This window comes from Sciurus carolinensis, chromosome 16 (genome assembly GCF_902686445.1).
Source record: "Sciurus carolinensis chromosome 16, mSciCar1.2, whole genome shotgun sequence".
NCBI classification, from domain to species: domain Eukaryota; kingdom Metazoa; phylum Chordata; class Mammalia; order Rodentia; family Sciuridae; genus Sciurus; species Sciurus carolinensis.
In genome coordinates this window covers 48,999,464-49,136,088 of record NC_062228.1, presented here as the reverse complement: position 1 = coordinate 49,136,088, position 136,625 = coordinate 48,999,464, and the positions used below count along the sequence as shown (strand labels likewise).

At 50.7% G+C, this 136,625-nt stretch overlaps 9 protein-coding genes across 21 annotated transcripts in view; 7 read left to right on the top strand and 2 right to left on the bottom strand.

The window, feature by feature from the left end:
- The window catches only part of Fbxo27 (F-box protein 27), a 5,444-nt gene extending 4,321 nt beyond the window's left edge, over nucleotides 1-1,123 (top strand). The window contains exon 6 of the mRNA XM_047528927.1: nucleotides 193-1,123. Coding sequence (XP_047384883.1) covers nucleotides 193-414 — 222 coding nt within the window. The 3' untranslated portion in view covers nucleotides 415-1,123. The remainder of the gene's footprint in view (nucleotides 1-192) is intronic.
- Nucleotides 1,124-29,039: 27,916 nt separating this feature from the next.
- On the top strand, nucleotides 29,040-56,765 carry Fbxo17 (F-box protein 17). 2 transcript variants are annotated; one of them, XM_047529891.1, is made up of 6 exons: nucleotides 29,040-29,188; nucleotides 49,789-50,154; nucleotides 50,750-50,861; nucleotides 53,194-53,289; nucleotides 54,075-54,210; nucleotides 55,829-56,765. In XM_047529891.1, exons 2-6 carry the CDS (start codon nucleotides 49,806-49,808, stop codon nucleotides 55,970-55,972), a joined length of 837 nt encoding a protein of 278 aa, XP_047385847.1. In that variant the 5' UTR covers nucleotides 29,040-29,188; nucleotides 49,789-49,805; the 3' UTR covers nucleotides 55,973-56,765. The 2 variants fall into 2 exon arrangements, with proteins under 2 accessions (XP_047385847.1, XP_047385846.1); XM_047529890.1 differs by having other exon boundaries at nucleotides 29,048-29,173.
- A 752-nt stretch (nucleotides 56,766-57,517) lies between these two features.
- Nucleotides 57,518-60,582, bottom strand: Mrps12 (mitochondrial ribosomal protein S12). The gene is made up of 3 exons (XM_047529892.1): nucleotides 60,515-60,582; nucleotides 60,192-60,259; nucleotides 57,518-58,316 (listed from the first exon to the last, which is right to left on the bottom strand). Exons 2-3 carry the CDS (start codon nucleotides 60,238-60,240, stop codon nucleotides 57,949-57,951), a joined length of 417 nt encoding a protein of 138 aa, XP_047385848.1. The 5' UTR covers nucleotides 60,241-60,259; nucleotides 60,515-60,582; the 3' UTR covers nucleotides 57,518-57,948.
- Nucleotides 60,583-60,789: 207 nt separating this feature from the next.
- Sars2 (seryl-tRNA synthetase 2, mitochondrial) lies at nucleotides 60,790-71,415 on the top strand. Of its 3 annotated transcripts, none has more exons than XM_047529954.1 (16): nucleotides 60,790-61,078; nucleotides 65,064-65,159; nucleotides 66,519-66,548; nucleotides 67,106-67,246; nucleotides 67,318-67,372; nucleotides 67,734-67,797; nucleotides 68,008-68,113; nucleotides 68,604-68,651; nucleotides 68,832-68,940; nucleotides 69,179-69,224; nucleotides 69,308-69,395; nucleotides 69,474-69,583; nucleotides 70,137-70,230; nucleotides 70,305-70,397; nucleotides 70,499-70,564; nucleotides 70,655-71,413. In XM_047529954.1, the coding sequence occupies exons 1-16, from the start codon at nucleotides 60,812-60,814 to the stop codon at nucleotides 70,796-70,798; spliced, it is 1,557 nt and encodes a 518-aa protein (XP_047385910.1). In that variant the 5' UTR covers nucleotides 60,790-60,811; the 3' UTR covers nucleotides 70,799-71,413. The 3 variants fall into 3 exon arrangements, with proteins under 3 accessions (XP_047385910.1, XP_047385911.1, XP_047385912.1); XM_047529955.1 differs by having other exon boundaries at nucleotides 70,820-70,956; XM_047529956.1 differs by lacking the exon at nucleotides 67,106-67,246 and having other exon boundaries at nucleotides 70,655-71,415.
- Ccer2 (coiled-coil glutamate rich protein 2) lies at nucleotides 71,348-74,272 on the top strand. Of its 2 annotated transcripts, none has more exons than XM_047529958.1 (6): nucleotides 71,348-71,475; nucleotides 72,030-72,110; nucleotides 72,304-72,344; nucleotides 72,472-72,559; nucleotides 72,878-73,389; nucleotides 73,963-74,272. In XM_047529958.1, exons 2-6 carry the CDS (start codon nucleotides 72,074-72,076, stop codon nucleotides 74,050-74,052), a joined length of 768 nt encoding a protein of 255 aa, XP_047385914.1. In that variant the 5' UTR covers nucleotides 71,348-71,475; nucleotides 72,030-72,073; the 3' UTR covers nucleotides 74,053-74,272. The 2 variants fall into 2 exon arrangements, with proteins under 2 accessions (XP_047385914.1, XP_047385913.1); XM_047529957.1 differs by lacking the exon at nucleotides 71,348-71,475 and adding an exon at nucleotides 71,654-71,762.
- Nucleotides 74,273-74,349: 77 nt separating this feature from the next.
- Nucleotides 74,350-80,752, bottom strand: Nfkbib (NFKB inhibitor beta). Its single transcript, XM_047528537.1, has 6 exons — nucleotides 80,488-80,752; nucleotides 76,863-76,968; nucleotides 76,450-76,783; nucleotides 75,488-75,576; nucleotides 75,143-75,409; nucleotides 74,350-74,503 (listed from the first exon to the last, which is right to left on the bottom strand). The coding sequence occupies exons 1-6, from the start codon at nucleotides 80,664-80,666 to the stop codon at nucleotides 74,402-74,404; spliced, it is 1,077 nt and encodes a 358-aa protein (XP_047384493.1). The 5' UTR covers nucleotides 80,667-80,752; the 3' UTR covers nucleotides 74,350-74,401.
- A 242-nt stretch (nucleotides 80,753-80,994) lies between these two features.
- Nucleotides 80,995-101,395, top strand: Sirt2 (sirtuin 2). 3 transcript variants are annotated; one of them, XM_047528467.1, is made up of 16 exons: nucleotides 81,051-81,127; nucleotides 81,948-81,994; nucleotides 85,306-85,354; nucleotides 85,612-85,725; nucleotides 88,128-88,169; nucleotides 88,280-88,386; nucleotides 88,481-88,537; nucleotides 88,828-88,896; nucleotides 97,219-97,348; nucleotides 99,127-99,186; nucleotides 99,409-99,464; nucleotides 99,585-99,661; nucleotides 99,736-99,787; nucleotides 100,371-100,441; nucleotides 100,537-100,603; nucleotides 100,725-101,395. In XM_047528467.1, exons 1-16 carry the CDS (start codon nucleotides 81,112-81,114, stop codon nucleotides 100,878-100,880), a joined length of 1,170 nt encoding a protein of 389 aa, XP_047384423.1. In that variant the 5' UTR covers nucleotides 81,051-81,111; the 3' UTR covers nucleotides 100,881-101,395. The 3 variants fall into 3 exon arrangements, with proteins under 3 accessions (XP_047384422.1, XP_047384423.1, XP_047384424.1); XM_047528466.1 differs by lacking the exon at nucleotides 81,948-81,994 and having other exon boundaries at nucleotides 80,995-81,127; XM_047528468.1 differs by lacking the exon at nucleotides 81,948-81,994 and having other exon boundaries at nucleotides 81,062-81,127; nucleotides 85,197-85,354.
- A 324-nt stretch (nucleotides 101,396-101,719) lies between these two features.
- On the top strand, nucleotides 101,720-109,291 carry Rinl (Ras and Rab interactor like). Of its 5 annotated transcripts, none has more exons than XM_047529232.1 (12): nucleotides 101,720-101,751; nucleotides 103,163-103,251; nucleotides 103,366-103,611; nucleotides 105,054-105,156; nucleotides 106,006-106,078; nucleotides 106,154-106,218; nucleotides 106,519-106,668; nucleotides 106,749-107,162; nucleotides 107,470-107,787; nucleotides 108,023-108,154; nucleotides 108,275-108,438; nucleotides 108,519-109,291. In XM_047529232.1, the coding sequence occupies exons 3-12, from the start codon at nucleotides 103,399-103,401 to the stop codon at nucleotides 108,579-108,581; spliced, it is 1,695 nt and encodes a 564-aa protein (XP_047385188.1). In that variant the 5' UTR covers nucleotides 101,720-101,751; nucleotides 103,163-103,251; nucleotides 103,366-103,398; the 3' UTR covers nucleotides 108,582-109,291. The 5 variants fall into 5 exon arrangements, with proteins under 5 accessions (XP_047385188.1, XP_047385190.1, XP_047385186.1 ...); XM_047529234.1 differs by having other exon boundaries at nucleotides 106,749-107,201; nucleotides 108,341-108,438; XM_047529230.1 differs by having other exon boundaries at nucleotides 106,749-107,201.
- An 11,651-nt stretch (nucleotides 109,292-120,942) lies between these two features.
- Nucleotides 120,943-134,934, top strand: Hnrnpl (heterogeneous nuclear ribonucleoprotein L). 3 transcript variants are annotated; one of them, XM_047528641.1, is made up of 13 exons: nucleotides 123,031-123,309; nucleotides 125,147-125,265; nucleotides 125,815-126,052; nucleotides 126,164-126,249; nucleotides 127,054-127,150; nucleotides 127,233-127,305; nucleotides 130,641-130,712; nucleotides 130,824-131,104; nucleotides 132,506-132,627; nucleotides 132,919-133,120; nucleotides 133,866-133,923; nucleotides 134,037-134,132; nucleotides 134,693-134,927. In XM_047528641.1, the coding sequence occupies exons 1-13, from the start codon at nucleotides 123,046-123,048 to the stop codon at nucleotides 134,749-134,751; spliced, it is 1,767 nt and encodes a 588-aa protein (XP_047384597.1). In that variant the 5' UTR covers nucleotides 123,031-123,045; the 3' UTR covers nucleotides 134,752-134,927. The 3 variants fall into 3 exon arrangements, with proteins under 3 accessions (XP_047384598.1, XP_047384597.1, XP_047384596.1); XM_047528642.1 differs by lacking the exon at nucleotides 123,031-123,309 and adding an exon at nucleotides 120,943-120,989 and having other exon boundaries at nucleotides 130,641-131,104; nucleotides 134,693-134,928; XM_047528640.1 differs by having other exon boundaries at nucleotides 130,641-131,104; nucleotides 134,693-134,934.
- Nucleotides 134,935-136,625: the final 1,691 nt, after the last annotated feature.

The window sequence follows — 136,625 nt, the reverse complement described above, 5'->3', positions numbered from 1 at the left end:
ATTAGACTCCCCCAATTAATTGAGGGAATGATGAGATTCTAGAAGAACATGTGGAATACTAGATGCTGCTGCTGCCATCCTTGGAAAAGTACCATCTTCCAGAAGCACCCCCTGTCCCCTTCCAGCCTTAGCGCTCAGCTTCTGAGGGGAAGGCCATCACATAACAGTACCAACCCCTTCCTCTACCTGCAGGTCACCCATGTGTTCTCCAACATCAAGATGGGCGTCCGTTTTGTGTCTTTTGAACACTGGGGGCAGGACACGCAGTTCTGGGCTGGCCACTATGGAGCCCGTGTGACCAACTCCAGTGTGATCGTACGGGTCTGTCAGTCCCAGTCAAGAGCTGCCTTTCTTGCCAGAGGGCCTGACCATGCTACCCAGTCACCAGGATGTTTGGCTGGAACCCCTCATTAACCAAGTACTTCTACCTCCTTGGCACACACTGGAATTTCAGGATCCGGTCAAGGGTACTGTTGAGCTCTGTATTCAGGTTCTGGAAACCACTGGAAGAATGGTCTTCTTTCAGGTCTACCTATGGTTGCTGCTTTGGGTGGGCACTGCGCTACGTAGTGGAGACCCACAGGAGAGCTCCGGCCTGGGAGAATGCAGGTCCTGAGGAGGGCTTCCCACCCCCCTCTCCTCCCCACCGCGACCCTCGGGTTCAGCACAGCCACCTCTGCCCTGTTCCTTCTCTGGGTCTCTTGTCTCCTCTCCTTTCTGCTTCCGGGACCTGCCAGGTCCTTTCAGGGAAGTCCTGTACTCTGCTCTCAACTTTGACTCTCATCCTGGCTAGCAAACTTCCAGCTGCCTTGGGTGGTGAACTTAACCTCCGGGGACTTTACCTTCTGGGTCCAGGCCTTGAAGGTGAAGGTCACCCAGGTTAAAAAAGGATCTGGAGATAAATCTGCCCACACTGACTTCTCTGGGGAATGAGGAGGTACCTCAAGCCCAGCACTGATCCTCAAGGACCTCTGTAATTATGTGATATTTAAAATGATTTTATTTTTCATTTTGACATTTTTTTCCAAGCAGCAAAAGAATAATCTATCAGCCATACTATATAATGTACCTAGAATGTATCTGCTGGTCATACATAATAAATTTATTATTTTGCCAAAACTGCTTCAGATCTTTGCAATAGAAACTGCCTATGTTACAACTTGGTTCAGAGTAACAAGCGGAGGAGAGAAAGCTCGCCAAGAAAGCAACAGTTGAGATGGAAGGGATGGAAGATTGGACTAGTATTTCCCAAGATCTAAGAATACATTTGATGCAGACAAAAACTGCCAATCAGTGTCCACACATTAGGCAGATGGTGGGCGGGAACCAGATGGGTATAGTGTCGAAGTGACACCATATTGGTGACGTATTAGTCATGAGGGTGACATGGAATCATACAATGGCATGATTGGGCCATTCCAGGGTCACTGCTGACCTGGTGCTGGTGGATAAATGAGGCGTCCTAGGCCCGGTCGCCTGAGTGAAGGCACTGTGTGGTGGCCTTTGATGTATCGTACCCCATCCGCCTGGTCTTGAACCGCTGAGATATCCGGTCACACCTTCCAACACAAATGCTCTTCAAAATGTGTGACAGGCCGGGTGTGGCTCAGTGGTAGAGTGCTCACCTAGTATGTGGGAGGTCCTGGGTTTCATCCCCAGTACTAAAAAAAGAAAGCTCGAATGGGGCTACCCATTGTAAACTGATATCCTAAGTCACATGTGCACTGACTGTACTTAGTCTACTGAGCGTCGTGGCTTAGCAACGGCACCGTGGGCTCTCAGGCATTGTGGGTTGTTTTCTGTCCTGATTGTGGGCTGGCAGGGAGCTGCAGTCCACTGCCCAGCATGATGAGAGAGGATTGGATCTCCCATAGCTAGTCCAGGGAAATAAAATTCAAAATTCACAGTGTACTTTCTACTAACGCGTAGTACTTTATGCCATTATAAAGTAAAAAAAAAAAAAATACGTCTATCCATTGCAAATTGGGGTCAGAGGGGAGAAAGCAGAAGGGCACAGTCCACTAAAGAGCCAACCCAGATGTGGGGAGTTCTGCCCGCTTAAAGCAGACCGGAAGGTCCTAACCACAGGTGGTGTGTGGTCCCAGAGTATACACCATTCGGCCCTGGAGGACATTTGTGGGTCAGCTGAGTAGTTTGAAAATGAAGACTGTGAGATTAACATTTACAGGAATGGAAAGATGGAAGCCATTGCCTGAAAAATAGTGGTTTGTAGCATAAATTCATTTTGGCATTGTCTTCGTTCATTTGGGCTCCTATAACAAACTACATGGGGCAGGGTCATTTGTAGACAACGGAAATGTGCTCAAGGTTCTGCAGACTGAGAAGTACAAGACCAAGGTACCCTCAGGGCTGTGTCTGCTGAGGGCTCACTGTTTTCAAGATGGCGCCTGTCCTTCCATCCTCACTTGGTGGAAGGAGCCAGGACTGACTCAACCCTTTCATAAAGGCACTAATCCCATTGGTGAAGGTGGAGCTCTCATGACTCAATCATTTCCCCAAGTCCCCACCTCTTAGTATCACATTGGGAATTAATTTCCAGGCTTCAAATTTGGTGGGGACACACATTTGTACCATAGCAGGAATGTATATATACAGATGCATGTCATTCTATGTGAATGTATATGGCGGTGAGATTTTTGTGTTACTGAGTTGTTTATATTTCTAAAGTTCTACGTGGTGTGTGTGTGTGTGTGTGTGTGTGTGTGTGTAAACACAATGTTACAGATAGATCTAAAGTATCCACCATGCCATTTCCCTCCCCTCCTGGAAGTAACCACATTTAGAAGACACTTTTGCTAACAGAGCTTTCTGTTATTTTATTTTGTTGTTATGGAGAATTCCAAATATTAAACAAAGTAGAAGAGTAGTATAACCTCCATGGATCTTTTACCCCCATCTTAGTAATTGTCAGTTCATAACCAATCCTTCTCTTTCTCCATCCATACCCCATTGAGTCTCAGGTATTATATTATTTTTTACATATACGTTATATATTAAAGAAGTGTAAAAAAATTTTTTTAAAAGAGGTGTATGGTATGAAGACCTTTTGTTTTCTTCTTCAGTGCTGGGCATGGACCCAGAGCCTCTTGCACACTAGGAAAGAACGCTATCACTGAGCCACTCACCCATCCCTAAAGAATTTTTGTCCACTGAAATATTTAGGAGTACATTTCCAACTTGATGCCTTATCACTCTCACTACGAAATTCTTCACTGTGCATTTTATATATATATATATATATATAAATACATATAAAGATATATATGTCGTAGATAGACACACTACCTTTATTTATTTATTTATTTTTATGCTACCTTTATTTATTTATTTATTTTTACGTGGTGCAAGAATCGAACCCAGTGCCTCATACGTGCAAGGCAAGCACTCTACCACTGAGCCACAACCCCAGCCTCTTCATTGTGTGTTTTCTACAAATAAGGGCATCCTCCTACAAAATTATAACACAACCATCAAAATCAGGAACCTCACATCAATTCCCTAACCACCTGTGCAGAAAAGGATTCATACAGCACCCATGGTCACTGTCCTTAGAGAGGACTGCCTGCAAGGTTGACCCTTGGCTAGTATCTGGTTCAACGTGGAAGTTTCCCCCTGTTTTTCTCTGTTAAGCAGAGTGGCCTTTGTGACCAGTCCCAAGTGAGTTGGTTGCTGAGTCTCCAGTGATCTTCCCTGAAAGTCACACACATACTACATATTCATCGCATGACCTTCATGGGAGACAGAGGACGGAAGCACGTGAGTGTGGATTCCTCCAGGTTCTGCCCTTGTCTTATGAACCTGACTGACTAAAATATGCCTATGGTATTAATTAAGGAAAAAGAAAACAGGGTTGACACAAGCCATTGCTCCAATGGCTAGGAAGCTACCCATGCATCGACCTAGAAAGAAACTTCAAGAAACAAGTTCTCCAGAATGAATGAGTTCTTTGGAGAGGAGAGAATTGCAGTTCAGGATACCCAGCTCAGCGCTGGTGGGCTGTAGGTGTAGCCAGGCACTTGGGGAGAAGGAGAATATTTTAAAGACCAAGAGAAGAAGTTTGTGTAAGTCATTTCAAAACCAAAGTTAACAAAGTCCAAAGGTTGCAGGGAAGTTAGCATCATGCTGACAGTCTTCCCTGGGTGAATGCTCTTGTGCACGCCGCCTATCAGGAATATCGTCGTCTTGGGGAGGTTCTTGTGATGACGGGCATGTTCTGTGGCAAGTCCTGTCACAGGCGTGAAGACATGGGGGCTTCTTTTTCATGGCCTCCCTACTCCGTTTGGTTAGATTTGTACTTAAGTGACTCCATTTTGGCATTAGCACCTTTCACAATGGTGTGAAACAGCAGATGAGCTTCTGTCTGTGACAGGACGTAGATAAAACCTATGAAATCTAACACCATGGATCCAACTTCTGGAGACTTGACCCAAGCAGTCCTGGCTGATGTGGGTCAGAGCTCACTAAGAAAAACAAAACAAAACAAAACACTGCAGGGCAATGGTTTGGCCCTTCTCTCTTCCCCCAGGAGGGAGGAGAAAGGGCCCGGATGCTCCCAAAAGTGACTTGGGACTTTATAGTTGCTCTCTTCCCCAGGAGGGAGGGGAAGGGGGCCAAATGCCCCCAGTGAGTTTTAGATGAACTAAACGTTAAAAGTTGGCATCGCATTTTCCTCCAAGTGAGGAGGAAAATGGTTAAAACCATTTCCAAGCCTCCGTCACTGCTTTAGAGAACTCAGATGGAAAGGAGACAAACAAAATAGACAAAGCACAGGAGAATTTCAGGACTTTCCTCAACCTACAGGCTACTGAGCCCACTTCCATCCCAGCTGAAATCTCTAGGCAAGAGTTTCCTGCTAGCTGGGTGCCTATAATCCCATAATCCCAGGACTCTGCAGGCAGGAGTGGCAAGTTTGAGGCCAGCCTCAGCAACTTAGCAAGGCCCTAAGCAATCTAGCAAGAACTTGTCTCAGAATAAAAAAATAAAGAGGGCTGGGGATGTAACTCAGTGGTTAAGTGCCCCTGGGTTCAGTCCCTAGTGCCCCCACCACACCAAAAAAAAAAAAAAAAAAAAAGTTTACTGCTAGAGATTTGAGTAAACTCAAAACTAGAGCCAGAGAAGAGGGACACATTGAAAAGCTGCCTCCGGCCGGGATGTAGCTCAGTGGTAAAGTGGGTGCCTAGCACGTGATGCTCCAGGTCAATCCCTGATACCGCCTCATGCACATTCAAAAAAACAGATCAAGCTTCTAATATACATCAGAGATCACCTGATCAAAGAGAGCTGCAAAAGTAATCTGTGTGTGACCACTGCCTTGCTTTTTGCCAACATGAGAGGATTGGGTTTTGAGTAACTGAATATTGTCCTAGTCTTGAGAACAAGTACCAGTCTCCGTAAGTGATGGTTTTCATCACAGTTTTGGCCTATTGGAGCCTTTGGGGGGAGGGAGACAACGTGAAGAGACCTAATCTGCAGATGGGAATTCACTTTGAGAGTTTTGAAAAGCAATTTGTAGTTGGCTAATGAGCCCTTGTTACAAATAGAATGCCCAACCCTTAGAGGATGGTAATTTTCCAGGCTGGTGAACATTCTTTTTTTTTTTTTTTTTTTTTGAAAATATATTTTGCCTTTTTTTGTTTTTGTTTTTTTAAATAAACTTTATTATTTAGAGCAGTTTTAAGTTCACAAGAAAATTGAGTGGAAGGTACAGAGTTCCAAATCATAGCCTCCCTCCCACCAACACATCCCCTACCTTGACCCATTATCACCAAAGTCCATAGGGTGCATTAGGGTTCACTCTTGGTGTCCTACGTGCCATGGTCCTTCACAAAAGTATAAAGGCCAGGGATGATGGCACACACCTGTAATCCCAGTGGCTCGGGAGGCTGAGGCAGGAGGAGCAAAGTTTCAAGGCCAGACACAGCTACTGAGTGAGGCTGTAAGTGATCTAGTGAGACCCTGTCTCAAAATAAAAAATAAAAAGGGCTGAAGATGTGGCTCAGTGGTTAAGTGCTCTGGGTTCAATCTCTGGTACCAAAAAATAAAAAAATAAATATATATAAACACACACATATATATGTATGTATCTCCACCATTATAGTATCATGCAGAATATTTTTACCACCCTACAAATGCTCTCTGCCCACACTCTCATCCCCCTTCCCTCAACCCCTGGCAGTCACTGATCTTTCTACTGTCACCATAGTTTCGTCTTTTCCAGAATGTCATATAGTTGGAATCACACGGTGCATAATCTTTTCGGATTGGCTTCTTTCATTTAGTAATAGACTGATAAGAGAGAAAAGGGTGAGGGAAGTCATGCACATCACTTGGACTTGGAACACAGCCTTCTGGCCGGCAGCCTTCTTGGCTTTGCTACTGCTGAAGAAAATCCACTGGCTTTTCTCAATTCTGCATTCACAGATCCTAATTGCTTGGCCTGACTCCGACCACAACCCAGTTCTGTCTGCTGTGTCCCCGGCCTCAGCATGTGCCATGCTAAATGGAAAACAGGCATATGCCCAAGAACAGGATTTCGCCGCTGAAACCATTACAGATTTAGGACGGCAGAACCTCAGCTGTGAAATGCCACAAGGGGTCCCCCAGGAGCCTTCTACCTCCCCTCATGGCCACCAGGCCTAAGGTCAGGGTTAAGTCGTAGTAGGCTTGTGATGTTCATTTGACTGACAACGTGCGCTAACGGCTTTGATTACTTGGTTCTGGTGGTATTTGCTGGAATTCTTCACTGTAAAACTAACACCTTGCCTTTGGTTAGTAATAAGTCAGGTGGCACGGGTGTGGGCAGAGAGAGTTTGAGAGCTGGTGAATGAACACCTTACTTTCCATCAGACTGTCACCAAATGCTTTTCCATCTTTAGAGACACCCGTCTGCAAAGTGGGCCCTTGACTGGCATCTGGAATCCTGGATTCGGGGACTGATAAGGGTGTTTCACTCTGCCACGCTTGCACGAACAATGTGGTTTATGCACCTTCCTTCTGGGCATCGGCACTCTTCCCACACAAAATAATCAGCCTACACCACATTGTTTGCACAGTCTAGTCACAATAAACCACCTTATCAGTCATGGAGTGGGAACACTTCCAAAATCCAAGCTTTTGGATGCCAACCAAGGGCCAACCTTGCCAGCAGGTCCTTCTAAAACTTGAAGCCTCATTTCAGCATGCAGTGGCACACACTTGTAATCCCAGTGGCGTGGGAGGCTGAGGCAGGAGGATTACATGTTCGAGGCCAGCCTCAGTCACTTAGGAATCCCTAAGTCAAACCCTGTCTCAAAATACAATGTAAGGACTGGGGATATGGCTCAGTTGGTAGAGCGCTTGCCTTGCAAGCACAAGGCCCTGGGTTCAATCCCCAGCTCCGAAAAAAAAAAAATGTAAAAAGGGCTGAGGATGTGGTTCAGTGGTTAAGCATCCTGGGTTCAATCTCTGGGACCAAAGAATGAATGAAAATTGAAGCCTCAGTCAGGAACAGGTCCCAGTTACTTCAGAGGCTGAGGTGGGAGGCTTATCTGAGCCCAGAAGTCAGCCTGGATATAGGGAGATCCCCCCAAAAAGAAAAGAAGCCCCAAGCTTGTGTGTTGACTCTTTTCTGCACACTTCCCCATTGAGTTTCATGTGAACCTAGCTATACCCTAAATTTCTTTTACTGTTCTAAATACGTAGAGTTTCCTTCTTCATCTGTCTGATTCTTAAACAGCCCATGCGACTCTCCCCCAACTGAGATCCTGAAGTCATCTGAACCATCACCTGGGTGCCCGGCCAGGGTCTTTAATATGATGTTTGCAACAAAGCCGTCCAGCCTTGTGTCATGGAGCGGTGACCTGGGAACCCCCAAGAAAGGTCTGAATGACGGAATGACAGGTCTGTGGACTCAGAGGGATCACAGCCCGGCTTTCCTGGTTCTCCAGCTTACATAAGACTTCTCGGCCTCCACCAGCATATAAACCAATTCCTATAGTAAATAAATCAACACAGGCAAACGTGTGGTCACGTGTTCCACTACGATGTTCCTGTCAACAAGGGACCACATACACCATGGTGGTCCCAAAGAGTCCTGTTGCCTAGTAACATCATAGGTGTCTGAGTTTGCACAAATTCTCTCTGATGTTCACACAACAAAATCACCCAAGGATACAGCTCTCGGAATGTCATGATGTCAAGCAACCCGTGAGTAGAAATAAAATGTGCATAATCTCCGATTAGTTCTGTTTCTCTGAAGAAACAAACAGTACAAACAGAATGTACCCCCCAAAATGAGTTTTCCTATCCAGTTCCCTAGAGACCTGGAAGCTCAGGTGACCAAAGGTCTGATACCTTAATTATGGAAGAAGACATTTCTGAATTTTACGTGTGTGTGTGGCGCTAAGGATCGAACCCGGGGCCTCACACATGCTGGGCAAGTGAGCCACCACTGAGCTACACCCTCCACCCCAGAATGTCTTTCTTGACATAACAAGTCACCAGTTATCATTCTCAGTAACTGGTGTTTGCCTTCTGAAGTATGATCACTAAGAAAATGTCACATGCTTTAGAATTTTTGATTTGTTTACTTTTGGTGTTTTGGAATGAACATCTCGCTTCTGGTATCAGTTTCTGTATTCATTAGGTTGTCAGCGAAGCTGCTGTAACAAATAGTCTAAAACACCGTACCTTCAGCAACAAAGGAATACATCTCTCATTTAATGCTATGCAGGTTGGTGGGCAGTCTGGGCAGGTAGGTGGTATTGATCCTTGATGGATCTTCTACCACCTTCCATCTCTAGGTCTAAAGGAACTACTGAAATCATTATTGTTTCCAATCCAGTGGGGAGAGGGAGAAGGGGAAGTGTGGGAAACTGGTTTTGTTTTAAAGGAGATGAACTAGAAGTCACACACAATATCTACACATCCAGTGACCTGGACTTAATCCCTTAATCACATCCAGTGGCCTGCATTTAGCTGCAAAAGAGACTGGGAAATGTAGTCTCTTACTGAGTGGCCTGCTAAATATTGATGGCTTTTATTAGTAAGAGGAAGAAAAAGAAAACAGATGAAGAAGGTGATGAAGGTAGTCGGTGTCACAAATGGTGTGGGATTAACACCTGGTGTCCTCTGACATCCCTTCTCACCTGTCAGTAGAGTGATAGAAACCATAATGGCTAGACATGGCCCTGGAATGAAAACTACATTTCCCAGCTTCCCTTGCATTTGAGTAAGTTCTGGTTAATGGAATTTGAGGGAAAGCCACTGTGTCTTTGTGGGGGAGATGGCCCACTTTTTATCTTCTCGTCAGCACTTGGGTCTCTTGGCGTGCGTGTATAATGGCTGGATCTCCATTCCAGACCCTGAGGAGAAGAGCTGCATCCAAGGAACAGTAGAAAGAGGAGAAGCTGGTAAAGACAGAGCAATCATGTGATTTTTTTTTTTTTTTTTTTTTTTTTTTTTTGGGTCCTGGGGATCGAACCCAGGGCCTTGAGGCAAGCACTCTACCGACTGAGCTATCTCTCCCAGCCCCCAATCATGTGATCTTGTTTAAGTTGTTGTGATTTCTGTTCCCCATGGACAACCTGAATCCAAGTGTAACAAAATGTCACATTTCATGTATATTGGCCAATTTGTTTTTTCATTCAATGTTACCTCTATCTTTATCTGTATTGCATTACAGATATCAAATTCATTCTTTCTTTCTCCCTCTTTTCCTCCTTCCTTTTATTACGGTTTTTTTTTTTTTTTTTTTTTTTTTTGTTTTGGTACCAGGGATTCAACTCAGGGGTGCTTAACCACTGGAACATCCCCAGCCCTTTTTTATGTTTTATTTAGAGACAGGGTCTCACTGAGTTGCTTAGGAACTCACTAAGTTGCTGAGGCTGGCTTGACCTCCGGATTCTTCTGTCTCAGCCTCCTGAGCGCGTTCTTAACATGATAAAATAGACATATGATGTAAAATCTTAACCATTTTAAGTGTACAATGCAGAAGGGGCCTTAGGCACACTGACAATATGGTGCAACTATCCCCAGCATTCACTTCCAGATCTTTTTCATTATCCCAACAGAAACTCCATACCCACTAAATAATATGGACGTTCCCATTGTAATACAAAGCTGCTCTTTCCGGTGCAGCCATTTTCCCCGCCTCCCAACCACTTGTCAGTCTGTGAACATCCTAGCTAGCTATTGGTTCATCAGTCAGCTTGCAAGTATCCTTCTCCGTTATTGGTCCCTTGTTAGCCTGGCGGGATTCAACTGCTTCACGGTAGCTACCCCGCCATCTTTTCTCTTGCTTTTCTCTCCTACACACTTGCTTACTTTCTCCTCCTCGCTTTTCACAGTCTTTCTTGCGTGCGCCCTTTCTCTTTTCCTCTCATTTTCTCTCTTATCCTGCAGAGAGACACTCTGTTTGCTTAATAAACTCCCTTATGTGATTTCCCCTGTCCAGCATGGTTTCGTGGGATTTCCTTATACCCATGTCACCTGCCCTGCCCTGGGGACCCCTGCTGCTTTCTGTCTCTGTGCATTTGCCGATTCTAGGGACCTGGTGAATTCCTCGTGGGATCATACAACATTTGGTCCCTTCACCTCAAGTTTAACTCATTCACTTTAATACTGTATCACAGAACAGTGTCTCCTTAATCAGGTCATCTTCATTATTCTTTGATAAGTTTTCATAGTTTACTCCAAAAAGATGGGGGAAATCTTTTCTTGGCATTTGGGCTAAGCAGCTTACTTTTTGTTTTATAAGAGAAAGGAATTTTTTTTTTTTTTTTTTTTTGGTGGTGCTGAGGATCCAACCCAGGGCCTTGTGCTTGCGAGGCAAGCACTCTACCAACTGAGCTATCTCCCCAGCCCAAGGAATCTTTAAAAAAAAAAATCATATTTTCTAATTGTGCTGCTATTATAGAAGTGCTATTGAATTTTTTTCATATGTTGATCTTATATCCAGCAGACTTGCTGAAATTTTTTTTTTTTTTTTTTTTTTTTTGGTGCTGGGGATTGAACCCAGGGGCCTTAGTATTTACAAGGCAAGCACTCTACCGATTGAGCTATATTCCCAGCCCCTATGTGATAATTCTTTAAGGGGATTAGTTCTCCTCTTTCTTTTCTTTCTTTCTTTCTTTTCCTTCCTTCCTTCCTTCTTTCCTTCCTTCCTTCCTTCCTTCCTTTCTTCCTTCCTTCCTTCCTTTCTTTCTCTCTCTCTCTTTCTTTTCTTTCTTTCTTTCCTCCCTCCCTCCCTCCCTCACTTCCTTCCTTCCTTCCTTTATTCCCAGTACTAGGGATTGAACCAGGGGTGCTTTCCCACTAAGCCACATCACCAGTCCTTTTTATGTTTTCTTTTGAGACAGGGTCCCACTAGTTTGCTTAGGCCTTGGCTAAGTTGCTGAGACTGCCTCAAATTTGCCTCGGCCTCTGGAGTTTCGAGGATTACAGGCGTGTACCACCATGGGAAATTTTTCTAATTAAGTTGGTTATTTGATATAGAGTTTTGATAGGTTCCTTTTATCTGATCGAAGACTCTCTTCTTCCTAGTTGGCCATCACTATTTACTATAAGAGAATGTCAAATTGCATCAATTATTTTTTCTCCTTTAACTTGTTACTATGGAATATCACATTAGATCTTCTTTTTAAATTTTTATTGTCAAATATGTCATGGGTGCAGAAGCTTGGTGTGTGCTATGCCACACGGACCCCCTCAGGACCGAGGCGCTCTTTCACCAGCTGCTGGAGTATCGGTAGCTGCTGGTTGAACCTGCCTGGGGACCATCCCTGCAGCCAAAAAGAACCATGTAGCTCAAGCTCAGGTCCCATCCCCAGAGCCAGCCACACCCTACGTCTGCTCAGAGAAGCAAAAGTCTGACCTTATTCTCCAACTGGGGATGACTCAGAAGGACCATCCCCAGTCCCAGGTCCTCTGCAGGACTGGCTGAGACCAGGTCACACCTATGCCACAGTTCACCTTCTCCCCAGGTCCCACTGCACCCCCTTCTGTACAAGTGTCACCCCCCAGAGTCCCCCAGGACCACCTGCCTGTGAGTACCCAGCTCAGAGTGTTTCAGAGTGTTTCCCAGGAAACCTGACAGAAGAAAGAAGCTGTGTGTGTGTGTTCATGGTTACTTATTTTTAAACAATAATAAAACATATACTTGCGTGTCCACCAACTAAGTTGTGAACTACTAATGCCTCAGAAGGCACTCAGAGATCACCAGTATCCTGAGTTCTGTAATAAGCTCCCTCTCCCCCGACCAGCTCTCTTTCTCCTCCTCCCACTCTCTCTCTAGTGTTTTATCCTACAGGTTTTGTTCACTCATTAATACCAAATTCAAAAGTGCCAAAGCCATCCATGGAATGTGAAGCGGTGTGTGTGTGCGTGTGTGGGTATATACATGCATGCACACACGTATGTCTGCGTGTCTGTGCATCTTAGATGGCTTTGCCTGCTTTTGCACGTGATCTCAGTGGAAGCTTCTTTCATTCAACACTGCCCCGAGATTCACCCATTCCGATGAAGGTAGCCGTTGTTCACTAACGTCCATGACGTGTGCGATTGTCCTACCCTTGACCCACACATGCTCTGTCTGCCACTTTGGCACCATGACTCATCCTGCTCCTCTGACTGTTCCCTACATGCCTCTGTCCCATGGGCATGACCCTCTCCAGGGCAGGGTTTCTCAATCTTGGTCCTATTGACATTTGAGGCTGGATAACCCCTGGCTGTGAGGGATTGTCCTGGGGATGGTAAAATATTTAACAGCATTCCTATCCGCTCCTCTCTAGATGTCGTGGCACCCCTTCTGTCGCGCTCCCTGCCCGCAGAGAGACACGACACCTGGTTCTTTTCGGCCCTTTTATTGCGCGCACCCCCATCCTCCCAGTTCTTCCTTTGTTCCTTTCTTTGAGGAACTTACACTCCAATATATACAGTACTTGTAACCAATCAGCATTTTCGCACGAGGGGAGAGCATTAACAGATACAGGCAGCGAAGGCAGGCATATAGTGGACCTGTACTGTCCATCAGGGAGCTCAGCCAATCCCTGGAACTTCCTCAAAATAATGTCAGTTGTTTGTGCAAAAGTTAACTGCTCTGGCTCACTGCCAGGCGCCATCTTAGCCTTGCCACACCTAGGGCCAGGGGTCCGGCCGAAACCCCGACACCCTTCCGCCTAGTTGTGACAACTAAAAAGCTCTCCAGATGCTGCCAATGTCTCTCATGCGGGGCCAAAATCACCCCCCGTTGATACCCACTATCTTAGGCAAACTTTTTTTTTTTTTGGTACTGAGGATTGAACCCGGGAGCGCTTAGCCAGAGTCCCACCCCCAGCCCTTTTTATATTTTATTTTGAGACAGGTCTCACTAAGTTGCTCAGGACCTCCACAAGTTGCCGAGACTGGCTTTGAACTTGCGGTCCTTCTGCCTCAGCCTCCGGAGTCACTGGGATGACAGGGGTGCGCCATGGCGCCCGGCTGGCAAACTATTTTCTAAAGGCAGTCGCTCCAACATAATGATAGCAGAGTCTCCATAATCTGCATCTTGTGAAGGCCGAGGGGATATGTGTGATAGGCTTAGAACCGAGTCTGGCTCAGAGGGATGACTGGTTGATTATGGTAATTATAATTACTGTATGTAATTAATAGTATGCACATAATAGGCTGTAGAGCCAAGGAGCATGCCAAGTGCCAAGAAGCCCGTCCAACTCCAATCAGGAATCTTGAAATAGTTCCCTTCGGGAGTCTGTTCCCTCACACATACGGGGCCATGTTCTGCTCTACGAATGTCCCTAGGGGACTGCAGAGCAACCCGGGAAGAGGCTGGGCTCTTGATTGACTTCATAGGGACCTGGAACCGAGCCAAAAGGGAACTATGAAGGTCCTCCACGCGGGTGTGCGCTGTCCATGGCCAAGAGCCCGCCTTTCCTTTGTTCCTTCCTCAAGGTCTCCTTGACATCCCACCGTCAAAGGGCCCCCTAAGAACCGTACTCAAGGGCTCCAGCCTGTGTCAGTAATGATGGTCACTGTCACATTATGGCATTATTAAACACTGTGGAGTCCCCCTAGTCCACTGTGGATGATACTGTTCCCTCTTCCTGGCTAACAGAATCCAGAATCCCATTTTTTTTTTTTTTTTTTTTTTTTTTTAGTGCAGCAATATGCCCAGTCTCTGCTATAGTTTGGATCATCAGTGATCCCTAAAGGCCCATGTGTTCAAGCTTTAGTCCCCAGAGTGGTGCTATCAGGAGGTGGTGGAAACTTTAAGAGATGAAACCAAAAGGGAGGTCTTTAGGTTATTGTAGGTGTGCCCTCAAATTGTGGGATTATGAAACCCCAGGCCCCTCCTCCTCCTCCTTTGCTTCCTGGCCATGAGGTGAGCAATTTTGTTCCACCATGCATTTGACCATGACATGCTGCCTCACCACAGGTCCGAAACAATGAGGTCACCCAATCTAAAACTCTGAGCCAAAAAACCTTTTTTCTTTATAAACTGATTACATCAAGTATTTGTTATAGTCACAGAAAGCTGACTAATACCTGAACTTACACCCCTTTGCTGAATGCTTGCTCTTGCAACCTCCTTTGCAGATAAAGGTAGCCCATGTGACCCAGCTCTGGTCAAGGAAGCATCAGAAAAGTTCTTATGGGTGGCCATCACTTCCCACATCTTCCTGCCTTTGGGTATAAAGTTCTGCAACTGAGCCTGTCATCTTCAAGGATAAAAGCCAACATGTTAGGGGCTGGGGTTGTGGCTCAGTGGTAGAGTGCTTGCCTAGCATGTGTGAGGCACTGGGTTTGATCCTTGGCACCACATATACATAAATGAATAAAATAAAGGACTATCAACATCTAAAGAAATATTAAAAAAAAAAAAGCCAACAGGCTAATGGCAAAAAGGAAGAAGAACAACCTTGCTCTTTGAAGATATAACTGAACTACTGGACCAACCCTGAGGTAGCTTGTCCCAAAGTGTTTGTTAAATACCTAAGTATCCTCGTGGGACGGAGATGGTGTGGCTCAATAGTGCAACACTTTTCTAGCATGCTCAAGAATCTGGGTTCTGGCTGGGCATGGTGGCACATGCCTACAATCTAGAGACCTGGGAGGCGGAGGCAGAATTGCAAGTTGGAGGCCAGCCTCAGCAACTTAGCAAGACCCTCTCTCAGAATTTAAAAAAAATTACTGGGAATATAGCTCAAGGGTAAAGCGGGTGGGGGGCGTTAATCCCCCTGCCAAAGATAAAGACTCTGGGTTCCATTCCGATGCCACAAAACAAAAACATTAAGTACTGTTTTGTTCGTGGGACCCACTGTTTGCCGGAGTTCCGTTACTTGCAACCAAAGGCACTCCCGGGTCATACAACTTCCTGGAAGGGTTGGATTACACGATAGACACTTGTGCAAGCTCAGCGCTGTACGTGCCACGATTTCATGGCAGAAACCAGTCAGCCCTGGTGACCTCTTTCTGTTCTTTCTTTTCACGGTTGAACCTGCTGAAATGTAACCGGCCCCAGCCAGGCCTGCCATTCACGTGGCGTGTCAGCAGAAGCCCGCCTGGTCCTCAGTCCTCTCCAGCCTGGACCACTTCCTTACGGACTGTCACAGTAGTGTGCCCATCTCTGAGCCACAATCCCTCAGGGACCCCTTGTTTCAGCAACTTCCCTTGCTCCTTTTATATTTTTTTAATTTTTATTTATTTATTTATTTATTTATTTATTTATTTATTTATTTGTTTTTTGTGGTACTAGGGATTGAACCCAGGGGAGCTCTACCACTGAGCTACATCCCCACCCCTTCTTGTATTTTTTATACAAGACACGGACCTTGCTAAATTGCCCAGATTGGCTCTGAACATGGGATCCACCTGCCTCAGCCTCTGTGGTCACTGCAGTACAGGCGGGTACCACCACACCTGGCCGATTTTTAAAATGAAATATGGTAGAAAACATCAGAATACCCTGCATCTAGTGAGGGGTGAATCCTGTTGCAAAAATTCTGTCGTAATCTGATGATTACAAAATTTAAAAACATTGGCCTTGAAGTTCAGAGCAGGTGCCCAGGAAAACGCGACTCTGCCCCTCTCTGAACCAGCCCTTACCTCGTCCCCTCTCCTCTTTCTAGGAAAAACCAAGGGTCAGCCAGAACGGAGATCCTGGCTGATGCGTGGTTCCCCTCCTGTCCCTCCCGGCCTTGTCACAGCAAATCCAGTTCCACAGCAAACTCTGCCGCTTCTCCTTCAGAATTTATGCAGAGTGTGTCCCACTTTTGCCGCCAGCACCAGCTCAGCAGGGTCACTAGGATCCCTGGGTTGACAGCTCTTCTACCTCCGGGAGGGCAGAGCCCCCGCCCCCACAGCTCAGTATGTAGTAGGTGCCGCCCTCGCAGGTGCTCATCCCAGGGCTGATGGACTGGCAGGGCTGGCTTTGAAGTCCTGGGGCCTGACATCTGATCTCTCCCAAGATGGGCCCCTGGCCTCCGTTCCTCCAGCCCGTGGGGCCCCTGACGTTTTTAAGAAGTCGAGCCAGGGCTGGGGGTGGAGGCCAGTGGTACAGGGCGTGCCCCAGGCCCTGGGTCGGCACTAACCACGCCAGGCCAGGGTTTCAGACTGCTCGCGCTCCTCCACTCTGCTGACCTCGGTGACAGCCGAGCTCCCCGGGGATAATCCTTGCCATCTCTGAGGGGTCCTCAGAGCTGTGCCTGCTCATCTCTGGGTCACAGTCCTGGACTTGAGCTTGGCTAGGAGCAAATCCAGGCAGAGGGATTTTGAGCTATACCATCTGCACACTGGATGTCATTTAACTGTCCCCAGAGGTTGTGGCCAGACTCACTGTGAGACTGAATGTGAAAAGAATAGAGGAGAGTTGGGCAGTAGTTGGACCAGCCCACGGCAATCCAGAGCTCCTTCTGATGTCACTGGTATGAGACAGTCAGCAGTCCCCCTACCCCCCAAAAAGGGCAGGTTCCTGGGCCTTAACTCATGGCTGGTAGCTATTAAAAGCATGGAATGTGCCTTTCCCTACCCACTCACTCACTCACTCACTCCCAAACTGTTGTATCAGTTCAGAAACCAGGGACATCATTAAAGCCAGGATCCCTCCACCATGATTCTCCAAGAAGAAAGAACATGAAGAATAAAACTGTTGATTCCAGGCTCAGTAGCCCATTGTAATCCCAGAGACTTGGGAGGCTGAAGCAGGAGGATTGCAAATTCGAGGCCAGCCTGAGCATCTTAGTGAGGCCTTCAGCAACCTAGTGAGACCCTGTCTGAAAATGAAAAATACAAAGGGCTGGGGATGTGGCTTGGTGGTAGAGCGCCTCTGGGTTCAGTCCCCAGTACCACACAAAAAAAAAAAAAAAAAAAAAAAGCCGTCACGCTGTCACCAATACAGCAAATTCCCAAAATTCTTGACTCCCGAAATTGCAGGATCTGTGCTTCCTCCCCCTCCCACCATGTGTTCTTTAAACAGGTGCAGCGACTCAGCCTTATCACAAGATAAATGTGATTATTCAGGAAGAGATATAACCTTTGACCTCAGACTGACGGCCTCTCCCTCAAGGTTAAAGTGTTTGCATAAAGAAAACCACCTTAGAAAATGTGCACAAAGCCAATGAAAATTCCTCGATTGTAGGCCACCCCTCTGCTCCTTACTCAGGAATGAAAGCTAGCTCCCTTTATCCAGAAGTCCATGCTGAGTCTCCCTTCGGCTCCATCAAGAAGTTCCAATAAAAATCTTGTCCCCGGGGGTTGTGGCTTTATCTGATTCTTCTGATAGAAAGCATAAGGATTCAGGAGACAGTAGTGGTTGGAAAACTGAGGTGGTGGCACCCCAGAACCTGGGAGGCAAGCCAGAGGCCCGAACCCTTGTAGCCCATGAAATCTTTTGGTCAGGGTAACCACCAAGAAAGGACTCCATCAGTAGTTTCTTTCATAATTAGGAAATCAAAGTCCCCCCTCCAGTTCCAAATCTCTGACCAAGAATTAGCCTACCTAGCCAGGTGTGGTGGTGCACGCCTGTAATCCCAGCAGCTCTGGAGGCTAAGGCAGGAGGAGTTCAAAGCCAGCCTCAGCTATTCAGAGAAGCCCTAAGCAACCCAGTAAGGCCCTGGGTCAAAATAAAAAATAAAAGGGGCTGGGGATGTGGCTCAGTGGTTGAGGGCCCCTGCTTTTGATCCCTGGTACCAAAAACAAACAAGCAAACAAACCAAAACCTTACTTCACTATAATAAAATTGTTTTTCTAAGAGCATCTTTTCATGGTAAACCAGGAAAGCTTAACTTTGAACAGAGAGGTGAAATGAAGCAAACCCACAGAATCCACACTTTTGTGTAAGATATTTAAGAAACATCTGGGGTAGTTGGTATTAAAAGTATTTGTAATGTTAAGAAAATCCAGGACTAGGATCGTGGCTCAGTGGTAGAGCGCTTGCCTAGCACGTGAGGCACTGGGTTGAATCCTAAGTACCATAGAAAAACAAATAAATAAAACAAAGGTATTGTGTCCATTACAACTAAAAAAAAAAAAATTAAATTAAATAAAAAAGAAAATCCAGCATTAGAAAGGGTGACAAATGTGTCCTATAAATGTACATCTTCCAATGTTCATTGAGTAATTCATTATTTTAGATGAGATTTATTCTCACTGAAACATGAATAAAAGAGGGTTTTAGTCAAAGTTAGTAAAGGGGACTAGACGGTTTAAAAGATCTTGATATGTTTAGTTTATTAGAAGCATTAAGCGCTCGAGTAGGTTTTGCTTCTTAGAAACTTCTGTTGAGCTTCGGAAGAAAATCGAACAGTTTCAATTTGCCAAAGCAGAATATTTAAGGGAATTTAATTAACTAAGATTCTAAGTGGGATGTGGGATTGTTGAAGCTAGAGTTGGTTGAACATTAATCAAACAGCTCCTGAAAGTGGCTGTTAAAATTTCCCAGGTTTATAAATAGAATTAATCCTTGTAAATAGAACTTGGAAGCGTAAGGAAGACAATGTTTTAATTGGTAACTTTCATACCTTGGAAATGAACTTCAAATATGAAGGCATTAGGCCTTTCTTTGCACAGACGCCTCCCTCCACAGCACCAGGAAGCTCATGTGGTCACTGTTGGGGTCTAGAAGCATCCCTGTCACCTGCATAAGTTTAACCGACTTTCCCCTTAGAGAAACAGAGCAGTGCTAGGCACCGTGACTGTCTCTCCCCCCCCCCCCACCTCCCTGTCTGTCCATAGTTGCAGGAGGCAGCTTCTATCTGCCCACAGACCCCCACTTCCTGGTATCCACACCATTGTGGAATCCCCGGCTCTCCCATGTGAGCTGTACCCTAGTGACTCACTTGTAGCAAAAGGAAAGACCAGAAAATGATGGAATGTGACCTCAGAAGGACAGTGACCTCTGTCTTTACACACACACACACACACACACACACACACACACACACCTGTATGAATGTAATTTGACTTTGCAGTACATGTATATAATGCATAACGATCAGATCAGGGTCATCCACACATCTGTCACCTTAATTATATACCATTTTGCCAGGCGTGGTGGCGCACACCTGTAATCCCAGCAGCTCAGGAAGCTGAGGCAGGAGGATCGCAAGTTCAAGGCCAGCCTCAGCAACTTAGTGAGGCCTAAGCAACTCAGCGAGACCCTGTCTCTAAAGAAAATATTTAAAAAACGACTGGGGGTGGGCTTGGTGGTGGAGGGCCCCCGAATTCTGTAAGCACCAAAGGACGGGAAGCAGATCTCGCGGATTCAGAGAAGTCTTTATTCCTTCACGGACTCAGTCGCCATTGGGGCCCATTTTCCAGATAGGGAAATGGCCCTCAGTTACGGAGGGAATTTTGGTTTTATAGGGCACAGTGATGGAATCTTTGGAAGCCGGGTATGTGCAGTATTGACCGTCAGGGGCTAGTGGTACAGGTTAAAACTTTAACTTAGGAGGGTGATGGTATAAAGGTTGAAACTCATCGTTCTTATTCTGGGATCCATTGTTTCCCAGAGTTTCATTATGTGCTGTGTCTCCATTTAGGGCTAAATTACAATGGAGAAAGGTCTAAGTTTAGGGCCCATTGTTACTGGGAAAGGGTACGCTGGGAGAGGTTTAATGTTTGGCTAATTTCCCCTCCCTCCTCCCCGAGCCACACTGTCCCTCTGTTTTTCTTGGGGAACTGTCTTTTAGGAATATTATTTTCCATAATGCTTCAAGTTTAATCACTGGTACCTGCTTAAAAAAAAATTATATATATATATATATATATATACCATTTTTTGTGTTGGGAACGTTCAAAACCCTCTCTACTTTGTCAGCTGTTGTGGTTTCTGTCTTACTGGCCCTCTCTTGCTGACTCTTATTCTGAGGAGAGCCACATAGCAAGTTGCCCAATGGAGAGGCCCACATGCTAAGGAACTAACATCTGGCCAACAGCCAGCGGGGACCTAATGTCTGTCAACAAGCATGCCAGTGAGCTTGGAAAAGGATCTTCTCAGTTGCTTTGAAACGGCTTGCGATCCCAGGCAAGGCCTTACTTGTGTCTTTGAGAGAGACCCTAAGTCAGAAGCATCACAGAAGATGTCAGATAAAAACTGTTGTTTCAAGCCACTAATTTGGGGGAAGGGTAATTTGTTACACAGCAGTAGCTAACAGATACAGAGAGTCCCCAGTTCTCAATGATTTTTAACTTCACCATAGTGCGAAAGCAATATGCCATCACTAGAAAGTGTACTTTAAATTTTGAGTTTTGATCTTTTCCTGGACTAGCAATATGTGATGTGTAGATCAGGGATCTAGAAGGAACCCAGGTCCCTGAATCACTTCTTGAACTAATGCCATTTTATCAGCCTGGACAGAAGTGGAGAAAGAGAAACAAACTTTTAAGTTGAATCCGTGTTACAGCAGCTAAATCTCAGTTTTTCCAAACACCCTCTGTTTTGTTTTGTTTTTGTTTTTTTTTTTGGGTGCTGGGGATCGAACCCAGGGCTTTGTGCTTGCAAGGCAAGCACTCTACCGACTGAGCTATCTCCCCAGCCCCTCTATTTTGTTTTTTAAATCAATCCTTTTCTGATCAATGATAACCAAGTTCTTACAGATCTGGTGTGTACAGTACATTTTTGGCATTTTGCCCCAAAACATAGTACAATTGTTAATAAGTATATTCTCTCTTCCAGAAATCATAAGGCAACTGTATTAGTGAACGTCGCATCCCTGAAATGAAATACCTGGCATGGACTACTTAAGAAGTTTGTTTTGGCTGGCCAGTCTGAAGGTTCAAGTTCAATATCAGGTGGCCCATTGGTGTGGATCTTTGGTGAGGGTGGTGCATCTTGACCAGAGCACGTGTCCGAGCAAATGTTCACATCTGGATCCAGAAAGCAGACAGAGAAAGGAAGGGCGAGGGTCCCACAATCCCCTTTGAAGGCATGTCCCCAACAACATAGGGACAGGAGTCTTACTAGGCCTCGCCTCTTATTGGTCCATCGTGTAAGCTCATAGCCCACCAATGACGGAGGCAGGAGACTGGAACAAACTGGGGATCAGCAAGCTTTGCTTTGATCTGCAGTGAGGTCTGTAAGCGCAAAAGGACGAGAAGCAGATCTGGATGGATTCAGGGAAGCCTTTATTCCTTTGCGGACTCAGGCACTGTTGGGGTTCACTTTCAGGGTGGGAAAATGGCCACCAGTTACAGAGGGAACTTTGGTTTTACAGGGCACAATGATGCGATCACTGGGAGCTGTGGATGTGCAGTTTTGATGGAAAGGGGCTAGTTGTACAGGTTAAAACTTTAATTTAGGAAGGTAGTTGTAAAAAGGTTGAAACAGTGTTATCTGGGGAGATAAGAGTCCAGATCCCAGGGATGAGTACTCAATTCTTGCCCACTGGTATTTGCTGTGCTTCTGTTCAGGACTACTTAGCCATGGGGGAAGGTCAAGGTTTAGGACCCAGCATTCAGTGTCCGCCTCTTTCCCCCAGGGCCCATTGTTCCTGGCTAGTTTCTCCTCCCTCCTCCAGAGCTACTCCATTTTTCTTTGGGGACAATGTTGCAGGGATATCTGTAATGTACAAAGCTGCTCTCCCCGCCCTTTCCATTGCAGCCATTTTCCCCGCCTCCCAACCACTTGTCAGTCTGTGCACATCCTAGCTAGCTATTGGTTCATCAGTCAGCTTGCAAGTATCCTTCTCCGTTATTGGCCCCCTGTTAGCCTGGCGGAATTCAACTGTTTTACTGTAGCTTCCCCACCATCTTTTTCCATTCTTCTGTCTGTCCTCCTCATTTTTCTCCATCCTCCTGGTTTTCCACTCTCTCTAGTGCGCACCCTTTCTCGTTCCCTTTCTTTTCCTCTCATTTTCTCTCTTACCCTGCAGGGAGACACTCTGTTTGCTTAATAAACTCCCTTATCCCATAGTCCAGCGTGGTTTCCGAGGGATTCCTTACAATATCATTTTCCATAACCCTTCAAGGTCCATCGATCAGGCTCTGGAGGACCCATTTTCTGGGTTACAGAAGGAAGCTGGGTTTTCTACTTCCACTGGAGATTGTGGACGTGCAGTTTGGACAGCCAGGGACCTAGTCAAACAGGTTAAAATTTCAACTCAGGAAGGCAGTGTAAAAAGTTCGAAACTCACTGTCACTGGGCAAAGCTCACAACTCGGTGTTCACTGCTTATCTTCCTCCTCTGGGACCCACTGTTACCCAGAGCTTCGCCATTTGCTTTTCTCCTTCTAGGAGGTATCTGCTGTGGGTAAGGGCGAAAGTCCAGGCATTGCAGTATTTGCCTCCTTCCTTCAATGCACTGGGGTTGGGGAGGGGTGAAGGTTTGCTTTTGGTGGAGATGCTGGGGGTGAACCCGGGAAGGGATGAAAGTTTGCTTTTCCCCTCAGGGCCCATTGTTATGGGAAAGGATGTACTCAGAGAGGTTTATTGTTTGGCTAGTCTCCCCTCCCTCCTCCGGGGCCACAGTGTCCCTCCCCTCCCACCCCTTCCATTTTTCTTGGGGAACTGTCTCGTAGGACTATTATCTCCCAAAACCCTTCACATAGCACCTCCCAACCGTGCCACCTGGGGCCCAAATTCTTTCATACAGATTTTGGGGGAGACACCCCACATCTAAACCCATCTAAACCGGAGCAGCAAACCACCCCTAGTACACACACCACCCGTGCAGTAAACACTGCTTGAGTTTCCTCCCCTGGGGAGGTATTGTTTACAAAAGCTAGATCCTTTTCAAATTCTTTTTTTTTTTTTTTAATTTTTATTGTAAACAAATGGGATACATGTTGTTTCTGTTTGTACATGGAGTAAAGGCATACCATTTGCAAAATCATACATTTACATAGGGTAATGATGTTTGATTCATTCTGTTATTTTTTCCTCCCCCCCCCCCCCCATCAAATTCTTTTCATGTCTTTTCAAATTCTCTCTCTTAGCCAGCAGCCCTCTGGCAATCCACAGGCCCCTGGTGACTCAGCGGGCCAGCTAAACAAAAACCATTCTGCTGCCTTTCTTCCCCGGCCTAGGTCTTCAAAGGAGACCCAAGCTATTCATTACTGATGACCCAGTCCCAGCTATTCTGTGATAGCAGCACAAATGGCCCAAGACAGTCGGGTAGTACACTCTTACCTGTGTAAAGTGAAGGGGGAGGGGGAATCAGAGGACCACGGCAAAGAGATTACAAAGGAAATTGTATTTGTTTTCCATTGCTGTCATAACAAATTACATAATCTGTAACAAAATATGTCATTTTGAAGCCAGAATTAAGGATAGGTAGTTAGTGTAGAAATAGGGGATCGGGTCAATTTGAGGAAATGAAGCCATGAAGCCATCTGCCTCTGGAAGTTGGAGACTGCCCCTGGAAAAATGGAATGTCAAGGATCTCCTGAGCCCATTGATGACCAAATTTACCTGCCTTTATCAAGGACTGCAAACAAGGGGCTGCTAATTAATGCTCCCTGGGCCCTTGCCTGCCTGAATCACCTTGGCCCTCCCCCTGCCCATGGTTTCTCACTTAATGCAAAACCAGGCCTAGTCACGTAGGCAGGAAGGAGAGAGAGATAAGGGGGGAGAAAACTGGAGAACAAAAGAGACTTTAACCTATAAAAGATGTAGGGTGCGCTCACTTCTTGGGACTTTAGAACATCAGCCATGGCCCCCTTCTTCCTGCCGGGAGAAGTCTGTATTATTACCTTTAAATAAAGCCTGCTTAATATGCTTGCCTTGGCTGCTCCTCTAGTGTTCAATCTTCAACATTAGAAGGAGCAGAACTCGTCACTGGTAAACGGCGGTATCAATTTTTATAACACATTATCACAAATTCAGTATCTTGAAACAACAAAATTTGTTCTTTTGCAGTCTTGGAGACGGAAGTGGGAAATAGTCTCCCCTGGTCTAATGTCCAGGTGTCAGCAGGGCTGCCAGGAGTGGTGGTGCATGCCTGTAATTCCCATGACTCAGGAGGCTGAGGCAGGAGGATCACAAGTTTGAGGCCAGCCTGGACAACTTAGCAAGACCCTGTCTCAAAATAAAAAATAGAAAAAGGACTGGGGATATAGCTCAGAGGTAAAGCCTGCCAGTAATCTCCCAGAAATCCCCCCCCCCCCAAAAAAGGTGTCAGTAGGGCTGGTTCCTTCTGGAACCTCTCAGGAAAGATGCCATGTTCTTGTCTTTTTCAGGTTTTTTTGTTCGTTTGTTGTGTTTTGTTTTTTTCTTTTCTTTTAAGAGGGTCTCACTCTGTTGGCCAGGCTGGTCTCAAACCCTGGACTCAAGCGATCCTCCTGCCTCTACCTCCAAATAGCCGGGACTGCCCTAGAGGGTCACCACTGCTGCTTCCATTTTCAGTTTCTACTGGCCACCTGTATTCCTTGGCTCGTGGCCTTCTCCTTCATCTTCAAAGCACTTGCATTCCTCCAAACTCTGCTTCCACCACTGCTTCCACCCCCTCTGCCTGACTCCTCCTGGGTCCCTGTTAGAAAAAACATTGTGATTTTATTCAGGACCCAGAAAATCCAAGATGATCTCTTGATCTCAAGATACTTAACTTCACCACATATTCCAAGTCCCTTTTGCCATGTAAGGTGACCCATCTGCAAATCCTAGGGCTCAGGATATGGATATTTTCAAAGGGTGTTATTCAGGGTACCACAGAGACCATCCATGAGTGAGACACCAACATATTTCTGATAGACAAATCAGGTGGCGTCATAGGGACGTGAAGTGAGGAAGAGGACCACATTCAGGACACGGCTCGGGTGTGAGAAATAGGAAGTCTAGTGGTCCATTTTCAAGATAGGAGAGTAAAGCCTTAATTGGAGCCAATTGGAGCCCTTTCCTTTTGCTCGCCCTAATTCTAAAGTGAGCCAATCAGTAGAAGGAAACCCGGAACTCCTCCAATCAGAGTGCAGGGCAGTGCTGCGTTAGTTCTGCGATAAATGCAGGTGGACCACCTGACCAGGTGCCTTGCTCGCCTGGAGGCCCTCTTCCGAGCACGTGTATGATTTCTCTGTGCTTCTCCTTGTTGTTGTTGTTATTATTATTATTGTTAGGGCGGTTCAGGGCGACTGGCTGCGGGCAGGGCATCAAGCAGCCTGCGCATGCGCAGAGAAACAATGTAAACCGCCCACGCACAAGGAGCAACCAATCAGGCGCTGACAAACGACCCCAGCCAATCCCAGGAGGACCCCGAGTCCTTAAGCTTCCCCCTCCCCCATCCCGGGGTTAGAAAAACAGAGCCCCCAAGGGGCCTCGTGTGACTTCTCCGGCCCAGCACCCTGGTGAACCAGCGAACCTCCTGGGGAACCGTTCTGCAACAGAATTTCTTTTTGATTCACATTTGTCCTGTCTGTTCTCCGGTTACCATCGTCTGATCAAATTATCCCAGTCTGATCTTACAATTATTAATTTTTGGAACCAGGGATTGAATCTAGGGGCGCTCAACCACTGAGCCACATCCCCAGCCCTTTTGTATTTTACTTAGAGACAGGGTCTCACTGAGTTGCTCAGGGCCTCGTTAAGTTGCAGAGGCTGGCCTTGAACTCGAGATCCTCCTACCTCAGCCTCCCAAGCTGCTGGAATTACAGGTGTGCACTACCGCTCCCGGCTCGCTCCTCATTATTTCCAACGTAGGGAATAGGGAGCCCAGGATGACCCAGGTTGTGGGAAATAGGCAAGAATGCGACAATGGAGACAAGATGGCACCAATGATAGTCAGTCTGTGCTTCCTGCCACCTCCCTCCCCTCTTCCCCAGGGCCCAGGCCACCCAACATTCAGGAAAACCAGAGGCTTCCTAAAGAGACTCAACTGTCTGACAGTCTGAGATGGTAACTAGGGTAGATGCTGGCATCTGAAATGGAAAAAAAAAAAAAAAAGCGGGCAGCCAGCCCTAGCCCTGTACTTGTGGCTGGAAGGGAGGGGAAGCCAGAAGTGGGGTTCCAAGACTCACTGACCCACAGGGAGTGACCAGCTCAGCAGCAGCAAGCCCCACACCGGGCTCAAAGCACTCATTCATACTCCAATGTGGGCTAGAGACCTGGTGCAAAACCTCCACTATGAAGAACAGGAAGTGCACCTCCCTCACCCACAGACGCCAGCTGTGTTCCTCTGAATACCAAGGGACAAGCCAGGATGGGAACAGAAAATCTGCACTGCGCAGGAGAAAGCCTGAGTAGAGGCTCCTTCAGGATCCAATCAAGAGACATCAACCATATTTGATTGTTATGACTCTGGTCTCTTTTTTGTTTTTTCATATGTTAACTCTTTTGAAGAGTCCTGGCCAGTTATCTTGGGGACATCTCCCATTCTCATTACCTGACTTCTTCCTCATTGTTAAATTTAGGTCCAACGCTTTTTCTTTTCCCTCCTCAAAAAAAAAAAAAAAAAAAGAAATTCCTTGTCTCGCAGTTCCAGCTGGTAGAAATGAGAGATGAAGGGCTCATCAGGGCCGTGCTCTCTTCCACAGCTCTGGGAAGAATCCTTCCTTGACTCTCCCGTTTCTGGTGTTTGCTGGCAGTCCTTGGCATTTCTTGGTTTGTAGGTGCGTCACTTCAGTCACGTGGCCGTCTTCTCCCTGTGTATCTCCACCTCATCTTCCCTTTGTCAACACCTTTTCTGCAAAAGGGATGTAGCTCAATGGCAGTGCTTGCCTAGGATGCAGGAGGCACTGGCAGCCGGGTGGGCTGGCCCATGATCCCAGCAGCTCAGGAGGCTGAGGCAGGAGGATCGCAAGTTCAAAGACAGCCTTGGCGACTTAGCGAGGCCCTAAGCAACTTAATGAGACCCTGTCTCAAAATAAAAAATAAAAAGGACGGGGATGTGGCTCAGTGGTTAAGCACCGCTGGATTTAATCCCTGTTTTTTTTTTTTTTTTTTTTTTGTTTGTTTGTTTAAAGGCACTGGGCTCCATCCCAGCATCACAGGAGGAGAAAAAATTGCCTGTATAAGTAATTCTGTGATGTGTCCAGATGCATTTGAAACCAGGATGTCCCACTGTTGGGGATACCATATGATCACTCGGTTAAGAGGCTGTCTTGCCTACTTCACTTCCATTTCCCCACTCCACTGTATAGGCACCCCCCCTCACACACACCTTTGTAATGAAGTCACCTGTTGGGTGTGAATTTTAGACTGTTTCCTAACAACACTTTACCTATGGCTTTAGCATCCATCGATGATCCAATTACTGGACTGAGGACTCCCCTGTGTTGTTTCTAATTGATCAGTAATAAACAGGTATTATCTGTAGAAATAAATTGTTTAGTGACTATAAAACTATGTAGTCTGTGGTCCACAGCAGGTGCTTAATAATAGCATCAATTTTTTTTTAATCACCCCTGCAGCAAGGTTACAATCTCTTACCTACAAACCTGAAGTTTATTCATAAATTAGGCCCCCAAATTCATCAGGTCATGAGACCTGCCTGAACTAACATTACCCTACTCCCCAGATGGTGGAGTACCCTCCCCCAGTTTGTGGGGACACTGCTTTACACCAAGCTGTAATACATCCCTCTTCAGGTATAAACTAGCGCAAGTGGGTTGTTCCGTTTTGTTTGTTTTTTTTTTTTTTTTTTTTTTTTTTTTTTTGTACCAGGGATTGAACCCAGGGGCGCCGTTAGCACTGAGTCACACCCCCAGCCAACCTCCGTCCTCAGCCTCCCCAACCACTAGGATTACAGGCATGCACCACGGTGCCCGGCTCTGGCGGGTTTTTATTGCTGGCAATCAAATTAATTCTAACCTACCTAAGCCATCAAAAATGATTCTTGGATGAAATGACAAGTCTCTGACATTCCTAACAAGTCTCTGACAATACTAACTCCAGGTGTAGAGCCACAGGAGTTGGTGGTGAATGACACAAACAAATTTGACACACGTCCCTCCCAACCCACAGATAGATGTCCATCCTCCGCCGGTGAGGATACCATTGCTGATCTTGCTGCGGGGCAGAGGGAGTGGATCCCTTAAGTAGAAGGGCACCGACTAGTCATTGCTGCAAGAACTATGTGTAGTCCAAGGATTCGATTTAAGAACAGGAAAGGGCTTCTGAGCATCTAGCCCTGGGACACAATGTAAAGAGGGGCACATCCCTGTGGGTCGGGCCTTGTATCCAAGAGCTGCAAATCAGGCCCAGGGTCAGAGTCACAGCTAAGCCGTTCCCTAGCTGCGGACGGGTGCATGATCTGATCCATGCTATGAATGGCGGAGGCGGTTTCAGACTCGAGGCCACTGAGCAGGGCTGGGGGGAGGTGGGGAGCCGGGAGCAGCCCCACGGCGGGGGCCTGGGGGCGCGGAACTCGCTGAGAGGAGGTGCGGGCGCTGCGAGCCAGGAGGCTGGGGTCTCGGGTCGCAGGTACCCACGTGGGGACGGCGAGGGCTCTCGGGATCTGCAGCGCGGGCGGGCGCCCTCGGCGGGGCCCTCGCTCCCGCCCTCCCGGCTCCCGGCGCCGCCCTCCCGGCTCCTGGCGCAGCCGCCCGGGCAGGGCCGCCTCCCGCCCGCCGGCCACCGCGCTCGGCCTCCGGTCCCCGGCACCGGACTGCAGCCGCCAGCCCCGGGGCGAGGACCGACTGCGCAGAGCCGGTCCCGGGGCTCCCTGGGCCAGGCCGATCCCGGGGCGCCCCCCGACTGCCCCCCGGAGCGGGGCGGGGAACACAATCGGAGCCCCAGCCTCCTGCGGGCGGGCCGCCAGGTGAGCGCCGCACAGGTAGGGACCCAGGTGGGATCCGAGCGCCCGTCCCCACCCGCGGCAGGGGCGGGGGTCCCCGGCGTCCCGGCGCCCCTTCCCAGGCCCTCCCACGATTCAAGCCCCCTTTAAACTCGAGAGTTTTGCAAACTCACGTTCGAAAACCCGGAATGGCACCGAAAGCGCTTTGCTCTCGCCGCGGGTCCCCTCCCGCCCGGCCCAGGTCGCCCGTAAACCCGTTCGAACCGCCGGGCAGCACGTGCTCTCTGCGGCCCGCGAGTCTGCGGCTGGCTTTTCTTTCCTGGCCGCAGTCCCTTAGCAAAGTCTGTGCCTTAGGGTCGGAAAGGGCCTTTTCTGGATTTAGCAACTGGGACCCCTGGTGTGTAGCTGTGGCCACGCCTCTCGATTCAAACTTTGTTCTCCTAAGTTACTTTTGCAAAGTTCAGGAATTTTTTTTTTTTTTAATGAACGTTTTATAGCTTGTTCCTTTAACTTCAGACGGCATCTGTTTGCGTCATATTTTGAAAGAGTGAAATATTACGAATGGGGTTTTAAATAAATAGCAATGGTTTAAATGTCCTGGGAATACTTGAGGATAAAAGACAAGCAGGACCGACGGACCTCGCATGAATGGACGACAGTCCTTCAGACCTTAGCTGCTCTCCTACTAGGCAAATAATTGCATATTTATTTGTATGTATATATATTTTGGGGTGATTAATTTACTTTTCACCAAAAATGGATAAAGTAACTCCTAATGGATCGTGCATAATTTTTAACTTTTTCTGCTTTCTATTCCCTGGGTAAATCTTAAAGCAAATTTCTGGACAATTTCTTCATTTTTGAACTTGTAAACAATGTGTTCATTGATCCCTTGCTTAAAATAAGAGACGACTTTCATCAGCTCCACAGTTTCTGTCTTTTCTATATAATCATAACATTCTTCTTAATTACTCTATTGGCTGCTTTCCTGACATAAAATAATTTTTGAAACTCGGATTTCCAGTCAGGGGTGTGGCTCAGTGGTGGAGCACGTGCCCAGCACATGGGAGGCCCCAGGCTCCACCCCAGCACCATAATAAATAATTAAATTAAAAAATAAACTTGTATTCCTTATTCCATTAAATAGACTCAGTATCAGATGACACCCTCTTTTTGTAAGGCCTGCCTAAGGAACCTGCTTTAAAAGATAGATTAAAAAAAAATAAATTTCTAAGTATATATGTAAATTATAAAACTTTTTATCCAATCAAGTTGTATATACGGTTCCCAAATCAAATAGAAAATGAATGCACCGATTATTTTTTGTGATAAAAATAATATAATTTCTTTAAGGAAAAAAAGAAGGGCTGGGCTGTAGCTCAGTGGTAGAGCGCTTGCCTAGCATGTGTGAAGCACTGGGTTCAATCCTTAGCACCACATAAACAAATAAAATAAAGGCATGCTGTCCATCTATAACTACAGAAAATTTTTTTTAAAAAAAGGAAAGAAAAAAAAGACAGAAAAGAAAAAAGGAAATGGGCTGGGAGGGGTGGTGCATGCCTGTCATCCCAGAGACTCTGGAGGCTGAGGCAGGAGGATCTCAAGTTCAAAGGCAGCCTCAGCAATTATTGAGGCCCTAAGCAGCTCAGTGAGACCCTGTCTCTAAATAAAATATAAAAAAGAACTGGGGATGTGGCTCAGTGGCTGAGTGCCCCTGAGTTCAATCCCTGTTATCAAAAAGGAAATGCCAGTGGTTTTAATTAAGAAGACCAGAACTGGGCACAGTGGCATGATCCTATAAACCCAGCAACTCTGGAGGCTGAACCAGGAGGATCACAAGTTTAGGGCCAGCCTAAACTTTAGGGCAACCTGGTAGTGCAAATAGAGAGAGAGAGATGGCAAAATGTAGGGTCTATAGATGTTCTCTTTACTCTTCTTCCAAGTTTTCTACATGATGAAAATGTTAAAGTAAAAAATTGGGGAAACTAAAGCAAAATGATTTAGAAATTAAGAAAGAGATAGAGGAGATTCACACAGTGGCACCATCTGGAGTCCTATACACAGGGACTCAAGACGATGGAGTCCTGAGCTCCTGTTAGGCCTGACCAACCAGACCAAACCAAAATGGAGTTGCTCATGCCAAATGCCACGTATCAAACAGAAACTTTAAAGAAGAAGATGGATCCCCAAACTGACCATTTTTCTTGAAAAAAAAACCCAGATATTCCTATCTACCTGAGTCAGTGTGATAAGGAAATTCCCTATGCCTTAGCCGCACCGGAAAGGCATCCAAAGTAACCTGATTTTAACCAATCTACTTTTTTTTTTTTCCCCCTATTGTTCCACTCTCTCAACCCCACCTTACAAAACCCACTGTTCTGCCATGGCCTGGTAGGACCTCACATTCTATATTATAGAATGAATTTTGCCTGAGCCAGGCACAGTGGTTTGTAATCCCAGCAACTCCGGAGGCTGAGGCAGGAGGATGGCAAGTTCGAGGCAAGCCTCAGCAACCTAGCAAGACTGTTTTGAAATTAAAAATAAAAAGGGCTGTGGATGTAGTTCAGTGGTAGAGTGCCCCGGGGTTTAAATCCCCAAGAACACACACACACACAAGACTACTCTGATTTATGACTTGTAAACAAAAACGAATTAAATCTCTAATTTGTTGTGATTTTGCCTTTTGGCTCTGCCTCTGACTTGCCTGGTGACCTTGAGCCCATAGCTTCTCTCCTCCAGACCTCAATTTCCCCATGAAGAAAACTGTGTTCAACTCATGGGGTTGTTTGTGAGTTTTCTGTGAGGTTTTGTAAAGCACTTCCCACAAGCTCAGAGCCAACTAGATGCTCAGCTAACAGGAGCCTTTATTATTATTTTGGGAGTGGGTACCAGGGATTGAACTCAGGGGCATTCAACCACTGAGCCACATCCCCAGCCCTATTTTGTATTTTATTTAGAGACAGGGTCTCACTGAGTTGCTTAGTGCCTCACTGTTGCTGAGGCTGGCTTTGAACTTGCGATTCTCCTGTCTCAGCCTCCCGAGCCCCTGGGATTACAGGTGTGCGCCACCGCGCCTGGCTGAAGCCTTTATTATTTAGTGAAGGACTTTTCTTAACTACCATACTCTGTTTGCCTGTGAATATTGGTAATATCATAACTGCTGTTGGGTCCTTCCTTCCACTCTTTCTTTCTTGGGATAGATTTTTGAACTGGCCATTTTTTTTGTCGTTGTTTTTTTCCTTTTTAAAACTCGTGGAGTGGCTTTAAAGGGAGCCGGGGTTGCAGCTTTTGCTCCTGCTGCGTCTGGTCTGGTTGTTGGCTAGGGCGGCTCCCCTCCCACATTCCACCGCCGGGGTTCAGGGATGCATGGTTGTGACATATGGAGTCCCCCGCCGGGGTCAGAGCTGCTAATCATAGTAACACGCTTCTAACTGGCAGCTGAGATTGGTTGAGGGCCAGGCCTTGATCTCATTTGATCTCCCTGCAACCATGAGGGGTGGGAGTTACCAGAAGTCCATCGCCTCTTATGCAAAACTGTTGGGGGCCAGTGAGTTTGGGAACCTCGACTTTCTGAATATGAAGGCCACATATGAAGCCCTCATCCGACCGGGGACACTGTGTAACTGAACACGTTAATATCATAGTCCTTATCCTCAATTTTGCTTTCCATGGTTACAGTTACCCTACGTCAACGGCCGTCAGAAACTATGAAATGGAAAATTCCAGAAATAAGCAATTCATAAGTTTTCAATGGCATGCTGGTCTGAGTAGCATGGTGAAATCTCTTGGAGTCCTAAGTCTATCATATCCCAGCTGAATACACGACCCCCTCCTTGGTTACTTGGGAGCTGCCCTAGATTGTCAGGTGGCTTGTGGCGAAGCCACAGCTCCCTAGTCAAGTGAGCCTTTTGACTAGGTGTAGCAGCCTGTGTAGCAGGCTGGTGTTCCACCCCCGGCTGTGGGTCGCCTCCCTTCTCTCACCAGGAGAGCACTGTGTCATCTCAGCCGAGCAGAAGGCTGAGAGCAACCCCGCGTGGAAATTGGAGAGAGGCTACGTGGCGCACGACTGTAACCCCAGTGACTTGGGAGGTTGAGGCAGGAAGATTGGGAGTCAGAGGCCAGCTGAGCAACCTAGCCAGACCCTGTCTCCAGACAAAATGTAAAGGCTGGGGCTGTAGCTCAGTGCTAGAGGGCGCTTGGGCTTGATCCCCAGTACTGGAGAGAGAGAGAGGGAAGGAAGGGGAGAGAGAGAGGGAAGGGGAGAGAGAGGGAAGGAAGGGGAGAGAGAGAGGGAAGGGGAGAGAGAGGGAAGGGGAGAGAGAGGGAAGGAAGGGGAGAGAGAGAGGGAAGGAAGGGGAGAAAGAGAGGGAAGGGGAGAGAGAGAGGGAAGGGGAGAGAGAGGGAAGGGGAGAGAGAGAGGGAAGGGGAGAGAGAGGGAGGGGGAAGGGGAGAGAGAGCGGGAAGGAAGGGGAGAGAGAGGGAGGGGGAAGGGGAGAGAGAGAGGCTGTATTCAAATAACTTTTAAGACTCGGTATTGTTAAAATTGTTCTATTAAATTTTTTCATTGCTAATCTCTCACTGTGGCTGATCAATAAATTACCATAGGAGTGTGCCTAGGAAAAACAGTCTAGGTAGGTTTGGGTACCAGGCCTGGTTTCAAGCATCCGCCGGGGTCTTGGAACCTGTCCACGCCCCGCACCCCGGTGGATGAGGGAACCATTGTGTTTCTTCAGTGAAGCGCATGTTTGTCCTCAGGAAGACACAGAACCTCATGTCACTTCAGGTCAGCTCCTGCCACCCAGTGGGTCTGGGAATGACTTTCGGTTTTCAGAGCTTTTGGACTTGGGGTTCCGGGAGATTTCCTATCCAACAGAGGACAAATCTCACCCTCAAAGAAGGGAAAGCCAGGGGAAAGCTGCCTGTAATCCCAGCTCCACTTGGAAGCCGAGGCAGAGGATTACAAGTTCACGGCCATCCTGGGCAGTTTAGCAAGATTCAGTCTCAGAAGAAATAAAAATAAATAAATAAATGGGACTAGGGATGTAGCTAGTGGTGGAGCATCCGGGGGTTCAAACTCGACTACTGCCCTCTCCCCAGAACATGTGTGAATAAATAATAAATATCTACATATAAAAGCCACACAAGGTTGACTGACGGTGGAACGGTTACCATGTCACCTTGTTGCTGAAAGCTCCATCTTTGTCCCAATGTCAATTCAATAAGGAGGACACTTTTTTTTAAAAGTATTTTTTTAAATTCATTTTTATTGTAAAGAGGACACTCTTTTAAATTAAATTTTTAAAAAATTTTACAGACACATTTTGATTCATTGTACACAAATGGGTACAACTTTTCATTTCTATGGTTGTATGCAATGTAGACTCACAACATTCATGTAATCATACATATACATAGTGTAATACTGTCTCATTCTATGTTTTTCCATCCCCACCCCCTCCCACGTCTTTTTCCTCTACACCATCCAAAGTTCCTTCATTCTTCTCTTCCTCCTGCCACCTCCCTCATTATATATTGTCATGCACTTATCAGAGAAAACATTCGGCCTTTGGTTTTTTGGGCTTGGCCTATTTCACTTAGCATGATATTTTCCAACTACATCCATTTACCAGCAAATGCCATAGTTTTATTCTTCTTTATAGCAGAGTAATATTCCATTGTGTATGTATACCATGGTTTCTTTATCCATTCATCAACTGAAGGGCATCTAGGTTGGTTCCACAATCTGGCTATTGTGAATTGAGCAGCTATGAACATTGATGTGGCTGTATCTCTGTAGTGTGCTGATTTTAAGTCTTTTGGGTATAAACTGAGGAGTGGGATAGCTGGGTCAAATGGTGGGTCCATTCCAAGCTTTCTGAGGAATCTCCATACTGCTTTCCAGAGGGGCTGCACCAATTTGCAACTCCACCAGCAATGTATGAGTGTGCCTTTTTCCCCAAATCCTCGCCAACAGAGGTCACGGTTTTGAGAAAAAGGAAAAAGGTTATTGCTCTGCTAGCAAAGGAGAAGCACAGGGACTCCTGTCCCAAAGACTGTGATTCTGTCCATCAGGAGAAAGGGGGCTTTTAAAGGAGCTCTTCAAAGGCTACATTCCAGGTGTGCCCAGACGGGGGGGGGGGGGGGGGGGGGGCAGGGCAGCCTGATGGTATGTTTAACATTCACTTGTTAATTTGGGAGATACTCACTTCCTAGGTCCTCTGGCAGACATCTCCTTCCTGTGGAGCACAGAGAGCTCAGGGTAAGCTTGTTCCCTGTCTCCAGGCTAGGGAGGGGAGAGGGAGAAGAGGAAAAGGGAAACTTGCCCCTTTTAAAAAGCAAGCCTCGGGCTGGGGAGATAGCTCAGTTGGTAGAGCGCTTGCCTCGCAAGCCTCAGAGCTACATTCCAAAGGGCTCTGGGCACTGTTGCAGCCTCTCCCAGGACTCCCTCCTCCTCCACCTGTCATCAGCAATTCCCAAAACCCACGTCCCTTGCCCGCCCCATGATACCCTCTTGCCCAGAAATTTCCCAGGAGTGAGATGATGCACGTAAAGAGTTTTCCAGTCTTCCCAGCACAGAGAAAGCCTCAACGAATATGAGCAATGATCATTTCCACTAAGACGCGATTCGACATTTCCTTCTCTGGCTTGTGTTATCATGGTATTCCTTGGTAGCGTTATTTTTCTTAATTGCAGCATATAACATCCGTACAGAAAAGTGCGTTAATCTTACATGCACAATTTAACAAATGATTGTAAAGCAACTACCTGAGTGACTAGAATCCAGGTGGACAAAGTCATTGCCATCTCAGATGTGTCCCTCTTAACTCCTTCTGGTTAGGAAGCCTCTCTCTCCCCAGAAGCCACCTTCCTGACTTGGAATGATTACCCTAATGACCCTGGGACAAGAGGGATAGCCTGGGAAGTTAGCAGAATGGTTTTCTTTACAGCCTTATGAAGAGGTGAAATTTGCAACTCACATACCATAAAGTCAGCCCTTTTAAATGGAAAATTCAGTGGCTTTTAGTGACTTTGCAGCAGCTGCTGCCGTCCTCACGGTTTAAAAGCATTTCCATCACCTATTGTAGTCACTGTGTTCTTACCCTGGCCCCAAACTAAGAAGGTAGTATCTGTATCTACAGGTGTGCCTTTTTCTGAACATTTCATTTAAGTACAAATATAACAGGGAATCTTCTTGTACTGAATGTCTAGTTTCTTTCATTTAGCGCACTGGTTTGGAGTTTGTATTGTAGCCCATTTGCTCCTTTTTATTGCTGAGTACTACTCCATTGAATGGACATACCACTTTTGTCTATTTCACCAGGGAACGGACATTTGAATTGTTTCTGAATGTTCAATGCTGCTATGAACATTTGTATTTGCTTATGAGTCTTTGTGTGGATGTCTGTTTTCATTTCTCCTGGGTAGAAAATCTACCCAGAAGAGTTGGGTCTCATGGTAAGTCTATGCTTAGTTGTTTTTTTTTTTTTTTTTTAATATTTTTAGTTGTAGGTGGACAAGATATCTTTATTTATATTGTATGTGGTACTGAGAATGGAACCCAGTGCCTCACACATGCTAGGTGAGCGTTCTACCACTGAGCCACAACCCCAGCCCCTACCTTTTTTTTTTTTTAACATTCAATTTTTAAAGAAGCTGCTTAACTGTCTTGCAAAGTGCCTGTGTGGGTTTGCATTCCCACCAGCAGCGTATGGGAACTCTAGTTTCTCCAGGTCCTCTGCAAACCTGTCAGCGTTGTCAGTTTAAATAACAGACATTGTAGTGCGTGTGATTTGAATTTGCCTTTTCCTAATGCCCAATTGCGCTGAGCAACTTCCATGTGCTTATTAGGCCTTCATGTATCTTTTTCAGTTAAATGTCTAGTCAAAGCTTCTGTCCCCGGTTTCTCCCACCCAACCTGCCTCATGGCGCCCGCTCTCTAGCAGGCGCCTGCATCAGGGTCCCTGAGATTAACATGTAGAGAGAACCTGGCCCAGAACCAGGTCCATCTGGACGCTCATTGTCATGGGGTGAACCCAGGTGGTGGGATCAGGGTTTCCTCTGATCATCAGGCACCCACAGTGGGTGCCTTAAAAAAACAGGCCCACAGGTTCACAGAGGCTGTGACGCATCTTGATTATCGACACCTCAGTTTGCCTTCTCCAAGGGGAAGCCATGCGGACTCTTCAAAGGGAAAATCATTCTAAAGAGCAAACAATCTTCACCATGTCTTGCTGAGGATTTTAGTGTAACCATCTGTTGCTGGTTAGAAACACAGTTGCCAGCCAGGTGGGTGGCCCGCGCCTGTAATCCCAGCAATTTGGAAGGCTGAGGCAGGAGGATTGCAAGATTGAGGCCAGCCTCAGCAATTTAGCCATCCTCTGTCTCCAAATAGAAAATAAATAAAGAGGGCTGGGAGGTAGCTCAGTGGTAAAGCATCCTGGGTTTAATCACCAGGACCAAAGGGGGGGAAAAAAAAAGTTAAAACACTTACCCCATGACCCAAGAATTCTACTGCTAGGTATTTACTCAAAAGAAATGTAAATATATGTCCCTACACACGTGTACATGAATGATCATAGCAGCTTTATTCATAATAACCCCAAACTGGAAACAACCCAGATGAGTGGACAGATTATAAGTTATCTTTTCAATGGAACACTACTCAGCAAGAAAAAAGGAATGATCTACTGATTAACACACCCAATAAAGTAGATGAATCACACACATAGTATGCTGGGGGAAGGAAGCTAGATGCCAGGAAGCACATACTCTATGTCTCAGTCAGGGTCTAATCAGGAGATGGAAACCACAGAGGAATGTTTAAGATACAGAATTATTAACTATAACAGGGAATCAGAGTGCAAGGGATTGGCTGCTAAGAAACAAGCAGAACAGTGATGGATATAAAAATAGCAGATACAATGCTGGGCGCACCTGTAGCTCCCGCTACTAGGGAGGCAGAAGCAGGAGGATCACTTGAGTCCATGAGTTGAGGCCAGCCTGGGCAACATAGCAAGACCAGGTCTCAGGGAGGAAAATTAAAGAAAGAAAAGAAAAAAAAATAGATAAAAAGAGCAGCCACTCCACGCAAGTGTAAGAAAGGGTAGAGAGGCTGAGAAAGAGGACAGCCCCGGGTTGAGAGCTTGACCTTTTTGGAGTAGGCTTGGCTATCGCCATCAAAGGGCGAAGGAGTCCCTGTGATGGAATTTGCCAGAAGTCCATCCTCTGGGAGGCCAGGGAAAGCAGGTCCCAGCTGAGGTGAGTGCTGCCTTCTGCCATGCGCAGCAGGAGCCACGTAGCAGGAGCCACGTAGCAGGAGCCACGTGCTGCGAAGCCGCAGCAGGAGCAGCCTGGCCAGGGAAGCCCATCCCCGGCCTCCGGCAGCGCCTCTCCCGCGCCCTCTACCGACAAGAAGTAGCATTGCGTCAGCCGCCCAAGGAAAAAGATTCCCAGGGCGCCCTCCAGTTTCGCGGCCTGGGACAACGAGGCAGTCAATTGATAAGTGGCACCCTCTATCATTCTGTTGGCATGGAATTACGGAAAAGAAAACATCCCACTTCCGGCGGCAGAAAGCAGATTAGTCGTTGCCTTGGAATGGCAGTTGCGGGTTCCCTGGGACCCGGCGAACTGTCCGGAGTGACGCGTGGAGGTGGTTATACAGTGGTCACAGCTGTTAACATCAAACGGTGCTGACCTGCGTGCGCTTTAGGGGAAGTGAACTGCACACCCATAAAGCTCGTTTGTTTTAGTGCTGCCCATTCTGGGAAGTTTAGGATCCATGAACAAAGAAAAATGAAAAGATGTACACGTGCCTGTATGTGCACCCGGGTCCCACCGCCGAGAGAGCCCGCCTTCGCCGCTATGGTGCGGATCTCTCCGCGGGTAGGGGGTTGTTGACCTGATGGCCCCCTGATGTACCCAGGGACCCGCCTCCTCTCTCCCCCTTCCCCAGGTGATCTACAGAGGGCACCTCACTCTGGGTTCGTTTTTTCAGAAGACCAGATCTTCATCTTGAAGACCCCAAGCCTATTGGGACTTCTTGTTGCGTTTCTTTGTTTTGTTTTGCGGTGCTGGGGATTGAACCCAGGACCTTGTGCTTGCCAGGCAAGCACTCTACCAACTGAGCCATATTCCCAGCCCCCTAGGCTGTGTTATGACCACGTCTTCCTCCTTGACTCTTAGGCATGGCTGGGGATATTTGTCCTTCAATGCTCCTATAAGCCCTTTGAGGTAGAAACAAGAGTTGTCCCCAAGTTACAGACAAGAAAACTGAGGCTCCCGAGTCTGCAGCGGATGTAAGGAATGGCCTCCCCAGGTAGAGGCAGAGGCAGGATTTGAACCCAGATCCAGATGATTCCATAGTGGGAACGCGTGACCATCACAATCCTGATGGAGCAGCGACCTGGGATGCTGGAGACCCTCAGCTGCTCCCTTCCTTGGATAGGAGGGTTCTAAAAGACTTTAGAGATGCTCAGTCATTGCCCTGTGGATCCTCCTGCCATGATTAAGAAAATTTCAAACATACAGAAAATTTGAAAAAAATTTTACACAGGAATAAATACTTCTGCAAAGAGGAAGCAGTGATAAGACCCACTTTTTGGTCCACTGCTGAAATATCATCGTCCATGTTGACAGATTGTTCAGTCTTCCAAATTCATAAAGCAAAATAAAAAGTGAATGCAATGACAGTTAAGGACAAAATGGTATAATATCAAATCAAGCAAAAATATGTATAATCCTATAAAGGTTATACATAAGTCATTCTCATATGTTGCTAACTGGTTCCAGTAAAAAAAATAAAACTCACAAAGTAAAAACAAGACTGTCCACGATGAAGGCAGAGGGCTGGGGATGCTCTTGGTATCTGGGGAGGAGAATTCTTTGTTGGTGGAACCTGTCCAGTACAATCAGCCTTGCAAATGAAATTACATTATTGATCTTTTTTGAAAGTGCAGACTCCTGCTAGACCACAGGAAACAGAAATGTTGGGAACAAACCCCAGCTCTTCTTGTCTCCCCACCCCAGGCCATGAGACAAGAGCCCTCGCTGACCCGGCCCCAGCCACTGTGTGACACATCCTGAGGCCCCTTAGCCTGGATTACTTAAAGGAGCCCAGACAATCCTCAGGACCATAAAAAAAAAAAAAAAAAAAAAAAAAAAAAAAAAAAAAAGAATGATGGTTACTCTTAAATTTTTCAAGCAAAAAATATATTCAAACAAACACATCAATACCATCAGTGAATAGCAGGTATTTTTGTGCAAAATTTCTTAGTCACTATTAAAAGGTCTCTTGTTTCAATAAACTGCACAAGTTAAAGAATTACTAAGTAGATTTTTTTAAAAATATTTTTTAGTTATCAATGGATTTTTTTTGTTTATTTATTTTTATGTGGTGCTAAGGACAGAAATCAGTGCCTCAAATGTGGTAGGCAAGCGCTCCACCACTGAGCCACAGCCACAACCCCCTAACTAGATATTTATATTCTGACTCAAGACTGTTTATATGAATTCCTTCATTATAAAATAGTCTCATCGTTTGCTCTTTTTTTCCTGTACCAGGAATTGAATCCAGGGGCACTTAACACTGAGCCACATCCCCAGCCCTTTTTCCTATTTTATTTAGAGACAGGGTCTCCCTGAGTTGCTTAGGGCCTCGATAAGTTGCTGAGGCTGGCTTTGAATTCGAGATCCTCCTGCCTCAGCCTCCCGAATCTCTGGGATTACAGGCCTGCACCATCTCCACCGGCTCCTGTTTGCTAACTTCGAGAGATGCTTTTGGACTTCTTTTTGTTTCTTTCCATGGACTACCCTCTCTTTTTATTGTTGTTATCAGTTATAGCAAATCTCTTACGGAAAATGCACAAACTAAAAAATTCACAAGAGGCTGGGGATGTAACTGGCAGAGCATCCCTGGGTTCAGTCCCTAGTAGAAAGAGAGAGAAAGGGAAAAAAAAGAGAAAGGGAGGGAGGGTCCAAGTGGGCAGGCAGGCACAAACTGAAGAGCTTGGTGACAGGATCAAACCTGGGGACGATCTACCACTGATCTGCATCCCCAGCTCTTTTTTTTAAATTTTGAGGAAGGGTCTAGCTAAGTTTCACAGGCTGACCTCGAACTTTCCATCCTCCTGCCTCAGCCTCCCAAGCTGCTGGGAGTTGTGTGCAGGTGTGCTCCACCACACCCAGCCTCCTAGTGAATCCTAGTGAACCTTGAACACATAGCCAGCCCTCAGATCCAGAAATAGGGGGAAAAAAAATGCTTTCTAAATAAGTAGACCCCTGCCCAGCTTGACATTGTAATGCTCTGAAATTTTCTTGGCAGAGAATCCTTCCTGCTGTGGTTCAGCACAGAAAGCCAGCTCTGGAGAGCCCCAGGGGAGTGGTCCCCTGCAGCCCACCCAAGGATACCCATATCCTGGAATGCTCAAATCGTTATGCAAAAGAGTGGCGCTGGAGGGGCTGGGGATACAGCTCAGTCGGTAGAGTGCTTGCCTTGTAAGCACAAGGCCCTGGGTTCAATCCCCAGCAAAAATAAGAGTGGAGCTGGAGATGTTTCCGGTAGAGCAGGCTTGGAGCCTGGGTTTCATCTCCAGCACCATCGAAAAATAAATAAAATAGCGTATAACTTATGTACACCTTCCTGTACACCTTAAATCATCTCTGGATTACGTATAATTCCTAATGCAGTACAAATGCTGTGTAAATACTTTTTTTTTTTTTCCAAATTTGAGAGTCTTTATTAAGCCGGCCGGCTGACTGTCTCACACAATGCCCCAAAAAATGGCTATTGGGAGAACAGCCCCGACCACAGGGTTGTAGGGGTTCTTATAACAAAAATCACATCAATCATAAGTGTCTGTTGCTATGATTCGATATTACAAACTAACATCATGGGATCATCGACAGAGGGGGAAGTGGGTCAAACTGACCCTTACCTAGGTACAAACTAAAGAATGGTTGCTAACATCCACACAATTACCGTTTACATGGTACATTGTTTAGGAGCAATAGGGATCCAAAGGGAGCAATTCTTTACTACATAGGAGTTGCCATTGTATATTATTAAACATATCACACCAAGTAACTGATGATGGGCACAGAGGCGGGGTGTTCCCATGGGAGAAGCTGATTTCCTAAATAACATGGAGTCTCAGAGCAAAATGGAGTCTGTTTGGTCATTTCCCTTAGAGTCTGGCCTAGAACATTCTCATGGAGTCAGATCTGTCAGTCTATCACATTCCCCACTGGTTTTTTGTACATAATCAAATCATTGATTTATTAGAAGTATATAGGTGATTATAGTGAGTATGCAACACCATTAGCTTAACAGACTGGATTCTATCTGTAACATATTTAAGTCCAAATCTATTTGTCTACTTAAAGTTTTGAAATCCTGGTTTCCAGTAATCAGTGCAATGGTTCCTACAGCTGTGGAGCCCACTATACCTATTCCCACTAGGAGGGGAACTAAGACAGGGGCCGCTTGTTTAGATATTAGCCCCATATGTTTTATCTTTCCCTCTTTATCATAATAGTACACCTGGGGAATGATGTGAACAGTAACACAGAATTTATTCCATTTGGTAATCTCAAAAAGTTGAAGGGCTAAGCATGGAGTTATTCCTGACAGTTCAAGCAAGAGAAAAACCATGTTTAACATTTTTTTCAGTCTTATCTTTAGATGGTGGTTGGGGTCTCTGAGGGCTGTCCATTTTTCTGTTGTCTTCACTCAGATGTGACGAGTCCATGTTGTGAGTAAGGTACCTTCCATTTCAGCCGGGTGTTAGTCCTTTCTGGAACAGTTTGATGTAGACATAGTCTTCTGACTGAAATGGGTGTTGGAAATCAGTGGTCTCTTAGGGCTGGTTCTCACAAAAGTTGAACCTCGGCGTAAATATCGGTGGGACCTCCAAATCTGATACCGCCATTTAACGGTGACGAGTTCTGCTCCTTCTAATGTTGAAGATTGAACACTAGAGAAGCAGCCAAGGCAAGCATATTAAGCAGGTTTTATTTAAAGGCAATAATACAGACTTCTTCCTGGAGGAAGAAGGGGGCCATGGCTGATGTTCTAAAGTCCCCGTAAATACTTGTTGTATTGTTTAGCGAATAATGACAGAGAAAAATATGTCTTCTTTTTTTTTTTTTTTTTTTTCAAATATGTTCCATTAGTGGTCACTGAAACCAAGGTTATAGAACCCATGAAGAGAGAAGGTGGACAGTTTATCATGAAATGAGCCGCTGAGTCATTGACCACATTCTCAAGATACAAAAGATCCAATTCTAGATTTTTAAATAAAATGCAATAAAGACATTACACCAACAAAGTATCAGTTGTCAGTACTTAAACCAACATTTAAAAAAAAAAAATCATGCTATTCCTGTTATATATACAAGGCTCAAAGGAAATAAATTTTTTTTCCCAAAATCACACAGGTTGGCATGGGTAGTGTCAGGATTTGAATCCAGATAGGTCTAAGTCCGGATAGACACTGTTTCTTATTGGGGGTGATCGCAAGGGTCCCCATCCCACGCAAGGCAGGTCCCCAAGCATTGTTCCCTTTCACTATATCTGCATAACAGCCTGCTGAAAATAGTGACTTAAAACAACAACCAAGGCCGAGTGGTGGTGCACACCTGTAATCCCAGCAATTTGGGAGGCTGAGGCAGGAGGATCACAAGCTTGAGGCCAGCCTCAGCAACTTAGCAAGGCCCTATGCAACTTAGTGAGACCCTGTCTCAAAGTAAAACATAAAAAGGTCTGGGGATGTGGCTCAGTGGCAAAGCGCCCCCTGGGTTCAATTCCCAGTACCAGGAAACAAGCAAACAAACAAAAGCCCATTATTTTATCATTACCTTTTATGGTTCTGGGGACTGACTGAGCTCAGCTAAGTGGTCCACAGGGGCTTGCTTCTTCATTCCTGCACCTGGGATGGAGAGATTGGAACAGCTGGGGGCGGGAGCAGCTGGCACGTCCCTGCGTCTATCTGCGTGAGGACGTCAGAGCACCCAGGCTTCTGCAGGGACTCCGGCAGCTTGTTCTAGCTCACTAATTGTGCATATCTCTTTCCAGCTAATTCCAACCCCACAGCTCCGGGATTTCACATGGGCAGTTTGTAATCTGCCCTGGTGGGTATGATTTACCCCATGGAAAGCCGCAGAGGTTACACATCAAGCTCTTTCCACCCGGCTCCTAAGAGCCAGTTGTTAACCACTTAGCAGCACACCGCTGGGCTCAGGGCTCCAAAGAAGCCTGGATCAGGCAGAGGCCTCTTTGAGGACACTGTCTTGGAAATCCCTGAGCAATGTCCTTCCAAATTGCTGTGGAAGCTGAGGTGGTCACAAAGACCCTGCAACTTAATGAGAAGTTATAAACTTGGGGAGGAACACATCAGACAGGGAAAGTCCTTTGTGGTTATTTGGGCAAGTAGGGCAGCGGGAAGCACCAGCCTCACCGGCCCCACGCTGATCCGTCCAGTGATTGGCATTGAGCCCTGAGACATAGTGGGCATGAGGTACCTGATGTGTTCTGAGCAAGCTCCTTGTGTGATTTGTATGGTGTGGCCAAGAGCTCAAGATGTATATTTCTTTTCTTTTTGTCTTTTTTTCTTTCTTTTTTTGGTACCAAGGATTGAACCCAGGGGTGCTTATCCACTGAGCCCCATCCCTGGCCCTTTTTAATTTTTTATTTGGAGACAGGGTCTCACTGAGTTGCTTAGGGCCTTGCTAAATTGCTGAGGCTGGCTTTGAACTCGTGATCCTCCTGCCTCAGCCTCCCAAGCTGCTGGGCTCACAGGCGTGCATCGTGCATCTAACAAGAGGTCTATGTCTTGAAGGACCTTGCTCCTTGATGATGTCTGGCTACCCTCATTGGGTGAGAGAGACCCCCGCCCAGCTCCAGAAGTCCCTTGAATATCAAAGCCCAGCATGCTCCTAAGAAGAGCAGATCTAGGGAACTAAACTCTGGTGGGTCTCACATCCCTGCCAGGCAAACTAGTGAGCTGGCTTAGGAGTCACGTTAATTAATGCAACTAATAACTTCCTGAGAACAGCACAAACTAATCTCTGCAATCCGTCTCCATGACTTCAGTTCTGTAGTGGGAATAAAGATAGCGTCAGAGGCGGGCCTGATGGCACATGCCTATAATTCCTCAGGAGGCTGAGGCAGGAGTATCACAAGTTTGAGGCCAGCCTCAGCAATTTACCGAAACCCTGTCTCAAAATAAAAATAAAAGAGACGAATCAGGATTTTTGCTATATTTCATGGACCCCCTGCCTGATAGAATCTTTTTTTCTTCTTTCCCTTTTTGCAGTGCCGGGCCTTGCACATACTAGATAAGCAAACTACCGTTGAGCTACATCCCCAGCCCTCTTTATTCTTTCTTTCTTTCTTTTTTTTTTTTTCCAAACAAAACCTTAATTAATCTGCTTAAAAATAGTAACAACTGACAGGAAGTGAGCACTTGCTATGTGTGTACATATGACAAGCATTAGCTCATTGAAGCCTCTTAACCCAGGGTGACCTCAAAGGAGGTTTTGCCTGTTAAACAAGATGATCAGATCCAATGAGATGATCCAGCTTAGATGCACAGTACGACGGCTTAATAAGGGCCAATAAATGCACCGCATAAAAACATCACAGCTAAATAGTTGCTTGTTGCTTTTTTGTGAAGCGTTAATAATAGTATTAGCAACTGACATAATTTGGTGCTTAATATTAAATTAATATCGCTCTTATGAGCCCCCAAGGGCTTTCCATAAGAGCTTTATAAATATTGATTTGCTTCATCCTCACTATTGCCCTAGGAAGTAGGCACTTTTCTTTCTTTCTTTCTTTCTTTTTTTTTGACCAGGGATTGAGTTCAGGGCACTCGGCCACTGAGCCACATTCCCAGCCCTTCTATTTTTTACTTTGAGACGGGGACTCACTAGGTTGCTTACAGCCTCGCTAAGTTGCTGAGCCTGGCTTCGAACCTGCGGTCCTCCTGCCTCAGCCTCTGGAGCCGCTGGGATTACAGGCGGGTGCCCCGGGGCCCCGCTATAGTCAGCACTTACAATGTCCCATTTTCAGAAGAGGAAGCAGATGAAAAGAGATGAAGTGACTGGCCCCTGCTCCTGTAACCAGCGGGAAGCCTGCCTGGAACTTGGACCCAGGCAGGACGGGCGGGCCAGCCCTGTGCTTTCCTTACTAGGCGGGTCTGCTTCACACAATGAAGTGAAGTGAGTCTCTGCAGCGAGTCCCTGAGTTCTTGTTAAATAAATGTGTTCCACCTCGTTACACATGTGTGACATCAGTTCCCTCATCCGTGAAGTGGTTTTTTTTGTTTTCTGTGGGTTTTTTTTTTGTTCATTAGTTGGCCGCCTTGGGGACAGAACCCGGGGCCTGACGTGTGCCAGGCAAGGGCTCAACCACTGAGCTGCACGCTCAGCCCTGACTGGCTCTGTTATTTTTTTGTTTGTTTGATTTTTGTTTTTATTTTTGTTTTTGGTACCGGAGACTGAACTCAGGGGCACTGGACCACTGAGCCACATCCCCAGCCCTATTTTGTATTTTATTTAGAGACAGGGTCTCACTGAGTTGCTTAGGGCCTCGCTTTTGCTGAGACTGGTTTTGAACTAGCGATCCTCCTGCCCCAGCCTCCCGAGCTGCTGGGATTATAGGCATGTGTCACAGCATCCGACTTGACTGGGTTTTCCATGTGATGTTTCATTTATCCATTTAACATTCTCTTTATGAACATATTAAATATCAGACACTGTTGTAGGCACTGTGGTGTACAATGTACAAAAGAAACAATCCCTGCCCTTAGGATGATTACAATGTGGTCGGAAAGACAGATATCAAAGAGGATTAAAAAGTTGATTGCATATAGTTATTTGTGTGTTCTGTTAGATGGTGACAGACACTTTAGAAGTTTTAAGGGAGGAGAAGGGAAGGGGAGGAGGTGGTGGTGGTGGGGAGGCCCTGAAACTGTAAATAAGGTCATCAGGGAAGGCCCTGTGGAAAAGTTGACATTTGAGAAAAGACCTAAAGCATATTTGGAAGTAAGCGAAGAAATTTGTCTGGATCCAGGTGGAAGGAACAGGCAGTGCAAAGGCCCTGAGGCATGAAAGTCAATGTGGCTGGAGCAGAGTGAATGAGAGGGAGATGAGAATAGAGAAAGGATGGAAGCAGATCACATGGGGCCTTGTGGACACGGGGAGGACGGAGCTTTTACCTCAAGTGAGATGACACCACAGGAGAGTTCTGAGCAGCACTGGGCAATACTTGACTCAGGTGACTTGCACGCTTGTGAGGAAGAGAGGACAGAGCAAAGAAGCAGGGAGCAGGCGGAGAGCGACGGCGAGTGTTGACAGAGAAGAGTTTCGAAGCCCCATGTCCAACTCTGAGAAAGGAGGAGGAACCAGCCAAGGAGATGGGCAGGAAGCCACCCCGAGAAGACAGGAGTCCAGAGGGGAGGGCGTCGCAGAAGCCCAGTGAATGGTCAGCAGAGGCTGCTGGCAGGTCGAGTGAGGCGAGCAGTGGACGGTAACCGGGGCCTTGCATCCTCCGTCAACTTGCCTCAACTTCTCAGCACAGGGCCGGGGACAAGGCCTGACTGGAAAAGGGTTGCGAGAGAAAGAGGGCAGAAGACGGAGCAGTGAGTCCAGACAACTGTTCTGAGCAGGGTTTGTCTGTTTGCAGTGAAGACGGAACCCGGGCCTTGCACCTGCTAGGCAGGCGCTCCATGCTGGATCCTGTCTTCTTTATTTTTTGGTCCTGGAGGTTGAACCCAGAGGCTCTCTACCCCTGAGCCGCATCCCCAGCCCTTTTATTTATTTATCTTGCTGAGTTCCTTCGGGCCTCGCCAGATGGCGGAGGCTGGCTTTGAACATGCAGTCCTCTCACCTCAGCCGCTGTGCCCACCCGATTTTTTTTTTTTTTTTTTTTTTTTTACTTTGGTGACACAGGGTCTCTCACTAAGTTGCAAGAAGCTTTGCTACAGACAGAAATAGGGAAACGGGGCTGGGCCGGGGATGCAGGCAGAGGTAGAGCACTTGGCTAGTGTGCGTGAAGCCCTAGAAAGAGATGGGGCTGTAGCTCGAGGGAGGGGAGACAGGGCTCAGGAGGGCGCCTTCTCAGCTGGGAGGGGTCCAAGGTGGCGTGCACTGACAGGAAGAATGTGGAGCAGCGGGGAAACCAAAGGTGCAGCGTGGGGTGGTCACCCCAGGTGGAGGCAGGGGTAGGAACAGGAGCCGGTGGCAGGGGCAGCCTCAGGGGGAAATCAGGTGTGGACACCTGCACAGGTAGGTGTGGGTGTAGGGTGGGGCCTATGGAAATTCCTTTCATCGCTTGGATTTTCTCTGTAAACACGAAGCCCAGGGGAGAGGGCAGAGGTGTGCAGTTGTCCTCCAACAAAGAAGAGGGCAGGAGGGGGCGCTCAATGGGAGAGCGCTTGCCTAGCGTGCCAGAGGCCCTGGATCCCACCCCAAGGACAGAAGAAGAGACTGAGAGAGCGGATGAGGATGTGATCTGATTTCCAGGCAGCATTATGGGGCATTACGGGGCCTGCTTGAGGGTCAAGCTGGCAAACTTGAAGGGTGACAGGGTAGAGGGGTTTGTGTTGTTCTTCAGGCACCTCAAGCGGTGTGGGCACAAGCCTAAGGGACGCAAGGTTCGTCTTAGGCAGCGTTGTTTGAGGGAGGAAGCCGAAGGGACAAGGACAGACACGAAGGGTGCACCTGGTGATTAACAGTGGAAGTGAAGCTGCTTAAGGAAGAGAGGAGGACGTGAGGGGCGAAGGGCAGTGAAAACGGCAGAGGGGGAAGGATGGAAATCACTGAGGGTTGGGAGGACAGGCCTCTGGGGCCCCTGCGGCAGGAAAAGAGGAGCGAATGGGCGAGGCGGTGGGAGCAGGGAACGCGTGGCTACAGAGGTGCCGCCATGAGAGTGAGGGTCGGAGGAAGGACAAGGAGGAGAAAAGATCAGGGAACAGAGAGGCTAGACGATCATCTACCTGAATATGGAAATCACCAAGGGAACAGCCTGATGGACAATGGACACGGATTGTGGAAAGGAGAGGAGCGCAGACCGGGATCAGCAGAAGGTGCACCCGTGGGCAGTGAGCAGTGTACTCTGGTGACCTGAGGTGTGCAGCTGGGAACTTGGGGAGGATGGAAGGAGAATGGTCTGAAAGCAACTCCCACTCGCTTGGAAGGAGCATAAAAGGGGAGCCGGGTTCCATTTAGAGCAAGATGACGAAAATGTTCAGAGACCATTCCTCCTTAGAGGAAATAGTTTGCTGAAGACAGGTCCTGAATTCCAGAGGCCCAAGGAGTTGAAACAGGCTGGGGAATGGAGTGGAAATGGCTTCTCCCAGTGTGTGTCTGTATCTTCGATGTGCTTATGGTCACATAAGTGCTAAGCCTGACACAAGTGCGTGCGGGATGGGAGCTATTGGTTAGCAGTCCCAACGGAGTCAGAGTAAGACCAGGGAGGGACGGAGGGCGAAGTGAGGATTTCTCTTTGTCTATCATTGTTCAGAGTCAGGAGGCTGAAACCGAGTCTGTAGCCTTGTAGCTTCCGCGGCCGTGGCAGCCCGTGGGTCGCCCATGGACCCGATGACCTTGGCGCTGACTCGCTGTCTCCTCTTGACCTGCAGGACGCCGGCGGCGGGAGATGGGCGCCCGGCCGTCTCGGCGGCGGCTGCCCGTAGATCCGCCCGTGGCCCTGGACGCGCTGCCCCCGGAGCTGCTCGTGCAGGTGCTGAGCCACGTGCCGCCGCTAGCGTTAGTGACCCGCTGCCGCCCGGTGTGCCGCGCCTGGCGCGATGTAGTGGACGGGCCCACTGTGTGGCTGCTGCAGCTGGCCCGCGACCGCAGCGCCGAGGGTCGTGCATTCTACGCCTTGGCCCAGCGCTGCCCACCAAGCAACGAAGACGAAGACGAGCTCCCGCTCTGCGCCCTGGCGCGCTACTGCCTGCGGGCGCCCCTCGGCCGCAACCTCATCTTCAACTCCTGCGGAGAGCGTGCGTGCCGGGGGCGGGGCTGGAGAAAGGGGGCGGGCCGAGGAGACTGAAGAGACCTGTGGGGCGTGAGACTCCGCGAGACTGAGGGGTGGGCGGGGCCTGAGAGATGACCAATAGGCGAGGCGGCTGGAGGACCCAGGGGGCGGGGCTGAGATGTGAAACTGGAAAGGTAAAAGTGGTGGGCGTGGCTTAGAAAGTGGAGCCAGGGGCGTGCTGGGCTGAAGCCAATTGAACGCTGGGGAGGGCGGAGCTTGTGCGGAAGGCTTAGGCCACCTTGCAGGGGCGGGAAACCCGGAGCATGGGCGGGGCTCGGAGTAGCGGGCGGTGCCAATAGTTTCACGGGAGAGAGGAGGCGAAACAGAGGGGCGGGACCGGGGAAGGAGGACCAAGTGGGCCTCAGTAGAAGCTGAGTGGTTGGGGGGCTGTGTGGCGCGGTTGTGGGAAGAGAAATACTGGATGTTGAGAGACGCGATCGGAATAGGGGAGGGTTTGGGGGTGGGGGGATGGTGGGCGGGGCAAGCTTGGTGTGGCGGGGACTCTGCTGGACGAGGTGGCCTGAGACTGCCATTAATTCAACTCTGTTGTATTCTCACAGAGGGCTTCAGAGGCTGGGAGGTGGAGCATGGAGGAAATGGCTGGGCCGTGGAAAAGAACCTGACAGTGGTGCCCGGGGCTCCTTCCCAGACCTGCTTCGTGACTTCTTTCGAGTGAGTGGCCCCTGTTTAAAGGGGCAAAGGCCCAAAGAGGGAAAAGGACCCGATTCACCATCCTTGTCCCTACCTTCAGTCTATTTCCTCTTTCATCCATTCAACAAACGTTTGTTGAAGGCCTGCCAGGTACTCAGGTTCAGGCAGTTTTATATGCCAGAGATACAAGAGAAAAATCAGAAACACTGGCAAGATGCCCGTTTTTCTTTTTCATTTTAAATGTAGAGTTGGGGGAGACATTAAACAAATAGTAACATAACACCACAAGCATTTTAGAGGGGTTATTCTATGCTATGTGCTTTACATAGAACTCTCAATTCTGGCAACAACCCTATGACACGGGTACTATTCTTGGGACACTTTATAATAGGACACTGAAGCTAAGAGAGAAACTAGTATCTAGTGATGGAGTCAGAATTTGGACCCAGGGGATCTGGCTCCAGAGCTTCTGATTATGATAAACACTATGAAGACATCAAAACCGCTTGATTTATTAGTTGATTCTCGCTTATCCTCACCCCCCCACCCCATACTCATTCTGCTCATCCCTCTTCCTGTAGGTAAACCTCATGTGGCATTACCTAGCTTTTTAGTCATTGCCACTATATTATGGGTGAAGTGTTATTTCCTTGCTGTCTTATTTTGCATTGTTATGTTTACTAATAAGCATTTCTTCGTGTGCTTGCTAGCTTTTAAAATTCATTCTTTTGTAAATTGCCTGTTCATGTTTTCCACTAGGACTGAAGTCTTTTTCTTGTAACATGCAAGAATTCCTTGTAGTCTTGTCAATTGCGGTGGTGCACACCTGTAATCCCAGCAGCCTGGGAGGCTAAGGCAGGAGGATTGCAAGCTCAAAGTCAGCCTCAGCAACTTAGGGAGGCCCTGTCTCAAAATAAAAAATTAAAAAGGGCTGGGGATGTGGCTTAGTGGTTAAGTGGCCCTGGGTTCAATCCTCAGTACCCCCATCCCCAAAAAAGAATTCCTTGTAGTCTAGATGTCCCTTGTCCATCCTGGGAATGGCAGAAATCTTCTCCCACTCTGTCATCTCTATTAATTGTGTCCATGGTGTTCCTTGTTGGCAGAAATCTATTGTTTCTGTGTGATCGAATTTCTCTTTTTACTTTAGAATATGTACTCTTGGGCAGGGTGTATAGCTTAGAGACAGTGCTTCCCTAGCATACATGAGGCCCTGGGTTTAATACTCAGAACTGAAAAAAAAAAAAAAAAAGTATTCTTGAAATTTTGTTTTAAAAAAATTCTTTCCCACCCTGGATCTTGACAATGGTCTTTTATATGCCTCCTATACTCTCTTCTATTAACCTGATGGCTCTTTACATTTAGATCTTTAATCTACCTTTCAGCGTGCTGTTAAGGACCCACTCCCCCCCCACATGCCATCTACTGAGCCAGTTTTCCCAGCACTGTCTACTAAAGGATCCATCCATGCCCCCATAGAATGGTGTCACTCACTATCTGTGTCATCTATGAAGTCCCCATATATACCTAAGTGTGTCCCTGGCACTCTTCTGCTCTGCAGATCAATGTCTCTGTTATATTCTCAAAGAGGGTTACACTATTTCTAGTATCATGTTACATTCAAATTAGGGGAGGGAACTGTTTGCAAAGATTTGGACAGACCACAAGGGATCCTGCAGGACCCCCAGGGTTGGGCTATTGAGGCTGCTGTGGGGCTGTGTCCTTCCTTTGAGAGGCACCGCATCCCTTAGGATGGACCAGTAGGATTAATGCCTGAATTTTATTCTGTTCCCTCCCTTCCATCCCCTGCTGCAGCTCCCCACTGGCCCACCCACCAGGAAGTAGAGATAAGGGAGACGTGCAACCTTGCCCTGGGGCTCCCACACACCCTTTTTTCTTTTTAAGTGAGACAGGGTCTTGTCTCAAACTCCAGGTTGGTCTCACAGTGGGCCCAAGTGATCCTCCTGCCTCAGCCTCCTGAGTAGCTAAGACTACAGGCACCCACCACCATGCTCAGTGGGCCCCCACATCTTAGGAGGCCCAAGAACTCCCTGCTTGTATGTCTACTGTGTGGCCTCCGATTTGACTCATGCCCCACTCCCCACAAACATTCAGGGCAGGCTGGCATATAGGTCAGCCTCCTGGAGCCCAGAACAGGGTGGAAAAGGGGAGGGAATCAAGGAGATGCTGGGCACAGTGACACACAGCCTATCAGACATCTTCCTGTCCTGGGAAGCAAACCATGGGTGGCTACTTTAGGCATGGTGATCAGAGGAAGCTTCCTGGAGGACGTGATTTCCAGGCGTGGCTTGAAGGCCAGAACCGTGTGCTCCGTCTCCTGCATTTCCCCTCCCAGATGGTGCTTCAAGAGGCAGCTTGTGGACCTGGTGATGGAGGGTGTTTGGCAGGAGCTGCTGGACAGCGCCCAGATCGAGATCTGCGTGGCGGACTGGTGAGTGGGGTGACAGTCTGCCTGGAGCCACAGCGGTGTGGTGGTGGCGCTGCAGCAAGAGCTCAGTTCAGGCCTCCATCAGCCCCATGAGGTCAGGCTGGTACTGTGCACTCTCCGTGAGTCCCAGAGGAAACTCCCAATGACAGTTCCAAGGCTGTCACAGTTGCAGAGCCAGGGAGGGCGGACCCTTGGTGAGCCCAGGGCACCGGCTATGCCTGCCTCCCCACCCTCTTCCCAGAAGACCTCTGGGTTGTCCACATAGGTCCACCAACTGGTTTGATGTCCCCATGACCCCCAGCTCCATGTTGACCCCAAAGGCCCAAGGCTTCTGAAGGCCCACTATACCCTAGGAACTGAAGTTCAGAGGAGGCACAGTTGGGGTGCAGAGCCAACAATGAGCTTACCATGAAGTCCCTCCTTCCAGAGCATGCAGGTTCCCCCACCAAGCATTTTGTCTTTCCTGGGGCTCCAGTTCTTTCTCCAGATCTTCAGGCTCCTCCCCTAGGTTGTGGCTCCTGCCCAGAGCATCATAGCCACGCCCCCTAGCCTAGCCCCCGGGAGCGTGCACTCCAGCAGCACCCGCACTCCAGCAGCACCCGGGCTCCTCCTGCAGACTCTGGCTCCATCCCAGGACCAGGCTCCACCCCTAGAGGTGTCCCAATGCAGTGTAGTCGTGCAGGACCCTCATCCGGGTGCAGAGAAAACCAGCTCTCGGCCTCCCTCCTCCCAGCCCAGAAGGAGCTGGCTGGGTGGCGGGGGCATTGAGGCTCACTGCCTCCTGGCAGGTGGGGCGCCCGAGAAAACTGCGGCTGCATCTACCGGCTTCGGGTCCGCCTCCTGGACGTGTATGAAAACGAAGTGGTCAAGTTCTCAGCGTCGCCCAACCCGGTCCTTCAGTGGACTGAGAGGAGCTGCCGACAGGTGGGTCCAGACTGCCTTCCCGCTCACCCTCGGCCCCTCCAAGACCCATTTGCCCAACCTGTCACCCCGCTGGGTTTCCCTTCTGACTTGGCTCTCATCAGCGCTGGACACCTGTAGTAATAGCCAGCAGTTTCTGAGCCCTTGTTACACCACATCCCAGGCCTTGATCCAGAATGGTTACAGATTTATTAGTACAACAGCCTTCAACAGACATTGAGCACCTACTGTGTGCAGGGTACTGTTACGGTAAACCAAAGTCTTTGCCCTGTGTCCATTCTAGAGTTGAGGAAACTGAGGCACAGGGGTGGGGCATGCTCACTGACCTGAAGTCACACTAAAGTAAAGAGGGTCCAGTTCAGTCCCCGCTGGATCCCCATCCTATCGTCACACTTCAGATAGCCAAGTAACCTTTTAGGTGGCCTCTTGTTTCCACTCTTGCTTTCTCCCCTCAAATACCCAGATAAAATGAGTCACATGGGGGCTGGGGCTGTAGCTCAGTGGCAGAGCCCTTGCCTAGCATGTGAGAGGCACTGGGTTCGCTCCTCAGCACCACATGTAACTAAATAAATAATAAAATGAAGTTTAAAAAAAGTTCATAGCCTTAAAAATAAATGAGTCACATGGCAGCTCTTACCTGCTTGTTCCCCTCCCTTGGTGACATCTCAGAGGAAAAGCCAAGTCCTATTATGAAGCCACTAAAAGAAAACGCAGCTCAGATCCATGCTGGACATGGATCAGCTTTGAAGATGTTGAGGGAGAGGCAGGATACAAAGAGAGCACCGTGTGACCCCATGTACATGAACTACCCAGAACAGGCAAGGCCATGGAGACGGTGGACCAGCGTGCTCAGGAGCAGCGGTGGGAGGAGGGAACCAAAGGCCTACAGGGTACAGGGTTTTTCCCTAGGGTGATGCAAGTGTTCCAGAACGACGTGGTGGCGGTGGTTGCAGAACAATGTGAATATACTAAAAAACACTTTGAAATAGTGACATTTATGTTACATGAATTTTGTCCCAAATGAAAAATTGAAGGAAAAAAGCCAGGTAGGGTGGCACATGCCTATAATCCCAGCAACTTGGGAAGCTGAGGCAGGAGGATCACAAGTTCATGTAGAATACCTGGGTTCAATCACCAGTACTGGGGGTGGGGGGGGAGAAGCCAAAGTCCTTCCATGGCCCCACGAGGCCCCACGTGATCTGCACATGACCTTCCTGAGTCCATCCCCTGCTTCTCCCCTCACTCTGCTCCAGGCACCCTCCCCACTCAGGGCCTTTGCATTGGCTGTTCACGCTGCCCAGAACACTCTTCCTCTGAAGCCCTACGTGGCTCCCTTCTCTCCTCGAGATCTCTGCTCAAATGTCACCTCCTTGAGATCTTTGCTTGCTCCCTTTGCTCATGCATGTCCCACCCACTTGGCCGGTGCCCTGTGTTACTCACCTTGCCTCTCTTCTTTAGCTGCATCCTACCAGGTCAGCTTCACAGGGTCTTTCTGCTGGTGACCTCACTGCTGTACCCCAGCACCTAGAGCAGGGCCCAGTGGCACCTACTGGGTATTCGGGAGCATCTGCTGAGGTGAGGAGGCGGCCAGCACAGGACCCCACCCTCTCCTTCCCCGCAGGTCTCCCACGTCTTCACCAACTTTGGCAAGGGCATCCGCTACGTGTCATTTGAGCAGTACGGGAGAGACATGCGTTCCTGGGTGGGACACTACGGTGCCCTTGTGACCCACTCCAGCGTGAGGATCAGGATCCGGCCGTCCTGACCCAGCAGTCCAGGCTGCACTGCCACCTGCTGGATGTTACCAAAATCAAGTGGCTTCCCAACCCAGAGCCGGAGGACACTCAGGGACAATGGGGGTCCCATGCGGCTTGTTCCGGGCACACCTCCCATGACCCCACTTGCTGCTGCTTCAGCATGGCGGTCCTCGTGCTGTGTGACAGACCAGGGATCCAAGCGAGCTCTTCAGAGCTTCCTCGGCTCCCCGGGGGGGGTCCTAAAGGTAACTGAGACATTTAGTTCATTCGTGTCTATAAGTTGTTTCCTCCTGCGTGATGTCAGTGGGTAAACCGAGGCAAGAAACAGGCCACACCAGGGCTTCTGACAGTGAAGGAAGGCTGCCTGACGAGTCACCATTCCTGGTGACTCTTGTCTGCACGTTGTTGGGGTACGCTGACTGCTGGCAGGGAGCAGAAGTCATTCAGCATCTGTCCTTGAGACCAACAGAGACCTCAAAGGAAACCCTTCTGTTGTTTTGGGGAGTCTCTGGGATTCAGCTGTGGGGCTGCCTAACCGGCCACCTCTGAGCAATGTCCACCCTGATGCTCAGCAGCACCTCCACTGGGGGCTAGGCTGGCACTGACTCTCATCAGAACTGTGGAGGCCAGGTCCCCTGCCTTCACCTCCACGGGATCACACTGCCCCAGCCCGCCCCTGTACCCACACCCTCTGGTATAGAGAGTTCTGGAGCAAAGTGTGCCAGGAGGCGGAGCTCTTTCCTCTCCTTTTTGAACAGCTGGGAATGGTCAACCAACTAGCTCAATAAAATTGGTGCTAAATAAGAGGTAATCAGTGGTTTTTGCCTACGATCAGTATGCTTGTCTGTATCCAGCTCTGATCATAGAGGACCCATAGTGTCAGGTTTAGAATCACGAGAATGTCAGGAGGCCACGTGGCTCGTGCAGTGCAGGCAGAGACGAGCTTGCAGAACCCAGAGGGCTCTGCACTGGGTGGCTCCCAGGCCTGTCCTCAGTGGTCCTCCCAACAGCTCTCAGGCAGGTGTCCTTATCAATGTCATTTAGTCTAGGCTCAGCATTTAAATAACCTATTACTACAGGTCACCAGTGTGCAAGGGAGGCAGGCCTTGGACCAGAGCCGGGCTCCAAGCCCAATAATGAAAACACCACTCCCACATCTTCAAATCAAATATGGCCAAGCACTGGACCATGAGGTCAGTGTCTTACCATCGGTGCCATTTGGAAACAGGCCCAGAGTGGGGACCGCCCCAGTTTGAACCCAGGTGTGGGTCTGCCAACATCAAGTCAGGTTTTCAGGCCTGAAGCAGCATACCCTGTTTAATCCTTTCTTTCTTAGATGTAATTGGTTTTTATCAGCAACTCATGCACCAGGCAGCATTCCCGTCTGCAGACACAGCAAGATGCTCTGTGAACTGTAAGGGGCTGCTGAACCCCCTCACACCCCTTCAACATCACACTAGAGTGGCTGCCATTGCCTGATGCCCACCCTTGAGGGTGGGGCTGTCTGTGCTGCCTATTTGACTTCACAGCTTAAAACAGCAGCACTACACGCATGCGCTACACACAAGAGCACGTAGTTTAATCTTCACCAAACAAAACAGAGGGGACACTGCAAATGGAATTATTTTTTGGAAGAGCAAACGGAGGTCCAGAGAGGATGGCAGCTGCCCCAGCCACACCAGAGGGCAAACGCTGCACAAGGGGGGGTGTTACATCACAACCATGGGGACCTGTGTGCTTCCGGGTGATGGCAGAAGAGGCCCTTCAGGCCAACACTAGACAGAAGCCAAGGGTGCCGAGAGATGCCTTTTCCCCAGCACCCAGGGACCCTTATGGGCTGTGGTGGTCCTAGGGGAGAGGCAGAGTGGGCTTTCAATCAGGACTGGCTGCCTCGAGAACAGGAGGAGCTGACCTTCAAGGACCTGCTGGAGGCCCACAAGGTTTCCGGCTCTGCAGGGCATCCAAGCCTCTGCCTGCCCACTGGTCACTTCTTCTGCACGTGGCCACAGTCGTATTTGCCCCGTACAACCTTGAGCTTGACTCCCGGCAGGTCTTGGGTGCGGCCACCCTGCACGAGGACAACGTGGTGCTCCTGCAGGTTGTGGCCCTCACCGGGGATAAAGCAGACCGCCTCGCGACCTGTGCTGAGTCGGACGCGGCAGCACTTGCGGTTGGCCGAGTTGGGCTTCTTGGGCTTGCGGATGAAGGTGCGCAGAACCACGCCTTTCAGCTGTGGCCGGCCCTCAGTGGGGCCCAGACGTGGAGGTGGCCGCTTTGGAGGCCCCAGGCGGTGCATCTGGTTCAGTGTAGCCATGGAGCGGGTGGCCCAGGGCTGGGGTGCCAGGGCTAGGCCTGGAAAGACACAACGGGGAGGGTGGAAAGCAGTCATTGTCCCAGCACACAGATGACAGCCAGCAACTCAGTGCCGCATTCTAGGCATCCATCCAAGCACTTTACCAGGATGCATTTGTTTACATCTGGGGTATTACGGACCATAGTAACAACAGCTGTTTATTGAGCAACCACCTCCTGTCAGATTGTTTGAAGCACTTTACATAAATTAACCCAGGGCCTTGTGCTTGCAAGGCAAGCACTCTACCAACTGAGCTATCTCCCCAGCCCCAACTCATGGTATTCTTCAAAGAAGGTGTTCATCTGCCTGCTGTTTAGACACATGAGCACTCGCTCTGGGCTGTGGGTGCACACACGCGGGCTGTCGCTGCAGCAGCCCTCGGGTATTCCTGCAGCTGCCATGCCCCCTCTCAAACCCCCACCCAACCTGGAAGCACATCCTGGCCGTTTGGCCTTCACCTCAGGCCAGAACCCGCCAGCTCCCTTCCCTCCTCCCCATGCCCATCTTAGTGTGGTCCAGCTCTGTCTTCAGCTTGGGCTCATCGACCCTCCTCCTCTCCCCAAGTCTCCCTGCATCTGCAGGCTGCTCCTAAACACGCAGCCAGGGAAGCCTGCACACAAGTTGGGTCACAGCCCTCCCCTGTTCTGATTCCCACAGTGGTTCCATTGCCAGGAGGGAAGGATGGCCCACGAGGTACAACCTGCCCATTACTTCTCTGCCCACTGGCCCCTTTCTCATGCTGCTCCAGCAGGATCCCCAAAACACCAACAGAGAGGAGACTATTGTGGCTGTGGTGCAGTCTAAGAAAAGGCAGGTGGTAGTGGGGGTAGGGGAGGGAGATGTATTTCCAATGAAGACCAACAGGATTTACTCACAGACTAGATGTAGGGTGCAATAAGATTCAAAGACAACTGGCTTCTCAGAAACAAAGATTTACTGAGCACCTACTATGTCTTGGTCCCAATAATACAGACAACGGCAGCCAACAGGGAGCACTGGGTCCTGTGCAAGTTCTTGGGCGGAGGTTGTAGTGTCATACATCTATCTACCTCCTTCTCCTCTCTCTCTGTCACTAGCACAGATGCCCCATCAGCACCCCAGGGCAGGCCCTTGCTCTCTTGCCCACTCCCATGTCTCCTTCTGTCAAGAGCAACAGCAGAATCCTCAAAAGGAAAGAATCTTTTCTAGAATGGCTCTGACTAGTGATGAGTTCTTGAGCAAGACTTGGCTGGTCAGTGCCTCAGTTTCCTCATCTGCATCCCAGGCACTATGACCATGTCTCCCTCCTCAATGGTGTTTGTGAAACTACCCCGAAACAATGTATTTCCAGATAGCTCTGCTTCCCAAGGCAGGGAGCAGGCCTGTCTTACCCACCTTTGTGATCCTTGGGGAATGGCAAACAGAAGGGCTTAAGAAAGGCTGGCACAGTAAATAGGTGAATGAAATGCCTCATACCAGGCAGGACGTCTGAGAAGTTCTTTTAGTACTCAGCACCTACTAGGCTGATAAACACCAGTTGAATCAGTTTAATCGCAGGGATTACAGACGTGCAGCAGTAAATTCACCAACTGCGTTGTGCGATCACACGTTGTTTTTACACAAACTAAAAAGGTTAGGACATCTCTGGGCAATATAGTCTAATGGGATCACCACTGCGTATTCGGTCCTCAATGTCGTTATGCGGGGCATGACTGTAAGTCAAAGTAACAATCAATGCATCTGCTTGCCACCACCTCTTGCTTTTGCAGCTAGAGCGCCGCCAAAAACATAGCAGGTGCGTACTGATTTAAACCCACTGATTCCATCCGGGCTCTGAGAGAGGCACACAAACCTCAAAGAGAACTCAGTCCCTACAGCACAAGCCCCCAACTTACCACGACTTAGGGACCTGTTGAGGCCAAGGAGAAGACGAGACCAGGACATCCCGCCGCCTGGTGCGTCCCTGTGTTTGGGACTGAGAGATTCAGAAAGGAGGATAAAGTGTCCGTAGTCACAAAAGGGTTCAAATTCTCCCAGTCCCGCTCTCAGAGCCTGTTAAATCTACGGAACTTCCTCTAAAGGTCTAACCACACAGCCAGAGTCCTTTCACAAATTTAGCCTCGCTCTGAGTAGGATCCCCGGGACCCAAATGTCCTCGTCCACATACAAAAGGGAACGGTAAACGCGAGAGGGAGCGGGCCGGGAGGATTGCACTGACCTCACCGACCCTTGCACGGTACGCACACACGCTGAATCCGCCTCAAACCCTTTCCGGGTGCTACCGAGGCAGTGATTGGCTGGTTCGTCCCCGAGGGGGTGGGGCACAGACGACGATTGGACAACAAAAGAGTCTATCTCGGTCCACGTTCCCCATTGAACAGTGTTCAAGGCACGGAAAAGGCAAACTCTTCCAGAGTCTGATTGGCTCATCCGGAGCAGTAGAACTGCATTTTAATTGGTCTGAACGCAGAGTGGGCGGGACAAAGGGTGCGTGCCTCTTTGTTCCCATTCCAAGATGGCTGCGTCCATGGCTCGGCGCTTGTGGCCTTTGTTGACTCGTCGAGGACTCCGGTCCCAGGGAGATTGCATCTCCAGCCAGAACCCAAGGAGGAGTTTCGCTACAGAGAAACGAAACCGGAACCTCCTGTACGAGCACGCGCGCGAGGGCTACAGCGCGCTCCCTCAGCTGGACATGGAGCCTCTGTGCGCATGCCCAGAAGAGGCGGCGCGCGCCCTGGACCTCCGCAAGGGGGAGCTGCGGCCGGCTGACCTGCCTGCGATCGTGAGTGCGCTTGCGCCCGGCTGACTAGGCTGGCAAGATGCGCTTTCGAAGGCGATGCGCGGCGGGGGGCAGCTAAGGAATTTTTAGTTCCTTTTCAGGTTTAGCCAGTATATTGTACTTGGCATTCACTTATGTGGCACTTATCCCTGCTGTATCCCGAGACCATGCTATATACTAAAGATGCCTTCTGTGCCATCTTGCGTCCATTTCATAATGTGCACTGGGTACCTACCATGCTCCAGGAACTTACCAGTACCCTCTGTACTCCAGCCTCTTGCCGGGCTTACCCTAAGGCTACAAAGAAAAATGAATGGGGTGTAAATCAGATGGGAATAAGGGGTGAAGCTCTTGCTTTTTGGAGAGAGAAGTGAATAGTTTAAGGATGAGTGGTTTGCTGGGCGCAGTGGCTCAGGCCTGTAATCCCAGCGGCTCTGGAGGCTGAGGCAGGAGGATCGCAAGTTAAAAGACCCTCAGCAATTTAGCGAGGCCCTAAGCAACTCAGTGAGACCCTGCCTCAAAATAAAAATATTAAAAGGGCCGATAATGTGACTCAGTGGTTGAATGCCCCTGGGTTCAATCCCTAGTTCCAAAAAAAAAAAAAGAATGAATGGTGAATGGTTCTATTGAGCATGTATTTTAAGAAGCATCTATTGTGGGGGCTGGCGAGATAGCTCAGTCGGTAGAGTGCTTGCCTTGTTAGCACAAGGCCCTGGGTTCGATCCCCAGCAACCAAAAAAAAAAAAAAGAAGAAGAAGAAGCATCTATTGTGTTTTAGTATTCCAGGTGTTGAGAATAGGTGGTGAATAGTAATAATATACTGGGGTTGTGGCTCAGAGGTAGAATACTTGCCTAGCCTAGCATGTGTGTGGCACTGGGGTTGATCCTCAGCACCACTTATAGGTAAATAAATATAGTATCCCAAGCACGTGCATAACATTACATGCTAGGGAAGTAGAATCAGGGTCACCATATCTCTGGTGGTGTGCTTAATATAATAGGATCCGCACGTCTTCCCAGCTGCTCTTGGACTCCCTACCAACCTATTCTAAATGCTTTTTACACTTTAGAGTCACTATTTTTGCAGCAACCCTGTGAACTAAGTGCTGTTATTTCCCTGATTTTATCAGAGGGAAAATAAGGCTCAGAGAAGTTTAGTTGCTCAAGATCATAATGCTGGTAGGTGGTAGCAGTGGGAAGGAATTTGAACCTGTGTTGTCTTCTTGTTTGTTTGTTTTTTTAGTATTTTTTTAGTTGTAGATGAACACAGTACCTTTATTTTATTAATGTGTGTTGCTGAGATTCTAACCCAGTGCCTCACGTGCTGGGCAAGCGCTCTACCACTGAGCTACAGCCTCAGCCCTAAACCTGTGTTGTCTTGACTCTAGATTCCAGTCTTTGCCTCATTATTCTCTCCCATGAGTAAGATGATCCGAGTTCAGTCTAGTAAAACGAGTACTTCACATTCAGTTATAAGTACAGAATTATAATCTGTGATAAGTGCTGTGGAAGCAAAGGAGAGCAATCTGGAGCGGGCTCGGGAGGTGGGTGGCAGTAGGTCAAGATTGGTGGATTGAGTGAGATCCAGAGGATGAGGGAAGAGGTGTGTTCCAGGTGGAGGGACCAGCGATCACGAGAGCCAAGGTGTTGGGTGGAGCATTCCGTGCGGTGGACACGTAGGTAATTTAGAATGTCACGGCCTTTAATAGGGTTTTCCAGTCTTTGTGGCCAAGAGTAAGAAATATATTTCACATCCCAACCCAGTCCACACACCCACAATTGAAACCAAAATATTCTGCTCTTAGCATGTGTGAAGCATTTTTTTTTTAAATTCTCTTTTGTTTTTAAAGTGCTTGATGACACCCTACTATGATCTGGATGTGGTTTGTTTCCTCCAAAACTCATGGTGAAAAATCGATCCCCCATGTAACAGCATCGAGAGGTGGGGGTCCTTTCAGAGGTGATTAGTTCAGAGGGATCGGTACCTTTCTCTGAGGGGGTCAGCTGTCTTGAGAGTGGTTTCTTATAAAGCAAGGCCACCACTCCTGTTTTGTCTCACACCCACTTGCCCTTCACTTTTCTGCCAAGTTATGACACAGCTCAAAGCCCTCCACAGATGCCGCCATCTGATTTGGACTTTCAGCCTCTGTAACCATGATGTGCTTTCCATTATAAATGACCTAGCCTCCGGCATTTCGTTGTAACAGCAGACAGTGGATAAGACAGACGCCCATGGTGTTGGCTATTATGAAAACAAACTCAAGGCTGGGGGCGTCGCTTTTGTAGAGCATTTCCCCATCACCAAAAAGAAGGGGCAGAAAAATAACAAACGTTGTCAAGAACTGTGTTATAACGAATCGGAGTCCTTACACATAGCAGCCAGAAATGTCAGACAGTGCAGCTGCCGTGGAAAGTAGTGTCCCACTTTTCAAAAAGTGAAACAGAATTACTACATGATCCAGCAGTTCCACTTCCGGGTAAATATCCAAAAGAACTGAAAGCCCAAACAGGCGTTGGTACGCTCCTGTTCAGAGCAGCATTGTTGACGAGAGCAGCAAGGCAGAAACGACTCAGGTGTCACTCAGTGAATGAGTCGAGAAACAAAATGTGATGTATACGCACAATGGAGTTTCATTCACCCCTGAAAAGGAACTTCCCATACGTGCCACAGCCTAGGCGAGCCTTGAAGACATTGTGCTAAGTGAAATAAGCTGGATCAAAAGGGCAAATGTTGCATTTTCCCACTTCTGTGAGGTTCCAAGAATTCTTCTTAGAGACAGAAAGTAGGATGGTGGTTGCAGGGGTCTGGGGTGAGGGCTGGTGATGGGGAATCGCTGTTCAGCGGGTACAGGGTTTCAGTTGGGGAAAATGAAACCATTCTAGAGCTGGATGATGGCCATGGTGCCCCAACAGTGTACTTAGTGTCACGGAACCAGACACTTCTAAATGGTTAAAATGGCAAATTTTATGCCATGCATATTTTACTCTTAATTTTTCAGAGTGTTTAGAATCCTAAATGTCAATTTACAATTCATTGTCATAGTCTGGGATGCTGTAACAGAATACCATAGACCAGGCAGCTTATAAACAACAAACTTGTTACTCAGTTTTGGAGACCGGGAAGCCCACGATCAAGGCACTAGCAGATTTGGTGTCTGGTTCATAGGCGCCATCTTCTGCGTCCTCGTCCTCGTGGTGGGAGGAGAAGGGAGCGACTGTGATCTCTTTTACAAGGGCACTAGCTGCATTCGTCAGGGCAGCACCCTTATGAACTGTGACCTTCCCAAAAGCTCCACCTCCTAGTGCCTTCACGTGGAGGGTTAGGATTTTAGCATATGAATTTGGGGACTAGGTGCCCTGGTGCATGCTTGTAATCCCAGCAACTCAGGAGGCTGAGGCTGGAGGACCCAAGTTTGAGGCCAACCTGGGCAGCTTAGTGAGACCTGTCTCAAAATTTTTAAAAAGAGCTGGGCATGTAGCTCAGTGGTAAAACACCCCAGGTTCAATCCCCAGTACCAAAAAAACCCCAAAAAACAAAAACACCACACACACAACTCGGAGCCTGGCCACAGACACTCAGTCCATAGAGTTGCTAGGGCTCACGCCCTGAACTTGGAGAGGGTTTCTGTAGGGAAACCTTTTTCAGGGTCCATCATCCAGTCCACAGGGAGTGAGCAAAAGTCCAGAATGGGGTCTTTTCTTCAGCGAGGCGACTCCAGAGTCACAGGCACTTCCATGCTTGTCCATCAACGGTTGTCTTGGTCACAAGGACGAAAGCAGCTGCCAAGGAGGATGGGACCTGTGTCTTAGTTCAGGGCCACGTGCCACCAAAACATCAGGGAAGGGTGCTTCTGAGCAGGGGTGGGGAGAAAGGCCGCGGGGGACAGTGGGGGACTCCGCCTTGGGACACCGCAGGTCCCGGTGGCCCGTGGGGTGAGGTGCAGTGAGAAGTCAGGGCTTCACCTTTCCCTCCTGTGTCCAACCCCAGATCGCAGCCTGGCAGGAGCTGAGGCAGCTGCGGGAGCAGATCCGGAGCCTGGAGGCAGAGAAGGAGGCTGTGACGGAGGCCGTGCGGGCGCTGCTGGTGAGCAGGGGTCCTGAGCAGGGGGAGCAGCAGCGAGGGCGCCGCGCAAGGCGCGCGAACTGTGTGCTCCAAGAGTTTCACGTGACAGTGGCCAGGGCCCCGGCATCCCAGGGGATAAATCAACCACTCTGCCCAGCATCCCCGCCCAAGTCTGCGCCTTGCTCTGCCCTCGGTTTCTCTGTCACCCGTCCTCGGTCGCTGCCACCTTGCCTGACTCCTCCAGAGGCGGGAAACAGGCTTCTCTGGCTTGGCGCCTTTTCCAAGAGCACGGAGCCCGTTCCCTAAGCAGAGCCCTCTCACCTCTTGCGGGCCCAGGCACCCACCCCACCCAGTCATCAGCAAGAGAGACGAGAGTCCCTGCCGACGGCTTCATGCTGTCGTTAGCCAGCCCCGAGCGGGACCCGCCCACTGCCTGGGGGGGTGGACCAGGGGTTCCGTGGGGAAGGAGAAAGCAGGACCCTGGATCAGAAGACCAGGGTGTCTGCCACCCAGGGCTTCAGGAGAGCCTGGGCTGAGGCTGTCGCTCAGGGCAGACAGGAGTGGCTCTTCACACCTCATCCCAGAGGCCAGCCGTCCATGATTAGCTCTCCCCTGGGCGCCGGCCACGGGCTGTGTGCGTGGAGGCAGATGACCAGCACACAACCACCCATCTGCAGGGTTCAAAGAGAAGCCGCCCAGCTCCCTGCCAGGGGTCCGGCCACCGTCCAACGTCACAGGTGGGGCGATGGAGGGGAAGCGATGGGCCTGAGGGCACAGCCCTGGTAGACACCCGGCACTCAGACCTGCCGACGCCCTGGCTGCTCTGGACCGTGGCGGGTTCAGGACATCAGAGGCCAGGGCCACATTCTCACTTTTCCTTCCCTGAACCTGGGTTCTCTCGTCTCCAAATGGGGACCACATCGAGGCTAACCTCAGAGTGGGTCATGAGGTAGGGTCAGGCGAGAACTCCCCCACAGCCTGGCCTGAGGGGACAGCTTGTCAGAGAGCTGCCGCACATCTGCGGTCCCACTCAGAAACCGAAGCAGGAGGATCTCAAGTTTAAGGCCAGCCTGGACAACTTAGCAAGACTGTCTCAAGCTAAAAAATAAAAAGGGGCTGGGGATGCGGCTCAGTGATAGAGCAGCCCTGAGAAAATTAAAGTAACGCCAAAAAATTTAAAAAAAAAATCAAACCAAATGAAAAACACACAATAATAAATAAATAAAAACAGCCGCAGGTGTGGTCTGTCGCCTTGCCTCTCTGTGGCTTCACCCGCAGGGAAACTGGTGGAAAGTCCCTGCTGAGCACTGATAGCAGGCAACACCCTGCGAGTTTATCACCCTAATCGCCCCTTCCTTCCACCTCTTCTCTTTCCACCAGGTGAACCAGGACCACAGCCAAATGCAGCAGGTACTCCAGGGAGTTCACCTCTTGGCCTGGTCAGGGGTGGGCAGGGAGGGTACCATATCGGTAACGATTCTGCCATTGTAAATGACAGAAAGCACAACTCAAGCGCATTTGGGGGTGGGGGGAACCTGGCTCTATTGATTCATGAAACTAAGAAGACTGGCTTCAGGTGTGGCTGGATCCAGACGCTGGCTCCACATTTGGACTGCTTTCTGTCCTCAGCCTAGCGTTCTCCTTGTGGAAGGGGAAGGTGGGATCAGGCCCACTTTCCTGATAGTTCCAGCCAGAGTCTGGGGCTCCGTCTCATGAATTCAGCTCAGGTCATGTGTCTGTTTCTGAGCCAGTCACTGTGGCCAAAGCACTAGAAGGTTCCAGCGTCCAGGTGTGAGCCTTGGCCCTGCGAACCTGCCACGTGGTAAAGGGAAGGAAGAAGGAAGGTCGGGATGCTGGACCACAAGAAGAGCGACGAATGCCACCGCAGAGGTTCTGCCAGCGAGGGCTGAGGTCCAGCTGGCCGGAGCTCCTCCACTCTCCCGGGCTGACCCTTGTCCTGCCTCCAGGACCCTCGGTATCAGGGTCTGCGGGCCCGCGGCCGGGAGATCCGGAAGCAGCTCACGCTCCTACACCCCCGGGAGACGCAGCTTCAGGAGCAGTTCTACCTGCAGGCGCTGCGGCTGCCCAACCAGACCCACCCTGACACCGTGAGTGCTGCCGGGTGGCAGGGAGGGCCCGGCCCGCCTCGTCCACCTTCCCCACATGTGTCTCCCTACAGCCCATCGGGGACGAGAGCCAGGCCCGCGTGCTCCGTGTCGTTGGAGAAAAGCCAGGTGGGCCACACCCCAGGCCAGGGAGCTGCCTGGGCCTGGGGCCCCGGGTCAGAGCCTCGTGTCCCTGGCAGTAGTCAGCTCCCTCCCTGTCCTCCCCGCTGGGCTGGCCCCGCCTCCCTCCCTGGCCCTGGCTGGGGCGTCCCTGCTCCCCTGCCTCTGCGTGCCTGACTCACTCCCCCCTTCTCCTTCTGCGCCCCTCTTCCTCGGCTTTTCGGCCTCCCAGCGCTTCCCACTTCTCCGAGGTTCCCGTTCTGTCTCCTCCGGCTGGTCCGCCTCTGCACAGTCCTTCCTGACCTCTGGCCGTCCTCCCTCCCCCACCCCTCCTTCCCCTCTTACCTCACTGCTTTTCACCCACATTCAGCTTTCTCCTTCCAACCCCGGGGCCACCTGGAAATTGGCGAGAAGCTTGACATCATCCGTCAGAAGTGAGGCCCTGTCCCCGCCCTGCCATCCCGCCTCGCAGCTGGCAGCCGCGCCTGCCCCGGGCTCTGCCGGCCTGTGGCAATGCCAGGGCCCTGCCCAGCATGAATGTTTGATGCCAGCCCCGCCTGGCAGCTGGGCTTCTACCCCAGGCACTGAGTCTCCTTCCCCCCCAGCCCTGGCCCGCGTGCACCCCTTGTCTTTCTGTCCCCCAGGCGCCTGTCCCACGTGTCCGGCCACCGCTCCTATTACCTCCGTGGGGCTGGGGCCCTTCTGCAGCACGGCCTGGTCAACTTCACCCTCAACAAGTTGGTCTGCCGGGTACGGCCAGCATGGGAGGGCCTCTGGGAGGGGCGCGACCCGGCTCTGGTCACTGTTCTCCGAGCTTCCACGTAATTTGACATGTTGAATTCTTACAATAGCCTTACGAGGCGAGCACTGCCGTCCCCACGTTAGAGATGGGGTGGCATTGGCACTGGTGAGGGACTGGCCATCTCCCACGGGCCCTCGGGGGCCATGGGAGGCTCTAAGCAGGGGAGGTTGTGGTCAGACCTGTGCTTTTGCAGGACCCCTCCAGCTGCCCTCCACGGGGTGACCTGAGGGCAGGAAGCAGAGTTGAAGGGGCACCTGCAGCAGAGAGAGCCCAGTAACGGGGACACCCCCGCCGGGGCCCCGCTCAGGCCTTTCTCAGTCCCTCTGCACTGGGTTGGGCTTTGGGGTGACAAGGGATCAGACGCGCACTGTGCAGTGTCCCTCCTTCAGGACTGACCTGGGTCCGCAGGGGGTCCTGACGTGATTCCCACCCCCACAGGGCTTCACCCCCATGACGGTGCCAGACCTTCTCCGAGGAGCTGTGTTTGTGAGTGACCCTGGACGCAGGCCCTGACTGGGCCCAGGCCAGAGGACCAGGGGCCTCCCTGGGGAGAGCACCCGGGCTGGGTCCAGGGGTCAGGCCATACTGGGAGGTTCTGGGAGGGGCTGGGGCTGTGACTTCAAAATAGGAGAGACCGAGGGTGCCTGACCCCCCGGCCTTCCCCAGGAAGGCTGTGGGATGACGCCAAATGCCACCCCGTCCCAGATCTACAACATCGACCCCTCCCGCTTCGAAGACCTCAGCCTGGCTGGCACAGCTGAGGTGGGGCTGGCAGGTGAGCGCCTGCCGGGATGGGGGGGGAGTGGCAGGGACTGTTGGGACAACGAGACGGGGAAGCCACCCGCCAGGACGAGGGCCAGCGTGTAGTTGTGTAGGTGGTTTACTGCTCAGCAGGACAGTGACAGGCCAGCCACGTGCTCGAACCAGAAGGAATGCCTTTTCTGCATCTCACAAAGGCTTCCTGCGGGGTTGGCAGCCTCAGCTGACCCTGTCCCACCCGCTTCTCCTCCCAGGTTACTTCATGGACCACGCAGTGGCTGTCAGGGACCTGCCAGTCAGGTGACACTCAGTTCCTTTAGACCCTACCCAACCTGTGACGTGTGTTCTGCCCTCCCTGATCTGACCTCACTCGTTGCCACCAGGATGGTTTGTCCCAGCACCTGCTACCGGGCCGAGACGGACACGGGGAAGGAGCCGTGGGGGCTCTATCGAGTGCACCACTTCACCAAGGTCGGTGTGGCTGGGACTGGCTGGCAAGGGCGGCACCTGACCACCCCTGGCCTCCTGACTCTGCCCTGCCCTGTCCAGGTGGAGATGTTTGGAGTGACAGGCCCAGGGCTGGAGCAGAGCTCACAGCTGCTGGAGGACTTCCTGTCCCTTCAGGTGGAGATCTTGACGGAGCTGGGCTTGCACTTCCGGTGCGGAGAGTGGCCAGGTCCCAGTGGGTGGCAGAGGGCGGGGCCAAGGAGGACATGGGCCTGGCGGGCACTCCCCCATCTGCAGCACCCTTTGCCTCCTCTTTCTCTTATGAGGCTTACAGGATGTGTCCAGGGTGTCTGTCTGTCTGTCTTCTGTCAGTCATCGCAGTCCTTCACAGGAGCAGGCGCAGCCAGACTGCTCCCCTCTCCGGGGCCCTGCCTCTCCTGCAGGCCCAGGGTGCCTCTTCCCATCCAGTGGAAAGCAGGGTGGGAAGGGAGGACCCAGGCATCACTGTCCCCTGTCCTTAAAGCTGAGAAAGGCAGACTTTATCCGTTGATCACTGTGAAGAGCTAGGGTGCTCTTTCAGAGGGGAGGACGCTGGCTCGTGCCTGTCCCTCCAGCAGGCCCTTCTTGGCCCGCCTCCCTGTGCCATCTCCCACTTGGCACTTCCGTCCTCTTGCGTTTCACACCGTCCGTCAGCCCTCGGAGCCTCCCCTCCTTCCTTCACCTCTCGGCCGCCAGCTTTCCTCATGCCCTTGCCCGTGTCCACAGGGTCCTAGACATGCCCACCCAGGAGCTGGGCCTTCCCGCCTACCGCAAGTTCGACATCGAGGCCTGGATGCCTGGCCGAGGCCGCTTTGGAGAGGTGAGCCCACAGGGCAGGGACGTGGAAGCACGGGCCTGCCCCATGGCCACCTTCTCAGTCCCTCTCCCACCCAGGTCACCAGTGCTTCTAACTGCACGGACTTCCAGAGCCGGCGCCTCCACATCATGTTCCGGACGGAGGCCGGGGAGCTGCGATTCGCCCACACGGTGAGGCCACCCACCCTGAGCCGCCCGCTGCCCAGCGGCCCCACTACCCTCCCAGGGGCCAGGCCCAGGTGGGCTCAGGTCCTGACGCATCTGTCCCCCAGGTGAACGCCACGGCCTGCGCTGTCCCCCGCCTTCTCATCGCCCTCCTGGAGAGCAACCAGCAGGAGGTGTGGGGCGAGGGTCCCCCCCAGCCAGTGAGGGAGGGTGGGGGCCTGGGCAGCGGCAGGCAGGTGTCCTGAGGCCTCCTCTGTCCCCAGGATGGCTCGGTCTTCGTGCCCCCTGCCCTCCAGCCCTACCTCGGCACCAATCGGATCACGGCCCCCAGCCACGTGCCTCTCCAGTACATTGGTCCCAATCAGCCCCGGAAGCCCAGGCACCCTGGCCAGCCGGCTTCCAGCTGAGGACATCCCCATCACCAGCAGGGTTGTCACTGCTTCCTGGAGCTCCAGAGGCATGGACCCCTGGGACCTCTTTTCCTGAATCCTTGTGACACCTGAGTTACGCACGTCGGCCCCACACCTGGGCTCCAGGGTGGACCCTCCTCCTCCCTGCCTCCCTGAGGTGACCTGCTCCGCTGGGGGTCCCCGCCTGCAGCAGTAAGCAGGACGTCTGGGGATGGGAGAAGCAGACTTCCTGCCCTCCCCCTTCCCCCCTCACTGCTGGGCAGAAAGCCCCCAATAAATGGTCAGAACAAAGGCCTCCGTGCATCTGTGAGCAAGGGCCATGCCTCTGGCCAGCCCTCCGGAGGTTCTGGGCAACTGCTGAGGGGTCCCAGTCATCAGAGGGTCTGGAGCTGCAAGGGGCTTCGCCGCAAGTGTCCAGCAACCCTGGGGCACACACAGGGTGCCCTGATGACCCCCGGAGGAGCTGTGAGGAGGCCGAGCTTGTCCCTGTTTCCCTAGGGCAGGCATCTGTGGCCACCTTGAGCCCCAGCCTCACCCTCTGCCCCAGCCCAGGTGGGGTCGCAGCCTCACAGGCTCAGGAGCCCAGGCTGAGCCTCGGTCCCGCTGCCCAGCTTGCTCGGCTCCTCGCTGCACCCTTCGGCCATGGTGCCCCCATCTCCGCATCGACCCTTCAGGTCATCCTCAAAGATTCTTCTTTCATGTCCCCGTCCAGGTCATCAGTGACCTTGGCAGCTTCACCTTTGGGATATTGCCGTGGTCTGTCCACTGCCCTCTCCTCCCTGGCTTCTGCCAGTCCTGCCAACCATTGTCCCCTACTTGGATTGTCACAGAAGCCTCTTGTTTCCTTTGCTGCCTGTGAACACCCAAGTAGGGCACGTCCCTCCCCTACCCAGAGCCCTGCACAGCCCCGTCTCGGAGTGGGGGACGTCGTGATGGCCTCCACACCTGTGCTCTGTCCAAGGTGCATAGTGTGTACCTAGTGTGTATCGCTGGCACCCCCTTGTCCAGCACCAGCCCCGAGGCCACGGCGCCGGCCAGACTGTTCACTGCTGTGGCTCCAGGGCCTGAAGCCTCGGGGCGCATGTGGGGCGTGGGTCCCCATGAATAATTGAGGGTCTGATAGGTGGGCCGCCCTGCAGCTGTCCCCAGGCTGCAGGCTGGGACGGGGCGGGGCGGTGTGCTGCTTCCTGCGCTGGTTATAAGGCTCTGGCACCTGGCCCTACACCAGGGACCTGGAACCATCGCCCAGCCTGGCCTGGCCTGGCCTCCACCATGCTCCTGCTGCCGCTGGCCCTGCTGCTGGGGGCTGGTGAGTGCCAGGAACCCAGGCCCTTGGCTGCCAGCTGGGGAAGCCGGGCCCGGGCAGTGCCCATGGGTTCCAACTAGCTTCGTGGGCTGCACGCGGTGGGGTGGGCACACCTGGCAGGTGGGCTGGGGAGGGGAGCAGGTGGCCCAGGGAGCCAGGACCCATACCTAGGTCAGCACCCACTCCTTCTCCACAGCCATGGCTGCTCCCCGGGCACCAAGACCCTCCAAGGAGGAGGTGAGAAGGGTGGACCCCCTCCCTGCCCCACCTCTTCTGTGACCCCATGTGCCCTCTGTCCCTCCACTCTCCTCCCCATCTCCCCTGCCCTCCGCCTCCCCCATGACACTCCCACCCCTGTCCCCAGCTAACTCGCTGTCTGGCAGAGGCGGTCACAGAGATGCTGACCCTGGGCCAGGTCCAGGGAGGACCCTGCACAGCTCTTCTCCACAGAGGTAAGGAGGCCGAGCTCCCGGAGCCCCACTCACCCCACCAGCTGCCAGGTCCTCCACCCGCCCTCCCTCCTGGCACAGCTTGTCCGCTTCTCATCCCCAGAGTCCTTCGGCTGGCGTAATGTGGTCCTGTCCGGTGCTGCCGTCCGGCAGAGCCCGCCCCCCAGCTCTGCCCTGAGGGCTTCCTGCAGAGGATGGGACGGCCAGGGAGCAGCACCCGCACCTGCCCTCTCCTGTCCTGGGCAGTCCGCCCGTGGGACCTCACTCAGGACCCAGTTGTTTCTGGTTTGAGGCACAGAGTATCCTGTTTCTTTCTGCCAGAGATGTGCGAGACAGAGCCCTCCGGCTGCCTGTCACCGGGGGAGAAAGCCTGGCTGGACGGGGACTTCAAGAAGCGGGAGGCTGCAAAGATGAGGACCAGCCAGGAGGTGAGAGGCGAGGATGGAGAGGAGGCGGCGGAGAGGACCCACACGTCTGAGATGCAGGAGCAGGCCATCCACGAGCAGCTGCACAGCCGGCTCCGCCAGGAGGAAGAGGAGGAGGAGGAAGAGAAGAGGGGCCCCGTGAACCACGAGAGCCTGTGGAAGCGCCATCTAGAGGAGGCAGGGGGCCCCCAGAAGCAAGTGACAGAGAAGGCCAGTGACGAGGAGACAGCCCAGTTCGAGGAAGAGGAGAAAGGCTTGAAGATGCTGGGTGGGCGCCACAGCCTGCGGCACGGGACCGACAGGGGCGGAGGAGAGAGGCACAGGGACCCTGCGCACCACCCTCACCAGCAGCAGCGGCCAGGCCCTGAGGCCAAGCAGGAGGAGGAGGAAGAGGCTTCCGAGAGGGAGGTGAGCACAGGACGGGGAGGGGTCTCCAAACAGCTCCCAGGGCTGGGCTGCAGGGCCAGATCCACCACAAATGAGTCAGTGACCCAGACGACACCCAGGCAAGGCCTCCACTTGGCCACGGTGGCTTCTATCTGAAACTACAGTCGCCAGGAAGGCCACCATTATTGCCAGAAGCTTCTCGGTCGACCATCATTGCTAGCCCATAATGAGCAAGCTGGCCGCCATGAAAGCGGCTGCTGTGCCTAGGCTGGAGTTGGCCACCATGGCTGTGTCACGCAGGGTCACGTACTTAGGGTAGTAACCCAAGCGGCCATCATACCACTAATGGGTCACCCAAACCAGGCACCTTTGCTAGTCCAGTGGCCGCTCCTGCTGTGACAGTCAGTACGGACCTCACTGCTGGTCATGCTGGCCAACAACTCTCCTGGGGTTGTGGCGACCAAGGTGGACCCTTGACGGCTGGGATGGCCACCGTGGCCGGTCATGTGAGAAGACACAGGCCTCCATTCACAGGCACCCGCTGAGGTGGCCCGCCTGTGAAGGGTCGCTGACTGCCCACATCTGACCCCGCAGGAGCACGACCTGCAGCGGCTGGAGCACGTGCGGGCGGAGCTGCAGAAGGCCAGCGCCATGCTGGGGCAGGCGGCCAGGAGGGAGGGCTGATCCCACCCAGCCCTCCCCCAGTGCACCCTGGGGCCTGGGACCGTTGACCCCAAGCCCCCCACTCCACCTGGCACCCCACTCCACCCCTCAGCCTGGGTGGGGGGACGGGTGTGCTCTGGAACCAAGCCTGAGGGGAGCTGGGAGGTCTGGGCTGTCTCAACTCAGGAAACAGCCCCCCCGCCTGTCACCCACCGCATACCTGAGTGAATAAAGCACAGAGAAAGCCACTGTGGCCTGGCATGTGGCACAGCACCCTGGAGAGCCGGGGCCCAGAACGGACTGAACAGCAGTCTGCGCCCTGGTTGTCAGAACTGTTTTATTAAGTGGGAAATCATATTAACACAAAAAATCAGATGGGGTCGGGGTCATCAGGAAGAGGTTTGGACGCTGGGGTGGGAGGTGGCCGGTTTGGGCTCTGGCCACTGTGGACCACGATGTCATCGTATTCATCCTGGGGGTAGAGGGGTGGCAGAGGGGCTCAGGCAGTTGCCACCTTGCCCACTGCCCAAGTCACACTACCCTAAGAACTGGGTCTGGGCTCGAAGCTTGACTTCCCCTGCCCCGTTCCTCACTCCCCTGTCCCTGCCCCAGCTGGCAAAGCAGGCCTGTCTCCCGCTGTGCCGGGGCTGTGGCCTTGCAGCTGCTCCGGTAGTTCAGCCCCTAGGTCTCTCTCCACCACTCGCCCTGCCCCTACCCAGACTCTTCAACCCCATGATTCACTGCTGTCCCCTGCCTGAGGCTGTGTCTGCTGCCTGGTCTCCAGCCCACCTTCTCACTGCTGCCCAGGGCCTCTCCCCACCTCCGCCAGTGTCCCCAGCTCACTGCTGCCCAGGTCACCTGCCTACAGTAAGTCCAACTCCCGCTCTCCACGACCACTCCCCACACTGCCACCGACGGTCCATGTTCACACATCACTATGACCGAGGTGGATCTTCGCAGCTGCCTACCCTGCCACCGCAGCTGCCCAGGCTCCTGCCGCCGCCCACTGCGCTCACGCTGCTGCCCAGTTCCCTAACAGCAGCCCAAGGCCGGTCTCTGCACTGCCTGTCTCCTTCCCCGTCTCCGCTGCCGGGTGTCCCTCCTGACTCACGCCCTCATCCCTGCTGTCACTGTCGCTGTCACTACTGCTGCTGCAGGGGCCAGGCTTGTCCTCCTCATCCTCAGGCTCGGGGGCTCCATGTGCGCGGAGGAGGCGGGCGAGGACGGGGTTGGACCGGAGGAGGGCACTGCCCAGGGGGGTGCGACCCCCGTACATGCGGGCGGCAGGGTCGGCGCCCGCCCTCAGGAGGCTCTCCAGCACGTCGGCCGCTTGTGCTTCCACTGCCAAGTGCAGCGGGCTCCGGCCACACGTGGGCTCCTGTGGGGTGCAGCAGAGAGGTCAGCAGGCCCAAGGAGGGACAGGCCTTCCCCACACCTGCCCTGTGCAGTGGCTCACCGGTTTGTTGAGGTCAGCTCCAGCATCCTGCAGTAGCCGAACCATCTCTGAGTCTTTGTGGATGACAGCCACATGGAGTGGGGTGTGGCCTGGAACAGAGGACTGGTGTAAGACAATGGGTGAGGGGCCCAGGTCCCCAGGGCCGTGTTCCTGACGGTCTGAGAATGGTCAGGCTTGAGGTCTGGCTCCCGAAGTCTCTCCCAGGCACGTCCAGTGGATCCTGAGTTCCGGGCAGTCCCGGCATGGGGACGGGTGCCAGCACCTGGGCTGTAGGGTACCTGGGGCCTATGGGCGAGGAGCCTGGGATCTGCAGCTGTGAGCCCCAGATCTCGAGGCCTGGAGACCTGAGCCTTTGGTCTTATTTCACAAAGGACCTGAGTAGTTGGAGGGCCTATGACCTGGGGTGGGGTGTGGGCTCTGAACAGTGGGTCCTACGATACCTGGACAGCCTGATCCCAGGTAGCTGGGCTTAGAGGTGGAGAAGCTGAGACACTCAGACACCAGGAACCTAGGTAGATAAATCCTTTCCCATGAGGCCCGGCTGAGGTGGGCTTCCATCCTGGGAACTGGGATGCCATAACTGCACAGACTGGGCTTTGAACCCCCGAGTCCTGGCTGGGCTGTCGCCTGAGGTTTGCAGGTGGGAATGGGGATCCTGGATGGCTTGCACCTTGCAGGTGAGGGGCCTGGGCCCAACTATAGGATCCTGGAAGCTCTGGATCTGTGGGCAGCCAGTTTGGGTCCCAACTGGTCCCAGGCCATCAGATGGAGGGCCTGGGTCCTATATGCCCAATTCTCAGTAATCTGGGGCCTGAATGGAGGTCCTTGGTTGCAATGCTACGGTACCTGAAGCCCAGGGATGATGATCCAAGGGGCTGGGGCTGGAGTCGGGAAAGCTGAGCCCAAGGCCATGTACCCTCCCCTGCCTGGGAGATGGCTTCCTCCTGCCCAGGGACACGCACCCTCGTAGTTCTCAGCCTCCAGCTGCAGCCTCCAGTCTTCCTCACTCTCCTCCTCTTCCTTCTCCGAGTCGGTTTCAGAGCACAAGGTAACAGGGGTGTGGCTGGTGCCAGGGGTGTGGTCAGGGCTCGGTGCGAGGTAGGTGTCAGGGGCTTCCCGGGGGCGCTGGGGGCGGGGCTGGAGCAGTGCCCGTGCGCAGCCGTGTGCCCGCATGCGGCAGGCTAGATGCAGTGCGGTGTGGCCGGCGCGCTCTGCCACTAGCAATCCGGCGCCCGCTGCATACAACTTCTCCACCGTGGACGCCTCCCCGAGGATGGCTGCCAGGTGCAGGGCTGTCTGTGGGAGCACAGGGCAGAAGTTAAGATCGCACCGAGAAGCCCGGACCCCGGGCCCTGCACAGTCCCTGGTGGCTCACTTGGCCTAGGTCATTCTGCAGGTCCAGGTACTCGGTGCCCTCCGAGAAGTCTAGGAGGAAATCCAAGAAGGGTTCATGCTGATGTATCACCGCCAAGTGCAATGCCCTGGGGACAAAGACAGGGCAGAGGTCAAGTGATCTTGCATTCCTTCACTCAGCAAATGTGGTGTACCCACTGTGTGCTAGGCATGGGAACCAGAAATAGTGCTGGAAACAGTTGTCAGATGTCTGGGATGCAGATGTCTCAATCCAAAGGATGAGAGAAAAGTACCTATCATTTACTGTGCCCATTCCTGCCAGCCAGACCGAAAAACTCATAATTAACAGGGCACTGGGTAGACTACGCAGGATGGTCTTTCCTCATAGTGGGGACAACAAGTTTTAGATGCAGAACCGCTCCACACCCACCTAACACATCAGTAAAGCGAAACGCAAAAGGATCACACTGCTTCCAGTAATTTAACTGCGCCCCAGAACAATACTCAGGAATATTTGCAGGAATTTCAAACTATCCAGCCCAAAAATTCACAAGGTCTGGATTCCAACCAAAAATTATCAGGCATGTGAAGAGACTGGAAAACATGACCCATCGTGAGAATCAGCGATCAACCCAGAAATGGCATAGGTATTAGAATTAGCAAAGAACATTAAAATAACTAAACCCATATTCCATATGTTCAAAAATTAAGTAGAAATGCAGATAATAATTCAAAGTGAACCCCTGGAAATAAAAACTACAGCATCAGAAGTGAAAAATACACTGATGGGGTTAACAACAGATAACAGAAGTAAAGATTAATGAACTTGAAGACATAAGGATAAAAACAATCCAGAATTAGAGAGAGAGAGAAAATAGCATTAGCGAGCTATGGGACAACTTCAAGAAATCGTTGAATTATACATGTGTAATTTAGGTTCCTAAGATAAGGGGGAGGCAGAAAAACATTTTAAGAAATTATAGCTGGAAATTTTCCAAATTTGATAAAAACCATAAACTCACAGGTCCAACAAGCACATGAACCCCAAGAACATGAAGAAAATAAGGCTCATCATCACAAGCAAATTATTCAAAACCAGTGATAAAGATCTTTCAAAACAGCCAGAGAAAAAAGGTACCATAAGTACAGAGGCATAAAAATAAAGATGACAGAAGATTTCACATAGGAAATGCACGAGAAGACACCATGGAGACCTGCCTCAAAAGTACAGGAAGACAGTCAACCTGGAACTTATTATCCAACAAACATGTCTCAGAAGCAGACAAGGGCCAAGAGCCAGCGGGTAGCTCAGTGAGAAAGCACTGGATTAGCATGTGCAGGGCCCTAGGTTCAAACCCAGCACTGGGGAGGAAAAAAAAAAAAAAGACAAAGATGTTTTGAGATATACACAAAGGCATTCACCACCAGCACACCCACGCTACAAGAAAAGTTCAAGGAAATCTTCAAGCAAAAGAAAAATTATATCAAATAGAAATAATCTTATGCAAAGGAATAAAGTAACCCTAAACATAGTAACTGTATGGTAAGTTTTTTTAATATGTAAATATTAATATGTATTAATATGTAAATATCTCTTTAAAGATAGTTTTTAAAAAGTAATATCGATGGGGTTTATACGTAAGTTGTATGACAAGAATGGCATAAAGACCAGGATGGAATTTTCTTTTTTGAAGGTGTTAGGGATTGGCCCTGGGGCCTCACTTACTCTAAGGTTCTTTCCTTCCAAGTGAGACAGCACAGTACCGCTGAGGCAGACCTTGGTACCTTATAAATCCTATAGCAAGAGTCAACAAACTCTTTCCTATAAGGAGTCAGATAGCTATTTTAGGCTTTGGGGAGCATACAGTCTCTTGGGTTTTTTGTTTGTTTGTTTGTTTTTCTCCCCTGGCACCAGGGATTGAACCCGGACTTCAAGTCTGCTAGGCAAGTGCCCTACCTCTGAGATACAGCCCCTGCCCTCGTACAGTCTCTCTTTACTCTGCTGTTATAGGGTAAAAGCAGCCACAGACAATATGGAAATGAACAAGCCTCACTGTATTCCAATGCAGCTTTATTTATGGAGCCTGAAATTTGAACTTCTTATGCTTTTCACTTGTCATGTACTATTATTATCCTGATTTTAAAAAATTAAACAATGTAAAGGCCATTCTTAGCTCACAACATAACCATACAAAAGCAGGTGACTGGCTGGATTTTGTCAACCCCACCTTCAAGCAACCGCTAAAGTAACAAAACAAAGTTGTAGTTAATAAGCCAGCAAAAGAAATAAAAAGGAATAACAAAACCTACACTTCCAAAAAAGTCAGAAATTGAAGAAAAAGGGAATAAAGAAGAAATACATAGAAATATATATAGTAGCGAGATGATAAATATATTCATAGCCATAACTAAATTAAGCATAAATGGTCTAAACAATCCAGTTAAAAAGCAGAGATTGGAGCCAGGCTGGGGGCACATGCCTGTAATCCCAGTTACCTGGGAAGCTGAGACAGGGTTGCAAGTTTGAGGCCAACCTTGGCAATTTAGCAAGACCCTGTCTCAAAATTTGAAAAAAAAAAAAAAAAAAATTTAAAGAGCCGGGGATATAGCTCAATGGTGGAGTATTCCTGGGTTCAATTCCCAGTATGGAAAAGAAAAAAGAAAGAAAGAAAACTATACATTTAAACCCAGGCACTCAGAAGAAAGGAAATTTTAAAAGTCATTACAGGGACCAATAAAATAGAAACTGAAAAAAAAAAATAGAGAAAATTAATGAAACCAAAGCTGGTTCTTGGAGATCGCTGTTTATTGAGTGCCTCTTATCCATCAGACACTCTTTGAGTCACTGGGGATGCTACAGTAAACACAACAAAAAACCCAGGTACAGTCCCTTATGTAGGACTCAACCACTCTTCCTTCTACCTAGAATGTTCTCCCAGTTTAAAAACTTGCCTCATTTTTCTACCTTTTCTCCAAAGCACATACTGCCTTTCAACTGACTCTTCCTTTCCTTTTTCTGCCTCTCTTTCTTCCTGTATTTCCACCAATCTGTCTAGATAGCCCTACTAAAAAATATAATCCACAAGGACAAAGATTTTTGTGTTTTCCTCACTACTTTATCACTAGTACCTAAAATAGGTCTGGAGTGGTAGTGTGGGGGAAATGTGAGATTAACAGATGAATCTCTTTTTTCATGAGACTTAATTCTCTCTCTGAATTTAAGACTTAGAAGACAGGATCAAAGAGTTGGGGACAAATATTTTGGAAATCAACGTCAAAAACAAATCAGGAGCTAAGGATCAAAGATCACATTTGGAGGTTAGAGGTCAGAAGGAGCCCGAGCTAGAGTTCTAACTAAGGTGTCAGGACTGGGGTCAACTCAGATCGGGTTTTGGGATGAGGAGGTAGGATGTGGGTTCCAGGAGCTAGGAACAGAGTTCAAGAAAGGAAGGTCTGAAATTATTGGGATAGGATGACAGTAGGAGACTGGTTTTGTCACAAGTTAGGACTCGGGGATTAGGGTCAGGAAGTCCAGCAGTGAAGTCAGACTTAGGAGTAAGAGGTTAGGAACCCACAGGGATCAGAGACTAACTGGAAATCAGACATCGGATCCTAGGGCTCGGTTTGGCAGACTAAGGTTCACTCACGTGTCCCCATCCTCAGTGACGTAGCCAAAGACCAGGGGCGCCCACGAAAGCCCCGGGCCCAGCTCCGCGCCCAGCCCTGGTCCTCCGGGAGCCGCGGCGTCGGGACCCAGAGAGCCCAGGCCGCTATCGCACCATTCATCCGTGTCCGCAGCCTTCCCCAAGCACGCAACCCCGGCCATGGCCCCTGCCACCTCAGGGGCCCCCGCGGCCGCCGGTCTGTCGTTGGGCTCTGCCGGGAGCTCCGGTGCTTCCGCCCTGTGGGGAATTCCCCACCACGCCCCCTCGTTCACCCAATCAGAGTGGGGAAAATCAATCACGCCCTGCCCCCTTACCGCATTGTGACCAATCAGAGTAGTCAAATGGACTACCGCTCTCTAGCCGACCACACATTTTCCGGACGCCCTTTACCAACATGGCTGCCCAGACCAGGCCCTCTGGGACTCGTAGTCCGGTTCTCGCGCCTCTGCCGCTTCTAAGAGCAGTGCGCGCGCGCGAAAGTCGCCATGCTGTCGCGATGCCTCCTGGGAGTTGTAGTTCTCTTCCGTATCCCTGCCCCTCCTATTTCCGGTGCCGTCACGGGACAGAGCAGTCGGTGACAGCCCCGAGGGCCCCCGCCCCGCGCCCATGGCCGAGCCGGACCGTGAGTCGGGGGCCCCGGTGGGAGGGTCGGGCCGCGCCGGGGCCTGGCTAAGGGCTGCAGGCCCCGGGGCCCGAGGGTAGGCGCGGTTGGACGGGAGATAGGGGCTGCCTGAGGGGAGTGGGATTCCGATGGCCGTTGCTAGGTGGTCCACGTTACTAGGTTGGAGGGCTGCTGGGTCGCGAAGTTTTAAGGGTCCGCTTAGTACGTCCGTTTGTCAAGTTACTAATGATCGCGTGTTTCTCGCCCCTTGGTTGATGAGGACCCTCGTTACTAAGGACGTTATGTTGCCGCGGTCCCGGTTGCTAAGGGTACCTGGTGATAGGGGCAACTGTAGGATGCTAGGGTACCCTGGTGTTCCCTCCTATCTCTTCCCTCTAGTTCCTGTGCCTCTCCTAAACCTACCACCGTCACTGCACCTCCTCTCCCAAACCCGTTTCCCAGCCGAGATATTCCTTCTGATTTTCCCCCTTCCTTGCCAAACTTTTCTCTGCCTCAAAACTAACTCTCCCTGCACACACGCTCACACTACCGTGTCCTTCCTAACTCCTTCTATGTCTTCCTTCAGCCCTGTGCTCCCTACTTTCTCCTCCCAAATCTTCCCCTCCACAGCCTCCTGGCCCCTCTCTAACCAGCCCTCTACAATCTAAGGTCTGTTTGCCCCATCCCCTCCCTCCTTCCACCCCATTTTTACCACTACCCCTGACTCCAGCATAACTAGGTTGGTGGGTCTTCTTGTCCCTGCCACTGCCGCCTTGAACCCTTTCCTGCCCTGTTAACCAGGCCCCCCACTGTAACCACATCTGCTCCCCCTCCTCCCCAGCCTCTGACCCTCTGGAGAACCAGGCAGGGAAGGTGCAGGAGGCTCAGGTGAGATGGGGGAAAGGGTGGAGGGAAGGAGAGAGATGGACTTGCTCCCACATCCCACACCCAGGGGAGGTGGCAGAGGGGAGACAGTGACCCCAGGGCCCTCAGCTCATTATCCCAATCCCTCTCCCCAATGGGTACAGCCTTCTGGGGACTGGAGGCTTCTGGGGACTGTCAGAAAACTGGGCAACCTCAACCCCAGGACTTCCCTCCCAAGCTTTCCTCTTTATTTGCTGCACCCCAGTCTTTTCTGAACTTCATTAGTACCTAGTAGACACAGGCTTTCAACTTTGTTCCTGAACTCACAGATCTCATGGATAAGTGACAAGAAAGTGACCCTACAAGGGTGATTATGAAAGTGTAGCTCAAGACACTTTGGGGGCCCAGAACAAACTTGGGAGATAACAGAAGATGCCAGACAGGCCCTTTTCTGGAGGAACCCACAAGGCTGGTCTAGGAATCAGAGCAAGATATAGTCACAATGTAACAAGTGAAGAGTGACTTAGAATTTTTTAGATTTTTTTTTTTTTTTTTTTTTTTTTTTTGGTACTGAGGATTGAACCCAGGGGCGCTGGCCATTGAACCACATCCCCAGCCCTTTTTTATATTTTATTTAGAGGCAGGGTCTCGCTGAGTTGCCAAGGCTGACTTTGAACTTGCAATCCTCCTGCCTCAGCCTCCTGAGCCACTGGGATTACAGGCATGTGACACCATGCCCAGCTCAAATTTTCTTAGATACAGTGGGAAGCAGTGTTCCACACAGAGGGAACAGCTAATAGGAAGACCTGGGAGCAGGAAAGAGTGTGATGTGTTTGGTCAGTAGTTGGGTAGCTGGGGGTGGTCAGCTAATGATGGCCATGGGTAGCGTTTATTGCCTGCTTACTCCAGCTGGGCACTCTGATTAGTGCTTTACATGCATCGTCTCATTTTTTAAATTTTTAAAAAATTTTGAGAATGAACATAATACCTTTATTTTATTTATTTATGTGGTGCTGAGGCTCGAACCCAGGGCCTCACATATGTTGGGCAAGTGCTCTATCACTGAGCTACATCTGCAGCCCATATCATCTCATTTAATCTTCCTAGCATCCCTATGGTGGGCCTTTTTCCAGATGAGGAACTTGAGGCAGAACTGTTAGGTAGCTACTCTTCTGTCCCTTGGGTAGAGAAACTGGAAAGGATTTGAAACCCATAAACTCATGGCAGTGGGCACACTGCCCTTCTAGATGCTGCAGGAGAGGCAGACTGGCCTCCTCACAGAGGCTCGAAGGCACCCACCAGCCCCTCAGGCCCTCCTGCTGGGAAGGTCCCCTGTATCCCCCCAACAGAGCCTCACTGTCACAGCCTGAAAGAACGTCAGCCCAGCCAGACCCCGAGATCACCCTTCACATGTAGGCAGTGCAGAAACTGGGATTTCAGTACCCCACAAATGCACTGCAGAGCAGAGCTGAGGGTGTGACACTTGGCACCCACTCTCCTGGCTCCCACAGCACAACCACTGCCAGAGAAAAAGGTCTCGTGGTAAGAAGGGATCCTCAGTCCAACAGAGATGTGAGGATGTAAATCGCAGCATTGTCCTCAATAGGGCAAACCTGGAAACAGCCCAAATGGCTGTCAGCAGACGTGTAAAATGAAGTATGGTTCATCTGTACAATGTGATACTATGTAGCTGCTTGAAAGAATGAGGTGGATGTGAAAAATGCTAGATGCAGCTTTGTACTATGATATGACCTATTTCTGCAAAAATAGTTTATATATGCAGAGAAAACATCTGGAGGAATTATCATTGAGCTGTTAGTAGTGATTGTATCAAGAGGGGTGGGACAGGGAAATCAAAAGGCAACTGCCCAACTTATGCCTTTTGTAATGGTCAGAGTTTTTGCAAAGCTTGTGCAATCTTAAAAAGCAATGAAAGGGCTGGGGCTGTAGCTGGGCAGTAGGGAACTTGCCTAGCAAGGCCCCAGGTTCCATCTCCAGCACTGGGAAAAAAAATAAAAAAGTGGTCATTGTTTTTAAATATGTTTTGAAGGGAGGTTCTTATTCAAAAAAGCTTGAAACATGAATAGTGAGTTACCAGGGAAGAGGTATTATCTGAGGGCCTTTAAGTAAAGACTGAGCTGTGGATGTGTGAGATCCATTGCAGGGTGTAGCCCAGAGTAGGCCCGTGTCCAGTGGTGGATGGTTCTGGAGGACCTACTGTCAGCACTAGGCATTCAGTGGTGAACAGACCAAGTCCGGCCCTTTTGGATCCGACATCATGGAAGACTGTGGATGTTTGAATGATGAGCCTGGAAAAGCCAAGCAATCCTTTGAAGCAGAGGAATGGGCTGACCCAGACAGGCCATCACCTGGAGGGTCACAGGGTAGCTGGAGGTAGAGACTAAGGCCTGGAGCCTAGGAGGAGGCCCAGGCAGGACCCTGGGAGAGAGGACAGGCTGGACCGGACAGAGCCCTGAGGGGGACAGAGGGGTCAGTAGAGAGACTCTCAGGACGCTGAGTGGACTGTGTCAGGAAGGTAAGAGAGGAAGGTGGGGGATAGACTAAAGGACAGTGAGAACACACCCAGAGGGGACCTGGGAGGAAGAGCAGGTTTGGGGGAGATGCCGAGGCCAGTTTGGAACACAGAGTGAGGGACTTAGGGGTCACCTAGGATGAAGCCTCAGGAACCCTAGGTCTGGGGATAGTGAGGTGGCATCATCAGTGGCTAAGCTGAGGCCACTGGTATAGATGTGACAGTAGCCCAGGGAAGGGAGGGAAAGCCAAGAGGACCCAGGACAGAGTCCCCGAGAGCTGCAGTTAGAGGGGTCCATGCAGGGGGCCCTGGGGCAGGCCCCAAGACCTTCTGCTGGCACTGCTCATGAGAGTGACTTCAGTGAGCAGGGCCACCAGGCTTCTGGGAAGGGGCAGCAGGCCCAAACTCCGCAGGACAGGGACACAGGCTGTGGATGCCAGGTCTGTGACACAGCAGCAGCTAGCACTAACGCTTCTGGGGCACCTGCAAGCCTCACTGTGCTAACCCTCCCATCCTTACCACAGCCCCTGAGCTCCGTGCCACCGTGGAGCACTGAGACCAGAAAAGCAAAGCCACCCCCACAAGGTCATGCCCACGGAGCAGCAGGCCCAGGGCCCCTGCCCCGCAGCAGCCCAACCCCGAGCCTCTCTGGTGGCCCCAGCACTGGCCCTCTACCCCTCCTCACTTCCTCAGGCCCCTTCCCAGGCAGAACCTTCCCTCCAAGCCCAGTGTCGCTGCCACGCCCACCCCTGCCTCCCTAACCCCACTTCTGGGCTTGGCCACCCCAACCCCACCCTTCCAGGACTCAGACTCAGACCCTGAAGGAGGAGCTGCTGGCGGAGAAGCAGAAAGTAAGTGTCTTCCTGAAGGGCGGGGAGGGGCTCTGGGGTGTGGAATTTCAGGACCAGGGTCTAGGAATACCCCTGCGGCTCCACCAGGAGTGACATTCAGCGTATGCAGCAATGCGTGTGGAGCCAGCGCCAGAGCAGGCCCCGTGCCTTCAGTGGCGGAGAGGACTGGGGATCCCAGGACTGTTCAGGGGCCCTGAGGACATCTACAGGCTTTGGCTGAATGCCCACCAGCTGCTGTCTCTCTTCTTTTTGGTCAGTGGACTTCCTGCGGAACTTCTTCTCCCAGACCCTGGGTCTGGGCACCCAAAAGGAGCGCCTGCTGGATGAGCTAACCCTGGAAGGGGTGGCCCGCTACATGCAGAGCGAGCGCTGTAAGTCCCCTGCCTGACTGGGCCACTTCCCCCATTGCTGACCTCAAGTGACTTCACACCTTTTGTTTGTAACTTGCCTAGCCTGTGTGAGGCCCTGGGTTCAATTCTCAGCACCGCATATAAATATTAAATAAAATAAGGGTCCCTCAGCAACTAAAAATATATATAAAGAAAAGAAATCCAACTCATAAGCAAAAACAAAACAAAATAAAAAAACCTGTTATCCCTAAAATCCAGCTTTAAGCATGACTAGATCCCGGTGCTTCCTTGTCCGCAACTCTTTGGTGCTGTTTTTCTCTGGTTGGGGTATAAGATCACTCTTGGCAGCTCCAGGTGCAAATTCCACCAGCCTAGCAGCTACTACTACTCAAAGAACATGCGTTTTTCCAGTGGTTGAGGCAAACCACCAGAGACTGACTCCCGTTGACCCAAGATGGGTCACGTGTCTACCTGAACCAAGCTCTGCGTCTCCAATTGACCAGAGCTGGGTCACACCCCTATGGCTGAGTGAATTACAGTGCTCTGATTGGCCAGTCCTGTTTCCTGGAATGAGGTGATAACTATACTTCATAGGGTTGGGGTGGCGTGGAACAAACTGAAGACTTGCTCAGAGGTCTGGAACCTAGTAGGAGTGTGGAAATGCTCGCTGTGGCTGTCATTACAAGGAGCTTGTTCAGGGTGTGCCTACTGGCTGGGTCACTGTGAAATTTATCTTTCTTGCAGTGAGTTGAGTCACCAAAGTCTGAGAAATCAGACTCTTTGCAGTCCTCAAGGGGAACAATGGACCCTTTGAGGGTCCTGAACAGCCTTTTGTTGAGAAAGTCTTCTCCAGTTTCCCTGTCCCCAGCTGTCCCCAGCTGCTGCTGTCTCCCCCCCCAGCAGCCAGTCCTGCTGCCCTGAGTCTGCCTCTCCTGAGAAAGAGGTGCCTATGAGACTGATGCCAATTAATAATGATTAATAATAATTATTACACCTGTAAGGGCCTCCCATTGGATCTTAACATTAGACCTGTGAGGTCATTACTGTAGAAGTGAGCTGGACAAAGGAGGCCCTGAAAGACTGTGACCTTGTGCAGGATCAAATGGCTGGCAAGTGGTAGCATCAGGATTTGACCCCAGGTCCCCTGAATCCAGAACACAAGCTTCCCCTGTCTCAGCACCCACTGGATGGAGGCAGGCCTGATCTTATGGCATCTCAGAGACAAAGCCCAGGGCCCAGGCTGTCGCAGGCCTTGACCTCTATTTACCCTTTTCTTCTTCCCTTGGATTGGACACCCCAGGGCACCAACTCCTGGGACTTCACACTAGCGTCTTGTCAGTCAACGAACAGGCAGATGCCTGAGTTCCATGTGGCAGGGCTGCCCGCCAGCCCGCAGCTGCGACAGCCACGCGCTGTTTCTGCTCAGCTGTGTGCTTGTGAACAGAGTCACCCACATCTTTCCCGTCTTCTTTTATGAGAACTGGTTTAAAAAAAAAAAAAAATTGCAGAGCAAAATGCTTACAAGTATCCAAATTGTGGGTCTCGAGAATTTCAGTACAATTGGCTCAAAGAATGTGAGTCACACACATGCCATGATTGCTTGGTGCTGGGCACTGATCTAAGCTTTACGTGAATTAATTCATTCTCTCGGCAGCCTGGAGATCAGTACTGTAATTATGCTGATTTTACAGAGGAGAAAGCTGAATCCTGGGGTGGTAATAGAAACAGTGTAAGAGCCCACAGCCACCAGGGGACAGGCCAACCATGACTTAAAGCCTGTCTCCACCCTCTACCTGGTGGGTGTGGGCTGAGAGTGGCAGATCCTGGTCTTCGCCTGAAACTGACCACCCTTCAAGTGACTGAAGTGTGTTTGCCTACGGGGAAAGGATATGAAAGAATTCACATAATACGCAAGAAGTACAAGATCATCCAGCTGTTGCCAGAGGTGGTGATAATGGTTTTGCGTTGCTGGGGATAGAACCCAGGGCCTCAAGCATGCTAGACAAGTGCTCTGCCACTGAGCTACGCCCCCAGACCGGGAGACTCCTATGGTCCTGCATCTCTTTCCAGGGAATGCCCCCCACCCACCACACCCACAGCCTTCTCCCCAGGCCTAGTATATTTTTAAACTTTTACTCAAGAGACTCCTTCTGGATTCTTCCTAAATTGGTATCATTTCAAACTGTGCGTTCTTTGGCCCCTTGCTGACTCTTCTTCCGGGTGACTGTGTTCCCCAATCTGAGCCTTGGCTTCCTTGATTCTGACATGGTGGTGTAACACCATTCCCCTGGAGATGGTTGGGACGACCATCATGCGTCTGAAACACCTTCCTGACCTGGGGGACGCAGTGTCAGGGCCAGAATGGATAATGTTATTGTAAAGGCTGAGCAAAGCTTGTCAAATGACGTTCACCTCTCCTCCAGGTCGCAGGGTGATCTGTTTGGTGGGAGCCGGAATCTCCACTGGTAAGTGTCCCCTCCCCCCAGCAGGTGCCCCAGAAATGGCAGAGCACGTCCTGGGGTGGTATGCAGGGACCGGTACCCCTGATCTATCGCTCCCTGCCCCTCTCTGCCAGCTGCGGGCATCCCCGACTTCCGCTCTCCATCTACTGGCCTCTACGCCAACCTGGAGAAATACCATCTTCCCTACCCGGAGGCCATCTTTGAGATTGGCTACTTCAAGGTATACCTCTGTCCCGAGGGAGGGAGGGGAAGGTTGCCTGGCTCCAGCCTCACCTCACCTGGGGCATCTGGCGCTCCGCCTGTCTCTCCCACAGAAGCACCCGGAACCCTTCTTTGCCCTTGCCAAGGAACTCTATCCTGGGCAGTTCAAGGTGAGATCTTTTCCCATGGGAGGCGGGGGGGAGCAGACCTGCAGAAGCCCTCTCCAGGCCCTGCGGCCAAATACTCCATACTCCTCAAGCACAGGGATTCCAGGCAGCCTCTGCCCCCACGCGCCATGTCTGCCACCCACCCACCACCTGATGTCCACTTCCTCCTCTGTGAAATGGGCTAGCGCTGGGCTCCCTCGTGAGGCCACCGTTCCAGGGCAGGCCCAGTGCTGGACGGTTCCCCGCGTGGGGCAGTGGCTGTGGATGTTGCAGCTGTCCCTACTCCCCTCCAGCCGACCGTCTGTCACTACTTCATCCGCCTGTTGAAGGAGAAGGGGCTGCTCCTGCGCTGCTACACACAGGTAGGCGGGAAGGTGGGCGTGAGCGGTGTGCTCAGGGCTTGGGGACACTCGCCAGACGTGGGGCCATGTGACCTACGTGAGTCACTTCCTCTCAGCCTCAGTTTTCCTTGCAGTAAACAGGCTCCAGAATGCTTCACCCACTCGGTGTGTGGACAGGCAGCAGTGAACTCCTCTCAGTCACCAAAGGGCCCGTCTGAGGCTTTTACACGGACACCATGATGGCCCAGGTTTTCTATTTGTTTTGAGAACTTTCTAGCAGATGACACCAAAGTGATTGGAGCTACAAAATCACTGTGACAGTTTCCAGGTGGATATTTTATCTTAAGGAAGGGACACAGAACTTTGTGTTCATTTGCATGATTATAACTATGGCGCTGGCTGTGTCCAGGGAACTCGGGCAAGGACGGCTCACATTGTTGCTTCTAGTTTACTCAGCAAGACTTGTAGAGTCTCACATGGTAAAAGATGTCCGTGCCTCTATCTTTGTTTAATCAATGTGTTTTGAAATTACATGATGTACTACGGCAGCACCCACTCACGCGATAAACCTGACCTCAGAACACCAAATAACACTGGAATATAAGTAGGTGTCATAGCCAGGCATGGTGGGCTGGTCTGTAATCCCAACAACTTGGGAGTCTCAGGCAGGAGGAAGGCAAGTTCAAGGTCAGCCTCAACAATTTAACAAAACCCTGTCTCAAAAAAAATTTTTTTTTATTTTAAAAAGGGATGGAGATATAAAGCTCAGTGGCAGAACACTTGCCCAGCATATGCCAGGTCCTGGGTTTGATCCCCAGTACTACAAAATAAATACATAAATACTTTAAAAATAAAAATAAAAATACTTTCTGCACTGTTTGGCACCTGCAGTTTTAGAAACTGCCACCAGGGGGAGGACGAATGCTTAAAAGCTGGGTCCAAATTTCTCAAATGGAGTCGTAGTGGGCTGTGGTGGCCACAGGGGAGGGGACAACTTCCTCCTTCAGGGCTTGCCCAAGCCCAGGACAGACCTGGTTCAGTCAGCTCTACTCACAGGGTATGAGGTGATAGTAAGAACTGACTTGAAGCCAAGTGCTTGCTTTCTTTTTTCTTTTTTCTTTTCTTTCTTTCTCTCTCTCTCTCTCTCTTTTTTTTTTTTTTTTTTTTTTTGGTGCTGGGGATTGAACCCAAAGGTGCTTTACCACTGGCTTTACCACGTCCCCAGCCCTTTTTATTTTTTTATTTTGAGACAGAGCCTAAGTTGTTGAGACTGACTGGAACTTGCAGTCCTCCTGCCTCAGCCTCCCTAGTCACTGGGATTACAGGCATGTGCCACCACGCCCAGCATAAGCCACCGGCTTTCTAAGGATGTTCACTGAGTGCCAACCCAGTCCCAGCAAATGAGCAGAAATGTCTGCCCTTCTGGAACTGATACCCTCATGTTGGCGGGGAGGTCACAAGGACAAGATAGAGAAGTTGCAGACCTAGTACATCAGATGGTGACAGGTCTCTGGAGCACAGTCACGCAGGGAGAAGGATCAGGAGGTTGGTGGTGGGGGTGCTGTTGTGAACAGGCCACCAGGAGAAGGGGACATTTAAGCAAAATCTGCAAGAGGCCAGGAAGGAGCCTTGGGGTCCCGGGGAGCAGTCAGGTCCCAGGCAGGGCTGTGTTTGGCCCGTTCAAAGAATGCCAAGAAGCTGGACCTGAGTGAGCACTGAGGAGAGTCAGGGAGGTGACAAGGGCAGGTGATACAGGCTCCGCGGGTCACAGGGAGAGCTGCAGCCTTTCCTGAGAAGAGGGGTCTGGGCAGGGAATGGCGTTCTCAGGCGCCTCTGGCTGCACGTGGGACAGACTAGGGTTGGGGGAGGCAGAGGGGCTGCAGAGACCAGGCCCCGCCAGAGAGAATGAGTCCATCCCAGGCCCTGGGATTATGAAGGTGCACAGGTTATGAAGCTGTGGGAAGGCGGAGCCCCAGAACCTGCTTTCTGGATTGGCTGTGCCGAGAGAGGAAGAAGAGGGTCAAGGAGGACCCCAGAGTTCTGAACGGAGCACCTGCCGCCTCTTCCTGAGACTGGGGGCAAAGGCAGGGTGGCAGCCGAGGCTTTGGCTGTGGGCACGAGAGGTGTGGGACAGCTGACGGCGGAGCCTGGGTTGGAGCAGAAAGGTCCCAGCTAGAGAAGCAGTGAGGGGCTGCTCAGCGTTTTCCCTGATGGCCCTGTGGAGTGCAGACACCCCAGCCCCGGCGGGACAGCCCAGCCGTGCCTTCTGTTCACCAGAAAACCAACAGAGGTACATTTGGGTCAGTGTGAAGTCCGTGGGCATTTGCCCGCTCCCTGCGATTTAAAATTTAATCAATTATTTAATTAGTTTGTTTATTTATTTATGTATTTGACATGGGGTCCTTCTGTGTTGCCCAGACTAGTCTCCAACTCCTAGGCTAATACATCCTCCTGCCTCAGCCTCCCTAGTTGTTGTGACTCAGGTACCGCCACTGTGCCCAGCTTCCTACCTGAGATATGTAAAGCATGGATCTAACTCCACGTGTGGATTTTAAATAGTTCATTATATAAAATATATCAAGGTGGAAAAAAATGTTCCACTCTCATGCTTCATGAAATGGTTCATCTCATCCTCTCCTGTCACCTCAGTCCCTTTTTGAGTCACTGACCTAGTTTTCTGGAACACACCATCTTTCACTCTTTCTGAATTGTGATGATGCAGCACTTTTGAAGCTACATGCAATACTATTTTTGGCTCAAGACACAAGTGCCGATTCACACATCCAGACAGTTGTCGCCTTCATTCAAGCCTCTGTGATCTCCACAGCCCACAGCTTTGAGGCCTTATAAATTATATATATGGTATTCACACTATGCTTGGAGTTCTGTATTTGGCTTTTTTTCATTTGGCCTCATGTCTGGAAGAACCTTCTGTGTCCACACCTGCAGAGCAGCCTCATGCTTTTTTTTTTTTTTTTGCAGTGCTGGGGATTGAACCCAGGACCTTGTGCTTGCAAGGCAAGCGCTCTACCAACTGAGCTATATCCCCAGCCCCCTCATGCTTTTTAAAAGCTGCTTCTTAGCTACTGGGGAGGCTGAGGCAGGAGGATCACAAGTTCAAGGTCAGCTTGGTCATCTAAGCAAGACCTTGTCTCAAAATATGATGGTTTCTTTTAACTCTGCTGTTATAGGGTAAAAGCAGCCACAGACAATAAGGAAATGAATGAGCCTCACTATATTCCAGAACAGCTTTATTTATGGAGCCTGAAATTGAATTTCTTATAATTTTCACTTGTCATATACTATTATTATCTTGATTTTTAAAAACCATTAAAAAATATAAAGGCCATTCTCAGCTCACTACCTGACAAAAGGGGGTGGCTGGCTGGATTCTGGCAGGAGGCCACCATTTGCCAACCCCACCTTAAAGCAACCACTGAAATAACAAAACAGAGCTATAACTAATAAGCTAGCAAAAGAAATAAAATGGAATAACAAAAAAACTACCCTTCTAAAAAAAAGGCAGAAAATGAGGAAAAAGGAAATAAAAATGAGCTATATAGAATACGTATAATAGCAATGTGATAACTATAATCATATCAGTAAATAAGCACAAATAGTCTAAATAGTCCCGTTAAAAGACCAAGCTGGTGGTGCATGCCTGTCCTCCTAGCTACCTGGGAGTCTGAGACAGGATTGTAAGTTTGAGGTGAACTTTGACAACTTAGCAAGATCCTGTCTCAAAAAAAAAATTTTTTTTAAAGGGCTGGGGATGTAGTTCAGTGGTAGAGTGTCCCTGGGTTCATTCCCCAGCACCACACACGCACACACGCATGCACGCACGCACACACACAGTGTTTGCAGCAGGTGTGGTAGTGTGCTGTAGGGTGGGGTCATGTCGGCAGACACTTGAGCCATATCCCCAGCCTGAGTCTCCCTCTTCTGCAAGCACTGCTCCCTATTTTCAGATTTCAATATAAAGGACAGTTGGGGAGAGCCCCGGCCCTCTCACCCTCCTTGACCTAAACTTAGTTCGGTGCTGGGGCGGGAAGAGAGCATCACTGAGGAGCAGGCGTATCTTCAAATACGTCAGGAGAACAAGGTGGCAGTGGCAGCTCACAGGCCGGGTGCTCCATATAAGACTCTGCCCACCGAGGGTGCTGGCCGTGTCCCAGGGCAGGGCCCCTGCCCGGGCTCAGGGACTGAGCTGCCCCCTCAACAGAGGACCACCCATCCACCCAGAGGAACTGAGAGCTTTTTCCATTTGCACCAGCACAGTGCATGGGCTGGGGCCACTCTGCCGGGGACAGTGTTTTGATGGGTAACAGAATTTTGAGACCAAAAAATGAGTCATGACTTCAAAATCAGGAGCTGTTACAGGAAAGTCCAGACTTCAGGCTCCTCCAATCAGACCTGTCTGCATCTTACACACCTTTTCAGGGTGGAGTTAAGAGACCCCCGAGCTCTCTAGGAACTGCCTTCTGTCTGTCCAGGCCCCTCCCTACTATGCCCTATTTCCTGCAGGACACTGAGAACAAGTGTCAGGAGCCATGATTTTCTTGAAGAGAAAACCACTTCCTGTGCCACATTCCTCCCCTGACCAGCTCCCGTCCCTGGAGGTCGCTGCCGTGAGCTGTTCCATGCCCAGGCCGACAGATGTGGGCACACAAGCTCATACACGGGAACACACTGCCTAACAGTATGTAGGCCAACTGTAGAGGACACGTGGGACAGTGGCCCCTTAAGATTATATTGCCTGATTTGAAAAGTTGGAATCAAGGTGGCAGTAGGTACATTAACTTACCAACATCACTTTATGTTCGCGGTGGAGATACTCATTATCTTATTCTATGTAGAATATAAAACTCTAAAATATTTGACTTCTTAGTTCAGTTCATTTTATGTTAAATGCATGGTTAAATTCTGGTGAGATTTTTGGCATTTTGATTGTGCTAGTGGTTTTAAGAAGACATGCCCACGGGCTGGGGACACAGCTCAGTGGTGTGGCATGCCTGCCCAGCATGCAAGAGGCCCTGGGTTCACTGCCAGTACTGCCAAAAAAAAAAAAAATCCATGCGTGTACATACCAGAAACATGTCCACCCAAAATAACGTATTTTAAGCTTACAAACTTTATTTCAATAAATTTGTAATCTTTAAAAAAAGATTATATTGCCTGGCTGGGTGCAGTGGCACACGCCTGTGATTCCAGATATTGTGGAAACTTAGGATCCCTTGAACCCAGGAGTTCAAGATCAGCCCTGGCCACATAGCAAGACCCTAAAAAAGAAAGGAAGAAAGAAAGGAAGGAGGAAGAAAGAAAGGAGGAAGGAAAGAAAGAAAAGAAAAAGGGCTGGGGTCGTAGCTCAGGGGTAGAGCGTGAAGCCCGGGCTCAGTCCCCAGCAGCCCTCCCCGAAAGGTCACAGGGCCTTAGTGACATTCCAGCTGCCCTAGTTTACACTGTGATGACAGTGAGGAATCGCTTAGTAACGCATCTCTCAAAACTGGTTCCTCAAGGGGCACGAGGTTGGGCTTTTTCCCACCCGGCGGGCACGGCCTATGTTCTCCGTCCCTTGTAGCATGGCGGAGAGACGTCTCCTGTCGGCACACGTGGCCTTCCTCTCTTTTACTGTTGTCTCTCCGTCGAAAGTGAGGCCACAGGTAGCACAGGGACTCCGAGGTACATCGTCCTCCCCTGCTTTCAGCTTTGCTTTCTGTAAACAGAAATCCAAAATATGGCCGGGCATGGTGGCACATGCCTATAATCCCAGTGGCTCTGGAGGCTAAGACAGGAGGATCGCAAGTTCAAAGCCAGCCTCAGCAAAAGCAAGGTGCCAAGTTTGTTTTGTTTTGTTAGGTTCCCTGCCATCAACTTCAGCCCCAAAATATGAGATGGAAATTTCCAGAAATAAACAGTCCACAAGTTTTCAGCTGAGTAGCGTAATGAGATCTTAGGCTGTGCTGCTCCATCCCACCCAAAATATTCATCTACGTTTCTCCCAGCATTTCCAGGCCAGATGTGCTGCCCACCCGTCTGTCACTTAGTAGCCATCTTGATTATCAGATTGACTGTCATGGTGCCCCAGGGCTGATGTCCATCTAGCCCTTATTTAATTATGTTCCCAAAACGCAAGAGTAGTGATACAGAGAGACACAAAGACATAAGGACATAAAGCGTAGAAGGCCAGGACATACTAACTCTGGTTCCGTGTGGCAGAGTTGCAGGTTACATAGGAAAAGAACAGTACAGATAATTCCTGATTCAGATGCTTCAACTTGTGATTTTTTCAACTCTACATGGTAAAAGGGCATTCTGCAAAGACCATATTTTGAAGTAGTTGGGGCGGGTACTTGGCCACTGAGTCACCTTGCAGCCCTTTTTTGTATTTCATATAGAGACAGGGTCTCCCTAAGTTGCTTGGCACCTTGCTTTTGCTAAGGCTGGCTTTGAACTTGCGATCCTCCTGTCTTAGCCTCCAGAGCCACTGGGATTATAGGCATGCGCCACCATACCCGGCCATATTTTGGATTTTGAACTTATTTTTTGTTGTTGTTTGTTTTGTTTTGTTTTGTACCAGGGATTGAACCCAGAGGGACTTTACCGCTGAGCCACATCCCCAGCCCTTTTTATTTTTCATATGGAGTCAGAGTCTCACTAAGTTGCTTTCAGCCTCGCTAAGTTCTGAGGCTGGCCTCAAACTGTCACCCTGCAGCCTCAGCCTCCTGAGTCACTGGGATTACAGGCATGTGCTACCACAAGTGGCTGAATTTTGAACTTTTGTCTTTCCTGAGACTATTGATGTGATGCTGGGTGGCAGCAGCAAGCCGCAGCTCCTCCTCAGCCTCACGCTCACAGAGGAGACGACCAACACTCTACAGTGCCCTGGGCACTAAGCTCTGACGCCTCGCAGGGTACACAGTGCCTCTGCACTTAGGCTGTTTTCACCTTGTGACAGCTTATCAGGACACAACCCCATCATAAGGCAGAAAGCATCTGTATATATAGGATTTGACACTATCCAAAATTGCAGTCATTTTGGGGGGTCTTGGAACACATCCCCCGTGGATAATGGGGGCTGCTGTAATTCTTGGACACGTCATTTAGTTATTTGGAAGAACACAGTGTACTCACTTGCAAGGGATGGAAATAGCAGACTGGGTCAACTACCAAAGGCAAAAGCAGGATTTCTATTAGGGCTTGGGGCGGGGACACGTGAGGGGTCGGGAACAGTACCTCTTGTCCTCGTGTTTTGGGGATAAGCTGATCACTGGCAGGGCGCTGAGGGGGCAGTCGGGGCCAGGGCCATCTGCCCCTGAGAGGAAACCCTTCCTATTGTTTGCAGAGTCTCTCAGAGACCTTGTAAGTTCAGCTGCAGGCTGCGCATGACAGGCCACCTCTGTGTCACATCTGCCAAGGGCCTTCATCACCACCTGCCTCAGCAGCAGTTGTCATCAGGAACAAGAGCTACTCCATTGGGACTGGGCACTTCCAGAAAATTGAGAGAATATTCTGGCCAGTTTCACACAAAAAATGTCTTAAAAAGAATATAGGTTAATGTGTCATCTGTGAAACAGACAGTAACGCCTGCTAAGTAGGAAATCATTGTGTTTAAAACCAAATCAGCCCTCCTGAATCATTTGTTTATGTCAGCGTATGTCCAGGACTGCCCTGGATGGCTGTGCAGGTTGGGTACTGCACAAGGATGCCACATCTGAGCCGGCTCCATTCACAACAGACATTAGAGATTCACACATTTATTTCAACAAACTTCTGGCAAGTGGTAGTAAGTGCCTGGCTCTCTTAACAAAATTACTTTTCTGAAAAACAGAAGCAAAGTGGCCTGCAGAAAAATGCCATATGAGCTGGTGGTAGCCGTGGGCCTGGCCTTGTAGACATTTGAGTTTGGGCCCCAGTCTTTAAGCAACCCTGGCTGTTTTGAATGTTTTTTTGTTTGTTTGTTTTTTGTTTTTGAGATGTGGTCTCATTAGGTTGCCCAGGCTGGCCTCAAACTTGTGATCCTCCTGCCTCAGCCTCCGGAGTGGCCGACGCCTGGCTTGCAACCCTGACTGTTGACCTTTGGTGGCCCCATTCCAGACACCTGCCGCTGGCTTCTCCCGCTCCTCCCTCGGGGCCCACTTGCTCCTCCTGGCCTCAGCTCCCTCCTCTTTTTTTCCTTTTTAATATATTTTTAGCTGCAGATGGACACAGTGCCTTTATTTTATTCATTTACTTGTGTGTGGTGCTGAGGACGGAACCCAGGCCTCTCCCGGCCGGGCTGCGCTCTGCCCCTCAGCCCCAGCCCAGCCGTCCTCCTGACCTGATCCCCTCCATCTCTCTTCCCAGAACATAGACACCCTGGAGCGAGTGGCAGGGCTGGAGCCCGAGGACCTGGTGGAAGCCCACGGCACCTTCTACACGTCCCACTGCGTCAGTCCCCTGTGCAGGCGCGAGTACTCGCTGAGCTGGATGAAAGGTGAGCCGGGAGGCCAGCCTCCAGCCCAGCGACCCGCCTGGACTCCCGGCACCAGGAACGGGTCTCCATGTAGCGGGCAGCTGCGCGTCCTGCTCAGCTCCTGGGCTCCCAGCCCCCGGGGGTGAGGTGGTGGCAGTTGCACGACCAGGCCGTCATGCTCGGCTCCAGAGCAGGATCAGTCACACGGAGACAGTCCTTAAACGGTCATGTGGCCTCTCCTGTGCAGTCCCCAAACCCTAACTCTGTGTCCTTTTAAATGCCTGACCCCGTCTTACACGAAAGGCCCACGGAGGCAGATCCAGCTGCATCCTGAGCACAGCACTGTCCCGCAGGACGTCCTGAGAGGAGAGAAACTGCCACAACTGCACTAAGAGGACGGCCACTTGCCACATGGCTGCTGAGCACTTGAAATATGACTAGGTTAACAGAGGAATTGAATTTTTGCAGGGGCGAGTAGTAGGGTTTGAACCCGGGGTGCTTTGCCACTGAGCCGCCTCCCCAGCCCTTTCATTTTTATTTTGAGATAGGGTTCTCATGAAGCGGTCCAGGCCGGCCTCAAACTTACCATCCTCCTGCCCCAGCCTCCCAGGTGCTGAGATTTCAGGCATGTGCCACCACACTCAGCTTTGAATTTTTAATTTTGTTAAAATTCTTATCGATTTAAATTGCACAGGTCCCATGTGGCTTTCTTCGACTGCCATATCGGACAGTGTGAGCAGAACCCATGGCGCACAAGGCTGGCTGCAGGCCTGGTCAGGGCAGGGGCTGGGGCTGATGCAAGGAATACAGGCCGCAGGGCTTGCTGGAGCTGTCGTCCCCGTTCACGTAAGGACAGCGTCCAGGGTAACAGCCAGCAGTGCACACGGCTTGAAGGCCAGGGCAAGCCTGCGTCTGACATCACTGTGCCGAGAGAAGCCACCATCTCGCCCGTGGAGAGCCATTTCTGATACTCTTTATGCTGACTTAACAGAGCCTCTGGTGTCCACAGGAGGTCAGGACAGCTGTGCGCTGGTACTAGCGCCCCTGGGGGTGACCTTTCTGACCAAATGCCAGTCGACCGCCCGGGCCTGCAGCTGGCGACACACAATGCACAGCGCCCCATTATGTCTCACGGCAGGAGCTCTCGCATCACCCACAGCAGAGCATGTGGTCGGTGCAGAAATGTCCCCAGTGACGCCCGTCAAGACTGTCTCTGAATGTTTTTGTTGAATGAACAAGTGAATAGTTGGACAAATGCATTCCAGTTGCATGGATCGCAAGTGACAGGGATGCCTTCCAGTTCCCTAATACATAGTCAGCAAAAAGGGTGATTGTCACAAGGACGGGCTGGGGTCTGTCACAGAGCCCAAGGATGGAAAGCAGCTGACCCTGAGGTTCTGTCCCGTCCTGGATCATTTGCATGTCCTTCCCTCTCTCTGCTGTTGACTCAGGCTTGGGAGTCACCAGGTCCCTGTGACCCCAGGCGAAGTAGGGCTGCCCTCTGAGGCTCTCTGGAAGGCCACCCCTGTTCCCGGGCGGGGGCTGGGAGGGCCCCGTGCACCTGTCAGGCACGGGTTCTGCTCCTGTGTCCATTTTTCCTTCAGTAGCCGTGGACGGGGTTGCTGGGAGCTGCCCCTAGGCCTGGGGAGGAGAGGACAGTTCTCTGAGGAGGGGGGTCTTTTCTGAGCGGGGCGGCCATCCCAGGGGGGCCCCAGCGGCTGGGGTGTGTATGGTGACAGTGGAGGAAGCGGGGGGCCCTGCCAGGGTCTCATGTCCTTCTCCTCCGTCTCTCCTGCCAGAGAAGCTCTTCTCGGAGGCGACTCCCCGGTGTGAGAAATGTCAGAGCGTGGTGAAGCCTGGTGAGCCTGCGGCCAGGGAGCCTGGAGCCCCCGCTGCCCCACCCCCGCCAACTCTGCTCCCTAGCCAGTGCCCCCGGCCGTCCTGGGAAGGGGGGTTCTGTCCCCTGCTGGTCCCCACTCCCCAACTCCTGCCCCAGCCTCAGGTCTGCCTCCACCCCTGCCTGTCTCTGTCTCCCGTGTCACTGTCCCCTGTCTGTGTCTGTCCATCTGTCTCCCCCTCAGACATCATTTTTTTTGGCGAGAACCTCCCGGCGCGCTTCTTCTCGTGCATGCAGTCCGTAAGTGCCTCGCCCCCGCCCGTGCTGGGGAGTCACTTCCCCAGCGACGCTGGGGTGGGCCGCGGGGGGGTGCTCCCAGCCTGAGCCAGGCCCGGGTCCTCACCGGCTGCTCCGCCACAGGACTTCCTGAAGGTGGACCTCCTCATCGTCATGGGCACCTCCCTGCAGGTGCAGCCCTTCGCGTCCCTCATCAGCAAGTAGGTTGGGCCAGGCGGGTGGGGAACGGCGGGAAGGGGCCGGGCAGCCCTGACCACCCAGTTCTCCACCGCAGGGCCCCCCTCTCTACCCCGCGCCTGCTCATCAACAAGGAGAAGACGGGCCAGGTGAGTCCTGGGACCCAAGGGCCAGCCCAGGGCCTCTGGCAGTGGCCACAGTGCCAGTGCAGGAGGGAAGCCCTCCTCTCGGCTGCTTCCTGGGGTGGCCTCGCTCCGTGCAGCTGCTTCCTTGGAGGATCCCTGCTGGGGCCTGACGGAGGGAGACGCAGCTGCTGGGCACGTGGCACTCTGGGGACAGGTGTCCCTAGCACCTCTGGTACCAGAATCCAGGGAAACTCGAGTCCCCGTGCAGAGTGGCAAAGGCTCGGCACCAAAGCTGTGCCCTGGGTCCTGCGCCAGCCTCCCCAGGTGGCGCTGCCATCGCGTACCCTGTAGGGAAGCCTGACAAGGAAACCCTGGTGGAGGCGCCCCGTTTTAAAGATCCCTTTCCGGCCCAGGCAGTTGAATCTGCAGATGCAGCGCCTGTGGTGTGGTGGCGGGGGGTGGCGCTGCAGCCCCACGGGGCACCAGGGCTGTCCCCGTCATGCAGCTAAGGCCCAGAGAGGCCCAGTCCCTTGGCCAAAATCAGGGAGCTGGATTCACAGCCCGGCCAGCGGCTCCGCCGGTGCCCTCAGTTCCCCCTCCCCTGCAGACGGACCCGTTCCTGGGAATGATCACAGGCCTGGGCGGAGGCATGGACTTCGACTCCAAGAAGGCCTACAGGTGAGGCCAGCCGGGCTGCGAGCCCACCAGCCACTGCCAAGGTGGGAGGGAGGGCAGAGGCCTGGGCCAGAACTGACTCTCCTGCCGCGCTGCAGGGACGTGGCCTGGCTGGGTGACTGTGACCAGGGCTGCCTGGCCCTTGCTGACCTCCTCGGATGGAAGGTGAGGGGCTGAGGGACCCCAGCCTGCCCTGATCCCAGTCCTTGGACCCCACCCCAACCCATGGGTGCTCTGACCCTCTGCTATTCGGTGACCTCTGACTTCTGTGAACTCTTCCCTGCAGAAGGAGCTGGAGGACCTTGTTCGGAAGGAGCATGCCAGCATAGACGCCCAGTCTGGGTCGGGGAGCCCCAACCCCAACACCGTAGCTTCCCCCAGGAAGTCCCCTCCTCCTGCCAAGGAGGAGGCCAGGACCGCAGAGCGGGAGAAGTCCCAGTGACAGCCCCACCTCCCGGGCAGGACGGCCAGATCCTCTGGGACAGCAGAGCCCCAACCAGCACTGGCCCCTCTAACTCACAGCTCTTTTCTGGGGAGATCAGTACACCCCCTCAGTCTCCTAACACTCCCTCCTAAAATGGGTCCCAGCACCCCCACCTTATCCCCGCAATCTCTAACCTCTCCTTCAGGCAAGGCCTGCGCAGCCTGCTCTAACAGCCCACGATCTCTAACCACTCTGGGGTAAGGAGCAGCCTCCCCTAATCTTTAACTCCTCCCAGGAGTCCAGGGGTGCCCCAAACTTCTGTCACCAGAGGCGGCTGAGGGCCCTCATTCTCTCTACCGCTTCAGGGACCTGTGTGGGGGTGGGTTCCCAGCCTGCTGGGGCTCCTGGGCCTCCACCTCCAACTCTGAAGTAGGTGCTGGGCCCCCTTCCCTGGGACCCACTTCCCTCGTGGGGGTGAACACAAGATGTTGCTTATTTGGAGACAAATTAAAAACAAAAACAAAACCAACTAACCTTCCGCTCTCTCGTGTCTGTGTTCCTTTCTGTGGGTCCCCAGAGCAGCTGGCGGTGGGGTGAGACCCTGAGCCACTAAGGACACAAGAACGTCTCCAGGCTCTTAAGAGAAACAGCGAGGGATGCCGGGAGGGGACTCTAAGGGTGGACGGAACCTCACGGCTTTTAGCGCTGGGCTCCAAACCTGCCAGAGTCCCTTCCTTCAAAGCCCGTTCCCCTAAGACCTGAGCCCCCGGAAAGAGGGGGAAGGTTTATTTCGGATACCCCCAGCCCCGCCTCTTCCCCCTGCCTGCCCAGCTTCCTCTCTAGAGGACACTTTCACTTCCTGCTACCCCAGGCATCCCGTCGGAAACAGGTAGGGCCCCCAGGGACCCAGCATCTGGTATCTGCACACCATGCTGCCTCCCTCTGTACCAGGCAGCTGTCCCACCAACCCTGGCCACCGCCACCCACATCCTCCTCCCCCTCCCAGGGGTCCCAGGGGACCGCTGCCTCCTGGTCTCACCCTCTCCTTTCTGCTGTCCCCTGGACTACACACCTGCCCTTCCTAACCCTGGGCTCCGCGTCAGTGGGATGACTCATTTGCTTAGCTGTTGATCATCTGTAGCATATACCCCCTCAAACGGGAGGGGAAATTCTCAGTGGGGGCCTTGCCCTGTTCATCACCCCCCCCCCCCGGGGCACTGCACCTAATTCTAGGCCAGAGGTAGACCCAGGTTTCCTGTTCCTGGGACTGCTACAGGAAATATTCAAAAGTGCTCCTTCTCAGTGAGAACCCCTTTGGAGTGTAGCTGGGTGCAGTGACACCTGCTTGTAATCCCAGCCTCTGGGGAGGCTGAGGCAGGAGGATCACAAGTTTGAGACCAGCCTCAGCAACTTAGTGAGACCCTGTCTCAAAATTGAAGGGGCCCAGGATGTAGCTCAGTGATAGAGAACCCCCTCGGTTCAATGCCCAGGACTGAAGGGAAAAAAATGCTGGGGTCGGATGGATGGATGGATGGATGGACAGATGGATGGATGCATGGATGGATGGATGGATAGAGAAGCAGATGCGTGAGAAAGCAAGTAGGAGTAACATGTTCATGTACAATCCCCTGCAGCGGGTATTCAGATGTTCACTAGAAAATTCCTTGAGCTTTTCTGTAGCTTTGAACATTTTTACAAGAAAATGGCGCACGCCTATAATCCAAGTGGCTTGGGAGGCTGAGGCAGGAGGATCACAGGTTCAAAGCCAGCCTCAGCAACTCAGGAGGACCTGTCTCTAAATAAGATGCAAAAAAGGGCTGGGGGCCCTGGGGCTGTGGCTCAGAGGTAGAGCGCTTGCCTGGCATGTGTGAGGCACTGGGTTCGAGTCTCAGCACCACATATTAATTAAAGGTCCATCAAAACTAAAAATATTTTTTTAAAGGGGCTGGGGATGTGACTCAGTGGTTAAGTGCCCCTGGGTTCAGTCCCTGATACCAAAAGGAAAAAAAATATAATCAGAGAAAATATCACAGGGCCCCTCCGTAGTCTGAGAAGGGAGTAGAGGGCACGTTGTATCACTTTGGACAGATGCCGGGCCACTATGGACCTCAGCACCACATAAGTAAATAAATAAGTAAACAAGTAAAAGTTATTTTTTTAAAAAAAAAGAATAACTAGGGCATAGCTCAGGGCCACTGGGGTCCATTCTGATTGGTCAGAGCCTCTGCTATACCGGTTGTGAATTTTTTGACTATCACCCTATGGGGAGCAGCCTTGAGTCTTATTTTCCTCCCTATCAGAGGCCAGACCATGGCTGCCTGGCTTCCCACACCCTGAGGATGGTCCAGCCAGACAACATGGCCTCTGCGGCTCCCACCGAGGGGGAGAGGTGAGGGCTGCCAGGGCCAAAGTCTCCATCTCCTGCCCCTGAATCCATAAATCCCTTCTGTCCTACACCTACACCATGAGACCCTGAGCCCCGTCTCTGACCCTTTGTCCCTAGGCTGCCCCTCCCTGCACCTTTGACCCTACCTCCATGTCAAACTGCCTACTTCTGACCCCTGACCTCCTGGACCCTGCACATCACAGGCCGGTCCCACCACAGGCAAATGGAGCAGGCAAGACCCCTCTAGGGGTCCTCAGCACCCCAGAGCCACTTCTTCGTCTGAAGAGGACATGGGGTGTGTGGCAGGTCCCAGAGTTGGATGCCAAGGAGGCAGAGGCCCTTGTGAAGCTGTGGCCACTAGGGGTGAGTACTCAACCTGTGGACCTTTCCTGTGACACCTGGAACCAGCCAGGACCCTGTTGGTTGCGAGTAACCAGCACAGTACAAACGGGGCAAATCAAAAAAATTATGTTGATTCAAGAGATGGAAAAACAGAGGTAAAAGTAGTTTCTGGAAGGTCTGGATTCTGAGTTTCAGACAACTTAAGATTTTCTCTTCACCCTATTTCTTGGCTTGGCTTTCGACTGTGGGGAACTCTAGATGTAACAAATGCTCATTCTATAGTGGCTTCGACAAACGACATTCATCCTCCTAACATCACCAGAAAGGCAGCTGCCAGCTCTAGTTCAGCAGCACAGTGACATCAAGGCCAGATGCTCTACAATCCTTTAGGACTTCCCCTGTGGTTTCCCAGTGACTGCCCCAGGGCCAGCCCACGTGTATTCCAGGCACGAAGAAAGGAGGTCCCAGCTGTATCTTTTCTTTTTTAGACCAGGACAAGCAAAGGCAGAATACCTGGTTGGGGTCCAGATGGCAATATTTTAAAAGCTCACCTGGCCAGGTATAGTGGCACACGCCTGTAATCCCAGCAGCTCAGGAGGCTGAGGCAGGAAGCTCACAAGTGCAAAGCCAGCCTCAGCAACTTAGCGAGGCCCTGACTCAAAAATAAAAAATAAAAAGGGCTTGGGATGTGGCTCAGTGGTAAAGCACCCCTGGGTTCAATCCCTGGTACCAAAATAAATAAATAAATAGAAGCTCACCTAGAGGACCGGGAATGTAGCTCAGAGGTGGAGCACTTGCCTAGCATGCACAAGGCCCTGGGTTCAGTCTCCAGCATGCAAATCATCATCATCATCATCATCATTTCAACTGGGAGTTAGAGAATCAGAGCTAAGAATGACTGCCCACCCAAATCATCAACCCTCTCTTATTGCTCAACTTAGTAATGCATTGGACAAGGAATTCTGCACAGAATATTGGATGGATTTGGAGAGGACAACTTACAGGGTCTACCACAGTTTCCTCCTCAGGAGGACATGTTCTTTGTGGTGGCAAAGATGGCTGTCCCCAAGTTAGGACTCTATCCCACCAATTCAGCAACCCCAGTGCAAAAAGAGAGCTTTTGAGTTAGGGATGTGTTTCAGTGGTAGCTGCCTACCTAACACGTGCAAAGTCCTGGTTTCTATCCCCAGCATCGAGAGAGAGAAAGAGAGAAAGGAGAGAAAGCTTTTTCCAAAGAGTTCCAGCAAAATTCCTGTGGAAGATGTCCATTGGCTAAGCTTGGTCACATGCTCATTGCTGAACCAAAAAGTAGGCAGAGAGCAGTCACCCTATTGGCTAGGTCAGGTCATGGTCCACGTCCTGGGCTTGGGGGAACCAGTCTCACCCACATGGGACTCAGAGTAGGGGGCAGTTTACATCTGCATGCAGGTTTCTCATGTTGATCTTCGCCTCCATCTCCGCAGAGTTTCCTGGTCACAGGACATGACCCCAGCCAAGTCCTGGTATTGAAGACAGGACTTTCACCAAGAGAAGTCAACACCTACCAGATCCAGAAGGTGCCTGGAGGTAAGGCACCTCCTTTAGGTTTCCAGTCCATAGCAAATATATCACCAAGAACTGTCAGCTTCCTTTCCAAAATGTCTCCTTAATCTGCCCAATCCTGTGGGCCTCCGCCCCCTAAGTCTGAGTGCCCATCACCTCTTGCCCATATCATGGCAGTAGCCTCCTCTCTCGTCCTCCTGCAATCCACACTGAGCACAGCAACTGGGGTGGTCTTTTCACACATCAGTCACATGTTGTACACCCCTTCCTCAAACTCTGCAAATACCATGCAATATATTGCAATACCAATTTAAGCTCCGCATCCTGGCCTGTAACATGCTGTGTGACATAAACCTCTTGGTTTACTGCCCCTCCTTCACTCTGTCCCAGCCAAGCCCTGTCCCTTGAGCATGCTGAGTGTTCCCTTTGCAGGGCCTTTGCTTGCTTTTGTTCTTCCTGGAGTGGCTGACTTAGTTCCCATCCTTTGGGCCTCCAGGCAGATGCAAACTTCGTGGACCACCAGAGCTCAGACGGCCCCGGTCACTCCATTCGTAGCCCTCAAGACACACTACAGGCTCCAGGAGGCCAGGGAATTTGCCTCCTTTTTGACAGTGGTGTCCCCAGAGCCTGGAAATAATTAGGTGCTCCCATAAATATGTGTCTGAGGAATGAATCCTATTTGGTGGCATAAGCAGGATGCAAGAGTCAAGACCAAGGAAAAGATAGGGACTCCAAGGGATGGAAATGTCCCTGTTCTGCAGGTCTGGGGCGGGGTGGATTGCAGGAATGGAGGTAGAGTGTCCCAGGAGAGAGGAATCTGCCACCCACAAGTTTTGTTCTTTTTTCTCATCCCTACTTGCTTCCTCCCCCCAGGAGTGTCCCTGGAGTCCTCCAACCTCTGCATGCCAGACCTGCCCCATCTCCTGGCCTTCTTATCAGCCAGCAGGTATAGGTCACTCATCAAAGGGGCCCGGGGGACTGTCCCTACGATGCACATTGTGGTTCCCTTCTCTTCTCTCAGGGACGTTTTGCCCCAAACACTGCTCTTGCCCCCTCCCACCCCTGTGCCTGGAGGCAGACACAAAGGTAAAAAAGGGTGGGGGCTTGCTGGCCTCCTCCGCCACAGGGATTCCACTTGAGGGACCAGAGTGCTGGGTTTGAGGGAGGATAATGGGGGGGAGAGAGAGCTGGAGGCTTAGCTTTTGGGATCCTTTAGGACGAGGGGATGGGAGCCTAGACTGCTAGAGAGCCATGGAGGAGGAGGGAGCCCGGGGTCCTCAGTTCCTGGCGGAGTGAGGAAGGCTGGGAACTTGGTGTCCTGGTGCTCTGAAGGGACCAGGGCTGGCCCCAGGACACCAAGGACATCTTACTTGTGCTGGTCTTCAGAGTCCCTGCAGGTTGGCAGGGTACAAGGTGAGCCCTCAGGGAGGGTGCTCTCTGTGGTGAACCAGCTCTATCTGGAGACCCATGGAGGCTGGGGAAGGGAGCAGACCCCCCAAGCGGTGGAGCCAGAGACCGACCCGAGACTCGCTCCAGGTTAGCGGGGTGGAGCCCTGGGAGAGCGGAGCCAGCGGCTCTGGTTGCTCTGTGGGGCCCAACCCGCTCCTCACATCCAGCCCCCAGGAACCCCGTCCTGCACCAGGTCTCCTGGGTGGAAGGCCCGCTCAGTCCAGAGGTGCACCACCCTGTACCGGCTCTGGCCAGCCTGGTGGAGGAGAAAGAGGAGGAGGAGGAAGACAATGACACCTACAATGACCAAGAGGAAGAGCCGGAGGATGTGCTCACCGCGCACGTCCGAGCACTGGCCAGGGCGCGGAGCAGCTACGTGGGCAGGCAGTACCGGGGCCTCCGGGCACGCCTCACCTCGGATTGCACGGGTTCCCACAGGCCTGGAGACCCTGCCACTGAGCTGCTGCAGGATGTGCGGCACCTCCTTACTGACCTCCAGGATTACTTGTCGAAGGACCCCGACGTCAGAGCTGTCTTTGGGAGCAGGGGCCCGAGGTTCCCCCAGACGGACGAGGATATTGGTAACGGGGAAGACTGGAAGGGAACCCCCATGGCCTCAGGTGTGCATACACTCGGCCCTACTATGTGCTCGCATCCAGCTTCTTTCTCCCGATCGGTGCGCACCTGTTTCCTTTCCGCTCTCAAGCCCCTTCCTAAGGCTAAGAACCTGTTCGCCGCACGCACGTGCGTTGACAGCCGTACTTCCTGTCCCAGGCGCGTGTGCACACCCGCGTGTACCCTGTGGGTGACCAGAAGCTGGGGAGGGGTAATGGTCTGCCAAGTGGGTCAACTGGGTGGCCCTGCCCTCACTTGCCCCGCGCCCCGCAGGTCCCGCAGTGGAGGCGGCCGTATGCCGGGCAGTGCTGGAGCCCCTGAAGCCTGCCCTGTGGACGCGACTCCGCACGCTCCGCGCCCAGGAACTGCGGCGACTGAGGCGGCGACAAATAGCCCTGCGGGTGGGAGCGGGGCCTCCAGGCGCTCAGGGGGTGGGGCTTGAGGGGCAAAGCCCCGCCCCCGCCCTGCGGAGCCGCATCCACTCGCGCCTGGAGCACCTGCACGCCGCGTGCGCGCCGCGCCGCAAGGTGGCGCTCCTGCTGGCGGTGTGCAGTGACGTCTACGCCGGCCTGGCCCGCTGCGACAACCAAGGTAAAGGAGCGGTGGGCGTGGACCTGGGTGCGGAGTGGCTTGAGAGCTGGGGGAGCCAGGTAGGATGCACCTGTGCGCACGTCGAAGAAGAGGGTGGTGGTCCTGAGATTCTGGTCGGAGGCGTTTGCATACTGGAGAAGGTGGGGAGGCAGCCAGGTCTCGCTGTCCTGGGAATCGGATGGCAGATGTCTCCACACCCCCAGCCACCTCAGAACCTGTCCTCTGGCTTCCCCAGAGCCCCTGGGAGCCGACGCCTTCCTGCCAGCCTTGACCGAGGAGCTGATCTGGAGTCCGCACATCGGGGAGACACAGCTGGACGTGGAGTTTCTCATGGAGCTCTTGGATCCGGACGAGCTCCGGGGAGAGGGTGAGTTCTTCTCTCCGGAACATCAAGGCCCAAGCATCCTCCTCGTGCTGCAGAAGGAAAGGCGGGCGGGCGACCAGGGAAACCCAGAGAGCCCCGCTGACCACTCCTTCTCGCCCCCAGCGGGGTACTACCTGACCACGTGGTTTGGGGCGCTGCACCACATCGCCCACTACCAACCTGATGCAGGCCGCGCACCCCAGGGGCTCAGCTCCGAGGCTCGTGACTCCCTTCGCCAGTGGCACCGCAGGCGCACGCTGCATGGACAGAACCCACCTGGAGCCCAGGTGACTGCCCCTCTGGGATGCAGGTGGAAGAGGGAGTGGAACCTGTTTTCCTCTGACTCAGGCTCCCCCACCCCCAACAGGCCAACCTGCCATTTGAGGAGCCATGGTCAGTAGCAGCTGTGCCAGGGGCCACTGATGATTAGGGGTCTCAAACCCCTCCACTCCCCAAGCAAGATGCAGAGGCAGCTGGGAAGCAGGTGGCGTAGGGATGGTTCCCAGGAAAAGGGAACATCCCACCTCTGGGCCTTCACAGGGCTCTTCCGGCTTCCTGGAATGTGCCTTCTCTCCCCTCCAGGTCCTTATGCACATGTCACCTCAGTGAGGCTCTCCCTGATACCCCTTTCTAGAACCATATCTACTCCCACCTGACTCTCAATGGTAGGAAAAATAATGATACCTGGCAAGGATGTCCCAACCTCACCCACAAACTGTGAATGTGCCACCTGACACATTAAAAGGAACTTCGCAGATATGGTCACAACAAGGACAGAGGTGGGGAGGTTATCCAGGATCCTGGTGAGCTGTGTGCTGTCCCAGGGATCCTTAGAAGAGGGTGGGCGGCAAGGGTGTCATGGCATGAGCCTTTAGTCCTAGCTGCTTGGAGTTGAAGGCCAGCCTGGACAATGTTGCCAGGCCCCAATTCACAAAAAAAAAAAAAAGGTTTGGGCGGGTCAGAGGAGGGATGATGCGGATAGAAACCAGTGGTGTTGCCAAGAGCCATCAATGCAGACCCACTAGAAGGTGAAGAAGACAAGGCATGGACGTCCCCCGAGGCTTCCGGAAGGAACTCAGCTTTTGATCTGAAAGCCCATTCTGGATTTCTGACCTAGAGAACTGGAAAACAATAAATTGGTTTCAGTCACTGAGATTGTGGTGATTTGTTATAGCACTGATGAAAAAGGAAAACCTTCCTTTATCCTGATCTTTATTTTTCTCTCAAGACATACCATGTAAGCCAAGCACAGGAGCACCCACTGAGATCCCAGTGGCTCAGGAGGCGCAGGCAGGAGGATGGTGAGCTCAAAGCCAGCCTCAGCTACTTAGCCAGACCCTGTCTCTAAAGAAAATATTTTTAAAAGGGCTGGGGATGTAGCTTGGTGGTTAAGTGCCGCTGGGTTAATTCCCTGATTTAAAAGAAAAAGGCATTCCATATAATATAATATACGTATTGTGTTAATTGTCCATAGTCTTTTGTCCCCTTAGAATAGCACTATGGAAAAAATACAATGTAAACCATGAATGTAATTCTAAATTTTCTATTAACTACATTAATAAAAATTAAAAAGAAACCTGGGGTGTGGCTCAGTGGTAGAGTGCTTTCTTGGCATGGAAGAGACCCTGGGCTCCATTCCCAGCACAGCAACAAAAGAATAGAAAAGATAAAACTAAAAACAATGATATGAACTGTAGTAATATTTGATTTAACACAATATATCCCAAATATCATCATTCAACATATAATCAATATTTTTTCAATTGTTGAGCTATATAAAACTCACTTTGAGCCGGACTAAGTGGCATACGCCTATAATCCCAGCAACTTGGGATTCATGACCCAGCAGGATCATGAATTCAAAGCCATCCTCAGCAACGTAGTGGGCCCTAAGCAACTCAGCAAAAGTCTGTCTCTTAATAAGATATAGAAAAGGCCTGGGGATATGGCTCAGTGGTTGAGCACCCCTGGGTTCAATTCTGGATACTAAATTTTAAAAAATAAACAAACAAAATGCATTTTGTGGGCATGTGCCACTCTTTGAACTCCACTGTGTATTTTACACTTCTGCACATCTCAACTTGGTCTAGTTACTTTTCCAGTGCTCAATACTTACACGTGGTTTGTAGCTACCTTTAGGATTGCACAGGCTTAGAATGTCAGCTCCAGGAGCTGGGGCTCACTTTTATTTACAGCTGTATCCTCAGTGCCTAGACCAGTGCCTGGCACACAGTGCAGGTTCAATAAATACTTGATGAATGAATCAACAAACAAGATTTCTGTAATAGGCTGATAGTTTCCCAAAAGATATCCATGTCCTATTCTCTGCAATCCATGAATGTTACCTTATTTGTGTGTGTGTGGGGGGGGGAGTATATTGGTAGCTGTTAAGGATTTTTTTTGGGGGGTACTGGGGATTAAATCCTAGGGGACCCAACCACTGAGCCACAACCCCAGCTCTTTTTATATTTTATGTAGAGGCAGGTCTCACTGAGTTGCTTAGGACCCTGCTGAGTTGCTGAGGCTGGCCTCAAATGTGTGATCCTCCTGCCTTAGCCTCCCAAGCTGCTTGTTGTGCACCACTGTGCCTGGTGATGTTAAGGATCTTAAAATGGGGGGACATCTCGGACTGTCTAGTAGTCTCCAAACACAACCATGTAAGAGGGAGGCAGAAGAAGATCTGACACGAACAGGAGAGGGCGGTGTAAAGGCAGAGCAGAAAGCAGTTCAAAGATGCTGGCTTTGAAGTCTGGAATGATCCCACAAGCCGGGGAATGCTGTGGCCACCAGAAGCTGAAAGAGGCAAGGAACCCAGGCACCTCTAGCACCTCCAGAGAGAACGCAGCCCTGCTGACACCGGACTTCTGGTTCAGAGGTGCTGATTTCAGCCTTCTGGCCTCCTGAACCATGCGTGAAAAAATGTCTATGTTGTTTTTTAATCCGGGGATTGAAACCAGGGCACTTAACCCACTGAGCCACATCCCCAGCCCTTGTTTATGTTTTATTTAGAGACAGGGTCTTGCTGAGTTGCTAAGGCCTCACTAAGTTGCAGAGGCTGGTTTTGAACTTGCAATTCTCCTGCCTCGGCCTCCAGAGCCGCTGGGATTACAGGCATGTGCCACCGTGCTCAGCCTACGTCTACTGTTTCTTTTCTGGGGCGGGGGAGGTACCAGGGATTGAACTCAGGGGCATGCATCCACTGAGCCACATCTCTAGTCCTATTTTGTATTTTATTTAAAAACAGGGTCTCACTGAGTTGCTTAGGGACTGGCTAAGTTGCTGAGGCTGGCTTTGAACTTGCCATCCTCCTGCCTCAGCCTCCCAAGCCTCTGGTTTACAGGTGTGCACCACTGCACCCCGCTACATCGACTGTGTGAAGTCACCAAGACTGTACTCATTTGTAATAATGGCTATCGAAAATTAATAGCATATACAAAAGAAAAACAGGAGTCCAACTGAGGCTCAACTCGGTCTTCATTTTAGCAACAAGTACATTCATCCACAGACACAGGAATTGACCCAAAAAATAAGAAAAGCCCTCTCAATTCATCTGACCAAGAAACGCACTGTCACTTAGGTTTTACAGTTGATAGAGGGAGAAGAGATGGAGAGAGACTGGTGAGAACTGGACAGGAGGAATCACTTCTAATGTTCTGAAGCACACTTGGAAACTATGATTGACAACGATTAATTATATATTTCAAAATAGCTAGTGGATTTTCAATATTCCCAACACAAAGAAATGACAAACGTTTGAGATCATAGATATGCCAATTATCTGATCAGATCATTGCACATTATATACACATATTATAATAGTACCCTGTACCCTATATATAATTATTATGTCACATAAAAATTTTTAGAAAATTAGAATTTTACATTTTACAATGATTAAAATCCTGTAATTTCAGATGTCAACTAAAAAAGATACACCAGGAAATAAAGTCTTTCACAACTTTCTTTTATATTTCACTAGCATTGAACCCAGGGTCTCATGCATGTTAGGCAAGCCAAACACTTTATTGCTAGGTGACATTTACAACTCCTTGCAATCATTTATTTTTTTATTTTTTGATACCAGAGATTGAACCAGGTGTGCTTAACCACTGCCAAGTCCCCGCCCTTTTTTGTATTTTATTTTGAGACAGATTCCTCTGAGTTGCTTAGGACTTCGTTAAATTGCTGAGGCTGGGCTGGCCTCAAACCTGTGATCCTTCTGCCTCAGCCTCCCAAACCACTGGGGTTATAGATGCTTTCTCGAGGTAGATAGTGTCAGAATTGAGTTCAATTATAGGACGCCCAGTGCTACCACGTCCAGCCTTGCAATCATTTTTGAGAGCTAAAAAGTTTGAGGGTAGCAGGGCACAGTGGCACATGGGAGGCTGAGACAGGAGGATCTGCATGTTCAAAGCCAGCCTGAGCAACTTAGCAAGACTCTATCTCAAAATAGAAAAAAGGGCTGGGGGTGTGGCTTAGTGGTATAATCAATGGTGTCCTGGGGCCAGCTCAGAGCTATGACTCTCTGCCATTGGTTGTATCTTACTGCACATGGCTAGTCCAAAATTCAAGATTTAAAGTATGGTTTCTACTGAACGCACATGGCTTTTGTACCATTGTAAGATCAAAAAATCAGGTTGAGGTTGTATCTCAATGGTAGTGTTCACCATTCACTTGGGGACTGTCTGTATAAAAAATTGGTAAGTTGTTTCCCTCAGTTCCATGAGCCACCCTAGCAAATTCATCACATCTGGTTGGTCAGAAGTACAAATGACAACCTGGGACTCGCGATTGACATCTAAAGTGGGCGCTGTCTTGCAGGACTGAGCCTAAACCTGTGGGATCCGATGCTCTCTCGAGGTAGATAGTGTCAGAATTGAGTTCAATTATAGGACGCCCAGTTGGTATTGGTTGCCGAGTTGGTGTCACAAGGGTTAAATGAATCGTGTGGGAGTAGGAGAAATGTTTGTTCAGAAAAATACAGGGAGAAAGCTTCACGACTTTGACTTTGACCATAATTTCTTGGCTAAGATTATCAGAATAGGCAACGAAAGAAAAATAAATTGGACGACATCAAAATTTAAAACTTCAGGGTGCACACCCGTGATCATTCAGCTATTTGGGAGGTTGAGGCAGGAGGATCACAAGTTCAAGGCTAGCCCAGGGCAACTTAGCAAGACCCTCAGCAACTTAGCAAGACCCTGTCTCAAAAAAATAAAAAGGGCTGGGGTGTGGCTCAGTGGTAAAGCACCTCTTGGGTTCAATCCCAGGTACTAAAACACAAAAAAGCAAACGACTACAACAGAAAATTCAGTTGACTTGAAAAATTGTGGTATATCCATGTAATGAACTAGTACCTGGAATTAAAGGGAACAGATTATTTATAGACCTCCACACTTATGAATTTCAAAATAATTACGTTGAATGAAGAAACTCAGACATGGACTACATACTGTATAACTTCATTCTGGAAAATATTCTGGAACTAACCCGGGGGACAGAAAGCAGCTGAGCAGACATTTGGGGATGTATGGGTCTATCAAGGGGTGAGGGACAGAGGGTATACAATAGAGCTGGAGGAAACTTCTAGGGTGATGGATAGCTTCATTATTTTCTGGTCATCTGGATTGTGGCAGTAGTTTTACAGGTGTATATGTCAAAACCTTCACATTGTATACTTTAATTAACTAGTTAATTTATTGTAGTGCTGGGGACAGAACCCATACATGCTAGGGAAGTCCGCTACCACTCAGCTGAACCCCCAGACCCCAAATCATACATTTATTATTTACTTATTTATTGGTACTGGGGATGGAACTCGGGTACTCAACCACTGAACCACATCTCCAGTCCTTTTTTATATTTTATTTTGAGACAGGGTCTCGCTAAATTGCTGAGGCTGGCTTTGAACTCACGATCCTCCTGCCTCAGCCTCCCAAGCCGCTGAGCCCATAGGCGCATGCCACTGTGCCAGTTGAGTTTTCAATCAGAGGCCTGATGGACCTTGAACCTATTTCTCCGGGGAGACTGAAGAGGTGAAGTGGAAGAAAATGATGGAGGAAGCAGAAGAGGAGGAAATGGAGGAAGTGAAACAGGAAGAGATGGAGGAGGACCAGCACACATTTCTGCTTTTCTGCTTTCAGGACCAGCACACATTTCTCTCCTGGGACCCTGAATCAGTAGAGGACCAATTTCTTGAATGGTGGAAGAGAAAAATGAGACCATATGCGTGTGGAATGTGGAACCCCAGTAGATGGGGACATGGCTACTGGCCTGATACCGGTGGGCAGGTGAAAATGTAAGGGGATCGGTCGTGGTTGGAGGTTGGCAGGAAGCAGGAAGAAGGTCACTGCCAGGTAGTGAGGATGGGGAAGAAGCGGGTGGAGGTTGGAGGAGAAGGTAGGCTAGGTCATACCTCCAAAGTCGGTGACCAGCGACATAGGGCAAAGTCAGTGGGCAGCATTGTGGGTCCACTCAAAGCGAATAAGCTGGATTTAAGGCGAGGCCAGTTAAAAACCGTGGCGTGGCCCAATTTTCTCCATCCATTCAGCTGCACAAATGCAGACAAGCAGTAGGTGGAGCCTTAGATCTACAACGATCAAGGTTCTGCCAGCTGAGTATGGAGGACAGGGGCCGAAGGGCGGAGGGGCACCAGCAGCAAGGTGACGGGCCAGCCCCTTGTTGGAGCTGAGCCTCTGAGGAGAATGAACTGAGAAGACTGGTCACAGGCAGAGATCAAAATACGTGAACCTGAGATTTTGCAAAGGGCAAGGCTACTGAGATGAGGTCTAGGTGTGACTGAGGGCTTTGGGGGGAGTCAGAGTCACTAGGGGAAAGGTCAGGGGACAGCGGCCAGGGCAATCGGGATCATCTACCTGGATGTGGAAATCACCGAGAACGAAACAGAAGTGGCAAGAGAGGCAGCAAGCCGGGAGCAAAGGTCATGGAGAAGTGACCATAGTCAACAGATCAATAGCCAAACAAAATATGGCATCTCCTGACAGGGGACTATCATTTGGCCATAAAAAGAATGAAGTAACTAGAACAGTCTGTGGCACACTCCTGAAGTCCCAGCGACTTGGGGGGCTGAAGCAGAAGGATCAAGAGTTCAAGGCCAGCCTCAGCAACTTAGTGAGACCCTAAGCAACTTAATGAGACCCTGAATAAAAATAAGAAGGGCTGGGGATGTGGCTCAGTGGTTAAGCACCCTGGGTTCAATGACCAGTACCTCCTAAAAAAAAAAAAAAAAAAGTAGTGATACATCCTACAACATGGTGGACCTTGCAAACGTGTTAAGCAAAAGAAGCCAGATGCAAAAGGTCACAGAGTATGTAATTCCAGGAACACTAAATGTCCACCATGGGCGAATCCCTAGGAACAGGAAGTAGACTAGTGGTTGCTAGTTCAAAGCCAGCCTCAGCAATTTACTGAGGCCCTAACCAACTTAGCAAGACTTTGTTTCAAAATTTAATAAAGGACTGGAGGGCTGGGAACATAGCTCAGTTAGTAGAGTTGCCTGCCTCACATGTACAAAGCCCTGGGTTCAATCCCCAGCACCACAAAAACAAACAAACAAACAAACAAAAAAAAAGAAAGGAGATGTGGCTCAGTGGTTAAGTACCCCCAGGCTCAATCTCTGGTACCAAAAAGAAAGAAAAAAACAGAGGGCCTGGGGTTGTGGCTCAGTGGTAGAGGGCCTCTGGGTTCAATCCCCAGGACCAAAAAGGAAAAAAATAAAAGAAAAAGATAATTTTTGGAAAAAAAGAAAAACAAAGAAGAAATAACAAACATAACAATGTGATTCATTAAATAAATCGTACTTACTCTTTGTGACAGCCTTTGTAGGCATTTATTCTACAGGTACATTTGCCAGTGTGAAAGCTGATGTACGTCCCAGGTTGGTCATTTCAGTACTATGTGTGCCAGTAAAAGCCTGGTCACAGTCCCCATGGCCACCCATAACATAGGTTATGGGACATCATCTGAGAAAACCCTCCAAACGTTGAAAAGAAGACAAGGGCTGGGGCTGCAGCTCGGCAGCAGAGCACCTGCCTAGGATATGGGAGGCCCTGGGTTTGATTCAAAAAACTAAACACAAAACGAGCCCAGGTGCAATGGCACACACGCCTGAATCCACAGGCCAGGCCAGGCAGGAAGCTCAGGAGCGCCAGGACTCGGCATTGAGTAAGACCCTGTCTCACAATCAAAAATAAAAAGGGCTGGGATGTGGCTCAGTGGTACAGCACCCCTGGGTTTAAGCTCCAGTACTGCAAGAAAAGAAAAAAATAAAAAGGAAAGAAAGAAAAGAAAAAAGACTTTCTCATGTACTCCAGTTGGAAACGTAGTACTTACTAGAAAACATCACTAAGAATGGTCAAGGTGCTTTTTTTTTCCCCTTATAGCCAAATAATTAGGAACCCCTCTCAAATGCCCACTGCCAGAATAGACTGTGTTACATACATACAGTGGGATAAATACGATAATGAAAACGAATGAGCTGAAAGGATATCTTTACCACCCTGGATAAATTTCACAGGAGCCAGGCATAGTGGCACATGCCTGTTATCCCAGCAACTCAGGAAGCTGGGGCAGGAGGATCACAAGTTCAAGGCCAGACTCAGCAACTTAGCAAGGCCCGAGGCAACTCAGTGAGACCCTGTCTCAAAATAAAAAATAAAAAGGACTGGGTGAAGGGTTATGGAAAACAATATTCCTGTAAGACAGCTCCCCAAGAAAAATGGAGGGACAGTGTGGTTCGGGAGGAGGAAGCGAGAATTGGCCAAACATTGAACCTCTCCCAGTGCATTCTTTACTGATAACAATAGGCCCTAAAGTAAAGGGGTGGATATGGAATGTCAGTCCCTAAACCTTGACCTTCCCCATGTCAATTCAGTCCTCAATGACAACGGGCAAGGTTTGAGTACTCCTCCCTCAGGGTCTGGTTTTAACCTGTACAACTAGCCCCTGATGGTCAAAACTGCAGTGCACGGTTTCCAATGATGACATCATCCTCATTGTACCCTATGAAACCAGAATCCCCTCTGTAACTGGCGGTCATTTTCCCATCCGGAAAGTGGACTCCAACGTCACCTGAGTTCGAGAAGGAAGAAAGTCTTCTCTGAATCCTGTGAGGTCTGCTTCCCGTCCTTTTGCACTTACATTGAGGATGGGCATTTCAGTAGCTAAGTAACCCTGGGTTCAATTCCAGTACCAAAAAGAAAAAGGGCTGAGATGCAATTCAATGGTAGAACATGTGCCCAGCATGTATGAGACCCAAGGTTCAATTTCTGGCACCAAAAAAAAAAAAAAAAAAAATATATATATATATATATACACACACACATATGCAATACATACATACAACATAAATATATATTTATATGTATTGCATAAAATATATTTATTGTTATATAAATATATCTATTATTTATATAATAAATATATAATATACAGTAAGTATATATTATATATTTTTACTTATATTTACTTTATATTTAAAATTTATATATAATGCATTATATAATTACAAATAATTGATAATTTAATTCATAATTGATTATATTTATATCACATAAACATAAATATATTTACAAAAATATGTTCCATTTTTATGAAATCGCCAAACAGGAAAGATTAAACAAGTTTTGTAATAAAACCATAAAGAAAAGCAAGGACATTATAAAGACAATTTCAGGACAATGGTTACCTTTTTTTTTGGTAGCAGAGACTGAACTCAGGCGAACTTTACGACTGAGCCGAATTCCCAGCCCTTTTTAATATTTTATTTAGAGACAGGGTTTCGCTGAGTTGCTTAGGGACTTGGTAAGCTGCTGAGGCTGGCTTTGAACTCATGATTCTCCTGTCCCAGCCTCCCTAGCCGCTGAAATTACAGGCCACTGTGCCCGGCTTAGTGGTCACTTCTCGAGAGCAGGGGTGGCAATGCAATTGAAGGGAGACTTGGAGAGGGGCCCGGAGACGCTGCTAATATATATATTTTTTAAGGTGGGTGGGGAATATCTAGGCATCATGTTACAATTGTAAAATACTCTGATTTATATGATTGTCTAATAAAACATTTAAGGGTAAAAACAAAAAAAACAAATAAAGAAGCAGTTCTTTATATACAAATGCAAAATGATCTTCCAAAAAGTCAAAGACCAGAAGCATTTGTATGGACTGTGGAAAGATTATGGCGTAGTCAATGTCCCACAGAGTGACTCCAAACAGCGGGCCACTGGCACCGCAGTCTAGGCGCCGAGGGGGCCCTGCCTTTCAGGTTTCTCTAAGAACGTTCCATGATGTTCATGGGACGAAATCGCCCAACAACGCCGTTCTTGGGACATTTCCCCAAAGTGGTGCAGGGACGTGTTTAAGAATTTGCTCCTCTGCACCTAGGATAGTTCTGGAAGGACACTCAGGGAATTGGTAGCAGTGGTTGCCTCCGGGAGAGGGCTGGGGTCAAGCTGGAGGCTGATCCCTCTACGTTGCTGGCTGCTGTGTGACGTTCGCACTGCACCCATGAACTGCCGAATGACCTTTTTTGTGGTCCTGAGAATTGAACCCAGGGCTCTGCACATCTGAGGCAAACACTCCACCACGGAGTGGCAGCCCTGGCGGGACTTCCCTGTGGTATCCCACACTGGAGAGAGCAGCCACAGGAGCCGGGGACCTTGGGCACCAGCCATAGTGAGCCCCACAGGAGGGGTTTGGAGTCGGACCCGCCCCCCACATCTTGTCACCAGCACCTCACTCTCACCACTCCAGCCACACAGGAGTCCCAGCATTTCCCAGAACACACCAGGCCCCTTTGCACCACAGGGTCTTTCCACTGGCTGTCCCTCTGCTTGGAATGCTCTTTCCCCAGTATCCACATGGCTCCCTTGCTCCCCTACTTCAGGTTTTTGCTCAAAATGTCCCCTTCCCAAAGAAGCTTCCCTGGGCACCCCTCTGAGCACTGCACACTGCCCTCACACGCTCCTGGTCCTCCTTGCCCTGTCTTTCTTCACAGCCGTTACATCATCCGACATGTTTCACTCCTTTATTGTCCATCCGAAGGTCGCCTCCTGGAGTGTGTTGATTTTAGCTATGTGTTCACTGTTTTAACCCAGGTGCCCCAACCCACCCTGCTGGATGCAGAAATGCCTGGAGGGCAGGTCACTGCAGGAATGAAGACACACAATCAGGCCTCACTTAAGCGTGGGAGGCTCCCGGAAATGTGTCATTAGGGGGTTTTGTTGTGCAAACATCAGAGTGTACTTCCCACTAAGATGGCTGACATCATTAGGCCATAATGACAATCTTAGTGGATCACTGTGGTGTATGCACTCCATTACCAAAATGTTGCCTAAATACCAGCAGCTCGGGAGGCCAAGGCAGGAGGATCACAAGTTTGAGGCCATTCTCAGCAACTTAGAAAGACCCTGTCTCGAAATAAAATAAAGGGCTGGGACATAGCTTGGTGGTAAGGTGCTTGCCTAGCTTGCACAGGCTCCAGGTTCCAAACCCACTACAAAAAAAGGTGGGGGGGATGGGGGGGAAGTAATGTGGTGCATTTCTTAACTTACTTTTGGCCCCCAAAGGGCTGGACAGTTTCATGTGGCTGGTAGAATAAAAAGGTAGTTAAATGGGGAGCCACGGTTAAAACTGTGTGGGGAGCTGGGCAAAGTGGCACATGCCTAGCAGCTGAGGAGGCTGAGGCAAGAAGGCAAGTCCAAGGTCCGTCTCAGCAATTTACCCAGGGCAAGCAACTTAGCAAGACGCTATCTCAAAAAAAGGCGGGGGTGGGGGGGTGGGGGGGTGGTTTAGTGGCTGTGTCCCTGGGTTCAAAACAAGCAAAAACACTGTATTGAGGTTAACTAGACTGTACTGGTCAAGACGTGACTCCCTAGCCAAGGCAGGTAAGATGAAAAGGAGCAAAGATCTGGAAGAACATCCAGGTAGAGGGATCAGTTAGTGCAAAGATCCTGAGGCAGGAGTGAACTTTGACTAACAAACATAAGGAAAGGCAGTGTTTGTGCCAGATAGAGAACAAATGGAAAGGGGTAGGTGTGGATTTATAAGAACCCGCAGGTCAGGTGCCTGGCACGAACAGAGGGGAGTGACTCGCTCCTTCAGAGGCTGCCTTGCTGTGGAATTTCCAGCTGTTCCTTGCATTCTGTGGGTCTGTTTCCAGCCACCTGTGAAATGGGGGTAGGCCTCTTAGGTTCCCTTTGTTCCATGCACCCCAAGCAGTCCTCACGTCCACCCTGAGGAAGGGGCTACTGCTGAGTCCCTAATGGGTGAGGAAATAGAAGCCCCAAATTGCTGACTCAGTATCCCAAGGCAGAAGCCTCCACATGGGAACATGGCACTGTGACCCCAGAGCCTTGTTCTTCATCCCCATCCTCTACTGCTACCCCCAGAACCACACAGGGCCTGCAGCGCACAGGTTATTGGCGTCAAATCCTGCCATGCCACTGACACGCTGAGGCATCTTGGGTTAGTCACTTGCATCCCGAGTCCGTTTAACCATCGGTACGACCTAACCCAACAAACCGACACCACGCCTGGCTGACCAGGAGCGAGCCCTGAATCCCGAACAACCACTGCCCGCCTTTCTGCCTGCGGGTGGGGGTGGGTTTGGGACAGAGGCGCGGGGTTCGAGTGCAGCGGTCCAGTGCTCTTCCCATTCCTTTCTGGCCTCGTGGCCTCCTCGGTCTGCCCCCCACACATATCTTTTTTTTTCCGGGCTGAAAAGAGGTCGTGGTCCCTTTAAGGCCCGCCCCTCCCTCCCCCAAAACTTCCCAGTGTCTGCTCTCTTTTCGATCCCGGACGGCCGGCCAGGCTCGCCGCCGAGCTGGTAGGGGACCGGGGCGCGGGGTCAGGGAGGGGCGCGGGGACACCGGCGAGAGGCGCCACCCGCCGCCGGCCGCGCGGAGGGCTGGGGGTGGGGCGGCGGCCGCGAGCGTGGGGTGCAGACGGCGCGGGCGCCGGGTCGCCGCCGTGGGCGCGCGCTGCGGGAAGAGCGGCCTGCGGCGTGCGGCGCCCCGACCGGTTCGGCGGCGTTCAGTCGGCGCACGCCGGCGCGAGGGGCGTCCGGGCCGGGCGCGGGGGCGGGGAGGGGAGGGGCCGGGGTCCTCCCCTCCCCCACCGCATTCCTCTGACGTCTGGCCGGCGACCCCGCCCTCCGCCGCGTCACGTGGTCCAGAACCGGCGTCGCCCTCTGTCTCTGTTCTGCGGGGTTTTTGTGATCTTCCGGGTGCGAGTTGGGAGTTGATTTTAGGGTCTCCTCAGACACTTTCCAGCAAAACTCTGGTTCCCCAAGCCGGCACCGCTCATTCTTTCGGTGCCCTTGACCCCGTTTCAAACTTAGTTTCCACGAGGACGCTTTCTGTGGGAACCCCTACACCCGGGTGAAAAGGTTCCGGAGCACCTTTGGGCCTGCCCTCCGCCTCTCCCACGACCTCTAAACTCGTTTGATTGCTTCTCATTCTTTTCTTTTTATTATTTTAAATTTTGGGTGATGGGGATGGAACCCAGGTCCTCGAGCAGGCGAAGTGAGCGCCCTACCGCTGAGCCATATCCCTAGCCTCTGTGGTGTCCCACGGGAGGCAGCCCCGTAAGGGACAGCCCTCCGTGCGGGACCTTGGGCGGGTCCCTGGTCCGCCCCCCGCCCGCTGTAACTGGGGCGCCCCGCCCCCGAGCTCGGATCTTTGGACTTAGCTGGAACCTCTGAGGGTACCGCTCCCCTGGGACTCTCCAGGGCTGTCATGTGAATGCCAGAGGCTTGAGTTATCCGAAGGCAAATCCCGGCGATCTGGGCTGGCAGGGAACCTGTGAACGGAGACTGCACGGACAAGGGGAACTAACCCTTAGCTTCTACTAGAGGGATAGTGGGAAAAGTATTCTGGGGAGAGGGGCCCACACGGGCAAAGATGGAGAGGTGTGGGAAAGATTCTTCCCCTTCTCCGAACTGAAAGGAGTTATTGTGGCCGAATTTAGAGGTGGAGTAGCGAAATGACTGGCGAACTGACAGGGTGAGAACAAAGTTTGGAAAAAAAAAAAAACAATCCTCCGGCCCTGGATAGGTTAGCGATGGACAGATACAAGCAAAGAGATGGTGATAGAGATAACCCGGGAATTGCCCTCAATGTTGGTCTAGACTTCCGGAGCGGTAAACATCAGGCACTCAAAAAGTACTCCAGGTACTCCCGAGATCGCTTCCTTGACGGGTCACCCCGCCTCTGGGAGGCCCCTAAAAGCACATTAGCGCATGCGTCCTTGCTCCCATCCGTTCCTAGACTGCGCCAAAGAGCGCCTACGCCTCCCCTTTTTCACCAATCAGAGACCATCAGTAGTCCTACCATCTAGCGAGAGGGTATTCTTTCCACTCTCCACTGACCAATTGGGTGGTGACAGAAGAGATGGGCATCTGCAGTAACCACTGCAGTGAGGCAAAAATGAAGGCCTTCCTCGTTTGCTTGCAGAGTGGCCAAGGAAGGTAGTCGTGACTGGGGAGACTGAACTTTCAGTTTGACGGATTATCGACAGAACCAATGAAAGTGGGAAGGAGGCGGAACTTCTCCTGAGATTTGGAGAGTCGCTCCTATTAGGCGCTCTTAGTGAGGCCGGGCAATGCCAGAAATCTGACCTATCAAGTTGGAGTTTATTTTAAGGCGGCGGGATTGGAGAAATGACTGGCAGAAAGCCCTCGCCTATAAGGAGTGTTTCAGACAAACGAGGGTGGGCCCTCTTGCAGAATGGCGTGAGCAGCGTCCAATAATCGTGCAAGGCGTGCAGAAGCTTCCCCTCCCCCCGCGGCGGGGCCAGTGGCTCCCCCTATCGGGTGGGGGCGGCGGGTGACGGGCGGGTCCCTCCCCCAATGAGAGGCGGGGGGAGGCGGGTTCTGCGCCGCCATGTCGCGGAGGCTGCTGCCCCGGGCGGAGAAGCGGCGTCGGCGGCTGGAGCAGAGGCAGCAGCCGGACGAGCAGCTGAGGCGGTCGGGAGCGATGGTGAAGATGGCGGCGGCGGGCGGCGGAGGCGGCGGTGGCCGCTACTACGGCGGCGGCAGTGAGGGCGGCCGGGCTCCGAAACGGCTGAAGACTGACAACGCCGGCGACCAGCACGGAGGCGGTGGCGGCGGCGGTGGAGGAGCCGGGGCGGCGGGAGGCGGCGGTGGGGTGAGGCTAGGGCTTTAGACTCTGGGAAGGGAGGGAAATTTTCGTACTTTGAGGGTATTTATTTTGGGGTGCCCCTCTGCGCAGGCGCCCAGGCCCTCGCGCCGCTGACGGGAGTGGGGGAGGGGCAGGCGTTGGGCAAACGGCGGGGTTTGCGCGAGGACAGGCGCTTGCGCGTGCGCGCAATCCTGAGCGGGGGTTGAGGAGGTGGAGGAAGCTGCTCGCGTTGCGGGCCGCGTACTGCGCAGGCGCCGCGGGCTTGCGTGTGGGGGTCGGGCACGCGGCCGGGCCGTTTCCGCCCCCCTTCTTTTATCATTTGCTTCTTTGGCCCGGTGCGCAGGCGCGCTTCTCTCGCCTGGCCTCGTGGGCGGTTGGGGGGGCACCTGGTGAGCGGGAACGGGTGGGCGGCGGCCTGGCGGAGTGGGGAATTCCGGCCGCTGGCTGTTTGATCCCAGCGGCGTCATGCCATGACTCCAGACGGATATTGATTTATTGGAAAATACAACCCCGACACAGACTATTTTCCCCATGTTTGTGGGCGTTGAGAATGGGAAGATTTGGGAAAGACAGTTTTAGCCGCCCGGGAATTGAGCCAAACGTTGGAACCATGACAAGTTTGCTTACAATTTCAGTTTCTTGGAGTTTGATAAGTCAAAATATTCCCTGGTCGTGTGGCCACGGAAAAGGGATTCAGCCTCGTAAATCTCCCATACCGAAAAGACCACCAGTGATCCCTGTGGGCTGGGGCCCAGCCCCATTCGCTGTGAAGTTATTAAACAGCTTCTATTTAATCTTCCCGACTTTGTTTCACACGCTTAAAAGACAACATAATTGAATCTCTGTCCCTCTGTGGCACTGGGACAGGTATGAGGATTCCCAATTTACAGAGAAGAAACAAGCAAAAGGATGAGGGAAATTAATTCATATAGCTAGTAAGGGACAATTCTAGAATTAGAATTCAGGGCCAGTAGTCACCGGGAAGGGTGTGTCTCCTGTGGTTTGTGTGGTTGGTTCTTGAAATAGAATCCAGTTCTGTCCTTGTTCCATGGTCTTCTGCCCAGTGATTTCTTAGGCAGGAGTCTGGGCCCAGAGCCCAGGAGATCAAGATGGAGCAGAAAGTTACTTTGCTCCTGAGTCCCAGAGGCTTCTATCTCTGTATCTGGAAAGATATTTCCCCTGAGAAGGAACTTAGTGTGGGTTGGAGTTGCTCTTCTTTCTCGGTTTCCTCATCCTGTTTTTCTTCAGTCAGGCTTAGGCAGTATTTTCCAAAGCAGGTTTTGGTGGGAGAGATTAAAGGCCTGAAGGAGTCAAAATTGTCCAATTTGCAACAAGTTCAAGGGCATGTGCTATTTGGCCCTGACTGGTCTTGGGGATGACTGGTGGAGCACAGTCTGGCCTGCTGGGCGGTGAAGGTTTGCTCAGCCAGAGGAAGTACAAAGGTGGGGCACATGCAGAGTACATCTTTGTTCAGTCCACAGCAAACAACTGTTTAAGCCTTTCCTGCCAATTTGCTTTCTAAGCCACGGTTCCTGTGTTTCCTTGATTGAGCAGAAGAGATGGGTCTTTGGAGGAATGTAAAATATGAGATTTTCTTGTCCTTTTTCCTGTTCTCAGAAGCTATAGTCAGTGGGCAAGTGACTGTCACTCAGGGCTACTCCTCAACTTGTCCAGAATCCTTTTGGGGTGATTGGGTTGAATTGCTGCCCCTCTTCTGCCCCATGCATTTTCCTTGGTGACATGTAACTTACTTATTTGACTGGATTTCCAACAGTACAGAGGTCCAGTGGACTGTTATCTTGATTGTCTTGAAATGAGATCTTGTTTCTCTTTCCATTCTCAGGAGAACTACGATGACCCCCACAAAACCCCTGCCTCCCCAGTTGTCCACATCAGGGGCCTGATTGACGGTGTGGTAGAAGCTGATCTTGTGGAGGCGTTGCAGGAGTTTGGACCCATCAGGTACTGGGCTCAAAGGCCAGGAGTCAGGTCTGAAAAGACGTCAACTCCCTAGTTTCCATTTGTGACATTGGTTTCTGGTTGAAAGTAGTGATTTTGCCATTCTGGTCCAAGGTTCTTGGCTAGACCCTGTGCCATCTCTACTCTTGGGGTTGACCATTGAACTTTGGATCATGTTGTAGCAAGTTCCATATCCTTTATTTCCTCTGTCTCATAGTTTCTGGTCAGCATTGTTTTACTCAGCAAATATTTGTTAACTATTTGGCATACATGATGTAGTGAGAATAAAAAAGGGAACACAATTATCCTCGATTCCTCTTCCCAGAAACTTGCCCATCCAGAGAGATTAACACTGTGATAGGGAAAACTGGGGTATGTGGGAGGCACCTGACTCAGTCAGGTGAGGAGAGGTCGGAAGGAGGTCCCAGAGGAAGGGATGACTTAAAACTATACCTGTGGCATGGAGTATTGGATCATTTCAAAGAAAACTGAAAGATGTCCTCTTCATTCCCATGCCCCCATGATGACTGAGACCTGTGTTCTCTCTGCCAGCTATGTGGTGGTGATGCCTAAGAAGAGACAAGCACTGGTAGAATTTGAAGATGTGTTGGGGGCTTGCAATGCAGTGAACTACGCAGCCGACAACCAAATCTATATTGCTGGTCACCCTGCTTTTGTCAATTATTCTACCAGCCAGAAGATCTCTCGCCCTGGGGACTCGGATGACTCCCGGAGCGTTAACAGCGTGCTTCTCTTTACCATCTTGAACCCCATATATTCCATAACCACGGTGTGTGCAGCAGACATTCCTGTGGGCTCCTCCCTTCTCCATCTCCCCAAGCCAGACTGACTTCCCAGGACTCCTCCACCTTGCTTCATTTTGCCATCTTTGCTTTTACAGGATGTTCTTTACACTATCTGTAATCCTTGTGGTCCTGTCCAGAGAATTGTCATTTTCCGGAAGAATGGAGTCCAGGCCATGGTGGAATATCCTTTACGGGGAAACAGGTGTACTTTTGGGTGGGGTTCTCACAGGACGTGGCTTAGGAACATTCTTTTGTTCAGCATGTGTATGCCTGCCAGGTACCAGATGCCTTTATAGAGTTCAAGCTTTGATGGGAAAGATAACCCGAAACCAGACTTAGGTTGTAACAGTGAAAAAAATCTTATGAGAACGAATGAACTGTGAGATAATGTGGGGAAAAGAGCGTAAAAGGCAACCTGGGCAGGTCCCCAAGGAAGGCTGTCTTATTTCCATGAGGTGATAGGAATGGGTATTCCAGATGGAGGGGTAAATGACCTTCTCAAAGGTGATGAGGATTTAAAGAATGTGGAGTAGCTGCCAAGGGAAAGGGTTTTGTTAAAGATACTGGGAGGAGTTATTAAAGCATCCTGGACAGTGGCACGATGCTTGGGCAGGGTGTAGTGGGAAGCTGCTAATGGACTTCTCAGGTCAAGTTGTAATCTAATGTTTCTGAGATAGGGCAGCAGGAGAGATGGGTGGGGACTTGGCCTAGAGTGGGGGCACTAAGGAGGTTGTTACCACCACTGCTGCTGATCTGGCGAGTGCAGATAGTGGGAGTACTCTGGGTAGTGGCCACTCCCCCATGGGCAGCACTCCAGTCCCATCTCCACAGTTTCAACTTCTCACCTGGGGCTGTGAGCAGTTAACTGACCACAGAGCCCACATGCACCACAGTTGGGTGCTGTCTTGAGCTCATCCCTGTTTGAGACAACCGGAAGCCCTTTCCAAAGAGCTTCCATGTTGGGACCTTCCTTAATTTAACTCACATTTGACTCTGTGCAAAGTGCCCAGCGGGCCAAGGCCTCGCTTAATGGGGCTGACATCTATTCTGGCTGTTGCACTCTGAAGATTGAATATGCAAAGGTAGGTTTGGAAAGTGACTGCTCCTTGTCAGCTTTTAGGTGAGATGGGTATGGCTGATCTCAATTTTGTCTTGTCCTTACAGCCTACACGCTTGAATGTGTTCAAGAATGATCAAGATACTTGGGACTACACAAACCCCAACCTCAGTGGACAAGGTAATCCTGACGGCCACTTTGTTCTAAACACACCTGCCTCGCCTTCACTCGACTAGTGCACTTCATAGACCCGGGCTCAGGGTTATGTAATGCCATTGGGCTCCCTATGGACATGGGAGGGCCTTTGGGTCAGTTCTTGGAAAAGACACCCCAGTGATAAGAGGGCGAATGAGGGACCTGCACAGGTCCTGCTTGGGGCCCTCTGAAGAGCTGAGGGTGCAGAGTCAAGGCCGAGGCTTGGACCAGGTGGGAATCATGGCTTCACTGAGGATGAAGCCTGGCAAGGGACTTAGAAACCAGTAGCAGCTCCCAGCTGGATATTGCTGCTTTCCTTCTAGAGCCTGGTTAGGGTCACTGACTCTCACTCCCACTGGGCCAGGAATGGTCCTCTTGCTCTCTGCTGTTGAGAGGGTCTGGTTGTGGGGATGACAGATGGAGGAGGGGATGAGGGCTGCTGGACTTCGCAGCAGAGCCTTTGAGCAAACTGACCTTGTGGAGGTCAGACATTCTGGATTGGACCAGGGCGGACACGCCACACCTCATTTGTATAGGGGACTCAACAACTCTGCAGGGGGCCCAAATGGACTACCCCCTAGTCTGCCAAGAATGGTAGGCGGGAGAGGTGGAGGATTGCCTTTGAAAAGCAGCGGCACCCCCTCTGAAAATCAGCAAGACCGTCCAAATCTTGGTCTGATTCGTCGAACTAGGCCATGGGCTGAGGGAGGAGGCTGGTTGCTGACATCGCAGAGGCGCTGGGAGCCAGAGGCCCCACTCCTAGGGAGGCCTGTTTTGCTCACCTTTGCAGCTGGGAATGCAGTGGGCAGGGTGGGCTAGTCTCCCCAGGACCCTCACAATGGGCCCTGTGGGCCTGGCTGCTCCAAAGGTCAGAGGCAAATTGGTGACCAAGTGAATGTACCAGAGCGGGCAATGGCATTACATGACTGCTAACAGAAACATGGCAACCAACCATTTCTTCTCCAAGGAACATAAGTAGAAGATGTGCAGACCGGCAGGGGCTAGTGGCAGGGGCTGGCTGTGCATTGGTTTTGATGCCTCTCAGCTTTGGCCGCCCCAAGGCGGGGGCCCAAAAATCGAGGGCTGATGAGGTAACCTGGAGTGAGGGCGGTGCTTCGCCACCCCCTCAGGAACCATACTTCAGCGGCTCTGCCTCTGCACATTGCTCACCAACACACAGGGTAGAAAACCACTAGCTCTTCCTGGAGAGAACAGAACATGCAGCCTCCACCACGTCCCCAGAAACAGCCGCAGACTTGAGCTCACTACATCAAGAACACCACACCGCGCTCCAAGGAACAGCTACAAGCACAGAGACAGAGGCAGACAGAGACAAAGAGAGAAAGAAACGCAACATGGCAGCAGACACTGCTTTTTTTATTAAACATTAAAAAAAAGTCAAAATCCAAGCAAACTTGAACCCAAGAATGTACACAGAAGTAGGAAACACAGAGAACAGAGCTCTCCCAGCCAGCCAGCGGTGCTCTTTTCGGAGAACGTTTCATAGACTGAAGTAGATTCCATGGGCCTCCAAGACAATAGGATCCTCTCTCCATTCCTCGCCATATGGGTTGCTTTTTTAAGTCCTTTGGTTTGGGGAGGGCCTTCTTTTTTTCTTTTCTGTTTTGATATTTTTATTTTTTCTGCAGTCACCGGCTGCCAACATAATCTGCACCAACTGGAGATCAGAAACAAACCAAAAAAAAAAAAAAAAAAAAGCTTAAACCACAACAACAAAAAAAAAAATCAAAAAACCAAAACAGACCTAAAACCAGACAGCCAAACAGCTCAGAGGCACACAGTTACCTGCTGGTGGGTAACCGGGCGCGCTCCCGAGGCCAAAAGTGCGGGCGTAGTGGGGCCACTGGCACACTTCATACCAGGAGACACGCACATGGAGCGCTACACAGCCAGAAGCACCGCACTGCAGCACACAATGTGAGGAGTGACAACACGGAGGGACACTACCCACTGCATACACCTTCATTTCCACTTTCTGATATCTTCCGAGGACAGAACATCTGTGAGCCAATTTTGATTTAATCAAAACATTGACTTTTAAAACAATTCTTAAAAAAATGTAGCGGATGTGTACCGTAACTTGTATTTATGACTGTAAAACCATGTGATGCAGGGTCGCAGTGTATGTTTGATGGGACGCCATCTTTCAGAACTGTGCTAACTCACTGTTGAAGCGTCCAATGGTAAGAGAAAATACAGATTTGTTTTTTGTGACAAATGGACATTGTACTCTGTACTTCTGCTGTAAGTAGCCCTTTTCCATCTTTGTAATGACTTGACTGTTAAAAAACAAAACCCAGGCCAGGTGGCAGAAAAGGGCATTGGTTTCGAGCCCTGGGTTTTGGAGTCTGCCAGACCCGGTTCAAATCCTGGCCCAGCCACTAACTTGCTTTGTGACGTTGAGCCAAAGTGTCTTTTAACTGCTCAGTTAAAAGGTAACTACTCAGTTTTTTTTATCTGTAAAATGGGGCTGAAGCATTAGTACCTACCTCATAGGGTTGTTGTGAGGAATTCAAGAAGCTGTGATGTCTGTAAAGCGTTTAGCCCAGTGTCTGCCACTTAAGCACTAAATTAATGGCAGTGTTATGAACTGCAGCTGGGGTTGGGAGGTGACTGCGCCATTGTTGGGTCTGAGAATGTTAATGCCTTGTACATGACTGCTCACTTGATCTGATTCTGCTGTTGCCCTGCTCGTCAGCTCCTAGTCTGTCTTCTCGGGCTGGATGGGACCGGGAGGAGGGTGACTGGGCCCAGGGTTGAGAACAAAGGGACTAGAGAGCACAGAACTAGAGAATGGAATCTAGAGCCCCCAGATCCTGGGGGGAGGAGGGGCACATTTTACCCTGTTTCTGCCCTTCCTGGGTTATTTTATCTGCTCTTACCCTTTCCTCCCTTCATTGGGCATTATTTCCCAAAGTTGTTCTTGACCCTTCCATCAGTTCCATAGTAGCTCACAGGTTCCCCAGGGGACCTAGAGTTGGCCTTCCACTTGAGGCTGAGGCTGAGGTAGTGTAAGAGTGTGTAAGCACAGAACCTGGCCTCTTCCCTCAGAAAGGAAACCAGCCTCCTTGGTGTGGGCAGGGGGTGGGGGTGGGGAGTAGGCCCCAGCTTCCAGGCCTGGGCTTCATGCCCACCCTGGGTTAGGACTTAGGAAGGGATCCCCAGCAGCCCTTGTAAGAAAAGGGTTTGCAGTGAAGCTCTTAGGAGCTAAGCAACTTTGAGATGAGCCTTTTTAGTCAGAAGGAAGAGGGACATTCTTTTTTTTGAGTTCCATTTGTAACTGTTTTCTCTGTCTGCAGGTGACCCTGGCAGTAACCCCAACAAACGCCAGAGGCAGCCCCCTCTCCTGGGAGATCACCCCGCAGAATATGGTGAGGGCAGGGGGTTCCCCTCCGTGGACTCCCGTGGCTCATGTGCCCCTGCCCGCCGCCCGCCGCGCAAATTCTCACCCGTCCTCCCTCTCTTTCCTTCCCACCCCCCAGGAGGGCCCCACGGTGGGTACCACAGCCATTACCATGATGAGGGCTACGGGCCCCCCCCACCTCACTACGAAGGGAGAAGGATGGGCCCACCAGTGGGGGGTCACCGTCGGGGCCCAAGCCGCTACGGCCCCCAGTATGGGCACCCCCCACCCCCTCCCCCACCACCCGAGTATGGCCCCCACGCCGACAGCCCTGTGCTCATGGTCTATGGCTTGGATCAATCTAAGATGAACTGTGATCGAGTCTTCAATGTCTTCTGCTTGTATGGCAATGTGGAGAAGGTGAGCTTTTGCTGCGACAGCTGCTTGCCTTGTCGACCCGGTGGGCCCAAGGAAGGCCCTGGGCCTCAGCTTGCCAGGCAGCGGAGGGGGAAGAGCCGAGCCAGTGGGGAGCAGAGGGTGCCTCTGAAGTGGGTGACTCAGGTGGCTCAAGTAATCTGTTGCAGATGGGTTTTGTTTGATTCTCACTGTGAGTGTTTCATTGTGGGTTTTGGTTATCATTTTTCTTGCAATTACCAGTGTGAATCCAGGATTTTATCACGTAAAAGTACTAGAACTTAACAGGATGTAAATATGAAAATTGGTAAGATGTATAAAAATGTGCCTATTAGACCATTAGGTGAGAAATTCTTCTGGAAAACTTGAACTGTTGACAGTACTGGGCTTTTTTGTATTCCCTGTGGGACAGTTGGCCAGGACTGGATGTAGGCTGATTGAATGCCTGAGACCAAGTGCTTTTTGTTTGTTTACTTCAGACCTTTCTTGTCTTAGAAACCTTTTAAGTCTGTAGCCCCTGGCTTGCTCATTAGAGATAGGAGTTAAGGTGGGCCTGGTGGGACATATGTCTGTAATCCCAGCAGCTCAACAGGCTGAGGCAGGAGGATTCCGGGTTTCAGGCCAGCCTCAGCAACTGAGCAAGGCCTTGTCTCAAAATTCAAAGGGGCTCCCCAGCCCCCTTTATATATATATAGCTCAGTAATAAGGGCTCCTGGGCTCAATCCCTAGTACTACAAAAAAGAGTTCATGTGCATGTGTTTATATGTGAAGTATTGTTAAAGGTGTGGTACAGGTAATTTTTAATTATCACAAACCTTAATGGGACAGGAAAGGATGAAGGTTAAATTACTTATCTGGGTTCACAGGACCTTGATGTGGAAGCAGTACTTGGAGCTAAGTAGCCTGACCTCAGTCTGTGCTGCTCTCTCGTGCTGTTTCCCAGTGCAGGTCCCTCATTCAGACCTGCCTTCGGGACTGGGACTGCAGCTCAGTGGTAGAGCACTTGCCTAGCACCAGTGTTTGGTCCCTAGCACGGCAAAACAAAACATCCTTTACATCGTGACCAGGGCAACATAGGCCCATGTAATAGAACTGACCCCCCCCCCCCAAAAAAAAGGAGGGGGGGACTGTTGTTTCCTCATTGTGCATACTGTCTCTTGTTGTGTTGCATTAAATGACCCACCCATGGGGCCTGCCCTACAGGTAGAACACTGCCCATACCTTGCTGCCTGGAGTGAGCATACTCAGAGGCCAGGGATGTTTTTCAGGTGGCCTGATTCCCCTCTTAGAGTGAGAAAATGTAAGAAGCCCAGGGCCAGAGGAGGCATTACTGCTTCTGACTGACTTGGGACAGATAGCTAACTTGATAGCTGGGCAGTAGTGCTGACTGCAGCCCCTCTTCCCAAGGTGAAGTTCATGAAAAGCAAGCCAGGGGCCGCCATGGTGGAAATGGCTGATGGCTATGCTGTTGACCGAGCCATTACTCATCTCAACAACAACTTCATGTTCGGGCAGAAGATGAATGTCTGGTAGGTTCTGTCATGCCAGGCAAAGGGAGGGTTGGAGAAGAACTGAGGAGAGATGGGCTGGGAGTGAGCCTAGCAGGCGCACAGTGAGACCGAGGTGGTTACTTGGGCTGGAATGGGGTGTGGGCAACTGTGTTCTCTGCCCATCTTCTGAGGCTGGCAGAAAGCAGGTCAGCCTTGCCTTGCCAGGGGAGCAGTCCCGTGAGGCACTCCACACCGTCAGCCGAGGCCACAGGGGAGGGCTTAGGGGATAACTTAGGATCTGACAAAGGCTCCCTTTTACCCCTCCAACAGTGTCTCCAAGCAGCCAGCCATTATGCCCGGTCAGTCGTACGGGCTGGAAGACGGGTCCTGCAGTTACAAAGACTTCAGTGAATCAAGAAACAACCGGTTCTCCACTCCAGAACAGGCAGCCAAGAACCGCATCCAGCACCCCAGTAACGTGCTGCACTTCTTCAACGCCCCCTTGGAGGTGACTGAAGAGAACTTCTTTGAGGTGAGTGCCATGGCGCTTCTCAGGCAGCTTGTCCTTCACTGCTGCCTTCTGAGTGGGCTACTCATTTTGTTTTTCAACAATTAAACCATTGAGTTTCTCTGCTGGCCTCTGGGTTAGGTACTGGAGACACAGCAGAGACTGGGACACATGGGGATCCCTGCTCACAGTCCAGACAGGAGAAAGTGGCACCAAACTGCAGCAACAGTTGAGTTTGCCTTGATCTGCATTTTTGGCAAGCTGGAGCCACCGCCCATTTGCTGGGAAAGTCTTCAGGGACCCATGATCAGAGTGCAGTCTTAAAATCATGCCCTGTCTGGGCACCTCAGTCTCTGCATAAGATCCCAAAGGCGGGCCCGGAGAGCGTGGTCAGGGGAGTAGGACAGCTGACTGGAGGGCAGGAGGGCTAAGAGGCAGGTCTGCAGGTTGGACCAGACTCCAGCCTCAGATGATTGCCTGCAGTTGAGCAAACACTTACGTCAATGCCCACATGGCTACTGAAGAGAGGAGATTTGAAAGCACATTTCGAGTCAGTCCTTGTCAGTGTCGATAATTTAAAGCTGTTTTTAACTTTGTCACAGGGACACCTTTAAGGACACCTTAAAATTGTGATCAAAACTGGAAACGCTTTCTCCAGAAAAACTCAAGCACTCAGCCCTATGGGACCTTGTCTGCTTAAGTTCCTCTTGAGTTCCGCTTTGTGTTGTCCTTGTGTCCTGACTTCCTCCACCTTCTGTTTCTGTTGCAGATCTGCGACGAGCTGGGAGTGAAGCGGCCAACTTCTGTGAAAGTATTCTCAGGCAAAAGTGAGTCACGCTCCTGCCTTCCTCCACAGAGTCCTTGGCTGCTTGGCGTGCAGCTGCTTGGTTGCTGTCAGGCCCGCCAAAACCCCTCTGCTTTCTCCTTGCTTTCCACTCAGGTGAGCGCAGTTCCTCTGGACTGCTGGAGTGGGAATCCAAGAGTGATGCCTTGGAGACTTTGGGCTTCCTAAACCATTACCAGATGAAAAACCCAAGTGAGTATCTGTGTGTCCTGGAGTCATTCCCCTGGTAGCTTGGTACCTTGGCTGGCTTCAGGCCAGAGTTGTCCTTCCTGCCTTTGAGATAGAACCCATGAGATTTCCTCCCCGTTACTGACAGGCAACTAGGACCTGGTCGCCAGGAGAGCAGTCTGATGATGCTCCTCCTGGGAGGGCCAGCCCGGCTGCTTGCTGTCATCCACTGCCGGCTTGGGAGTTGTTCAGACATGCCCTCCAGCAAGCTGTCATTTTCTTCGCACTAGAGACTAACACAGGCAATACCCCAAAAGGGGGCTTTCACTAGCCACCAAATCAAATTAGCTGTGCCAGGCCTACTGCTTAGAACAGCTAATGTGGTAGGAGTGGACCCCTCCATGGAAGTGAAGGAAGAGAAAGGAAAGTGCCTTGTGATTCGGCTCATTTTTTTGTTTTTTACATTTCATATCATGCAGTGACATATAGACCCTCCATAGTTAAACTGCAGAAGTGGGAGGTGGGTACTGGGTCAGGGAGCCTTCTGAGAGCCCAGCCAGACTTCTCTATCCTCTCCTTTGCAGATGGCCCATATCCTTACACTCTGAAGTTATGCTTCTCCACCGCTCAGCATGCCTCCTAATTAGGGGCCCAGGAAGAGCCCCACCCGAGCAGGAAAACGTTTCTCTTTCCTTTATGCCGTTGGTTTGTTTTTTTTTTTTTTCTTTTTTTTTTTTTGCAAAAGTTCTTGTATTCCTTTTTTTAATGCTAGGTTAGTAGAGGCTTAACCATAATGGAAATGCTGGAAGTCTGGAGGGGGAGGGGAGAGGGGAACTGATATCTCCCAAGATTAACCTTCACTTTTTAAAGATTATTGTACATGTGATTTTTTTTTTTTTTTTTTTTTTTTTTTTTTTTTTTTTTCCTGTTCATACATTTGTGCTGCCCATGTACTCTTGGCACATTTCAATAAAATTGTTTGAAAAATAAACATAGCACTTGCTGGGATTCCAGGATGTGTTTGCTTTCGGCGTTCCCACTCAGTCTTCGGAATAGGTACAGGCAGGTCAGGACACAGCCCCAGGCCCTCAGGAAAGTCATGGTGGGCTGCAGATGGAAGGTGTGGGGAAATTTAAAAGTTTTGGAGGGCCTGGGGATCTAGCTCAGTTGGTAGAGAGCTTGTCTCACAAGCACAAGGCCCTGGGTTCAATCCCCAGCATTGGCGGGGAGAGTTTTGGAGGCCCCTGCTCAAGCACTTAAGCTCATTCTAGTTGAGAGTCATTTTAAGAGTAAGCTGGTGTTAGAGCCTTGGACTTGGGGCTGGAGGGTCACTTGAGCTGCAAGTTAAAAGACCAGTCTGGGCAACGTAGACACATCCATCTCTGATAAATGGTGTTGAGATTTTTTATTTATTTTTGGTCCTGGGGATTGAACCTAGGGGCACTTAACCACTGAGCTTCATCCCTAGCCCTTTTTATATTTATTTAGAGACAGCCTCACTAAGTGACTGAGGCTGGATTTGAACTTGTATCTTCCTGTCTCAGCCTCCTGAGCCACTGGGATTTTAGGCATGAGCCACCGTGACCTGCTGAGATTTCATTTTTCAATAGGTTAGGGCCAGGTAGTTCCAGAGGCCAAGGCAGGAGGATCGCAAGGTCAAAACCAGCCTCAGCAACAGTGAAGCGCTAAGCGACTCGGTGAGATCAGGGCTGGGGATATATGTGGCTCTGGTCTAGTGTTCAATCCCCAGTACCAAAAAAAAAAAAAAAAAAAGGTTGGACATGTAGCTTGGTGGTAAAGGATTTCTGGGTTTAATTCCCAATACCAAAATAGTAAATTCAAGCTTCAAGGGGTCCAAGAAAAGGGCCCTAAACCTTGGGAGTATATGCCTTTTTAAGCTTTCATCCACAGCCCTGTTTGTTTATTTTTTTGGGTGCTGGGGATCGAACCCAGGGCTTTGTGCTTACAAGGCAAGCACTCTACCAACTGAGCTATCTCCTCAGCCCCCCCTGTTTATTTTTTGAGACATGGTTTCACAAAACTTGTAATTCTATTTCAGCCTCCAGAGAGCTGGCCTTACAGACACGCACGCTCCACCATGCCTCACATGTCCGCCTTTCCAGAAGGTGGGAAAACAACTCCAGAAAGAAAAGTGAAAGTTCTGCTGAGGTGGTTTACTCAGTGGTGATAATTCCCACCCCTCCTGGGAGTTGAACCCAGGGTGCTGCACCACTGAACTACGACCCCGGCCCTTTTTTGACAGGGTCTCACTAAGTCATGCTGGCTGCCTTTACTTTCAACCTTGGCCCAACCTGCTGAGGAGCAGCTTAGGTGTGTGCCACCCCAGCTTGTTGACAATTACTTTGTAATTTTTTTCTCTCAGGAAGTTTTCACCTCTGCATTTTCGTAAAAAGAAAACCCTTTGTGCCGTTGTGTTCTGAACTGTATGTCATAACACAGCAACCTTATCTACCCTGTTGAGTGTCACTGTAGGTGTGTCGTAATTTACTTATCCTG

Bases quoted from the DNA above. Each gene is read 5' to 3' on its own strand.
- Sirt2 (XM_047528466.1), top strand. From the start codon at position 81,002: ATGCCTCCTGGGAGTTGTAGTTCTCTTCCGTATCCCTGCCCCTCCTAT. The intron at 85,355-85,611 runs GTAAGTGTCTTC...CTTTTTGGTCAG, and splicing joins TGCTGGCGGAGAAGCAGAAA to TGGACTTCCTGCGGAACTTC. The intron at 85,726-88,127 runs GTAAGTCCCCTG...CCTCTCCTCCAG, and splicing joins CTACATGCAGAGCGAGCGCT to GTCGCAGGGTGATCTGTTTG.
- Ccer2 (XM_047529958.1), top strand. From the start codon at position 72,074: ATGCTCCTGCTGCCGCTGGCCCTGCTGCTGGGGGCTG. The intron at 72,560-72,877 runs GTAAGGAGGCCG...TCTTTCTGCCAG, and splicing joins CACAGCTCTTCTCCACAGAG to AGATGTGCGAGACAGAGCCC. The intron at 73,390-73,962 runs GTGAGCACAGGA...CTGACCCCGCAG, and splicing joins AAGAGGCTTCCGAGAGGGAG to GAGCACGACCTGCAGCGGCT.
- Hnrnpl (XM_047528640.1), top strand. From the start codon at position 123,046: ATGTCGCGGAGGCTGCTGCCCCGGGCGGAGAAGCGGCGTCGGCGGCTG. The intron at 125,266-125,814 runs GTACTGGGCTCA...TCTCTCTGCCAG, and splicing joins CAGGAGTTTGGACCCATCAG to CTATGTGGTGGTGATGCCTA. The intron at 126,053-126,163 runs GTGTGTGCAGCA...TTGCTTTTACAG, and splicing joins CCATATATTCCATAACCACG to GATGTTCTTTACACTATCTG.
- Mrps12 (XM_047529892.1), bottom strand. From the start codon at position 60,240: ATGTCCTGGTCTCGTCTTCTCCTTGGCCTCAACAGGTCCCTAAGTCGT. The intron at 58,317-60,191 runs GTAAGTTGGGGG...GTGTCTTTCCAG, and splicing joins CAACAGGTCCCTAAGTCGTG to GCCTAGCCCTGGCACCCCAG.
- Sars2 (XM_047529954.1), top strand. From the start codon at position 60,812: ATGGCTGCGTCCATGGCTCGGCGCTTGTGGCCTTTGTTGACTCGTCGA. The intron at 61,079-65,063 runs GTGAGTGCGCTT...GTCCAACCCCAG, and splicing joins CGGCTGACCTGCCTGCGATC to ATCGCAGCCTGGCAGGAGCT. The intron at 68,652-68,831 runs GTGAGTGACCCT...GGCCTTCCCCAG, and splicing joins TTCTCCGAGGAGCTGTGTTT to GAAGGCTGTGGGATGACGCC.
- Rinl (XM_047529230.1), top strand. From the start codon at position 103,399: ATGTCAAACTGCCTACTTCTGACCCCTGACCTCCTGGACCCTGCACAT. The intron at 106,079-106,153 runs GTATAGGTCACT...CTCTTCTCTCAG, and splicing joins GCCTTCTTATCAGCCAGCAG to GGACGTTTTGCCCCAAACAC. The intron at 106,219-106,518 runs GTAAAAAAGGGT...GCTGGTCTTCAG, and splicing joins GCCTGGAGGCAGACACAAAG to AGTCCCTGCAGGTTGGCAGG.
- Fbxo17 (XM_047529891.1), top strand. From the start codon at position 49,806: ATGGGCGCCCGGCCGTCTCGGCGGCGGCTGCCCGTAGATCCGCCCGTG. The intron at 50,155-50,749 runs GTGCGTGCCGGG...GTATTCTCACAG, and splicing joins CTTCAACTCCTGCGGAGAGC to AGGGCTTCAGAGGCTGGGAG. The intron at 54,211-55,828 runs GTGGGTCCAGAC...CCTTCCCCGCAG, and splicing joins CTGAGAGGAGCTGCCGACAG to GTCTCCCACGTCTTCACCAA.
- Nfkbib (XM_047528537.1), bottom strand. From the start codon at position 80,666: ATGGCCGGGGTTGCGTGCTTGGGGAAGGCTGCGGACACGGATGAATGG. The intron at 76,969-80,487 runs GTGAGTGAACCT...CTTTGTCCCCAG, and splicing joins GTCACTGAGGATGGGGACAC to GGCATTGCACTTGGCGGTGA. The intron at 76,784-76,862 runs GTGAGCCACCAG...GTGCTCCCACAG, and splicing joins TGCAGAATGACCTAGGCCAA to ACAGCCCTGCACCTGGCAGC.